The sequence below is a fragment of the Mustela erminea genome, chromosome 10 (assembly GCF_009829155.1).
Source record: "Mustela erminea isolate mMusErm1 chromosome 10, mMusErm1.Pri, whole genome shotgun sequence".
Lineage (NCBI taxonomy): Eukaryota > Metazoa > Chordata > Mammalia > Carnivora > Mustelidae > Mustela > Mustela erminea.
The window spans coordinates 16,701,654-16,845,832 of record NC_045623.1 but is presented as its reverse complement, the minus strand read 5'-3'; the positions used below and the strand labels follow the sequence as shown (position 1 = coordinate 16,845,832).

The window sequence follows — 144,179 nt, the reverse complement described above, 5'->3', positions numbered from 1 at the left end:
AAAGTTCTCTGGGTTGAAGGGACTGATGAAAACCACTGTTGACTTTCTCCCTCCATCCTGAGAGAGTAGCTAGGGACAGGCTTCCATATGCCATAGGCAGCCTGCTGCTTCAGTGTGCCTCCTAGGTCCTAGCCCACATGAGCCATGAATATCCTGGCTATAAAAAGCTGTAATTTAAAAAGAATGACTAGAAAATAAAGGACCTAGCCGTAGGACCTCCAAATGGCAAGGGAGCTTCAGACTCAGCTTCTCTGAGTCTGAGGGTCTGGAAAGTGCCACTGCTGACATTCCTTATCTACCTCAATAGTGCAGACAGGAGCAAGGTCTGGCCTGCAGCCTCAGAGAGTCCTGGGTCCCTAAACCATATCCACCCTAGCCAACCCATCAAGACAGCCCCACTGTGGAGCTCATGAGGACACTCCTGAGCAGCACTCACTACAGCTCTAGCCACTGGGCCAACCACCACCAACTGAGTGCCACAGAGAACTCCAGGCACATATTGCTTTGGCTCCACACAGCTTGGTAGGGTATTCTTGATGTAGACAGAGAACTCTGTGACCTTCTGGCTCATACCTTCTTCTGAAATAGCCAAAACTCTCAGAGTACCCCCTGTATAGAGTGCCCTGGGAACTGCTAGCCTATGCCTACCTTGACTCCAGCCTCCCCGCCAGGAGAACCCTTGTGCCGAGCACCCCACCATACCCTAGCATGCTTCACTTGAGCTTCAGCTGTTCTGCCAGGGAACCCTCTCTGTGGAGAGCCCTAGGCCTACCCCAGCCTATGCCCACTTCAGCTGCAGCTGTCCTGCCATAGCAACCTCTGTTTGGAGTGCCCCAGGATGCTGACCTGTACCCACTTTGGCTCCAGCTGCCCTGCTAAGGTGTCTCCTGTACAGAATACCCCAGGCCCCCCTTGCCCACATCCTGGCACAGCTCCATTAATGTCACTAGGGTACTCTCTGCACAGAGAGTCCCAGGACACACAGACTTCCCCTGTATCTTCAGTGGTCCTGGTCTTCCCACAGGACCCTCTGTACAGAGAGTCCTGGGACCACTACAGCCCATGAACGCTTGAGCTCTGCCACCCTATCAAGGCACCCGCACAAGTGTCCTGAGACCCCACAACATTACTCCAACTAGTCAGCTAAAGTCACCAGGCACACAGAGTCTACACAGGGAATGACCACACACAAGATCATGACTTCAAATTTAGGAGAAGTAACTGTGCCACCTAATTCATAGAAACAAATGCAGAAAGTGAAGCAAAATGAGGAAATACAAGAATATATGCCAATGAAAGAACAAGAAAAAAAATCTCAGAAAAAGCACTATATGTAATCTGCCTGATAAAAAGTTGAAGTATTTTCCAGAATAGGTCACATCTTAGACCCCAAAACAGTCTCAATAAACTTAAAAGGTTAAAATTATATCATCCAAATTTTGCAATAATAATAGCATAGAACTAGAAAATAATTACAAGGAAAAAAATGGGGGGAAAAAAACAAGCATGTGGAGCCTAAACAACATGCTACTAAGCAACCAACGGATCAACAAATAAAGAGGAAATAAAAAAAAATCTATGGATACAAATGAAAAATGCAAAAAAACAACAGTCCAAAATCTGGAACTCAGTGAAAGAAGTTCTAAGAGGGAAATTTATAGAGATATAGGGCTGCCTCAAAAAACAAGAGAAATCTCAAAAAAAATAAATAATGAAAGAAAGAAATCTAATGTTACACATAAAGGAACTAGGAAATGGAAAACAAAGCCCTAGTAGACAGAAGGAGATAATCAAGTCCAGAGAAAAAAAGAAAAAAATCAATGAAACCCACAACTGGTTCTTTGAAAAGATGAATTTACAAATGTTTAACCAGACTCATCGAGAGAGAGAGGACACAAATTAAATGAGAACTGAAAGAGCAGTAACAACCAATACTGCATAACTACAAAGGATAATGAGACTACAGTGAAAAATTATATGCCAATTTATTAGACAACCTAGAAGAAATGGGTAAACACCTAGAAATATACGGTCTTCCAAAATTAAATCAGAAGAAGTAGAATATCCGAACATGCTAATTACTAGTAACATAATTCAATCAGTAATCAAAAACTCCCATCATTATGTTTTGTGGGCTGAGGGTTGCTGGGGGGAGGGGGAGTTGGGAGAAGGGGGGTGGGGTTATGGACATTGGGGAGGGTATGTGCTATGGTGAGTGCTGTGAAGTGTGTAAACCTGGCGATTCACAGACGTGTACCCCTGGGGATAAAAATATACTAAATGTTCATAAAAAATAAATAAAAAATGAAAAAAACTCCCATCATTACAAAGTTCAGAACCAGATGGATTCATAGGTAAATTCTACAAAACATTTAAAGAACAGTGAATACCTACTCTCTTTGGACCACTCCAAAAAATCTAAGAGGAAGGAAAGTTCCCAAATTCATTCTATGAGGTCAGCATTACCTGACACCAAACTAAAAAATGCTGCAAAAGGAAAACCTGCAGGCCAATATCCATGATGAATATAAATGCAAAATTCCTCAACAGGCTAGTAAAAAAATTTCAACAATACTTTAAAAAGGTCTTTCACCAAAATCAAGTGGGATGTATTCTGGGATGTAAGGGTGGTTCAAAATTTACAAGTCCATCATGTGATAAGCCACATTAACAAAATGGAAGATGAAAGTACTTTGATGATTTGTGCACCTGGGTGGCTCAGTCAGCTAAGCATTTGCCTCTGGCTCAGGTCAGGATCCCAGGTCCAGGGATCGGCTCCCTGCTTTCTCCTCTCCCTCTGCTGTTCCCCCTTCTTGTAATCTATCTCTCTCTCTCTCTCTCTGTGTCAGATACATAAATAAAATCTTTTTTTTTTTAAAGTTACTTGATTATTTCAATAGATGCAGGGACACCTGGGTGGCTCAGTCGATTCAACATCCAACTCTTGATTCCAGCTCAGGTCATGATCTCAGGATCATGGTGGGATCAAGCCCCACCTCAGGCTCTGGATCTCTCTCCCTTTGTCCCTCCCCCACTTGCATTCTCTCTCTTTCTCTAAAATAAAACCTTCAATAGATGCAGATAAAGCATTTGATGAAGCACACACCCATTTATAAATAACTATCAGCTAAACAGGTTTAGAGGGAATATACCTCAACACAATAAAGACCGCAGATGAAAACCCACAGTGAACATCATACTCATTGGTGAAAAACTGAGAGTTTTTTCTCTAAAATCAGGAACAAGACAGAGATGATCACTTTCACCACTTACATTTAATATAATTAATTCCTAGCTCTAGCAATCAAAGAAATAATGGGCATCCATACTGGTAAGGAAGAAATGAAACTGTCAGTGTTTGCAGGTAACATGATATTATACATAAAAACTCTAAAGACTATATCAAAACATTATTAGAAGTAATAAACGAATTCAGTGAAGATGCAGGATTTAAGCTAATACACAGAAAATGAGTCTGAGTTTCTTTTTTTTTAATTTATTTTTTATTTTCAGCATAACAGTATTCATTATTTTTTTTACACAAAGTAGAAGAAAGAGAAATTAAGAAAACAATTCCATATACAGTTGTAACAAAAACAATAAAATATTAAAGAGAATACAAATATAAAATTATTTCAGGTTCATGGATTGGATTAATCAGTATTGTTAACATGTCCATAATGCCCAGGAAACCTACAGATTCAATGTAATCCCTATCACAATACCAACAGGGGTGCCTGGGTGGCTGTCTTCCTGCAGCTCAGGTCATGATCCCAGGGTCCTGGGATCTAGTCCTGCATCAGACTGCCTGCTCAGCGGAGATGTCTGCTACTCCCTCTCTCTCTCCCCCTGCTCATGCTCTTTCTCTCCTTTGCTCTCTCAAATAAATGAATAAAATCTTTTAAAAAAAAAAAAACAGAATTTTTCACAGAAGTAGAAGAAATAGTAAAATTTTTTATTATGGAACTCCAAAAAAAAAATACAAACAAACAACAACCAAAAAACCCCAATAGTCAAAGCAATCCTGAGAAGGAAAAACAAAGCTGGGATATCACATTCCCAGATTTCAGAATATACCAGGAAACTGTAGTGATCAAATCAGTATGGTACTGACACAAAGATAGACACATAGAGTAATGGAAGAGAATAGAGAACCTAGAAAAAAAAAAACATATCATATAGTCAATTAATCAATTAATCTATGACAAAGGAGGCAAGAATGGATTCTGATTCTGATAATAGGAAAGGCTTTATAAAAGTGAGGGCAAGAAGTATACAGAAAATCTCTGTACCTTCAGCTCTCTTTGGCCGTCGATGTAAAATTGCTCTAAAAACAGTCTATTTAAAAAAAAAAAAAAAAAACAATAAAGGCGCCTGGGTGGCTCAATGGGTTAAGCTGCTGCCTTCGGCTCAGGTCATGATCTCAGGGTCCTGGGATGGAGTCCCACATGGTGGGGGGGGGGGGGTCTCTGCTCAGCAGGGAGCCTGCTTCCCTTCCTCTCTCTCTGCCTCTTGTGATCTCTCTCTGTCAAATAAATAAATAAAATCTTTAAAAAAAAACAATAAATGAGAACACCTGAAAGAATGGATTTGTCACTTACATTGAGAAAACAAAGGATATAATGGTGTGGAAATCAAGACTTCTACACAGTATTGAGATACTTAGGAGTGGAAAGGCTGTTGTCACTGAAATAAAATTGATAAATGACTGCCAACTTACAACTGAAAGCCTTTAAGATGAAGAACCAAATTCACTTACATGATAAATATTACAGAATATTTGCCTTATATTTTCATAAATTATAATATAAATGTAATGAGATGGGGCACCTGGGTGGCTCAGTTGGTTAAGTGACTGACTGCCTTTGGCTCAGGTCATGATCCTGGAGTCCCAGGATAGCCCCACATTGGGCTCCCGCTCAGCAGGGAGTCTGCTTCTCCCTCTAACCCTCCCTCCTGTCATGCTCTCTCTCTCATTCTCTCACTCTTAAATAAAATTTAAAAAATAATGAAACAGACAAAACTTTATGACCATGTAATAGCAGATATTGTTATAATCTATAATTACCTTAATGTGTGTTATAATTTAAATACACACTGAAATGAGAGTAGTAGAATAACTTAATCAAATATGGACTTAGTCAGTCTTATCATTTGTTTTAAAAAATAAAAGTAGGGGCACCTGGGTGGCTCAATGGGTTAAAGGCTCTGCCTTCAGGTCAGGTCGTGGTCTCAGAGTCCTGGGATCGAGCTCCACATCTGGCTCCCTGCTGAGCGGAGAGCCTGCTTCCTCCACTCTCTCTGCCTGCCTCTCTGACTACTTGTGACCTCTGTGTGTATGTGTGTGTCAAGTAAATTTTAAAAATCATAAAAAAATTAAAAATTAAAAAATAAAAAATAAAAGTATTTAGAAAACACACACGCATAGTCCAAGAAAACAAGAGATCCCTAAGTGGTATATAGATTTTTTTCCCCCAAATAATATCCATGCATTCACGAGAATTTTAAATGTGGTCATTTGTTACACAATTGAAACTATTCATTGAGTTGGTTTTGTGTGTTGAGTCATTGATTTTACTGCTATTCACCAACATTTTCAGTTCCTTTCAAGTTCTGGCTATCTACCTATATCTGTACCTGTCTTCTAACATGTGTACCAATTCAATGACCTTTGAGTAGAAGATTATAAGTATGGGGAGAATTAGTATTTCTGTTTTCAGTCTAAATTGCATTCCTGCCCCAGTAGTATTTATTATACAACTGATAATCAGTTCTAAAAACAGATAATCTCACAGTTTTGAAGCTTTTCTATTGGATAACTGAATTTCTCATAAAAAGCCCCACAAAGGTTTACAAGGTGCAATCACAAAAACATAATTTAATAATTGTCAATCAGGCTTAAAAATGTATTTAAGAACTACATGGTTACTTTTAATGAAAAATGTTTAGAAACCATTAAAATATGTCTTTAGATTTACTTATACAAACTCACCTATTGACCATGATTATATTTATTTGTATTATAAATATAGTTAGATTTCTTATTCATTGAAAATCCTAAAGAACAGTATCTTGTGTATATAACAATATCTTTAAAGAATGGATGTATATTCAATACATTCATATAACAGCTCTCATGGACACCTACAAAGTGAATTACATTTTGGTTTAATTACCACTGTTACCAACTGGGAAAATGATCAATTCAAATTACAGTAAACAAATACATGAAAAAACTGACTATTTGCAATTACTTAAGCAGTTTACTTTGAACAAGACATATTGGTGCCAATTCTCAGAACTTGTAACCAAATTACAGGTATTATATTTCACTAGATGATTTGGTTTTTTTTTTTTAAGATTTTATTTATTTATTTGACAGAGAGAAATCACAAGTAGATGGAGAGGCAGGCAGAGAGAGAGAGAGAGGGAAGCAGGCTCCCTGCCGAGCAGAGAGCCCGATGTGGGACTCGATCCCAGGACCCTGAGATCATGACCTGAGCTGAAGGCAGCGGCCTAACCCACTGAGCCACCCAGGCGCCCCATTAGATGATTTGGAATGAAAAAATAATTCTTTAAAATTGAGTCAGTTCTCAGAATTTCTCTCAATTGTAAATCAAAATGGCAAAAGTTAAAAAAATTAGCCTATATAAATGTAAATAAATGCATGGAGTAGTGACTTAAATGTGAGTACTAGATACTAAATAACTAATTCATAGAGTTCCATAAGAAGTTTAAATAAATATTTTTAAAGGACTTATTTATTTTAGAGAGAAATCAAGAGTGGGGGAAGAGACAGAAGGAGAGAGAGACAGAGAATCCCAAGAAAATCCTCCTCTCAGGATAAGGCTCAATCTCAGGACCCTGAGATCATGACTTCAGCTGAAATCAAGAGTTGGATGCTTAACTGACTGAGCCACCCAGGTGCCCCAAATGAATACTGTTTAATATGGTCCAACATGACATTAAAGATGATTATCTGACTATGGAACATGTACATTTTATGTTAAACTTAAAATGAACCACTAGACAAAATACTGGTATAGCAATCTGCTTCCACACCACCACATACACATACATTGATTGGAACAACTATTTTGCACACAGAACCAAAGATTCAGGTCAGGGATTATAGCATATAGGTAGAACACAGAAATTTAAGAAGATGCACTGAGGAAGACAGTATCACACCACTCCAGTTGGTCTGAAGGATTGAATTGCTTTCTTTCTTTTTTTTTTAAGATTTTATTTATTTATTTGACAGACAGAGATCACAAGTAGGCAGAGGGGCAGGCAGAGAGAGAGAGGGGAAAGCAGGCTCCCTGCTGACCAGAAAGCCCCATGTGGGATCATGACCTGAGCTGAAGGCAGAGGCTTTAACCCACTGAGCCACCCAGGTGCCCCGGTTTAGTTGCTTTCTGACAACACACTCCTTACCTGTTGAATTAAGACCCTTGATCTGTAACAGAACAAATTTACTTTGTTTGATATCTGCAGACTACTGCCCTTTGAGGAATGAAGTATCAGATTTCATCTTACCCACGGAGGCCAATAAGTCTGTTTGAAGCTACCTCAGCTCTCTGATTAGCCCAGCATGTTTTTAGGAAAATGTTTTTCTTTGTTTAGGTCACATAAATGATCTTACTAATCTTCCTTTGTGGATCTGTAGACCGTGCCCTCCTTTGCAGAAAGAACAGAGTACCCCTGAACATCATAAGAACAAGAGCCCATTGGAACAACCCCTCCCACTGAGATCATGTTTGGAGTTGGCACCATCAAGTCTCCACATAATCAAGAAATGCTAGAGGCCACTACACTTCCTTCTCTGATTTACTGCCCTAAACCCTTTAAAAACACTTGGGCAAGGTAGAAACCTTGGAGTTGGCTTTTGAACAAGAGTCCACCTTCTCCCCAGCCTCCTGAATAAAACTCAAATTCCTTCCAACAAAAACTCGTCTCTTCACTACTGGCCTCTTGGGCAAGGGGCAGTCAAATTTGGGACTGGTAACAGGACAGACTCACATATCCCACATCACACATCCCCCATGTCTAGGAAGCTGATCAAAGACAGAAAGAGTGAGAGAGATGCTCTCCCATGGGCAAAGGGAGGTAAAGTCAGTGTCCAATTTCAGGGCAGACACCAGAGCCAACCTATCCCAGCACCAGGCTTATGCCCATTATCCTAGGTCACTTCCTGTAGGTTCTAGGGGATGTGGGCACATGCCATGCTCCCAATGTGACTTCCACTGGCAAGACTCCAACCAGAAAAAGAATAAGATGACATTAGTGAGTCTTTACCTATTAAAAGTTACCTTAAATGTAAATGGACTAGAGGCATAAGAGTGGCTCACTTGGTTAAGTGAGCATTGGTCTCCCTGTTCAGTGGGGAGTCTGCTTGAGTATTCTCCCTCTCCCTCTGCCCCTCCCTCCTGCTCTCACAAATGCTCTTTCAAATAAATATTTTTTAAAAAGGTAAATGAACTAAACTCTCCAATCAAAAGACACAGTGGCTAAATGGATTAAAAAATAAATTGTATGCTGGGGCGACTGGGTGGCTCAGTGGGTTAAAGCCTCTGCCTTCAGCTCAGGTCATGATCCCAGGGTCCTGGGATCGAGCCCCGCATCGGGCTCTCTGCTCAGCAGGGAGCCTGCTTCCTCCTCTCTCTCTGCCTGCCTCTCTGCCTACTTGTGATCTCTGTCTGTCAAATAAATAAATAAAATCTTTAAAAAAAATAAATAAATTGTATGCTGCCTCCAAGTGACTTGTCTCTGCTTTAAGGACACAAACAGGCTCAAAGTGAAAACAGGGAGAAAGACATTCCATGCAAATGAAAACCAAAAAAAAGCAGGGATAGATGTACTTGTAAAAGGAACAAAAAATAGACATTAAGTCAAAAATTGTAACAAAAAAAGTCATTTTACAATACACAGGTCAGTTTACTGATAGGCTGTAATAACTATAAATAAATATTCATCCAATACTGCAGCATGTAAATGTACTAAGCAACTACTAATATTATCACTATAGAGAAACTTAATGCAATGATAATAAAGGACTTGAAAACCCCACTTTAAACAATGGATATATTACCCAAACAGAAAATCAATAAGGAAACACTGGACTTGAACTACACCAAATGGACCTAAACACATATTCCGATAACTTCAAGCAACATCACCAAAATATACATTCTTTTCAAGCATTCATAGACCTTTTTCTAGGATATGTCTTATCTTAAGTCACAAAATACATGGTGGCAAATGTAAGAGAACTGAAATTATACCAAGTATCTTTTCTGACCACAATGCTACGAAAAGTGAAATCAGTAACAGAAAAAAAATTCACAAGTGTGTGGAAATTAAACATGCTCCCAAACTGACAATGCATCAAAGAAATAAAAATAGAAGTCACAAAAACTTGAAACAAACAAAAATGGAAACATAATATGCCAAAATTTACGTGATGCAGCAGCAACAGTTCTAAAAGAGAAGTTAATGTCTACCTTAAAAGAAAGCTCTCGAATAAGCAATCTACATGTACACCTCAAGGAACTAGAAAAAGAAGAATTTAAGCCCAATGTTAGTAGAAGAAAAAACACAACAAAGATCAGAGCAAAAATATATGGAGGTTAAAAAGACAATAATAGAAAATATTATAACTAAAAGTTGCATTTTTTAAAATATAAGGAAGTTGACAATCCCTTAGCTAAACTAAACAAAGAAGACTGGAAAAGTAGACATTATACCTAGCAGGAATCACCAAGACCAGATGATTTCACTGGTGAATTCTACCAAACATTTAAAAAAAATTAACACCAGTTCTTCTCACACTCTTCTTAAAAACAGAAGAGGAGGGAACACTTCTAAACTAAACTTTTTTTTTTAAGTTTTTTTTTTTTTTTATTTGACAGAGAGACTATGAGAGAGGGAACACAAGCAGGGGGAGTGGGAGAGGGAGAAAAAGGCTTCCTGCTGACCAGGAGGCCCGATGCAGGGCTCGATCCCAGGACTCTGGGATCATGACTTGAGCTAATGGCAGATGCTTAACCGACAGAGCCACCCAGGTGCCCCCTAAACTAAACTTCATTTTATGAGGCCAGCATTACACTGCCAAAGTCATATTAGGATACTACATATAGGGATGTTGGCCTGTGGTTTTGTTTGTTTGTTTTAAAGATTTTGTTTATTTATTTATTTGACAGAGATCACAAGTAGGCAGAGAGGCAGGCAGAGAGAGAGGGAGGAGGAAGCAGGCTCCCCACTGAACAGACAGCCCAATGCGGGGCTCGATCCCAGGACCCTGAGATCATGACCTGAGCTGAAGGCAGAGGCTTAACCCACCGAGCCACCCAGGCGCCCCTGTTTGTTTTTAAGATTTATTTATTTTAGAAAGAGAGAGAGAGCATGAGCAGGAGGGGCAGAGGGAGAGAATCTCAAGCAGACTCTGTGCAAACTGAGCACAGAGCTTGATATGGGGCTCAACCTCATGACCATGAGATCATGACCTGAGCTGAAACCAAGAGTCTGTCACTCATCCAACTGTATCACCCAGGCACCCTCCTTGCCTGTGGTTTTCTTATAAATATATTTGAAAAAAATCTCAACTAAATTCTAGCAAACCAAATCGAACAGGACATTGAGAAGACTATACATCATGATCAAGTAGGATTTTTCCCTGAGATACAAGGGTAGGTCAATATATGCAAATAGTGGGTGCCTGCGTGGCTCAGTGGGTTAAAGCCTCTGCCTTCAGCACAGGTCATGATCTCAGGGTCCTGGAATCAAGTCCTGCATCGGGCTCTCTGCTCAGCGGGGAGCCTGCTTCCCTCTCTCTCTCTGCCTGCCTCTCTGCCTACTTGTGATCCCTGTCTGTCAAATAAATAAATAAAATCTTTAAAAAGAAAAAAAATATATATATATGCAAATAGTTAAATGTAATAAATTAATAAAATGAAGACAAAATCAGAGAGGGAGACAAACCATAAAAAGACTCTTAATCATAGGAAATAAATTGAGGGTTGCTGGAGGGGAGATGGGTAGGGGGATGGGGTAACTGGGTGCTGGAATAAAGGACAGCATATGATATAATGAGCACTGGGTATTATAAAAGACTGATAAATCACTGACATCTACCTCTGAAACCAATAATACATTATATGCTAATTAATTGAATTTAAATAAAAATAAATATGGAGAAATCTTATAATCATTTCAATAGATGCAGGGAGAGCATTTGCCAAGATTCAGCATCCTTTCATGTTAAAAACACTCAAGAAACTGAGTATAAAAAGAATGCATCTCATCATAACAAAAATCTATATTAAAAAACCTCAATGGTATAAAACTGAACTTTCCTGCTAAGATTAAGAATAAGATCAAGGTGCTCACTCTCCGCTCCTATTCAGCACAGCTCTGGAAGTCCCACTAGAGCAATTAGGCAAAAAAAAAAATAAAAGAAAGAAAGAAAGAAAAAAAGAAAAGAAAAGAAAAGGCATCCAGATTAGAAAGGGAGAAGTAAAACTATTTCAGTTTACAGAAAATATGATTTTACATAGAAAATCCCAGAAAATCCTACCAAAAAAAATACTATTAGAACTAATCACCAAATTAAAGTTGCAGGATATGAAATTAATATAAAAAGATTAGTTCTACCCAAAGAACAAATAATCCAATCAAAAAATGGGCAGAGGACATGAACAGACATTTCTGCAAAGAAGACATCCAGATGGTCAACAGGCACATGAAAAAGTGCTCCACATCACTCGGCATCAGGGAAATACAAATCAAAACCACAATGAGATACCACCTCACACCAGTCAGAATGGCTACAACTGATGTCAGGAAACGACAGATGCTGGAGAGGATGCAGAGAAAGGGGAACCTTCCTACACTGTCGGTGGGAATGCAAGCTGGTGCAGCCCCTCTGGAAAACAGCACGGAGGTTCCTCAAAAAGTTGAAAATAAAGCTACCCTACAACCCAGGAATCACACTACTGGGTATTTACCCTAAAGATACAAATATAGTGATCTGAAGGGACATGTGCACCCAAATGTTTGTAGCACCAATGTCCACAATAGCCAAACTACAGAAAGAACTTAGATGTCCATCAACAGATGAATGGATAAAGAAGATGTGGTATATATCTACAATGGAATACTATGCAGCCATCAAAAGAAATAAAATCTTGCCATTTGCAATGACATGGGTGGAACTGGAAGGTATTATGCCTAGCAAAATAAGTCAATCAGAGAAAGACAATTATCATATGGTCTCCCTGATATGAGGAATTTGAGAGGCATGGCAGGGGGTTTGGAGGTTAGGGAAGAAAAAAATGAAACAAGATGGGATCAGGAGGGAGACAAACATAAGAGACACTTAATCTCACAAAACAAACTGAGGGTTGCTGAGGAGAGGGGTGTACGGAGAGGGTGGTTGGGTTATGGGCATTGGGGAGGGTATGCGCTATGGTGAGTGATGTGAAGTGTGTAAGCCTGACGATTCACAGACCTGTACCCCTGGGGCTAATAATACATTATATGTTAGTAAAAATAATTAATTAAGAAAAAAAGATTAGTTATGGAGACACCTGGATTAAGTGTCTGCCTTCGGCTCATGTCATGATCCCAGGGTCCTGGGATCTCAAGTCCCACACTGGGCTTCCTGCTCAGTGAGAAGACTGCTTCTCCCTCTGCCTGCTTTGCCTGCAGCTCTCCCTGCTTGTGCTTTCTCTCTCTATCTCTCTATCTATCTCTCTCTCTCTCTCTCTCTCTCACACACACACACACACACACACACAAACAAATAAATAAAATCTTTTTTAAAAAAAAAAAACGATTAGTTGTGGGGCGCCTGGGTGGCTCAGTTGGTTGGACAACTGCCTTCGGCTCAGGTCATGATCCTGGAGTCCTGGGATTGAGTCCCGCATCGGGCTCCCACCTCCACGAGGAGTCTGCTTCTCCCTCTGACCTTCTCCTCGCTCATGCTCTCTCTCACTGTCTCTCTCTCTCAAATAAATAAGTAAAATCTTTAAAAAAAAATTAGTTGTGTTTCTATATACTAAGAAAAAACTATCTGAAAAAAATACCATTCCATTTACAAGAACATCAAAATATGCAGGAATATCTTTAACCTAGGAATGAACATTTGTGAAAACAAATGGACTTTTAGGACCTTATTATATGTGAGGTAAGTCAGAGAAAAACAAACTACATGATATCAGTCACATGCAGAATCTAAAAGAGCCAAACTCACAGAAACAGTAAAATGGAGGTTACCAGGGGCTGAGGGATAGAGGGAAAGGATAAATACTGACTGAGGTTACAAACATACAATGAGTAGTAAGTAAGCTCTAGGGATCTAATGCACAGGATAGTAAAAATAACAATGGTATTATAACCATTGAATTTGCCAAGAGACTAAAACATAATTATTCTAATCACTAAAAAGAAATGTAACACGATAGAGGTGCTAATTATTGCTACAATGGCAATTATATTGCAATGTATAAATGTATCAAGTTAATATTTTATACAACTTAAATTTTAAAGTATTGTATATCAAATCTATTTCAATAACAAATTTTAAGATACTGATGAAATAACTGAATTCACTGATGAATAAATGAACATTGTTAAAATGTCCATAGTACCCAGAGCTATCTACAGACTCAGTGCAAGCCCCACCAAAACTCCAATGACAGTTTTCATAGTAAGAGAAAAACTATCCTAAAATATTATGTAACAACAAAAGACTCTGAATCACCAAAGGAATCTTGAGGAAAAACAAAGCTGGTAGTCATTATACTTTCTGATTTCAGACTTTAATACAAACCTGTAGTAATCAAGACAGAATGGTACTGGCATAAATACAGACACACATAACAGAACAGAATCTAGAGCCCAGAAATGAGCCCTTGCATATATGGTGAACTCATATTTCACAAGAAGATTCAGTAGAGGAAAGATATTTTCTTCAATCAGTGCTGTTGGGAAAACTGGACAAAAACATGCAGAAGAATGAAACTGGACTCCTGTCTTATACCACTCCCCAAACTTAACTTGGAATGGCTTAAATTCTTATATGTAAGATCTCAAACTGTGAAACTACTGAAAGAAGGGAATATGTTCCTTGGTATGGGTCTTGGCAATGATTTTTTTTTTTATATGACACAAAAGCACAAGCAACCATGGCAAAAATAATCACATGGAACTATACTGAATTACATGGGGCACCCAGGTGGCTAAGTCCATTAAGCATCTGCCTTTGGCTCTGGTCATGATCCCAGGATCCTGGGATAGAGCCCCACATCGGGCTCTCTGCTCAGCAGGGAGCCTGCTTCTCTCTGCCTCTCTGCTACTTGTGATTCTGTCTCTCTCTGTCAAATAAATAAATAAAATCTTTAAAAAAAACTATACTGAATTACAAAGCTTCTGCAAAGCAAAAGAATTAGGAAAACAAAAAGCATAAATCTATAAACAGCATAATAAAAACAGCATAAAAAGCATAATCTATAAAAAGCAGAAAATATTTTTTAAAACCATCTATCCAGATAAGGAGTTAATATAAAATCTATATAAATTATTCACACAACTCAATAGCAAAAACCCAAGCAATCTTATTAAAAAATGGGGGGAGGACCTGATAGACATTTTCCAAAGAAGACATACAGATGGGTAACAAGTACATGAAAGGTGCCCAACATCACTTCATCAGAGAAATGTCAATCAAAGACCACTGAAATAGTATTTCACACCTGTTAAAACAGCTATATTGAACAAACCAGAGACACATGTTGGCAATACCATGGGGAAAGGGGAGCCCTTGAGCACTACTTTGGGAATATAAAATGGTAAGCCACCAAGGAAATATAAAATGGTTAAGCCACCATGGAAAACAGTATGAAGTTTCCTCAAAAATATTAAAAATAATACTACCGCCTGGGTGGCTCAGTGGGTTAAAGCCTCTGCCTTCGGCTCAGGTCATGATCCCAGTGTCCTGGGATCAAGCCCCGCATCGGGCTCTCTGCTCAGCAGGGAGTCTGCTTCCTCCTCTCTGCCTGCCTCTCTGCCTACTTGTAATCTCTGCCTGTCAAATAAATAAATAAAATTTAAAAAAAAAAAATACTACCATATTATTGAGCAAATGCCCCCCTAGATAGTATATATAAAGGAAATGAAAACAGAACCTTGAAGAGATATTTGTAGTTTCATGTTCATTGCAGCATTATGCACAACAGGCAATACATGGAATCTACCTACATGTACATCAAAAGATAAATGATTGGCCACACTAATCCAAAAGAAAAGAGAGAAAGCCCAAACTCATAAAATTATGAATGAAAAGGGAGAGATCACAACTAACACCAAGGAAGTAGAAACAATCATCAAAAGTTATTATCAACAGTTGTATGCCAACAAGCTAAGCAACCTAGATGATATGGATGCATTCCTGGAAAACTATAAACTCCCAAAATTGAACCAGGAAGAAATTGACAACCTGAATAGACTGATATCTAGTAATGAGATTGAAGCAGTGATCAAAAACCTCCCAAAAAAACAAGAGTCCAGAACCTGATGGATTCCCTGGGGAATTCCACCAAACTTTCAAAAAAGAAATAATACCTATTCTCATGAAGCTGTTTCAAAAAATTGAAGCAGAAGCAAAACTTCCAACTTCCAGACTCTTTCTATGAAGCCAGCATTACCCTGATCCCCAAACCAGGCAAAGACCCTACCAAAAAGGAGAATTTCAGACCAATATCACTGATGAATATGGATGCTAAGATTCTCAACAAGATGCTAGCAAACAGGATCCAACAGCACCTTAAAAAGATCATCCACCAGGGCGCCTGGGTGGCTCAGTGGGTTAAAGCCTCTGCCTTCGGCTCAGGTCATGATCCCAGGGTCCTGGGATCGAGCCCCGCATCGGGCTCTCTGCTCAGCAGGGAGACTGCTTCCTCTCCTCTCCCTCTGCCTGTCTCTCTGCCTACTTGTTATCTCTCTCTCTGTGAAATAAATAAAATCTTAAAAAAAAAAAATCATCCACCATGATCAGGTGGGATTCATCCCTGGGCTACAAGGATGGTTCAACATTCACAAATTAATCAATGTGATACAACAAATTAATATGAGAAGAGAGAAGAACCATGTGGTCCTCTCAATTGATGCAGAAAAAGCATTTGACAAAATCCAGCATCCGTTCCTGATTAAAACGCTTCAAAGTATAGGGATAGAGGGAACATTCCTGAACTTCATCAAATCTATCTATGAAAGACCCACAGCAAATATCATCCTCAATGGGAAAAAGCTTGCAGCCTTCCCGTTGAGATCAGGAACACGACAAGAATGCCCACTCTCACCACTCTTGTTCCACATAGTATTAGAAGTCCTAGCAACAGCAATCAGACAACAAAGAGAAATAAAGGGTATCCAAATTGGCAATGAAAAAGTCAAACTCTCTCTCTTCGCAGATGACATGATTCTTTATATGGAAAACCCAAAAGACTCCACCCCCAAACTACTAGAACTCATATAGCAATTCAGTAACATGGCAGGATACAAAGTCAATGTACAGAAATCAGTGGCTTTCTTATACACTGATAATGAAAATACAGAAAGGGAAATTAGAGAATCAATTCCATTTACTATAGCACCAAGAACCATAATATACCTGGGAATAAACCTAACCAAAGAGGTAAAGGATCTGTATTTGAGGAACTACAGAACACTCCTGAAAGAAATTGAAGAAGAGGCAAAAAGATGGAAGACCATTCCGCGCTCTTGGATTAGAAGAATAAACATTGTTAAAATGTCTCTACTGCCTAGAGCAATCTATAATTTTAATGCTATTCCGATCAAAATTCCACCAGTATTCTTCAAAGAGCTGGAACAAATAATCCAAAAATTTGTATGGAATCAGAAGAGACCCCGAATCGCTAAGGAAATGTTAAAAAACAAAAATAAAACTGGGGGCATCTCGTTACCTACAAAGCTGTGATCACCAAGACAGCATGGTACTGGCATAAAAACAGACACATAGACCAGTGGAACAGAGTAGAGAGCCCAGATATGGACCCTCAACTCTATGGGCAAATAATCTTCGACAAAACGGGAAAAAATAGTGGAAAAAAGACAGTCTCTTCAATAAATGGTGCTGGGAAAACTGGACAGCTATATGTAGAAGAATGAAACTCGACCATTCTCTTACACCATACAAAAAGATAAACTCAAAATGGATAAAAGACCTCAACGTGAGACAGGCATCCATCAGAATCCTAGAGGAGAACATAGGCAGAAATCTCTTCAATATCAGCCACAGCAACTTCTTTCAAGATATGTCTCCAAAGGCAAAGGAAACAAAAGCGAAAATAAACTTTTGGGACTTCATCAAAATCAAAAGCTTCTGCACAGCAAAGGAAACAGTCAAGAAAACAAGGAGGCAACCCACGGAATGGGAGAAGATATTTGCAAATGACAGTACAGACAAAAGGTTGATATCTAGGATCTATAAAGAACTCCTCAAACTCAACACACACAAAACAGACAATCATGTCAAAAAATGGACAGAAGATATGAACAGACACTTCTCAAATGAAGACATACAAATGGCTATCAGACACATGAAAAAAGGTTCATCATCACTAGCCCTCAGGGAGATTCAAATTAAAACCACATTGAGATACCACCTTACACCAGTTAGAATGGCCAAAATTAGAAAAACAGGAAACAACATGTGTTGGAGGGGATGTGGAGAAAGGGGAACCCTCTTCCACTGTTGGTGGGAATGCAAGTTGGTGCAGCCTCTTTGGAGAACAGTGTGGAGATTCCTCAAGAAATTAAAAATAGAGCTTCCCTATGATCCTGCAATTGCACTCCTGGGTATTTACTCCAAAGATACAGATGTAGTGAAAAGAAGGGCCATCTGTACCCCAATGTTTATAGCAGCGATGACCATGGTCGCCAAACTGTGGAAAGAACCAAGATGCCCTTCAACAGACAAAGGGATAAGGAAGATGTGGTCCATATACACTATGGAGTATTATGCCTCCATCAGAAAAGACAAATACCCAGCAACATGGACAGGACTGGAAGAGATTATGCTGAGTGAAATAAGTCAAGCAGAGAGAGTCAATTATCATATGGTTTCACCTATTTGTGGAGTATAACAAATAGCATGGAGGACATGGGGAGTTAGAGAGGAGAAGGGAGTTGGGGGAAATTGGAAGGGGAGGTGAACCATGAGAGACTATGGACTCTGAAAAACAATCTGAGGGTTTTGAAGGGGCGGGGGGGTGGGAGGTCGGGGTACCAGGTGGTGGGTATTAGAGATGGCACGGATTGCATGGAGCACTGGGTGTGGTGCAAAAATAATGAATACTGTTATGCTGAAAATAAATTTTAAAAAAATAATAAAATATGATAAAATTTTTAAAAAGATAAATGAATAAAGAGAAGGTAGTATATACCCACAAAAACGGATTTTTTTAAAAAGATTTTATTTATTTGAGAGAGAGAAAGAGCACAAGCAGGGTGAGGGTGGCAGAGGGAGAGGGAGAAGCAGGCTCCCTCCCTCCCAAGGTAGGGTTTGATACCAGGACCCAGGGATCATGACCTCACCTGAAGGCAGATACTTAACTGACTGAGCCACCCAGGTGCCCCTGTCCACAATAATGGAATATTATTTAGCTCTATTAGAGGAGGAAATTCTGACTTTGCAACAACACAGATGGAGCTTGAGGACATTGAGGGGAGAAACTCAGAGAATGACAAGTATTTTTTTTAAGATTTTTTAATTTATCTATTTGACAGAGAGATCACAAATAGGCAGAGGGGCAGGGCGGGGTGGCAGGCTCCCCGCTGAGCAGAAAGCCCAACTAGGTTCTCAATCCGAGGACCCTGAGACCATGACACGAGCCAGAGACAGAGGCTTAACCCATTGAGCCACCCAGGCAACCCAAGTTTTTTTTTTTTAATCAAGTATTACTGACTAGTTTCAGGTGTACAATATAATAATTCAATAATTCTACATATTTCTCAGTACTCTTCAAGAGAAGTGCACTCTTAATCCCCTTTATCAATTTCCCTTATCATCCTGCCTACCTCCCCTCTAGCAACCACCAGTCGTCTAATTTTAAGAGCCTTTTTTGTTATTTACATCTTTTTTTTCTTAGTTTTATTTCTTCAATTCCATATATGAGTGAAATCATATGGTATTTGTCTTTCTCTGACATTTCAGTTAGATTGTACTCTCTAGGTTCTTATGTTGTCGTTTGTGTGCAGACTCTAAAAAAAAAAAAAAAATCTCATAGACACAGAGAGCAAAATGGTGGTTCCTATCAGCTGTGGGTGGCAGAAATGAGAATTTGGTCAAAGTGCACAAACTTGCAGCTATAATATCACTAAATTCTGGGAATCTAGTGTATAACATCATGACAATAATTAGCGATACTATATTATATACTTGAAAGTTGGTAAGAAAGTATATCTTAAATATTACCACTCTTTCCCCAAATTAAAAGTGAGAAGACAGAGGTATTAACTAAGATTACTGTGGTAAGCATTGGCAATGCATGCCTGTATTTGATCATCAGACTGTACACCTTAAACACATGTTATATGTTAATATTTCAATAAGGGTTAAGAAAAATGAACTTATAAAAATTTAAGAAAAAATAGAATATAGTTAAATCTAAAAGAAGTTACTTGAAGTAAGGGCAAGCTAAAGAGGAATTTTATACAATGGAAAACATTCCCCAATTAATGCTTATGTCCTGCTGACTACATTGTCAGCTGCATGAGAAAAATTTCCTCCTTATTTAGTTAACCTTAATCTTGTCTTAATTCTTAGGAATCATTGGGAATGAATGCATCCATCTTTCCAAGGAAATTGCTGACTATTTTATTGAAGCATATTGCTGATTCGAACAAAACTGAGGTTCGTTACTCAGGAAAACCAAGTTAATTAGTGACAGCTTTAGAAACAGTTCCTCTTTAATTCTTGTAAACGTTTGGAGATTTTAATTTTTATTAAAGAGACTGTAATTTTATTATATTAAATAATTAACTTTATCTTCCTCAATAAAATATTTTCGACATTTGTTCATTTGTATCAAAGAACTATAAAAACAACCTAGCAACTTTGAAATGATTAGGGTGTCTGGGTGGCTCAGTAGGTTAAGCCTCTGCCTTCAGCCCAGGTCATGATCTCAGGGTCCTGGGATAGAGCCCCACATCAGGCTCTCTGCTCTGCAGGGAGCCTGCTTCTCCCACCCTCTCTCTCTGCCTGCCTCTCTATTTGTGATCTCTCTGTCAACTAAATAAATAAAATATTTTTTAAAAATGAAATGATTAAACATATCATTCCTTAAATATTTGTTGTTTTTAAGATTTTATTTATTTGACAGAGAGAGAGAGATCACAAGTAGGCATAGCAGCAGGCACAGAGAGATGGGGAAGCAGACTCCCTGCTTAGCAGAGATCCTGATGTGGGGCTCCATCCCAGGACTCTAAGTTCATGACCTGAGCTGAAGGCAGGTCATGAACCCACTGAGCCACCCAGGTGCCCCTAAATATTTAATTTTTAATTGACTATACAAAGTCTCTCACATTGCAAATAATTTTATAAGCCAAAGTTCAGCTAGCAAAGTAGTGTCATTGTTATTGTACATTATTCTGTATTCTCTTTGATGACAGTTGAGCACAATAACAGTCTAATTATATTTCTGTGCTAACATAGAATGCCCTTATTTTTTTCTGAAAATCACACTGGGATTAATCGTTTCATAAGCCCATAATAGCTTGGTCAGTTTAATATTACAAGTGTTGAATAATTTAATTTGAGTTAATTTGTAGATTATGTCATTTAGAAAAACTATTGATACCTATACAGTTCACTCAAAAATGCTTCTGGTAAATTTTAGGCAAAATTGTTTTTGAAAAATATTTTTGAAAATTTTTAGGCAAGAATTATTTTTGAAATTTTTAGGCAAGAATTATTTTAGTATTTTTAAGACTTACCTTTCAATATGATTTTTAAAATAGCCTGCTTCCTCCTCTCTCTCTGCCTGCCTCTCTGCCTGCTTGTGATCTCTGTCTGTCAAATAAATAAATAAAATCTTTAAAAAAAAAAAAAAGACTTACCTTTCAATATGATTTTTAAAATAACAAATATTTAAGATGTTAGATCTCTAGGAGAAAAAAAGATAATTGTGGATTTATTCACAGATCATTGACTAGCCTAATGGTGTTTTATAACAAATCATGTCAAGAAAATTATATTCAGTTATTATTTCATTTTACAAGGACATTAGAAATATAATGGCATATGAAGTATGTAATGATAGTTGATATTTTGTAATATACTTTGTAATATACTTGTAATGTTTTTCTCATTCAGAAAATGATATAACTAATTTCTTCTTTATAAATATTAAAAGAAAATTAACCATGATCATACAAGATTCGTTTCAACATTGATTGTAACATATTTGAACATTTTTATTTGAACATTTTTTAAGCAACTACCAACATTTGATAATCTTTGATTTTTATTGAGATATTCTTATTAGTATCTGTACATATCTTTTTTCCATATTGTTTGTGTGTGTGTGTGTATATATATATATATATATTCATTTTTTCTCCAGAAGTCTTTAAGTACTCTAGTAGCTTATTCAGAGTGGCATATATTAAAGAGTTAAAAGAGAGAAAAATTTTTGCTTTTGACTCTACACTCATTCTGACTACTTTTCAGGTAAAGGAGACTCAACATCTCCTTCATTGTCTTGTACAGTTATATGGTAGTCCTTTGTGTTGACGTACCATTTTTTAAAAATTTTTAAACAGTACCTTAATTTGAACATTTACACTGTTTTAATTTTTTGCCCTAACCAGTGCTGCAGTAAATAACACTGGCATCAATTTTTTTTCCACCTTATTTGCAAAGGACTCCATTTAGGTCAGATGCCTAGTAGTAGATTTGCTAAGGACTACATGTAGGTTGGATACCTAAGCAGTGGATTTGCTATCCAGTGTTTCATGGCGGTGTCAGATTTCCCCCAACATATTTTGTATCTTTTACCCATAGACACCAGTAAACTATGAGAATAGCTTCCCCCCACCAACAAGGGCAATAGTGTTTTGTCCATTTTTGTAGATTTTGATGTACTAACTATTAAGAATTTAAAATACGGTTCTTAAAAAAATTAAATAAAATAAATAAATAAATAAAATACAGTTCTTCATTTGAAATTCTTTTATTATAAGTGAGTCTGAGCATTTTTCCTAAATTTAAACATAGTTACACTATGCTTTCTGTCAAAGGTATTTTTATGTTATTTGTCCGTTTTTTTTCAAATTTATTTGACAGACAGAGATCACAAGTAGGCAGAGAGGCAGGCAGAGGGAGAGGAAGGAAAGCAGGCTCCCCGCTGAGCAGAGAGCCCGATGTGGAGCCCGATTCCAGGACCTTGGGATCATGACCTGAGCCGAAAGCAGAGGCTTTAACCCACTGAGCCACCCAGGCGCCCAGTATTTTGAATCTTTAAAAGTTATGTTATGTTAAGTTATGAATGAGAGTCCCTACTGCTCCATATCTTCCCTAGCATTTGGTGGTGGTGTTAGTGTTCTGGATTTGGGCTATTCTGATAGGTGCGAAAGAGAACTTCAAACTTGCTCCCCTGTGCCCCAGCTACAGATGGGTAGTGGCATCTCATTGTTTTAATTTGCATTTCCCTGATGACATATGGTGTTTAACATCTTTTCAAATGCTTATTGGCCATCCTACATTTTCTTTGGTGAGGTGTCTGTTAATTGAGTTGTTTGTTTACTTTTTTAAGAAGTTTTATTTATTTAAGTAATCTCTATACCCAGCATGGAGCTCAAACTCACAACCCTGAGATCAAGAGTTGGATACTAGGGGGGTGCCTGAATGGCTCAGTGGGTTAAGCCTCTGCCTTCGGCTCTGGTCATGATCTCAGGGTCCTGAGGTCAAGCCCCACATCGGGGGTGAGGTGGGGGGGGTACTTGGCTCTCTGCTTGGCGGGGAGCCTGCCTCCCCCTCTCTCTCTGCCTGCTGCTCTGCCTACTTGTGATCTCTCTCTCTCTCTCTCTGTCAAATGAATAAATAAAATCTTAAAAAAAAAAAAAAAAGAGTTGGATACTCTAGGCGCCTGGGTGGCTCAGTGGGTTAAGCCGCTGCCTTTGGCTCAGGTCATGATCTCAGGGTCCTGGGATGGAGCCCCGCACCAGGCTCCCTGCTCAGCAGGGAGCCTGCTTCCCGCCACTCTCTCTCTCTGCCTGCCTCTCTGCCTACTTGTGATCTCTATCAAATAAATAAAATAAAATCTTTAAAAAAAAAAAAAAAGAGTTGGATATTCTACTGACTGAGCCAGCCATCCACTCCTTGGCTTTTTTTTTTTTTTTTTTTTTAAGTAAATTCTACACCCAACTTGGAACTTGAACTGAGGCCCCTGAGATTAAGGATCACATGCTCTACTGACTAAGCCAATCAGGTGCCCCTTCTTTTTGTTCACTTTTAAAGTCTTCATATATTTTGGATAATACTCCTTTATTAGGTGAGTCTTTTACAAATACTTTCTCGCAGCCTGTGGCTTGTCTTCTCATTCTGTTGATCTCCCACGCCTTTTTAAATTGACATTTCTATAATTTTTCATCAAAGGCTTAAGTGGTTGTAATGGATATAATTTGCTGCGATTTATAAATACTGACATTTGACAATAATGCACTACTCCTTTAAAGATACTCAATGAAATTAGGCATTTTAAAAATACATGACGCTGCTTTGGAAGTGAGAAATGTTATCTCCCTTTCTCCCTCCCCCTCCACTTGTGCTGTCTCTTGCTTTCTCTCTCTCAAATAAATAAATAAAATCTAAAAAAAAAAAAAAAAGTGGGAATCTGGAAAGTGAATCTCTTAACACATTCTGAATGTCCATGCATCCAGACAGACCTCACAAAACCATATGAATTGTATACTTACGGAATTTTTAAAGGCTAATATATCAAAATATATCAAAATGTTTTAATTTCATAGTACACTGGCTTGAGAACAAAACCTTTTCTCAACTTGATAGGTCTGCTAAAAAAAAAAAAAAATTCAACTGAGTAAATTTAATTTATTTCCTTATTTATTTTTGAGGGCAATGGAAGGAGAGGGAGAAAAAGAATCTTAAGCAGGGTCCACACCCTGCATGGGGCTCAATCTCAAAACCTTGAGATGACCTAAGCCAAAACCAAGAGTTGGACACTTAACTGACCAAGCCACCCAGGCACCCCCAACTGAGTAAATTTAAAGAACTAACTGGCTTTTTTCCAAGGTTCCATGAATGGGGCAGGAACCCATTTAGCAAATTGAAAGGAGGTCCTAGGGGCTCAGTGGGTTAAAGGCTCTGCTTCTGGCTTAGGTCATGATCCCAGGGTCCTGGATCCCACATACGGGCTCTCTGCTCAGCAGGGAGCCTGCTTCCCTTCCTCTCTCTCTATCTGCCTCTCTGCCTACTTGTGATCTCTGTCTGTCAAAAAAATAAGTAAAATCTTAAAAAAAAAAAAATTCCACTCCTAGACAGATTCAACTATAGAGAACAAACTGAGGGTGGCTGGGGGGAATGGGGAGTGGAGGGACAGGTTCAATGGGTAATGGGGATTAAGGAGGGTGCTTGTGATAAGCAGTGAGTGTTACAGTAAATGATGAGTCACTACATTTTATTCCTGAAAATATTACACTATACATTAACTAGAATTTAAATAAAACCCTGAACAAAATAATTAATTAATTAATTAATTAAAACTCCAATCCTAGAAGAGGCTGAAACTGCATTAGCTATTAAATCTTGGTGAGGCCCAATAGTCAAACTATGGAAAGAGACTAGATGTCCATTGACAGATGAATGGATAAAGATGTGGTATATAGACATAATGGAATATTATGCAGCCATCAAAAATGAAATCTTGCCATTTGCAATGACGGGATGGAACTAGAAGGTATAATGCTAAGCAAAATAAGTCAATCAGAGAAAGACAATTATTATATGATCCCACTGCTGTGTGGAATTTGAAAAACAAGGCAGAGGATCATAGGGGAAGAGAGGAAAAAAATGAAACAAGATGAAACCGTAAGAGACTCTAACCTCAGGAAACAAACAGAGGGTTGCCAGAGCAAAGCGGGGATGGGAAGGATGGGGTAGGTAGGTGATGGACATTGGGGAGGGTATGTGCTATGGTGAGTGCTGTGAATTGGGTAAGACTGATGAATCACAGATTTATACCCCTGAAACAAATAATACCTGTTGATTTAAAAAAATAATAAGTAGGGGCACCTGGGTGGCTCAGTGGGTTAAAGCCTTGCCTTCGGCTCAGGTCACAATCCCAGGATCCTGGGATCAGGCCCCACATCGGGCTCTCTGCTCAGCGGGGAGCCTGCTTCCCCCTCCCTCTCTGCCTGCCTCTCTGCCTACTTGTGATCTCTCTCTCTGTGTCAAATAAATAAATAAAATCTTTTAAAAAATAGTAATAATAATAAGTAAATAAATAAATAAATAACTGTGAAGATTCAAATGGCAAACAACTACATACACACTCATGGACACCAACAAAACAAAGATAAGATCTTATTTCACAGAATACCTGGTATAAAAAAAACTGCTGAAAGTTCAAAGCTGAAGAATATGGAAAATTTAAAATATCAATACCTGGGAAGTTTAATTTCAATAAACTCTTAAAATAGAAACAAAATAAAAATAGAATCTTGGTGAGTCTTAGCAAAAGTGACTCCATTTGGGGCCCATTGTTTCCAGCAGGTCCTTGCTCATTTTTTTTTTTTCTTACTTCAGAATCGGGGTAGGAACCTGGCTGAATCCATATGACTCCCTCCCTATTTAACTTCATTCTTTAATTGGGGTGCCTGGCTGGCTTAGTTTGTAGGGCACATGACTCTTAATCTCAGGGTTGTGAGTTTAAGCCCCTTGATGGGCATGGGGCCTATCTAAAAATAAAACAAAACAAAACAAAACAAAATGAAAACACATTCTTTTTGCCTTGGGGCCTACTGCTAACAGCTTGATTTTCTCAATGTTCCCCTTTCAAATTCCAGCAAGGATCTGGAAGCCCCAGCTCACTTCATTCCGAGAGAGTCATATCACAGGTCACAGATTAGCATGTGGCTCAGTACCACCTCTGGTCAGACAGCAAGGGTCACTTGGTATAAATCATGGCTACATAGGGTGGCCCTGTCAACAGCACTAGGAGGGAGACAATTCAATTAGAAGGGGCAATTGGTGTTGCAAAGCCATACAGAGAAGGGACTGTTATTCACACTTATTCTCTCATATGATTTTCAAAGATTTGAGATATAACCTCTGAAACATTCCTTATTTCTTGTTCATAGCTTAAAATAAATCTGGTATCAAGTTTATGACCCATCTGCTGAGTAGATCAAACCCATCTGTAATCCTGGCCATGCTACACAGTTGGCAGCCACACAGAAATGTCTCTGGCAAAACACTGTATTGGAATTTAGATTCCTAATGGCAAGTAAAAAGTTAACAGATTTAGAAAATAAGACTGCAATAACATTTTAAAGGTGAATTTAGAATTTAATAAAAGTGTTAAATGTTATTTAGAAAACACTAATAGAGAACATTTAAGGTCACAGTTTGGGCTAAGTCCTGTTCTAAGCATTAACACATATCCTAAATTTGAGTCACATAAAGTCTGATGAAGTAGCTAATAATATTGTCCCCCATTTTAAGAGATAAGATAATGAAAGCAGAGAAAAGTAAAATAACTTGTCCAAATTAAAATAATGGAGACAGAGTTTAAACTTGGGGGGGCATCTGGGTGGCTCAGTTGGTTAAGTGTCTGCCTTCTGCTCAGGTCATAATCCCAGGGTCCTGGGATGGAGCCTCATGTCAGACTCTGCTCAGCGGAGCGCCTACTTCTCCCTCTCCCTCTGCCTGCTGGTCCCCCTGCTTGTGCGCACGCGCTCTCTTTCTCTCTCCCACTCTCTCTCCATCAAATAAATAAAATCTTTTAAAAAAGAATTTTAAAATGTGAGGCACCTGGGTGGCTCAGTGGGTTAAGGCCTCTGCCTTTGGCTCAGGTCATGATCCCAGGGTCCTGGTATCAAGCCCCGCATCGGGCTCTTTGCTCTACGGAGAGCCTGCTTCCTCCTCTCCCTCTGCCTGCCTCTCTGCCTGCCTCTTACCTACTTGTGATCTCTATCAAATAAATAAAATCTTTAAAAAAAAAGAATTTAAAAATGTATCAGGAGAAGAAAGTTTGTGTTTATATAGAGAACACGAGAAGAAATAAAACATTCTGTAACAACCCTCACTGTAGAGAACCCTGGAAGATGGTTCGAATAAGGAATCCATTATTTGTTTGTTTGTTTGTTTAAGATTTTATTTATTTGACAGAGAGAGAGAGCACAATAAGGGGAGTGGCAGGGAGAGAGGGAAAATCAGGCTCCCCACAGAGCAGGGGGAGCCTGATGTGGGACTTGATCCCAGGACCCCAGGATCATGACCCGAGCTAAAGGCAGTCACTTAAGCTAAAGGCTCAGTCACCTGAGCCACCCAGGTACCCACGGACCCACTATTTGTAATTGGTGTCTGAAGTTGGGGCAGTCTTGTGGACTGAGCCTGTAACTGTGCAGTTGGTGCTAACTCTTGAGTAGTTACTATCAGAATTGAATTAAATTATAGAACACACAGCTGGTGTCTAGAGTTTGAAAATTGGTTGGTGTATGTGTTGGGTCAGAAGGGGAGAACCCGCACATTTGTTGACCAGAGTAGAGAAACAGTTTTCTTTTAACTATTTACTTAGTGCTTACTATGTGTCCATCCTTATGCCTAGTGCTGGGAATGATTCACTGAAAGGGAGAGACCCTCCCTCTGGTGGCTGAAGATGACAAATTAGCAGATAATTACAGTGTATTCAGAATTAGTATTCAGCCAGTATACATTTGTACGGCTATACCAATTTTGCATATCACCCTCAGAAAAAAAATTTAAGTAGTACAATAGTGACAGTTTCCCAAATACATCATATGTTCTTTATGCCTCAGAGATTTTGCACAGGCTAGCCTTAACTAGAATATCCTTTCTTATTATTTGCCTAGTTAACTCCTAATAATTTTTAAGTAATCTCTATGCCCAACAGGGGGCCACACTCACATGCTGAATGGACTGAGCAAGCCAGGCTCCCCTAATTAATTTTTAAATCTCAACTCCTACCTCTTCTGATTCAGTACTTTGAAATCATAACCAATAAACACCATTGATTGTTCATATCAAGGACACTCTGAATGTGCATACATTGTATCAGATTTTTAGTTCTTAGATACTTCAATGACTTCTTATTTAGATTTGTAGTTGTTCTAAACAGTAACATGTTCAAAACACCGGAACATGTATTTTAGTTACACATGGCAGTTATTTTAATTCTTTACTCATTTATTCATGAATGATACACATTTTTTTTAAAAGGTTTTATTTATTTTAGAGAGAGAGCGTGTATTCACACAGGGGGAAGAGGAGGGAGAGGGACAAGCTGATTCCACTGAGCACTGAGCACAGAATCTGAGGCAGGGCTCAATCCTACCACCAGAGATCATGACCTGAGCCAAAAATCAAGAGTCGGATGCTTAACTGAGTTGATACCAGTTATATTTGTTTTATTTATTTATTCATTCATGAGAGAGAGAGTCAGAGGCAGAGGGAGAAGCAGGCTCCCCTGCAGAGCAGGGAATCTGATATGGGACTCAGTCCCAGGACATTGGGATCATAACCTGAGCCAAAGGCAGCCATTAAACCAACTGAGCCACCCAGGGGCCCAGCAGCTATATTTATAATAGCCCAAAATTAGATGCCCAAATGCTCATCAACAGATAATTGAACAAATTGTAGGAAATCCCACAATGGAATACTACTCAGTGCTTTTTAAAAAATAAAATGACCTGTTGATATAAGCAATACTAAATCTCGAGCTTATGCTGAGCCAAAAAAGCCAGGCTAAAAGGGAACTAAGTGTATATTTCCATTTATTTAAATTTCAGAAAAATGCAAACTGACAGAAAATGACTGCCTAGGGATGGAGTTGGAGGAAATGTGGATTACAAACTCAGGGGAACTTTTGGAGGTGATGCAAGACTGTTATCATGATTGTGGTGATGATGTAATGAGTGCTATGGTCTGAATATATCCCTGCAAAATTTGTACCTTGAAATTCTAACCTCCAAAGTGACCCTTTTAGGAGGTGAGTCCTTCTGGAGGTGTTTAAATCACAAGGTTGGAGCTCTCATACATGGGATTAGTGGTCTTATGAAGAAGACCCCAGGAGGTTCCCCACACTTTTAACCATGTAAGTACAGCTAGAAGGTGCCAACTATGACTCAGGAAGAGCATGTCCCTTGATCTTGGACTCTTTAGCATTCAGAACAGTGAGAAATAAATTACTGATATTTTTAAGCTATCTTCTTTGTGGTATTTTGTTGTAACAGCATGAATGGACTAAGACAAGGTGTGTGCAAATGTCAAAACTGATCAAACCAAACTTCCCAGCTTTATCTATATGCAGTGTAGTGTTCCTAAGTTAAATATCAGTAAAGTTTATTTATGTTTATTTAATGGGGGATAACAGTAATATCTTCAGGCTGTTGCGGGGATTCATTGACTATGCTAAGTACTTTATCATAATACCTGGGCTCCCTTAGGTTGGTTCTACTGAGACTTTCATTTAAACCTCAATCTCTCTTCTGAGCTCATTTCACTCAGAGTCTAGGGGTAAATGAGTATCTAAGACTACATAGATCACATGTAAAGAATTTTTTTTTTTTTTTTTTACATGTAAAGAATTTTTAAAAGATCACAGAATTTGGCAGTTGGGAGTGTCACTAGATTAAACTCGATACACTTATTAAGCAGACAGAAAAATACACATAAATAAAGAATTCTTTTTCATTGCATTTTTAACTTGGCAATTCATTAGAGGTTGGAATCATCAATTTTCCTTGGGAAGTATATTTCTATAATGTACAGAAAAACAAGATCTAGTAGGAAGCAAAAACCACTTCTCTCCAAGCTTCAGTTTTTAATGTAAGATAAACTAGAAAGGATGATCACTCATGTACCATCTATCTAACTTTAAATATTAGTCACTCCAATCATTCAATATTATTTACTTATTACTTTAAAAAAGATTTTAATTACTGAGAGAGAGGGAGAGGCAGAGCAGGCGGAGGGGCAGAGGGAGAGGGAAAAGCAGGCTCTGCACTGAGCAGGGAGCCCTACCCATGGCTCCATTCCAGGCCCCTGAGATAATGACCTGAGCTGAAGGCAAAGGCTTAACCAACTGAGCCACCCAGGTACCCTCCAACCATTCATTTAACTATCCTTTATCTTTCCTTGCCTTCTGTCATACCAGTGGCCCAGTTTACCTCTTACTTCTCTGTCTTCTCTCACCTGCTCTTTCATCTTCATCCAGGTGTGGATTTCCCCCAAGGTTTCTGTCTTACCATTTTCCCCTCTTCTGGGTAGAAGCCAGTGAAAATTATGATCTCCACTTTCAAACTTCCAACCCCAATAGTTTCTAGGAAAGAGAAAATGATAAAAAGTGCAACAGGGGCAGCTGACTAGCTTAGGCCAAAGAGCATGCAACTCTTGCATTTGGGTGGTGAGTTTGAGACCCACCTGCAGAGATTAAATAAAAATTTTTTTAAAGTGCCACAGAAATCAAATAGGATGAAGAGTGAAAAAGGTCACTGAATTTTGGCAACAGCAATTAGGATGACACTAAGTGAGCCATCCGAGGTTTTTGAGTAGGGGTGTTACACTTTGGGAATGAAGAATCTGGCAGTACTCTCAAGAATGGAGTGGAGCCAGAAAATATTAGGAATATTAGTATCTAAAAGTAGATATGGGGGTCACAGATACAATTATGTAATCACTGGATTTAAATGTCATTAAATTCCGATATTTCCTCTTGGCATTCCAGGCACTAACAGTTGCCCAGTTCCATCCCAGCCATTACTCCGCCCATCAGCATATTCCCCAGCTCCCATACTGGACTATTTTCCCGTCTCACAAGCCTGATCTTTCCTGCTTCTACATAGCCTCCGGCTGTTCTCTGCTGATAACTGCCCATCCTGACAGCAGCTTTATAAACTTAAGTGTTTCTTGGAGCCTTCTATTAACTCCCAAATCATACGTATTTCCTCTAGGTTAACAATAGCTTTTGAGTGACAAGACCGATTCTGACTCATTTTTACACCTCCTCCCGCCTGCCTCCCTCCTCCCCCGTTCAGTGCCTCGCCCAGTGTTTACCACTTAGAATGCATCCGCAGAATGGATGAACTCGAGTAGGGAGGAAAGAAAGGCACCTAACAAAGGCTTGTAGAATTCTACAGGCTCTTACAGGTGTAGCAGCTCTTTTAATGCTCAGATGTTTTAACAGCCCAGAACGAGGTCTTCCAGTCTTACAGCTGAATAAATTTGGGCTCAAACAATAAAACCTCCGGCCGTACATTACAGCCGGCAGATAGAAAGATGTAACTATTTCATCGGAATCACATGGAGGAAATGAGTCCTAATCATTAGCCCTTCCAGAGAGTCTTAAAATTGGGAACCAAAGAGAATAGGGTACTCCGTAAGTCACGAATTCGCAACGATATATCCATGCGAACTATTTCATGCCCGGCTTTCAAGAGGAGAAACTGGGTCCCCAACCCAGATTCTAAAACATACGAATTGGACCTTCAACCCCCTCCCCTGCCCCCAAATTCCCAGGGGAAATCTAAGAGTCCGACACCCGAGACCACCGCAGCGACCGCAGCGCGCACAGAACGTGCGGAACTAGGAAGAGGAATTTCCAGCCCAGCTGGGCGTCTCTGATTGGCTGCCGGCTCAGCTTGGAACTCTGGGGCGTGTGACGTAACATCCGCCGGACCCGCCATCTTGTTCCCAGGGGCAGTTGGCGGAAGAGATCGCGCTCGGTGGCCGCCGGTTCGCCTTCTGCCGGGAGTTCTCGCGCCCGCGTCTCGGCGTCTGCTTTCGATCTAGGGTCCTTTTGTCGGCGTTCCCGTTGCCCTCCCTCATCCAGCTGGGGGACAGCGAGGCGGCCCCCTGTCCTGACGGCGTTCCATGGAGTAGGGTCCCGGACCGTTGTCCCGAAGAGCGAGATCGAGCTTGGCCCCCTCCCCCTCCCTTCTCCCTCCCTCCTTCCTTCCGCCGCAACATGGCTAACAACAGCCCCGCGCTGACAGGCAACTCGCAGCCGCAGCACCAGGCGGCCGCGGCCGCGGCCCAGCAGCAGCAGCAGTGCGGCGGTGGCGGCGGCGGCGCCACCAAGCCGGCGGTCTCGGGCAAACAGGGAAATGTGCTACCGCTGTGGGGCAACGAGAAGACTATGAACCTCAACCCCATGATCTTGACCAATATCCTGTCGTCGCCTTACTTCAAAGTGCAGCTCTACGAGCTCAAGACCTACCACGAGGTGGTGGACGAGATCTACTTTAAGGTACGAAGAGTCTAGGCCTGAGGTGGGGGGTGGGGAGCCGGGATTGGGAGGGTTAAGTTCCGAGGACGGGTTAGAGGAAATGGGCGGAGGCGGCCCTGGAGGTCTGAGGATTTGTAGGTGCGGGAAGGTTGATTGGGGGGGGGGGGGGCGGTGGTCTGGAGTCGGCCTGGGAGGGTCAAACTGGGGCCGCCCTCTCATTTCTTTTTCAGATTTTTAGGGCTGGGAGAGCCCGCCACTATTGAACTCTCTCCTCCCCCAACCTCCTGCCCACCCCTGGGGGGAGTTGGACGGGAGGGGTGGGGGAGGGGGAAAGAGTAACTGAATCCTCTCCAGTTTACAGCTTTAAAATTATTCCTTTTGACGTGGATCTACTCAGCGCCAACTTGTTGGTGCTTCTCCCGCTCACCCTGGGCCAGGGCGTGTATTGACTTCAGTGTGGGCCTCGTGTTGTTGGTATTCTCTATGCGATCCAGACAGGGAAATGGTCAGTGCGTGTGTCGGGTGGGGGCGGGAGGGTTGAGGGTGGAGAGGTGCCAGGGCAAGAGGTGTACAGAAGGCCTGGAAATTTTCCCAGCAGGAAGTCAGGAGTAAGTGGTCTCAGTTACTTGTGCATTGGGCTTGTTTAGAATTATCTGGGCCCTGGGCTTCTGCGGCAGGGTCGGTGCTGGCTTGGCTGTGCTGGGGAGCTCACCTGGCGCCTCCTCACTGCACTCTTGTCTCAGTTCTTGTTTCGTTAGCAGGATTGACTCAGTCTTGCAGCGAGGCTCGGAGCAGCCCAGGGTCGCAGGTAGAGGTATGCACTATTAATCATGCTCAATCGCCATAAATGCATTTCCCTGATTAAATGAACGGCTAATTAGGTATTTTTTTGGCCATTGGTTTTGGGCTTTTCTTCACCAACTAGATAGGTTTTCTCCACTTACTTGCAAATTATGTAGTTTTAAAGCTATCTTCCAGGCCTCTTAAGGTTAATTAATATTTAAAGGAATATTAATAATAGTCTTAATAATCTTTAAATATTTTAGCGAGAGCATCTAACAGAATACCGTCTGTTTTGTGTATTTGACTCCTAAAACGTTTGACAGACCACATATTTTCTGTGATCTAAACATACCTGTAGAGGGGCTAGCAAGAAGAAATTCTTTATTTGCCTTTAGGTTATATTTTGTCCCCAATCCCCCCCCACACACACACACCATCCCGTTAAGTGATTAGGTTATTGAAGAATTTTGAGATACTAGTTGTTTTTGATAGAAAAATCATAGTTTGAGAATACAGTTCAACTTTGGGTATGTAAAGTACACTGAAATTTTCTTATCCTTTTACAAGAATATTGTAAGTGAACTAGGTTTTTTATAGCTTTTAAAAGGTAAGGCCTTTTTCAGTATGGATACAGTATGGTGAATATTCTTAGTTTTGTGTAGTAAACTTCAAACAATTGAAAATTGGGTTCCTGCTCTTTCTGTAGCAGGTTCTGTTTAATAATACAGGCAGATGTTAACGTGATTGAGGAAAAGCTTGTTTTCTCAAATTCAGATACTGTGTTTTGAAACAATTCAAGAATGTACTAGAAATTATTTAAATTTAGTTATAAAACTAAAGATCCAGTCTTTGTTATCAAGATGTCCAGATTAAATAAATAATTGACATATGTAGGCTTCTAGCTCTAAGTTGGTTTCGTGTTGTATCCACCCCTTTGCTGCTAGCCTTTAAGGAATTGAAACATCTTTATACAGCAAACGGGGAAGGAAATAAAACCATAAAGCAGTGCTGAGCATAATAGTGTAGTGCTCACATTTAAATGCATGCTTTTCTGTCTGAAGCCACAGAAAAAAGATAAAAATGTAACCATTGGTGGGGTAAAAATACAGTTTTAGAAATGCATACTGAAAGAACAGAATTTTATTTTAATTTTGTTTTAAGTTAAGAAATAAAGATTTTTCTAAAAGACCTTGGGTTCTATGTTATCGAGCTAATTTTCTTTGCCATTTTTAGGTAAATATGTGGTTTTTATAGGGTACTCATCTCAACAAAGATGATACTGTATTGATTATATTTAATATAATGATTAGTCACTCAGTTTTTAACAGTTTATATTCTGGGGAAAAATTGAATTGGTTCATGTAATTAGGCTGAAAATGAATTACTAACAATTATCTGTATAGGTGTGGCCCTTGTAATTTCATCTCTAATCAGGAATGAGCATAATGCCTGTTCATGGTTAAAAAAAAAAAAAAGTACAAATGAATTTCCATAATTTTGCATTAGAAGTAACTTGTTACTGTTTTAACATGCATATACTTCAAATCATTTTTTAAAAATTTTATGATGTAGAATTTTAAATCACCATAAAATTAAGGGTATTAAATTTTTTTAAATAAATACTAAAACTTCATTGATACTTTTTGCTTCAAGTTGGAGCCTTAAATCCATTTTAAAATGAGAATTTCTATTTTTTTAACAACTCATAAAAAGATACAAAATTGACACAACATCAGATATATTTTTACATGTATATGAGACTCTTAGAAATCTCTTGGTTCCAGAAGTATCAGCTCTCTACAAAGCTATTTTAATGGGATTTCTGGTCATAAAACTGTTGAGGTTTTGTTAAACTCCCAACAGTTTTATTGGTGCTCTTTAAAAGCTCAGCAGTTTTTGAAAGATGGTTTACATGTAAACAAAATAATATGCATCATGTCAAAGTAATCAGCTTCCAAACTTTTGCAAAAAGCTGCTCTATTAGGGACTTGGGTTTACTTTAATCATAGTTTTAAAAAAATTAGAAGTATGAATGTTTGTTGTGTTCCTCTTTTCTATTTCAGGTCACGCATGTTGAACCATGGGAGAAAGGAAGCAGGAAAACAGCAGGCCAAACGGGGATGTGCGGAGGGGTAAGTAGAAGTACGTGCATTTTTCAGTTTTTCTGTGTCTGATAACATAAGTTTAAAATTAGGAAACTAAAAGTAACAGTTACTCAAAAATGACAGTTGGCAAAGCTTAGAAGTTTGTTTTTATCTAAATTCAAATGTCTAGTGAATGGGGTTAGAAAGTTGCTGTTTTTATTAATGCTCTATTCTGAGTTCTGGGTTATATCTTATTATTAATACCTAATGGGATTAATAAGTTGGTGTTAAATATTTGTTAGTTATTTTGTTACTTTTTCCTAACTGTTTCCCCTAAAGGTTCGAGGTGTTGGAACAGGAGGAATTGTTTCTACAGCTTTCTGCTTGTTATACAAATTATTTACTCTGAAGCTAACTCGTAAGCAAGTGATGGGTCTCATAACACACACAGACTCTCCATATATTAGAGCCCTTGGATTTATGTATATAAGGTAAATATGCATATATCTACATTTCCATTTAACTCACATTTTAATTCACATAAGCCTAATCAATCTGTTTTAATTCTAGGTACACACAGCCCCCTACAGATCTCTGGGACTGGTTTGAATCCTTCCTTGATGATGAAGAGGTATGTCAACAAGGGTAATAATTAGTTTTCTTCTGATTACTCTCATGTAAAAAGATATAAAAAAAATCCTTTATTTATTTATTGGAAGTTTAATGTTTTTCAGGGTTTTCTGTACTTAAATTTATTTCTCATACTTTTGGAATTGCTGTCCTTTTCTAAGACTTAGTGGATTTTATATGTCTTAGATTAACTTTCTTAAATTTTCTCATTTCTTAATTGTTTAAATGGTTTTGATAACTATTGCAGTTTTTTTCTGAGTTTTGTATATGGTGTTGATCTTGACTTGTGCTGTTGATAGTGACTTTTTAAGTGGGCCATGCTCAAGATTGAGGTGTTAAGATATGTGCATACAACACTAATTATAGCGCTTTATTCGCTTGGAACTTCAGCTCTATGCTCTAACTGCTTCCACGTATTAATACTCCCACTTGCACAGGAGTGCAGAATTGAAGAGGTGGGTGGGATTTAAGTAGGGTGAGAGTTTAGAGGATTTATTCAAAGTGATCAAAATACTACAAATTTCACTTTCTGATTCCTAATATGTTATACTTATTTATAAAGCCAAACGAAAACCCTAAAATTAGGTTCTTGTTTTTAATCTAAAAAATGTTTTTTAAAAAAAGTAAGCTCTATACTCGGTGTGGGATTTGAACTCATGACCCCAAGGTCAAGAGTCATATGTGTCTAAGACTAAGCCAGACCAGTTCTTTTTGTTTAATTATAAATGTAGTTTGTCACTCAGGCTTAACAAGGTTAAGCTTGTTACATATGTTCAGGAAACAAAAGTTATTTTCAGAAGCGTTGCTATGTTGGATTTAAATCCTATGTATTAATGTGCTTACAGAGTGAAGTCCAAGATCTCAAAAAGTACTTAATACTTACCTGTATTGTCCGTACATATGCCCCCACTGCTTTGTATTTTAAGATTCATAAAGTAAATTTTGAGTGCTGCGCTTCAGTAGTCTCATTTAAAACATTTATTCAAAGAATTTGTTGAATTAAAGGATAGCTGAAATAGAGAGCTTTCTAGTGTTTTATTATGTGCAGACCTAAAAAAAAGTCTCACTCTTGTAGACAAGGAGAATTTTGGCAGGGGCTATTCACTGAACTATTTGTATTTCTGAAGAATAAAAATATGTATTAGGTGTTAAATCACAATCTTTAAAGTTGTTTTTCTTTTTAGAAGAAATTTTTCAGGCCAAAGGACTTCTCTCCCTTCTATATTTAAAAAGCATGTCCCTCTTCATAATTGGTATTGCATTAGGTTTGTTTCTGATTGCTTCTGTTTAATCTGTTTTTTATTGTATTTACAAACCTGAGGATCTCTATTTAAGCTAACTTATTGTTTTCTTCCTTAGATATCTGCAGCGATTATATTTGGAAATACTGTATATCTGAACACTTAAATGTGTGTGAGTGCAAGCAGTTTTACCTTTAGCTCTTGTTTTCCTGTTTAGATAACAAATCTCACTTTCCTTGTGTGCTTGCACTATAGGTTTGGGACTGACAATAGCTGACTAACATGTCCTGAGCTGTGAGAGGGCATAGCAAGAAGGCCTTCATGCGGTAATGACCCTTTTCAGAGACAATGGTCATCATGGATTATGCGTTTCCAATTATTTGTTCATTTATTTATTTTCTACATAACTCTAAATTAGAAACCTCACTGCTTCATGGCAGTTGGTTTGCTATTGCTTCCAGTTTTATTAGGGCTTCATTTTATATTAGAGCTGTTAAAAGATACTCATTAGACCGGATTGTCTGAAGTAGTTCATATGTAGTTAGGCTACAGTGTTAGGAATGATGTGTGCAAACGTGTCCACGGAAAGAAATACATAATTAGTAGGTACGTGGAATGTTTATTTAAGTTTATTGTTCCACAGAGTTTAGTAATATAAGGGGCTGTTTCATATTCCTGTTAACTGAGTGAGATTAGTATACTTCATGCCCATGAGGCTGCAGGATTTGTTCTCACCTGCATGCACACACTAAGCCCAAATATTTCTCTGTATCATTCATTACCAGATTAGTAGGGTACACAGATTACAATTTTTGTTAGAATTTTTTGTATTTGAGATTCCAAAGATGGTAATATTTTTTTAGTATACGTGTGTGTTGAAATTAATTGTTTTGACGGCTAGGGTATCTTTTGTGTTTTTGTAGGACCTAGATGTGAAGGCTGGTGGAGGCTGTGTAATGACCATTGGAGAAATGCTACGGTCTTTTCTCACAAAACTGGAGTGGTTTTCTACCCTGTTTCCAAGAATTCCAGTTCCAGTTCAGAAGAATATTGATCAACAGATCAAAACCCGGCCTAGAAAAATCAAGAAAGATGGGAAGGAAGGTGCTGAGGAAATAGACAGACATGTTGAACGCAGGCGTTCAAGGTAACATACCTCTTGGAATTACTTTAAAAATAATCTTTGTACAAAGGTCCTTGGAAATCCGTGGCAAACTCAAGAAATTCTTTGTATGCTGTTCATTTTATGAGTTTGTCACTTTTAACCCCAAAAGGTCATTTTTTTCTGCCTTTCAGGGTCTTTAATTGTTCCTAACATATCTGTGTATGTGGGGAATCTAAATGAATAAGAGAAGTTAAATTTTTAGGATTTGTTTTATTTGTTGACATTTTCTTCTTCCTTTCTTAAATATTAGGTCTCCAAGGAGATCACTGAGTCCACGGAGGTCCCCAAGAAGATCAAGAAGTAGAAGCCATCACCGGGAGGGCCATGGGTCTTCTAGTTTTGATCGAGAATTAGAAAGAGAGAAAGAACGCCAGCGACTAGAGCGCGAAGCCAAAGAAAGGGAGAAAGAAAGGCGAAGATCCCGAAGTATTGATCGGGGGTTGGAACGCAGGCGGAGTAGCAGGAGTAGGGAAAGGCATAGAAGTCGTAGTCGCAGTCGGGATAGGAAAGGGGATCGAAGGGACAGGGATAGGGAAAGAGAGAAAGAAAATGACAGAGGTAGAAGACGGGATCGTGACTATGATAAGGAAAGAGGTAATGACCGAGAAAAGGAGCGAGAGCGATCAAGAGAACGATCCAAGGAACGGAGAAGTAGGGGTGAGGTAGAAGAAAAGAAACACAAAGAAGATAAAGATGATAGGCGGCATAGAGATGACAAAAAAGATACCAAGAAGGAGAAAAAACACAGTAGGAGTAGAAGCAGAGAAAGGAAGCACAGAAGTAGGAGTAGAAGTAGAAATGCAGGGAAACGAAGCAGAAGTAGGAGCAAAGAGAAATCAAGTAAACATAAAAATGAAAGTAAAGAAAAATCAAATAAACGAAGTAGAAGTGGCAGTCAAGGAAGAACTGACAGTGTGGAAAAATCAAGAAAACGGGAACATAGCCCCAGCAAAGAAAAATCTAGGAAGCGTAGCAGAAGCAAAGAACGTTCCCACAAACGAGATCACAGTGATAGTAAGGACCAGTCTGACAAACATGATCGTCGAAGGAGCCAAAGTATAGAACCAGAGAGCCAAGAGAAACAACATAAAAACAAAGATGAGACTGTGTGAAATTTTTTTTGTAAAAGTGGATCACATTGAATCCTATAAATGTTTGATTAAATCTGCTTTCTTTTTTCCTCCCAAGTTGAAATTGTGCAGTAGTTAACGCACTCTTCAAGCTCCCTGTAGGCTGCATTTTCATTTCCTCTTTTGTGTAGGGAAGTGCCTTTGTAATCCCATTTATTGCATTGATGTTTTCACCCAGTTGTTGAGTTTGATACATGATGCACAGATTGTTCTTGCATTTTTATTGTTTAATTGTTTTTGAGATGTACAGTCTGTACATATGTCCTGAAAATGTTTTAATTCCTTTGGCATGGTTGCCATGTTGGTTAAATTTGTATAAGGCAATAAACTGCCACTAATTCTATTTTTGTTTTGTAGGTGTGGGATTATGGTTTGTGTACTGAAGTTAGCATGGCTGTGCTTTTCATAATAGAATGCTAAAGACTTTGAGAATGGATCTTGGATGTCTATTATAGGAGAATTTTGTGCTTTCGGTGTACATGAAGGCGGCAGTTGTAGGATTAACATTCTTGTCCACTGTATATTATCTTGGAAGGCTCTTGTTAATATGTTACACTTAATATTCTCCACAGTTAACTTTAGAGAGATTAATGACAAGTTAGTTTCTGATGCAGAGGTTTCAATTAGGCTGTGATTTGATCAAAAGTCCTTTTAGCATTCTACCTCAAAGGGACACTGTTAGTATGCCTAAAATTTATTCACGTAGTTTTTCTTTTTTATTTGGAAAAATACATGACATGTAATCTTTTTTCTTGAATTTCTCAGATTTTAAAGTACTATATTAAAGGAAAAAATTAATGCCTAAAGCCTAGCATTCTTGCAGCAACCCTATACTAACGTGAAATTGGGAGAGGGTGGGGCAGATGAGTAGAGAAATAGATTCAAGCCTCAAGCTTCCAAAGCATTTTTATAAATGGGAAAAAACTTAAATTATGAAACAGCTTGATATAGTGTCCTTTTTTAAAAAATTCAAAACTTTTTTTATTGATAATGAAGATGGCTGTTTGAGTTTTTAAACTTAATCTAGAACAAAGAAATATTAAAAAGTAATGCTGTGCTGCATTATTTAAGATTATCAGCAAATTATTTGATAGATTGTTCTTATGACTTGTATTCTGATTACAGAGAACGATCATGAGTGTGGAATAAATACTGGATTAAATCCTTTATTCTGGGTGTTGGCTTTTCCCCCATTTGTCAACATTTTTTTTTAAAGTATTTTTATTGTGGAAATTGATAACAGTGTTAGAGTCACACTTTGTGTAGAGGGATGGATATCTCAGTGCCCAGATGACAAGTGAATTTTAAACGTGTAGACTAGAATTGGACATATGTGATAGTCAATAATCCTTACTAGAGTTCTTAATATTGGCAGTTCCCTCTGTCAGTGAGTGTTCTGTGTGTCATTAGGTGGTTCTTTTGATTGGGAAATGACTTACTTTTCACATCAAAGGTGCTTATTGAGATACTTTGCACTTACTTGGATTACATGTTAGAATCATTTAAAATTTGGACTTGAAGTAAGTTTTATAACTCAATTTTTTAAAACAAGAAATTTGAGGTGCAAGGTGATGTGTTCAGTCAGTGCCAAGACAAGGAGTGTTCCAGACAGTCTCTAGCATATTAACATGTTTTATCTCACTGTTTATATTGGCCAACTTGGTGGGCACTCGGCAGCCGCCTTGCAAAAGTGATACATGGGGCAAACAAGTACATTTGGAAGAGTCCATATGTGGGCTTAACATTTGTACCTACCTAACTCCAGAAAAATCTCATTAAATGAAGGAATTCCTCTCTGAAAAAATGCTATGCTTTTTTTTTTTAATAAGTGGAAGATTCCGTCATCTCGCCTTTTAATTGAGCATCAAGTGAATTGACACTAGACATAGAAAAGTATTTTCAAGTAATGAAAGTAGATTGATCTTCTGTTGAAAATATTTTTAGCATTCCTAAATGATGGTGCTACTCCTGAATACAGTTCCACCTGAAATGTTAATTTAACTGTATTTTAGGTAAAGTGTGGAAGATTTATTTTCAGTAGAGGTGAAAATACTATCATAACCTGTATTTGATTTATGATTTTTAATGTTAAATTTGCTCTTGAACATTTCGATAAGTAGTAGAACATGTTAATAATACTAATTGTTGCCAAATGTATGCATGGTTTGATTTGGAGAGTGGCTTCCTGAAAGACTGGGAAGACAGGTGACTGCAAAACTCAGAATTATTTCTTACAACATGAGCAAACTTGAAAAGCTTTTGATAGAAAGTTAAAAATAGCAACCTCCATCGAGTGTTTGTTCTCAGCTTACTGAAATGACTTTACCTTTTCATGTGTTAATATCTTTCATCTGTTTTCTAATGTTCCATTTGCAATTAAATACTATACATGGGCCAGTATATTATCAATCTTGAAATTTTAATATAAAATCTTCATTTTAATGCCCAATATATAATCTATTTGTTGGCTATAATGCCTTAGTTCCTCTGAGGCAGTGGTTCTTAACCTTTTGAGTTATGGGCTTTTTGGGAAATCTAATGAAAGCTACAAATCATTTCTAGAAAAATAAAAGTACTGTAAAATTGAATGCAATTTCAAAAGAGCTAAAGTGCCCTAGGGCTTCTGTGCTCTTTACTTAATTGTTTAAAAGCTTTGGTTAGATGAACAGTAGTAATAGGAATGAATAGCAAGTTTAAGTTCCTGAGAGTACCAAAGGCAGTAGTTTCTGGATTTTTTGTTTCTTGGTTTTTTGCTTAAAAGGTGAAATGGGTGGGGGGGTACTTTAATGGTACTGAAATATCTTCCCCAAAAGAGTTGTCTTATGAATAATAGTTTTTTAATTTGGGCAGAGATGAGGCTCAGACTGGCAGTCTACACACTTTTCAACTGATTCCAGTGTGCAACACAACTGACCAGTTGACTGGTTCTCGCTGGTTATATTGGCCAATTAATGAACTTTATTATTTTTTTTAAGATTTTATTTGTGAGAGTGCACATGTATGTGCAGGGAGGAGAGGGAGAAGCAGGCTTCCCCCCCTGAGCAGGGAGCCTGAAACGACTTGATTTCAGGACCCTTGGATCATGACCTGAGCAGAAGGCAGATGCTTAACAACTGAGGCACCCAGGTGCCCCTGGCGAATTAATGGACTTGAAATTAGTTAAGGTCCTAATCTGATTCTGTCGTGGAAATGCTATAGTCAGCCTTGAGCAACTAATGTAATTATGGGAAGAGCTTATTTTTATGGAAAAGGAAACACTTCTTCCTGATCGTCTGTCTCTGAAATTCCTTCCGTCTGTCTGGTGGGATCTCACAGCACTTCACAAATACTAATGAAGTTACACTTCATTTTAGGATCACTGGCTACCAACATTCGTTACTGTAGGAAGCATGACAGAATAAAAACTGAAAAATTTACATAGCCCAGACCATTGATAGTCGAATTTCTATCACATAGTTTTGATCCATAATGTTTTGCACAGGTAGAGTATATTCAGAGTGGGGAAAGTTGTCTTCAGCATGTTGCAGAAATTGAGTTCTATTTGTTCAGCTAGAACAGTTGACCCTAAATACACAAGCCATGAGGTGTTTTTTGTTTTTTAATCACAATGATCAGGAAAAGGGACATCCTAAGGAAATCTTAAGCTTCCCTGATGTGCAAATACCTAAAATCCACTAGTTAGTCTAAAGCTAATTTTCCTTGGTCGGTACTTGTTCTGGCCATTCTGGAGCTGAATTATTTCTCCATTGGGTCCTTGGATTTAGTCACTCCCTGCAAATTCCACCAGCCCTGGCCTCCTGACATCCCCAGTAAATATACAGTCTAAGGGAGAGAAAAAGTGCTTGCTGAGCAAATGGAAGAGAAGAACTCTTGCCTTCTCTACTCCCTCCTATTTAGAAATTCTGAAGTTACCAGTTCCTTAATAGTACCAAAAGGTGAAATTGCTCTAAGTGCTGGACCCATGCAGCCAGTCCAGGTACTGGTTCAGTGAGCATTCCTTCCAGAATGACTCCTCTCTCCGCATTCTGGGAAGTCCTGGAAGCCCTGGGTCCTGAAATCAAGTCCTGTTTCAGGCTCCCTGCTCAGGAGGGAAGCCTGCTTCTCCCTCTCCTCCCTGCTCATACATGTGCACTCTCGCTGGGCCTATACAAGGGACTGCCACTGACTGTGGACATGCCATTTATCAGTTTACTCAGTTCCCAAATCCCTCTCTATTCTACTTTGTGTTACTGGGGCTGTGCCCTCCAAACATTTCTTTATGTCTGTTAGCACTATGTTCAACTTGTCAGGAGAGGGTACTGGAGGGATGTTGCAGAAGAAAGGATCTTATCCTGGGTCTGGTGTGTGTGCTTTTTTCTTGCTTCTGCACTGTGGGGGCTCAGGGCACCTCCTGGGAGAGTGCTTCGCAGCAAGTGCACCAGTCCCCCTGCCAGCTTCCCAGCAAGTCTTCAGGCAACTTTCCAGCAAGGCTCTTTGGCAGCCCAGTGGGTTGCTTCCAAACTAGTTTTGTTGACACCGTCTCCTCTCCAGCCCTGTGCTTCAGTAGCAAACAGTGGGTCACAACCACACCCTCTCCAATACTCTGACTCTCAATAATCTTGCAAAGGAACCTGTTCCAAATGTGTTTCTTACTTGGGTCACTTGCCTTGGCTGTAGACATAATGGCTGCTCCTATAGCCACTGTTGCTGTATTGTTGAGTTTTCTTTACCCTTAGTAATTAATCCCCAGTGACTGAGTACTAGTTCTTTATACCACACTTTGCCTGTTCAAGTTACTGTGTCTCACGTTTGGACTGGGCCCTGACTGGTACAGTAGATTAAGATGCCAATCATAAGGATACCCACCTGGTTGATAACCCCTAATGTAGTGTAGTCTAAGTCGCTCAGACCATTAAGTTTGCTGGAAACAATGTGAATCAGACCGACTTCTTGACGGAATTGTGACCGAGAACGAGGAATAGTCCAGTCCTTAGAAGAATGGACAAGACTTGTGTAGTTGTCACAGGAGGATGCCCACATGGAAGAAATGGCACAAATACCCTCTACCTGCCTGGCTTCCTGCTGACTTTCTCGTTGTCTTAGGGGTTGTTTTTTGTTGTTTTTTGTCTGGTCACTGGATATACTTGTGATTTCTGCTTTCCTTAAGATGGCTTGAGTTGCTCTTCCTTGGGACCCACAAGCCTAACTGGTTTCTTTAATCAGAACCATCAGAGATCCCTGATCAGTGAAGGTCTGTCTTCCTGGCATTTCCTTGACATTTAATTCTTTTCTGTGCTAAGCACCAGTAAAAAAATGTCATCTACTTAACTGGACCTGGCAGAGAAGTCACCAAAGAAGTTCTAAGTGCAACTGCTTTTCCTTGGCAGAAATGGTGTGCCCAAGGGCAGAAGGGGGATGTGCAGGTTTGAAGAAAAATGGAGTGAGAATTAGGGCCATATCAATCTCACTGTGTCCAATTTTCTCCTGGACGATCAGTGTTATTCCATGTTCCTTCTACGACACTAAACAACTTTTTTATTTCCCCTGTAATGACTATCTGAAATCCTCACTAGATTCTTAAGTCTCTTACTACACCTCCATACTCATGCTCCCTTCATATACAGAGAATATCAGGTTAAAAAAAAAAAAAATCCCTCAACTCGCTGTCATCTCTCCCCCAAACCACAACAGTAGCTGCATTCATGTGTATCCTGTTTTCCTCCTCACCTCTCATTTTTTATCCTTCGTTGAATGTTGTAAATTCTGCCCTACACTTTTACTTCTACATTTGTGTGGCCGAGACTGCCAACTATCCAATAACCATTCTTCCCTTCTTCCATAGCAATACAATGTTTTTACTGTGTATGCCTTTTTTTTCTTTCAGCTTGACAGCAATGAGACCAACTTCTGCCTAATGGGATATCACAGGCAGCAGGAAACTTCCTTATGAGTTTCTTGGCATAAAGTTCATCTCCCCCTCCCCACTCCCACCCCCACCTACCTGAATTCTGCTGCTTAGAACTTTGATATAACTGGAGCTTTATTTTTGGACCTTAGAAAAGAGAGCTTCACACTCACAATGACAGACTACAAAATTGAAAGGAGCCTGGGTCTCTGCAGACTCCCATGAAATAGGACTGCCATCCTAGCCTTGGATCCTCTGCCTCCACTATTTTATATCAGAAAGAAACTTCTGTTAAACCACCTTTTTTATAGGTTGGGGTTTTGTTTTGTTTTTTGGTCACTCCCAGAAAAGCATAATCCTAACATTACAGTTTTGATATCTGTAATTATATACCAGTGACAAAGCCTAAAATATTTAACATTAGTTTAGTAAAGGAGGTTGGATGTCAGGAAGCATAGACACAGGCATTGTGAGCTAGAAAGCTTATGCCCCTTGATACGCAGCAGCCTAACATTTTTCTCTCTCTCATTAAGGTTTTTGTCTTTATCTTTTATTTTTCAGCTTTTCTCCAGGCCTTTGGATTCTTGAGTAATTTTCCTACCAGCACACTAAGACTGTTTAAACAAACTCGCTCTTGCAGCCACTTACCCTCTAGGTGCCTTAGCTCCATACTCCTTAGGACCTAAACTCCAGTGTTTACTGCTTTGCAGAATTCTGGTCCTCAAAGAATTACAGACAGCTGGTAAATTTAGAAATGCAAAGTTTTAAAGTAAATTTATGTTAAAAAAAAAACAATTGCTTTATTTGTACCATTTACCCATGGAACTGCTCAGCAGTACTACTCATAATGATTTTGACAGCCACGAAGTTGACATTAGCCAGAACCCAATTCATAGCATAAAATCATTGTACCTTCAGACACTGCTTCTCTGTCTTCTCTGAACCTCCTACCTCCTCTAAAGCTCTTGTCATCCACTCTCCCACAGCTCATGTCATCCACAGACCTTGAGAGATACTCCCCTAGAATTTTAACACTTAGTCTAACACATGTCTCCATACCTCTTTTCTCATGCCTCCTGCCATGATTCTTAGTGATTCCAATATCCACTGAACAATCTTTCCAATATTCAGAACTCTCAATTTCATGATCTCCTGACCCCCAGTGATTTTCTTCCTCCACCTGACCTTACCTGCCAATTCTGATGGTTACGTCCAAGAACTGGCCACTGTCAAGAACTGAAACTTGACCACAGTCTCCATTTCAAACATCCCATTCTCTCATCGCCAACTCCCACATTTTCTGTTTGCTTTCCTCTAATACCCTTTCCACCACTTCTTTAACTCTGCTGGGCCCTCTAGTGTGTTGTCCCTGCCAGCCCTTCCCCCTGCATTGCAGTCCCCTTAGCTTCACTTCCTTGTCCACCAGCCTAGTTCCCCAGTCCGATATCACACATCACTTCCTTGTAAACACCTCGTTTCCCTTGCTGCAGCCTCTCTCCATTGTGCTTTTCTGGCAATTCCCTAATTCTAGTTAAATCAACCCATAGCCTTCTCTGTGTCTGAGCACAAGCAGCTGGACGTGACTGGAGAACATTTACAATCGTGCTGACGGGCGTCTCTTAAACTCATGACCATAAACTTCTGCGACTCTGGGCTGCTGTGAACCTGAGCAGGAGTGCCTCTCTAACCTCACCCTCACACAGTGCTGGTGGATGCCAAAGTGTTCCATTCCCCTCTCCTCTCCGGACTTGTCCTGAATTCAGGCCACAGGCACTTCTCTTCCTTCCTCTCCCAGTTCACTGGGTGTGGAAGAGGGTGCGACTTTGAGCCCGGCAACTTTTAACCAAAGGCAAGTCTGAGAGACTCAGGGGGAGCTGTCCACCACCGACACTCCCTACAGCCCAGAGGGTGAGTGCCACCCTTGCTCTACCAAGCCCTCCTGCTCCTCAGGGCCTTTGTCTTCCCTCCTCCCTCTGTTCGGCAAACTCTTTCCCCAGGTTTCCAAGGGCCCCTCCTCACTTCCTTGAGGCTTCTGCTCAAGCACCTCTTTGCTAGAGAAAACTTCCCTGACCACAGTAAATACACTCTGCCCCTCAATATTCTTTCCTGTTGCCCTACTTTTTCTTCAAAACATTTAACAACACCTGAAATAGTAAATACTTATGACTTTAGCTGCTTATTTTGGCCTTTCTCTACTAGAGTGTATGCTCCATGAGTGCAGGGCTTTGGTTCGGTTCTGTTTGTGTCCCCAGTGCCCAGGATAGCTCTGGTTATACAATAAGTACTCAATATATATATATATACTTGTTGAATGCACAAAAATGCCTTGAATCCGTAGTAGTTCATTTCCAGAAAGAAGAGTGGTCTGTTTTTTTGTTATATTTTTAAAAAGATTTTATTCATTTGAGAGAAAGAACATGAGCAGGGTGAGGTAGGGGCAAAGCAAGAGGGAAAAGCGGACTCCCCACTGAGCAGGGATCCCAGCGATGACAAGGGCCTCAATCCCAGGCCTCTGAGATCATGACCTGAGCCAAAGGCAGACACTTAACCTACTGAGCCACCCAGGCTCTCCCAGAGTGGTTTAGGAGAAGGATACCAGTGTTAGACTGTTTTGTTTTGTTTTTAAACTTATTTAAAAAAAAAAAAACAACTTATTGTATATGAATACATATACATGGCATACATATGTATTTGTGGTCCCATAAATATGTGTGTAGACTTCTACATAAAATAGCACTCCGATCTCACCAGGACATGCATACTTTTCTATACGTCTTTGCTAAGAAAGACATGTAAAAGATCATATTTAGGCTAATGGTTTTCTCTCTTCCTAATCAGGGAAGTTTCTGCTTGTCTGACCCACTTCTTATGAATGATGTAAGGCAAAGTCCTCCCCTCTTCCACATTATTGAACTTAACCCTATTTTATTGGGCAAATGGGGAAATGGACTTTGTAAGTCTCTACATAGCTCAGTCCAGAATTCTGTTAGAAATATGGCAAATACCTCCATCCCTTTCTAACCAAGAAATCATTTTGTAGCTACTTTGTAGCTTACTTTTTAAAAATGTTCACGGGGCGGGCACCTGGGTGATTCAGTCGGTTAAGGGTCCAACTGTTGGTTTCTGCTCAGCTCGTGATCTCAGAGTCATGGAACTGAGCCCCAAGTCAGGCCCTGTGCTGGGCATGAACCAGCTTGGGATTCTCTCTCTCCCTTTCCCTATGCACCACCCACCACCATCTCCTCGCCCTCTCAAATAAATAAATAAATAAATAAATGGTAATAGGAATTGCCATATAATTAGAGAATCTCTTGGCCTCTAATTCTAATGGTACCTTTCTTTCGGAGGCTCCTGGTAACTATTCTTTTCTTTTTTTTTAACTCGCTTCTTCGGAGTATTGAGCCTACCTAGATCAGGAGTGCAGTCAAGCAATTTTCTTTCTGAAAAGTCCTTCCTCCACTGTGTAGTCTTTCTTCTTTGTCCTTCTTAGTCCAGTAGGGAAAAGTTCGTTTTTCTTTTTCAAATGTTTCATTTTGAAGTAATTATAAATGCACAGGAGGTTGCAAAGAAATGTACAGAGAAGTACCATAAACTTCTCCAGTTTTCGTCAATAGCAGTAATATCTCATGCACAATGGTACAGCCGCAAAGCCAAGCAAGTGACGTGGCTACGATCCATAATTCTCATTCAGGTATCACCGGTTAATGCAGGCATATGCATCCCTGCGTGTGTGAGTGGCTCTAGGTGATTTTATCACATTTATAGCCTTGTATAACCATCACCACAATCAAGATGCTCAACAGGGGGCACCTGGGTGGCTTGGTTGGTTGAGTGCCCTCTCTCGATTTTGGCTCAGGTTGTGGTCACATGGTCCTGGGATTGGGCCCCACGTCAAGCTCTCTGCTCAGTGGAGAGTCTGCTTGTCTCCCTCTCCCTTTGGCCCTCCCCGTGCTCACTCCCTATCTCTCTCTCAAATAAATAAATAAATCTTTAAAAAAATGATACTCAACTATATAATCACCATGAGACTCCCTTTATATTTAGACCCACCTCCTCCTCCCCCATCCCTAACTCTTGACAACTGTTAATCTGTTCCCTATCTCTATCATTACATTATTCCACAAATATTACATCAATGGAATCACGAGGTGTGTATCTTTTTGAGATTGGCTCCTCGTTCAGCATAATTTTGTTGAGGTTCATCCAAGTTGCTGTGTGTATCAATAGTTTATTTGTTGTTCCTTCTTATTGATGGGTAGTAGTCCATGTTTAACCATTCACAGGAAAAGGCTTTTTATGTTTCAATATGAGGCAATACTCATGGTCTTTTTTTTTAAGACTTCATTTATTATTTGCAGAGAGATCACAAGCAGGCAGAGAGGCAGGCAGGGAGAGAGGGGGAAGCAAGCTCCTCGCTGAGCAGAGAGCCTTATGTGGGGCTCGATCCCAGGACCCTGAGGCAATGACTTGAGCAGAGGGCAGAATATTAATCCACTGAACCATCCAGGTGCTCCAATACTCATGGTCTTAGTCATATTCAGGGAATACCTGTATCTTGGTAGCTACTCATGGCATGCATCAAATAAATACCAAGAGATGGGGCACCTGGGTGGCTCAGTGGGTTAAGACACTGCGTTCCGCTCAGGTTATGGTCTCAGGGTCCTGGGATCGAGTCCTGAGTTGGGCTCTCTGCTCAGCAGGGAGCCTGCTTCCTCCTCTCTCTCTCTCTCTCTCTGCCTGCCTCTCTGCCTACTTGTGACCCCTATCTGTCAAATAAATAAATAAAATCTTTAAATAAATAAATAAATACCAAGGGATATATTTTTCCTAACTTATCTCTGGACATCAGAAACTTTTTCAAATATCAAATTTTCATGGTGCAAAAACGTGAGTTCAATTATACCACAGCCAGATTCATTAAAAAAAAAACTGAAAATTTTTAAAATTAAGATTCCTATTAACCTTAAACAGTTCACTGGCCTCTTTAAGAAAGAAAAAAGTTGATGTCTGTGAAATTAAGTTTACGAAAAGAGAAGCAAAAATTTCTGGTAACTCCAGGAGAACTTATACCTGCTGGAAAATTATGAGCCATCTTGTAATAAAAGCTTTCTGCTTGATTCATAAGCTCACCTAAATAGAAATTAGAACAACCCCATGTTTCTGGTAAGACGGGCCACATATAATAAGATCCACTCCCAGATTAATAGAACTGGATGGCAATTTTTGCAAAAACAAAAGCAAAACAAAAACAAAAAAACACACAAGGAATCTTTGCAATAGTCATGCATCATTGTTAGGGGAGCAATCATTTCATAAATAAAAAAGAATCATGCTATATCCCCCTCATGAAATGCTCTTCCTTTACTTTCAAACAAAACAAATCCAAGCTATCTCCTAGGCTCATTTCCAGACCCTTCTCTACAATTCTTCCAAATACACAGCCCTCTGTTCTTCCTCCAACTCATGACATCAGTGAGGTGGCACTTCTCAGGTACTGCCATGTAAATATTCTGCTTGAAATTCTTTTAATTGAGTATCTCACTGGGTTCTGAGTTTCTCTCTGCTGTTTATTGCCATCTTGTTTTTAACAGCAAAATAAACCTGGAAACATCCCAAAGTACCACATCCAATGCAGTACTAATTACATAAGTTATAATTAGCCCTAAAAAATGATAAATATAGGCATGTATTTAATGTTGTGGAAAGATGTTCATAGAACATACTAATGTCTATTATCGTACTATCATTGTCAAAGAGAAAACTAGCACTTCCTGTATATGTAACTATGATAATAACAAATTATACATAAAGAATGAGAGAGATTTAAAAATTAATAATGCAGGGTTATGTATTTTCCCTTTAATTTTCTGGGTTTTTTTCAAAAATTTAATGATAAACATGAGCAATAAAAACAGGAAAAAATTAATGTTACTATGGATACCTGTATATAAGTTTTTTGGTTTTTTTGTTTTTATTTAAATTCAATTAACATCTAGTTCAGTATTAGTTTCAGAGGTAGAGGCCAGTGATTCACTAGTCTTATATGTGCCCTCCCTAATGCCCATCACCCAGTTAACCCATTCCTCCCTCCCCTTTCCAGCCACCCTCAGTTTCCTATGATTAAGAGTCTTTTAATGGTTTATCTCCCTCTCTGATTTCATCTTGTTTTATTTTTCCATCCCTCCCACTATGATCCTCTGTTTTCTTTCTTATATTCCACATATGAGTTGAGATCATATGGTAATTGTCTTTCTCTGTGTACATACATTTTTGTATGAACATATGTTTTCACTTCTCTTGGGTAAATACTTAGGGGTGAAATGATTGGGTCATATACTAGGTGTATGTTGTACACACAAGTATGTCCAGGTATATATCTTATGTAAAGTGTTTATTCAAATCTTTTGCTTATTTTTTAATGAGTTGTTTGTTTCCTAATTAGGTTCTGAGAGTATATACATATATACATAGATAGTTTAAAATTTTTTAATTAAAAATTAAGTATGTGATTTGCAAATATTTCCCCCATCTGTGGTTTGTCTTTTCATTCCCTTAATAGAACAAAACTTCTTCATTTTGATGAAGTCCAATTTATTAATTTTTTAAAAGGATCATGCTCTCAGTGTGGTATCTAACAAATCTGCCTAATCTAGAGATTTTTTTTCTATTTTTTTTCTGGAAGTTTTATAGTTTTAGGTTATATTTAGGTCTATAATCCATCCTGAGTGAATTTTTTATATAGTGTAAGATATGGATAATGTTCTTTGAATCTCATTATTTAATCATTCCAGTACCATTTGTTGTAAAAAATCTCTATTAGATTGCCTTTGATGAAAATCAATTGTCTATATATGTATGGGTCTATTTCTTGACTCTCTATGCTGTTCCATTGATCTATTTAGTTCCATTGATTTATCCATCTTGATGCCAATCCTTATAATCAGTTAATCCTGTCTTAATTACTGTAGCTTTATAATAAGTTGAAGTCATGGGTAATATATCCACTCCCTTTTATCCTATTTTCGTTGGAAACAGGTCAGACTGATAAATTTTAATCCCAGCTCCACCATGTAATACTGGTGTGATTTCATACAAAGCAGTTAGTAATAATTACTCATTTATATACTTGTTTATCACTAGAATTAAATATTAGAGTGTTTGGGGCACCTGGGTGGCTCAGTGAGTTAAAGCTTCTGCCTTCTGTTCAGGTCATGATCCCAGGGTCCTGGGGTCTAGCTACGCATCGGGCTCTCTGCTTAGCAGGGAAACTGCTTCCCCTCCTTCTCTCTCTGCCTGCCTCTCTGCCTGCTTCTGATCTCTGTCTGTCAAATAAATAAATAAAAATATTTTTTAAAATAATTAAAAATATTAGAGTGTTTGGATTAAATGCTTATAAAGAGCTTGAACTAGGATGATGCCTCTGGAAATAAAAAGTACTGGAACTACAGAGTGGCATGTGGGATGGACTCTGCTATCTTTCTCTGCACAGGGATATCCTCTTGCCCTTCCATCTTTTTTTTAATAGATATAATTGACAGATAAAATTGTGTAAGTCTGAGGTATACTAAGTGTTGGTCTGATACATGTATTGCAATATGATTACTCCAAAAGCATTAGTTAATACCTTTATTACATCACATACTCATCATTTTTTTGTGTGTTAAGAATGGTTAAGATTTAGTCACTTAGCAACTTTGAAGTTCATAATACAATACCATTGACTATAATCACTATGCTCTCCATTAGGGTCCCAGGACTTATTTATCTACTCGTTATAAGTTTATATCCTTAAACAACATCTCTCCAATTCCCCTGACCCTTCATCTTAGATATTGAAGTTTTGCACCAAATTGCCCCAACTGCAGACTGATCACGTTGTACTGCAACAACAACAATGAGAATGACAAAATAAAGGTGAAAAAGAATTTAAAAAACTAGTCAGGACCTCCCAGTTTAGGATGGTCATTCCATTATATCAACAGTTTTCTATGCAGCTTTGTAAAATTTTACTTCAAAAAAACTTTTTTAAAGAAGAGAGTGAGGCAGTCACCTGTGTGGCTCAGTGGATTAAGTGTCTGCCTTTGGCTTAGGTCATGATCCCAGGGTCCTGGGATGGAGCCCCTTGTCCAGCCCCTCAGGCTGCCTGCTCAGGGAGGAGTCTGCTTGCTCTTCTTCCTCTGCCCCTCCCCTGTCTGAGATCTCTCTCTTTCTCTCTCTCTCTCTCTCAAATAAATAAATAAATAAAACCTTTTAAAAAATGACTTTAAAAAAAATGAAGAAAGCATTCTACACATTACCTTGAAACCCAGGTTACAGTAGCTTTTGGCCAGTTTGGTGGTGTTTTCTTCACCTCTTCTTTTTTTCAGTCTTCGCAATACCAGTCCCTGCCAGTCTCCAAGCCCCCCCCCCCCCATAACAGGTCAGCAGCACACTAAAGGGGAGGAGCTACTTCCCAGGATCGCTGCCCTGGCAGCCCAGAGACCAACAGTGCTGCTCTCCTGGGGACCAGAGAGGACCCTGATCACTCTGTTGTGTGCCATGTGAGCTCTATGTCCAACAGGATGGCTGGTGGACCCAAGAAATGTTGGTCTTTGATTGGATTCAGTCTTATCTGTCTTAAAATGGTGAGTTCACATTTCGACCTACCTGCAATTATTTACGGGAAAAAAAAAAAAAAGACATTTATTACCTTTTTCTTTTTCTTGAGAGACTGCGAGTGGGAGATAGAAAACAAAATACCTTTGGACCATAGGAAGATTTTACATGTTTGCATGTTTGAAATTTAATGCGGTTTCCTAAAGAAAGAAAGCAAGATTATCCTTATATTTTAAGAACAAAGATTTCTGTAAAATCTGTCAGCAGCTACTGACTCAGTTCAATAGGCAGATCCAGGGAGAAAAATGAAATAGTAATATGATCTGCCTCCAGCCTCTAAATTCTATTTAGGATTCCTTTGTGGTAGATTTGAGTTCAGGAAATTATTTGTGCAAATAAATACTCTGTATGGATTCAAATATTGCTCACATTATGTATTAAAATGTTGTGATAAATTTATTACTGCTCTGATCTATGTTTTATGTTTCCCCAAATGGTATTTTTCTTCATGGTTCTAATTTTTATAAACTTTCCTTTTCAGGTTGCTTCAGCAAAAACAGGTAAGATTTTTTGAAACGCATTTCTCTCCCCGTATTTTATGTTAATTTCCATTGTTAATTCTTGAACTACCCTGAAATAGAAAAGCTATACCAGCAAAAATATTCAACATCTTCTGAGCACCCACACTGTGAGTCTAGCTGGTAAGACAAATACATGAATCAAACCTACAAGTTCTCGTAAGATATTCCTACTGAGTACTGAGATGGATGGAAGGTCATATAGTCATGGATTTTCTCAAATACGTGTAGCCACCAGTAAAATACTATGATGATTATCAATCTAGTCAAAGAAATAGTTTTAAGCATAAATAGTATAGAATCTAATTTATATATTTTTTCCTATTTGTCTTCTGAAAAATTAGAGGAGAAAATTAGAAATTTTTTGAGGAAAAGTTCAAGACTCTTTACTGTAAAAAGAAAGGATTTTACACTTCTAATAGTGCATCCTTCAAACACAGAAAATGATAACTCAGAGCTAGAAAAAAAGGCTTTCTTTTAAAAAGATTGTATCTTTTTTCCTGAATAAAAGACTGGAGGCAAAGAAAGTATATCTAGAAAACTTGCCTAGCTCCTCCATTCTAGAAATCTAAGTCCCCTGAAAAGAAATGTATATTCAATGAGATTTTGATTATCTGGAGGTCCCATGTAATATTGATTATATCATCAAAAATGTCTCATGGCAATTCAACTAAAATGAGAACAATTATTATTTTGTCTGTATCATAGGAAAGGAAATACAAATAAGGCAGCTTAAAATTTGGTTTTTTTGTTTTTTTTTTTTTTAAGAGAAAAACTTTTTAGAGACACCTGGTGGCTCAGTGGATTAAGCCTCTACCTTTAGCTCAGTCATAATCTTGGGGTCCTGGGATCAAGCCCTACATTGGGCTCTTTGCTCAGCGGAGAGCCTGCTTCCCCCTCTCTCTCTGCCTGCCTCTCTCTGCCTACTTGTGATCCCTCTCTCTGTGTCAAATAAATACATAAAATCTTAAAAAATAAAATCCCATTTATTTGGGGCATCTGGGTGGCTTAGGGGGTTAAGCCTCTGCCTTCAGCTCAGGTTATGATTTCAGGGTCCTGGGATTGAGGCCCACATTAGGCTCTCTGCTTGGGAGGGAGCCTGCTTTCCCCTCTCTCTCTGCCTGCTTCTCTGCCTAAAAAAAATTTTTTTTAATTTTAAAGTAATCTCTACACCTAATGTGAACCTTGAACTCACAACCCCAAGGTCAGATGCCCCCCAAAATCAGGCACATTAAAATAAATAAATAAATAAATAAAATATTAAAATTTGGCATAGTTATGTATGACTGACCCCTAACATCTATGCATGTGTAGTAAGTTCTCAAAATCATCTCATGCTTTATTTTTATTTACTTACCTCATACTAGAGAAGCCTTTAGGAAGGCCTATGAAGCAATGAAAAGGACTGGTTGGCCGGATCCAAAGTAACTTTTTAAGGAAGTGGCCTTTAGGGGGACAAAATCTAGTTCTCTGCCTCTTAGAATGTCCCAGGACACAAGGGACACACTGAGCTCTCAGAGCAGATCCCGTTTTTGAGAGAAAGAATGGGGAAGGCTTAGATGATGCTGTTAATTGATTCAACCTGGCTTTCCAATAAATGGAATGTATTTTATTGACATTGTAAAGGAGGTTTCCTTCTGGATACGTGCATTATGGTTCTCTTTGGGCTCTGGAGTAGGCTCTGTATCTTTGTCTGGCCGAAAGGGCTACCAAGCTAATTTAGACCTCCTTGAGTTGGTAGAATGTACAGATGCTGAGAAGCAAAGGGTTTCACTCTTCACTGATCAGAGTGATTGCTTGCAAATCTGGAGAATAAAGTTACCTCTTTCATCAAAGCAGTAAGTGGGCCAAACAGAGAACTCAGAAAGACGGAAGAATTGCTTCTAACTTCCAGAGCCTTACCCATACTGCTCGGGCTTCTCATCTCTTTAATGGAAACATAGTACAGAGGTCTTGACCTCTCACTGCTGCTACTGCTCAGATCCTGCCTAGAACCACAGGCAATCTGTCTCTCCTGTGCTTACCCCAGACCCTCCCCAGATTTTCACCTTCCCTGGCATGTCCTATACCATGTGGTCCGCTCTTCCAAACCCAAAACTTACTTGTCTTGGTACACACACACACATGTACTAACCCTCCCCACCTTTCGAAGTGCCCTTGCACACACTTTTACTTAATCATTACAATAATCCTAAAATGTAGATATTTCACCTTTTTTAATATTTTGCATTTCAAAGTAAATCCTAAGATGTAGATAGTATTAATATTCTGCATGGTCAAGGGAGAAAACAGAGGCTAGAGGTTAAATGACTTGTACATGCTCCCATGCAAAAGGAAATGGCAGAGGGGCGCCTGGGTGGCTCAGTCCTTAAGCGTCTGCCTTCGGCTCAGGTTGTGATCCTAGGGTCCTGGGATCAAGCCCCGCATGGGGCTCCCTGCTCTATGGGAAGGTTGCTTCTCCCTCTCCCTCTGCCCCTGTTTGTGTTACCTCTTTCACTGTGTCTCTCTGTCAAATTAAAAGAGAGAGAGAGAGAGAGAAGTAAATGATAGAGCCAGGGCTCCAAGCCAGAGTTCCTGGATCCAAATTCTGGGCCGCTTCCACCTGTGTTTCAACCTGCTGACACTGGCTTCCTGTGTTACGGCTCTTGAGCAAAGGTGCCTCTCCCAGCTCACTTCAAACGGGCAAGTTTTGTGGCATCTTCAGGCCCCTTGGTGGGCCCGTGAGGAGATAATCTGTGTCGTGCTATCCTTTCAGAGGCCTCTCAAACCCTCTGTGAATCCACTGTCAGGCCTTGTCTTTCTATGGCTTGTTTGGTTGTCATTTTTCCAGGAAGTTAGTCCACTCCAGCGTGAAGCACTAACTAACACAGAAGATAAGATAAACCACGGGGACAAAGGAAAAAGGAGTTGAGAGATCTCACCAAGTTAGTTAGAGGAAAAAAGGCCGATAACACAGGACAAGTAAGTGGGAGCAGAAAAGGGATGAATGTGTGGGAGAGATAGAAGTGGGGGACCTTGCTGGGGCTTTTTAAAAATTTTAATATATTTTAAAATATTTATTTGTTTACTTTGGAGAGAGAGAGCGCACACGCGACAGGGAGGGGAAAAGGGAGAGATCATTTTAAGCAGACTCAGCACGGAACTGGACACACGGTTGGATCCCCTGACCCTGAGATCATGACCTGAGCTAAAACCAAGAATCCGATGCTTAACTGACTGTGCCACCCAGGCAGCCCTTGCTGGGGCTTTCTATCCTGTAGTGGGGGAGAGGGAACATGGATGCTTTCTGCAGAGTCACCTTCTGTTGGCAAATGCCTAAGATGCGCAGGTCTGCAACTTTTCCCCAGCATATATAACTTTCATAGTTCTCTTTTGATGGCAAAGGAGTCCTGGGTGATGTTCAAGGAATGTCTGGCCAGTGCACAGTGGAGACTTTGTTCGATCTTGCAGCCTGGTTATTTCTGAGTTGCTGCCAAAGCCAACTCTCTGGAGTATTGGTGCAAAAAGAGAAGGTTGTCTGTGTCATGCCCATAGGGATTCGGCTGGTAGGGTCTGCTGAGGGGAGGGAGTTGATACTGGTAAATCACACATGTGGTCTGTATTTACTTTTTCTCCTCTTTGCCCTATAGTTTAGTTTGGAATTTGGTGTGTAGGGATTTTACCCAGCAGATGCAGCATCATTGAAGAGAAAAGGCTAAGTGCCCGTTCCAAACTTAAAACCAGCTATTTTTTATACGACCTTTCTTTCCACTTGGACCTCCTATACACGGGGCATGTTCTGTGTCTATGGACTTTTGCAATTTAGTACATCTTGTCACCATGCCTGTATCTCCTACCCCTTCCCCAAAGTGTAGGAATGCCTTCTATACACTCCTAACATAAACATTCGTATCCCTCAGACAGACCATGGCCTGGCCCTGATGAGGAGGGACCATGGTATCTCATTCTTAAGCCAGAACAGACGTTTTGATGGAGAAGGGGAGAATAAAGTTTATTTTTATTTTATATGGAAGAATCTAAAAATGATTCTATTTTGATATCGTGGAAGTATAATCGAGCTATCCTAAAGCAACTCAATTCTTTCTCTTCTATTTAGTTTAAAAACCCTGTGGGAAATGTGCAAGTACATGAGATGGAGACAGAGCCCCTGCAGAGGTGGGACCCTTACCATCAGGCCAAGGCAGTGGAGCATAGGTGAGGGGAAGGGAGGGAAGACCAGTGGTGGCAGAGCAGGCCCAGGAATTCACAGAGTGCCAAACCAGAAATAGAAGCCTCGAGAATAAAGCCCCTCGGTGACTCTCTCCTTTCTCTTGGAGTTCTTTCCCACAATCATGCCCCACTCTTTTTTTTTTTTTTTAAATAGTCTCTGTGCCCAATGCGGGGCTCAAACTCACAACCCCAAGATCAAGGGTCATGTGCTCCACCGACTGAGCCAGCCAGGAGCCCCACTCTTTTAGCCCAACTCTGATTTAACTCTTCTAGAAGTTCAAAAAGTACAAAATATCCTAGAGGCAACTGGGAAAATTTTGTTTGAAATCCTGTTCCTGAATGACAGGTTTGAGATTTTTGTCTCTCTTCTGGAGAATAGCTCTGCCTTTCTTTTTCTCTGTTTTGTCTTGATCTTGAAGGGCAGGGGTGTCTGGCTGACTCAGTCGGTAGAACATGGGCCTCTTGATCTCAGGGTTGTGAGTTCGAGCCCCACATTGGGTGTAGAGATTATTTTAAAACAAAATCTAAAAATAAATAAAAATTTAAAACCTATCTTTTTTATTTTTTTTAATTTTTTTTTAAGATTTTATTTATTTATTTGACAGAGATCACAAGTAGGCAGAGAGGCAGACAGAGAGGCAGGCAGAGAGAGAGAGAGAGAGAGGAGGAATCAGGCTCCCCACTGAGCAGAGAGCCCGATGCGGGGCTCGATCCCAGGACCCTGAGATCATGGCCTGAGCCGAAGGCAGAGTAAAACCTATCTTTTTTTAAAAAGGATTTATTTATTTACTCATTTAGAGGGAGAGATAGAGAGAGTGCAAGCAGAGGGAGGGGCAGAAAGAGAAAGAGAATCTCAAGCAATCTCCTGGCTGAGCACAGAGCCTGATGTGGGGCTCAATCCCAGGACCCTGAGATCATGACCTGAGCCAGAACCAAGAGTTGGTCACTTAACTGTGCCACCTAAGCGCCCCTAAAATAAAATATTTTTTAAAAAAAGAAAAGAAAATGAGGGCAAAGTTTATGTCTAAAGGATGACATGGAAATGACTTCGTCTGAGAAGTAAAATGATGAAAGAAGTCATCTTCATAGGTATCCTAGCTAATGTACAACTTCAAAATCTCTTCCAACAGGAGCCTGGGTGGCTCAGTTGGTTAGGCATCTGACTCTTGATTTCCACTCAGGTCACAATCTCAGGGTTGTGAGATGGAGCCCTGTGTAGGACTCAGCTGAGTGTGGAGTCTTCTTGAGATTCTCTCGTTCCCTCTACTTCCCACCCTCCCCCACTCATGCATGCTCTCTCTCCCCCTTTCTCTAAAATAAACAAATACATAAATACATAAAATCTTCAAAATCTTTTTCAGCTCCTGAAATACCCACTATCGATCAGGCCTATTCAAAAATCAGCAACAGTATCACTGTGGAATGGGCCACAGTGCCGGGGGCCACCAGTTACCTCCTCACAGCTGAAGATGGAGACACTGTCATTGAAACCATGGTGGCCAATTCCCCAGGCACTGTGACAGGCCTGAAGGCTGCAACCTTGTACCAAATCACCATCAGATCCATCAGTGCCACTGGGAGAAGCCAACCATCACCTCCGAAGCAGGCAAAGACAGGTAGCTGGATGGTTCTTCTCTGTTGAGCTCTCATGACCTAATCACTTATATGGAAGCTTCAAGTACATGGTATAATTTAGTGTCACGTGAGTGCCTACGATTTGGGGCCCATAGGTGACAGCCACCAGATGGTGTTTTTGGCAATTCAGATATCTGTGGGGGAGGTGGTATTTAAATTCCAGATGCTTTGGAAAAGAAAACCCATTTCTGGGCATCTTTAAGAACATCCCTGCTTTTAAATCTCTGAAAAAGGGATTTCTGTTTTTAATCTTGGTTATCTGTAAAGACTGTGCTAAATAAAGAACACATAAAAGGGATTTTGCTACATTTTGTCTTACTTAAAATAAAAACACTTAGAGTTTGTCATCAGCGTGACTTAAACTGAGTTGGTAAAGTTGTACCTAGGCATCTAAAATGTTGTGTGCACATTATAATATTTCAAACCATCATTTCCTCCATTGAGTTATTCTGTAATTACAAGGATGTTTTCTATAATTTCTTACAAAACTCCAGTTGAAACTAATGCCTAATACTAGAGTTTCTCTGTTCCCCATTCCTCTGCCAAGTCATTTATGATTAATACACATGTAGATAACCATTATTGAATGGAACTGTGCTGTAAATCCTTCAAAGCAAATAATTATTTCATAATATGGAAGACCAACTTCAAATTACTTATTCCTAAATTTGAATTATCCTCCACTGCAAATGCATGTGTTTTTGTCTTTGTAGTGCTGGCTGCACCCATTCTAGAAGTAAGCTCTCCAAGTCCAGACTCCATCCTTGTGCAGTGGGAAGCTGTATATATGGCAATTGCATTCTCTGTGTCCATCATGCGAGCGAATGGTTTGGGGAGAATATGGAAAGAGAATACCACAAACACCTCCTTGACATTCAGCAGTTTAGAAGCTGGGACTCTCTACACCATAAAGGCCTATGCATGGAATGCTAATGGTACCCCTGGGGATGACTCCACCTGCAATCAGAGAACAAGTAAGGACTTCCAGCTCAGCCCCCAGCAATCCCCCTCTTGGTGAATGAGAGGGGCTCTGCATTGTAGCCATCAGTAGTGGTGTTAAATGATAAGTACAGAGCAGCTGGCAGCAGATATTTAAGTTTATTATGAGTTTATTTATAGTGCCTTGACTGTTCCTCCTTGGTAGTTTAAATGCTGACTGCGTGTATAAACATGCCGCTCAGAATACACAGAGTGTGACTTCTTCCTCCCTGAGAGCTAGCTTACTTTCAAGCGTGCACAGTTGGTCTCCCACAGCAAGAGATGGCCTGTGGATAGGTTTACCAGTCTCCCATACCCTTCCTAGGTTCAGACCGACAGCATACACAAAAAGAATTGGGACAAACAGGAATTCATTTATTCAGTACACACTTAGTGAGTGTGTTGTAACTTTGAGTGGGCATTGTTCTAGAAACCCAGCAGCAAACTAAACAAAGTTCCTGCTGTTACGGTACTTAATGCTGGGCTGCGAATCAGAGTTTCAGATATATTCCTCAAAACCTCACCCTTCACAGTCAATGGCAGTCTCCCTGGAAGTGTACGCCTGTGCCCAGACTTCCTCTTTTTATTATTTTATTTTTTTAGGAAGCCCTTCATGATTTCGCGTGTCATCCTTGTGCGGGGATCATGCTAAGCCATAACATGCCAGTTCTGGTGTGTGTGATGCTGAAATGAGCACGAAAGTAACCGTCTTTGTAAGAACACCACTTATATTGGACGGGGCCCATCCTCCTGACCTCATCTTCACTGATTGCATCTGCTATGACCCCGTTTTCAAATAAGATGACAGTTGGAGGCCCTAGGGATTAGGACTTCAACATAGGAGTTTTGAGGGGACTCAGGTCAGCCCCTGACAGCTCCCCAGTACTCTATTCGTTTTTCCTGCCTCTCTCATGCCCCACAAGGGAAGGGCTGGTTGTCCTAAAATACTGTAGGCAACCCTTACTATGTTCAGGCCTAGAATTATCTCAGAGCAGATCTGTGACTTCAGCTAAGCTAACTATGAAACAGGGCAAGGGTCCTTTGAAGATGGCCTATAAGCGGAACATGGCAGGTGCCTGCCTTACAGAGCAAGAGTTGAGTCTGTTTCCTCCAACGGGGCCTTCCCTGGGTCCAGAAGGTGCTGCATATGCTATGCAAGGAGGTCTCTGATGCCTGCCAGGTGGCCCTCATTATAGCACGGATTCTGGACAACTGAGACCAATTTCTCTCCTCCCAGCCAAAGATGATACTCCTCAAGTTTTTTCAAGAGGCTAACCCTGAAAAAAGAGAAGGCATATTTCTGAGAATGTAGAGGGAAGTATTTGGGGAGACACTAAAATGACTGCCTTAATGTGTGACCATCACACTTGATACGTTCCTTCCTTCCCTTTGATTTAGAATGGAACGAAAGACTTGTCTTCTAGAAACAGTTATAATCTAAAAGCTCTTACAGAAAAAGTCTTAGCAGGTGTCAAAAGTAAAAAAGGGAGGGGTTGGCTCAGTCGGTAGAGCATATGACTCTTGATCTTGAGATTATAAATTCAAACCACAAATTGGGTGTAAAGACTAATCTATAATCAGTTAACTGGCCAACTCTTGATTTCTGCTCAGGTCGTGATCTCAGGGTCATGGGAGAGAACTTGCATCAGGCTCCATTCTCAGCAGGGATCTCCCTTTGCCCCTCCCTGCACTTGTGCTCTTTCTCTCTCTCTCTGAAAGAACTAAATAAATCTTTAAAAAATAAATAAATAATGACAAGTAAAGAAGGGATGTTGTTGAAGCCCAATTCGTTCACCCACATCAACCAATAATAGAATATTGGACCTACCACTTAATAATAACATGCCTACATGGCCTTTTTGGCCTTCACATTTATAATTTCATTTAATTATCCAGTCACTTGTTGTGCCGAATGAATGAATCATTCATTCAAAATATGCTTCTTTACCACCTATTTGTGCTAGGGTCTGATCTTATTAGATCCATTTTGCAGATGATAAAAAAATTAAATAATAGACTAAATACCATGGCTAAGGTCACATAACTAGTCATGAGTTTGCACAGTCAATGCAGATGTGTTACTCTAAATCCTAATGTCATGCTCTAAACATTAGCAATTCTCCTACTGTCATGGTGCCTCATCCTCTGAGCTCTGCAATGCTGTTAAGCCAAATCTTATTTGGGTTCTTGAGGCTACTGCACAATCGTAATTATTTCTCAAAAATCTAGGTCCTCGGGCTCCTGCCAACATTCAAGTCTCTTTTGACAGTGGAGCTCTGAGAGCCTCTGTTTCATGGACCCCGACGGAAGGAGCTTTCAACTACACCGTGATGGCTTTGAGTGACTCTTCGGAGCTGATCTGTCATACAAGTCTCAGTGCCTGTACCATCTCCTCACTCCAGTGTGGCACTGAGTACCTCATTTCAGTTTTAGCGAGTAATGATGCTGGTTCTAGCAAATCAACTTCTGCGGAGGCCCTTAAAACTGGTACGTAAACAACAGTGAGATCACTGTGGGGCTGGCGACCCAGGGCGACTGCCAGAAGGGAAACAAAGAATCACCTGATGATGTTCCAGAACACTCTGGAAGCAGTGAACATGAAAGCCTGGTCTAAATGAAAGCATTGAATTGGACATTCTAATGATTTTTAATAATGTGATAGGGACACCAGATAGCAGGCACTGGAAACAGCACTTCTTTGAAAATTGGTAGGAGTCCTGGCTCCTATTCTAGTCTATCACTAATTAATTTCCTTTATCCTTCGAAAACTCATACAAATTCTAAGATCCAGTTGGAGTGATCCACAGCTCTAACTGTGTGGTATGGATAACAGCCTCTTCCTACCCTATGCTTCACAGACCTAGACCTTGTGGGACCTATTTTGGGGGGGAGGGGCAGGGAGCTATTTTTTTAAGATAAAGATGGGTGGTCTATAATTCTTAGTTTGTGTTTCCCATTTTCATCTTACCAGAGAATAAAGATTTACCTATGTGGAGGTTTACTCCTCAATTTAGAAACATCTGTATGTTTTGGTGATGGGAACTAGCATTTAGTGAAGACCTACTATGTACCAGGCACTATCAATAAATTATATTATTTAATTTTCATGACATCTCAATGAGGTGGGCTCTATTAGCTCCTTTTTTAGGCAGAATAATTTTAGGTCTGAAAAATGAACTATTTTTCCAAAGGCATACCAGTAATAAGTGCTAGAGCTAGGATTCAAGCCCAGGATTATGGAATGTTAGTCCTCTAAGCCAAAGAAAATGTAGATAATCACAGTAATGTTCACTTTACCCAACAGTCAGAGCTGTATCACTCTGAGTGTAAAAGGCTTCTGAACAGAGAGGAAAAGAGCCATCCCCAAGCTGATGCACTGAATTTCGCAGGGAAAAAGTACAGCCAGGTCCTCAGATCCAGTTTCTTATGGTTCTGTTAAACTATAGTCATGGATAGCATACCTGGTGACTTGACTTCTCTTTTGACAGCTCTAATTTACTCTGGATGGCACATTAGAAATTGTTATGGATGGGGTCTGGAGAGCTGAGGGTGAAGGAAGAGATAAGAATACGCTTTCTTTTATTTTTTTTATTTTTTTAAAGGTTTTTATTTATTTGACAGAGAGAGAGACACAGTGAGAGAGAGAGAACACGAGCAGGGGGGAGTGGGAGAGAAAGAAGCAGGCTTCCCGCTGAGCAGAGACCCTTATGTGGGGCTCGATTCCAGGACCCTGAGAAGACAACTGGCCTAACAACTTAACAACTGAGCCATCCCAGGCACCCCTAAGAATACATTTTCAAAAGCACAGCAGATCAAGTCAGTCATTTCATGAGGGAAAGAACCATGTAGTGTTCCCCAATCTTGAATGCACATTAAGAGAAACTGGGGAGTTTAAAAAAAAAAAAAAATCCACCCAAGACCAGTGAAATTGGAGCTGCTGGGAATGGAGTCTGGGTATGACTAGTTTGTAAATCTCCTAAGTTAATTCTAAAGCATGGCTGGGGTAAAGCGCCATGGAAGGAATCCTGCACATTGATGGTGGGGAGACACCACCGTGCCTTGGGTTAAAAACAGTCAGTCAGGATCGTGGGAACGGCCCACACTGATCAATAGAAGAACTATATTTAGAAAGTGCTATGTGTTTCCTGGGTTCCCGGATTGTGAAGTATATTTTAGGAAGATTGTCACTAGAGATGGCCAAGATTTTAAAAGCATAGAACTCGAAAGAATAAGCTTCATTTGAATTCCTTCCTTCACGCAATGCTGATCCTGGCATTGTCTTCACATGCAAACGGGGAAAGTATTAACCAAGAGGATCCGTGTCTGCTTCTGACATGGTCTAGCATGTACTGTGTGAGATAAGTTTTATAACACGTGAGAACGTCTCGTTGCTGTGCTCATGCTATTTGATTTATTCCTTGTATTCCAGACAGTTGCAAAGATGCAAAGAAAATCTCCTGCAGGACTCTCATAGCTGTTCATTATGTACCATTTTCTAGTTGCTTGTGCCCCCGGAAGAGTGACCATCCAAGAAGATCCTCCAGGCCATCTGTCTGTGGCTTGGTCCAATGTAGATCTGGGCGATTACTACGTGGTCTTTGTGAAGAGTGATGATGGCTTGGAAGTTCACTGCAACACCTCCCTCACCCAGTGCAATTTCTTATCTGAATGTGGCTTCACTTACTTTATCAGTGTTTTTGCCTATAACAAGGCAGGGCAGAGTCCTCTGGGCGATGTGTTCAATTACACCACAGGTAAGTACCCTTGATGCTTGTAAAGGGAGTGCTGAGGTCACTAAAGTCAGCAGCTGCATAGATCAACTGTTGCACTAATTGACCTACATAGACCACCCGGGAGGCATTCGAGGGCCAAGAATAGAAAGAGAATCTCTCCTCTCTCACATTCTTTCCAGATCAGGAAATTTTGGCTTCCTGGACTCAAGCTTGACTGGAATGAAAGACTTAGGAGTGAAAAGAGAACAAAGAAAATAGTCATTCCCACTTGCTTTGAAAAATTAAAACCTCCACCAAGATCTACTCAGTGTTCAGCACTTTGCACAGGGTGCTGAAGGGGAAGCAGTCCTCCCGTCTCAAGGTTCATTCTTTCCCCAAGACCCAAAACCAGGGACGCAATTGCAAAGGCATGGTGTGGAAGGCTCTGTAGCACGGCTCCTATGTTTAAGGTCTAACTTGACCACTGACTCACTTGCAAAATGAAGATAATGACATATACCTTGTTAGCTTCTTAGTATCCTCCACTGCAAAATGGGACACGCAGTGAGAGCATGAATATGAAAAGGTCTTCATATATGCTGAAGCACAATGCACAGTATTTTCATTAGCATCCTTATTACTGTTATTCTCCTCTACTAGGCTTGGATCTTCTTGCTTTATTTACCTCTTGATCCTTAATGCTTATCACAGTATGATTAGCCTAAAGAGAGGCTTGATTTTTGAAGAATGAATGGAGTGAGTGACTTGAAATCAATTAACCATGCTGACAAATAAGAACACTATAATATCATTATGTAAATAACACTACTAGCAGGGTTACAATAAATTTTACCAAGATGAAGGACTCAAATAATTGGTACTTTTGGAATATGGAGTAGTAAAGGGCTACCAATCAAGTCCCAAGAGCATAGAAGGGTCTTCCAAAAGGAGTGACCTTAACCTGGATATTGAAGGATGGATGGAATGTAGGTGTGGCAAGGTCATCCCGGAGAAAATCCAAGCTAAATTAGACATCTGTCAGAATCTGTCCATGACATAATGTAGGGTCTCTTCTAAGATCTGCTAATACAATGGTGCTCCCCCCTCCTTCAGCCCTCGGTTTCATCTGGTTAGTGTCAGAAGACTGATAGGATCAGTCTTTAGACTAGCTATGATTTTTCTCATGCAGAAGAGGGAAACAGCACTCCAAGTATAGAGTTAGCAGTCTTTGAGGCATAGGGAAATGAGAGCATATGTGGGGTGGGGAATTGAGAAGACTGGTGTGAGGGCGCCTGGGTGGCTCAGACCATGATCCTGGGGTCCTAGGATTGAGACTAACATCTTGCTCCCCACTCAGCGGAGAATCTGCTTCTCCCTCTCCTTCTACCCCTCCTCCTTGCTCATGCTGTCTCGCTCTCTCTCTCTTAAATAAATAAAACATTTTTTTAAAATTTTAAGGTCTTTAATTTCAATTATAATCTATAAATGGAGATTAGTTTGGATTGTATGACAGAGGAGACAATAAAACTCAAATAAATAAAATCATTTTTAAAAAAAAGAAAGAAAAGGGAGAAGACTGGTGCGGCAGGTGTTGGGGAGGCATAGTTCATGTGGACTGGATGCAGCTTGCAATGACCTTGGACATCACATGCATAGGGGAATTATCCTCTCTGTAGTGGGTGTTAGGCCAAGATCAGAGCTGGACAGACCTGTAGGAGATTCTCTCTCTCTCTCTCTCTCTCTATTTTTTTTTTTTTTTTGAGAGAGAGGGAGGGGAGGGACAGAGGAGGGAGAGGGAGAGAGAGAATCTTAAGCAGGCTCCACACGCAGCCAGGACCCTAGTGCCGGCTAGGTCATGACCTGAGCTGAAATCAAAAGTCAGAAGTGTAACTGACTGAGCCCCCAGGCGCCCCATGGAGATTCTTGCAGCAGTTTAGGAGAGCGGTGGCAAAGCCTCTGGGCATAGGGAGGTCAGGTCCCTTTGACATTATTGCTCCTTTACTGACCTGCATTCTCTCTCCGCTCCTGCTTTCAGCCCCCTGTTGTCCTACTGACATCAACCCTGTGTTGGTGTCCAGTGACAGAGTAGAGATCGTCTGGTCTCCTGTCCGTGGTGCCGAACTTTACGAAACCAAGGCTGTAGACGGGTTCACTGTGGTTGAGTGCAATGACACTGCTCCTGCTTGCACCCTCTCAGCTCTAGAGTGTGACACCAAGTACAACGTCACAGTGTACTCCTTCAGTGAAGCCCGGGGCAGCAATATGTCCTGTACTTCCCGATTGATAACCACAGGTATGGTGCAGCTATGACTTCCTTCACTGACCTTGGAACAGTTCACCCCAGCTATGCCCCTCGGGATGGGCATTCAGTAAGAACCGTAAAACAACTCTGTGGGGACCAGTAGAGGCCCTGTCTGAATACAGAGAGGCTGAAGAGAAGGTAGAACAGTGGAAGTGGGAAGAAAAAGAACACAAAAAAGGAGGTCATGGGAAGAGTGAAAGGTTTCCCCAGTGATGACGTCAGCCATTCGGTTCCTCTGACTTTTGGGGGGCTTGCTTGTATTCACACCATGAAGGTTAAGCCCACAAATATTTGTCTTTCTTTCTCTCACTCTCTCTTTTGAGAGAGAGAGAGAGAGAGTTGCAGTGAGGAGGAGCAGAAGGAAAGGGAGAGAGAGTCTTAAGTAGGCTCCACACCTAGTTCGGAGCTTGAGGTGGGGCTGAATCTCAGAATCCTGAGATCATGACCTGAGCTGAAATCAAGATTTGGATGCAGGGCACCTGGGTGGCTCAGTAAGTTAAGGATCTGCCTTCAGCTCAGGTTGTGATCTCAGGGTCCTGGGATCAGGAACCCCACTTGTCCAGGGGTCTGCTTCTCCCTCTCCCTCTCCCTTTCTCCTTCACCCCCCACCCCGCTTGTGCTCTCTCTCAAATAAATAAATAAATACTTCTAAAAAAAGAGCTGGATTCTTAACCGACTGAGCCACCCAGGTGCCCCAAGACCCCAAATGTTTGTCTTAATAATTTTTGCTTACAGAGTTCAAAATGCCTCTTGGGCACCTGGGTGGCTCAGTCGGTTAAACATCTATCTTCCACTTAGGTCATGATCCTAGGTCCCTGGGACCAGGATTAAGTCCACTGCGCTCCCTGCTTCTTCCTCTGCCCCGCCCCCCAACTCGTGTGCTCGCACACGCTCTCTCTCTCAAAAATAAATAAAGAAAATATTTTTAAGAAATATTTTCCAGTGAGCCCAACACTATAGGAACCTAAGACTATGCTTCCCTACAAAGCCTCTATGAATCTGGTCTACGTGCTTGGTCTGGTTGAAAGTACTGATGATCTCACTTGGGGGAAAGATCAGTTTTAGACCAAATGGCACACCTGCTATTTTTGACTCACACTGTTTCAGTGAATAATCTAAACTCTCTTAGCTCCTTGCAGTCCCGAGATTAAAAATGTTTCAAAGGATGCATTCTCCACAATTAACGTGCACTGGCGATCCACTAACAACGATGCCACATACACAGTGACCGCCCAGGGGGAGACGGGGTTGTTCTGGTGCAGCAGCACGGGACAGTCCTGCGCCATGGTGGGCTTGCCCTGTGGCTCGGTGTTCTCCATCACTGCGGTAGCCGAAACCCAGGCCGGGCGGAGCCTGCCCAGCTACAGTGTGCCCCTTGAAACAGGTAGGCAGCAACCACCAGCCTGAACGCTGACTTCGGTGTGATCCTTAGATATGGTTATGAGTTGTGAACATTCTCATCTGATCTACCCCGCATGTGATAGAAACACATTAAACTCATAAACAGCCTGAGTCTTAGAAAATAAACCTTGCAATCCTGGGACACGGTTTCTGTAAAAATAACATCGGAAGACTCTAATATAGTCCCACGCTAACATCCAAGGAGGAATAGATGGGCTTTGCAAAACATGGATTTGAATTTCTATTCCTCTGTGACATCATCTCCCAAAACAACGAACAAGTGGCCAAATAGGCTGGTTTATTTTTTATTTCTTTGGCTCAGCCCTTTCACGTCTTTCTATCTATAATACTTTTCTGAGTTTCAGTTTTCTAATTGGTAAGAAGGGGATCATGAATTCCTTTGGAGGGGCAGCGGGGTGTGAATGTTAATGCTGCAAGCACTTAGCACGGGGCCTGATACATAGTCAGGACTTGATAAGAGAATGCTGTTCCTACTTCATAGCGCAGGGCGTGAGGCAAATTCAGCAAATTACTTAAAGCCTTTGGACATTATTTTCTCTCATGTACAATGGATAGCACTCTAGACTGTAAAAGTTGAAATGTAAAAAGCAGCAGAACAGAGATGATGTCCAATACTCAAGAAGATTCTAGATATCTTAGATCCTGAATCATGGGCCCCTAAGAATTGAGAATTGCTGTGCTCTTCTTCGGTGGCTAAAAATATTACAAGTTTTTATATCAATTATGCACTATGAAATGCATGAAAAAAGCAAAATACATTTAATTGTAGAGGCTATGAAATGTTATATTGAGAGAAGAGATGAATGAAGTCATTGCTTTGAAATTTGCAACTGACATTGCTAAGGTTGTGCAACAACAAAGGATTTTTCCTTGTTCTGGAAAAAATTGGAACTCACGTTACCTACAGCTAGTTAGTGCTCCATGTTCTTGAGGAAAGCACCTTCTAGGTACACTTGATGTTAAAAAGCATATCAGAGGAATGAGATTTTCCTTAACAAAAGGAGATTTTGATTAACAATGCAAGGTTTTGAGAAATTTAGGATATTGAATGAAATACAGACAAAATACCATTCTTGGTCATTTTCCACAATAAATACCCAATTCTTTCTCTTTTTCCCCACCTAAGTGCCATGCTGTCCAGCTGGTCTGACAGTAACTCAGGTCACACAGTCAGTCATCAACGTGAGCTGGACTATTGGGACCGGGGCCCAAACCTATGTGACAGTTCTAGAGTCACACACCGGACAGTCGAAGTGTCTCACCCATCAAACCCAGTGCCTCCTAGGATGCATCTCCTGTGGCGTCAATTACACGGTGGCGTTACAAGCGATTAGTGCCACGGGGCTGATGGCGGACTGCACCTACCAAAGTTATTCCTCCAGTGAGTGACTTCTAAACTCCAGCTCTGTGGTGATTGTGAATCCAGTCACATGCCCCTCCTTCTCATCTAAAAAGATGCTGCCCCTCCATCTAGCTAGCATTATCTGTTCAGATTACTTTCTAAAATGTTTACATTTTTCCTCTTGACTTAGAGCCTCAGTGCTTCAGAGGCTCCTGTTGGTGGCTGGTGAATTGATGCCCTTGGTAACGCGGTGCAGGTATCCTTTTCCCGAAGGGAGGACAGACAGCACAGAGTAACTCAGTCTGGCAGAGTTTTCAGAAAGCATCAAGGACACACACTCTGGCTTGAATTCTTTCTTCCCATTATATTATGCTATTACCTCTCTCTTCTAAACCATGCCAACCCCCTCTCTGGTTTCTTATTTCAACAGGCTGAAAGAACACTGTCTACTGACAGTTTTGGATCTTGTTCTTTGGTCTTCAAAGACCAAACCATTAGGGAATAGCAGAGGAAGGTAGAAGTGGTACAGGGTTGGCAAATAAAATTCTCTTGTAGGATTCTAGTCCACTGCAGTGGCTGCTTGGAGCCCTGTTTGGGGAAAGGTAAGGGAGAGGGAGAGGGAACGGGAAGGAAACGGAAGGAAGGGGAAGGAAAGGAAAAAGAAAAAAAAAGAGGAAAGGAAACGAAAAAGGAAAGGAAAGGAAACAAAACTCCTGAAAACACCTTTTTAGTGAGAAGGAGTACAGTGATCAGTTAGTTGTATCTGCCCCCAGGGTATGGGATGGGAGAGCTGAAATACAAATTCGCCACCCCAAGGACAGTAGAAAGATTCAACCAGGAGCCTAAAGACACGGCTTCTTATAAGCTGTGTTGCCTTATCTTCCCTGATTCTGTTTCCTTGGCGGTAAGGGAAACAGAAATAACTATAACGTGGAAGCATTTATAACATGCTATATACCTGTAAGCTGTTTCATACTTTCTTTGGATCCATTGTTGTCCATTAGATTTTGCTGCTTAACTTCTAACCCTGATATCCAGTTCCGGGAATATGGCCCATTGCTTACATTTCACGTGTAAAAAACTTCTTTTTTTTTTTTTTTTTTTTTTTAAAAAAAAGGAAAGACTAAATCCAACAAATCTGATTATCTGTAACTGAATTTTTTAATCATTATACAACATTTTTATCTTAGTTACAGAGTTACCCTGACTGAGTACTGCCTGACACAGAATGTGTGGCCTGCTCAAGGCATTTAGAAAAGAAAAAAAGAAGGACCTTGTAAACTAGCACGGATGCAGTGTGGATGGGCAAAGCCTGGTCACTGCTGTGTAAGTGACCGCCTCCCAGGCGTTGTGCTGCTCAGTCAGCAAAGCAGGTCTTTTCAATTAAAGCAGAATGCAGTTAACTTAAATTCAATCCCATTAAAATCATATAGAACCAGGGCATTATGAAAGCTCTTGACAAAGATCCTGTACATTTGACTCACACAGTTTGAGATACAATACATATCTGCCCAGTGGGGAGTTTGGACTCACCATTGTTCTCTATTAAAAATTCATGGCCCATGTCACCAGTACACATGGATTTCTAATCATGGAAAGAACCTGAGTACCCCTTCAAAGAATGCTCTAATCATGTATTATTTAGGTTACTTATATTGTTTCCCCAGAGTAATAAGGGGCACGTTTATCTGATGGTGGAGTAATTTGTGTCGGTTTGTTTTTATCCTTCAGGTGCCTGCTGTCCTTTGGGAGTGAAATTATACAGGCTGGGCCCGAATGGCATTCGGATCCACTGGCAAGCCCCCAGGGGCTCTGCAAATTACAGCACTGACCTCTACGGTTCCAAAGGCATTTTCACATGCGCCCCAAGCGCTGGCCTCAGTTTTTGTGATGTCACCAAGATACCCTGTGGGGATGTATATACCGTGATGGTCTCCCCAATTGCTGAGACAGGACTGAAGCTTACTTTCTGCCCCAAAAAAATATATTCAGGTAGAGCAAGTTACAACCCTTTGTTTAAAAGTAATGCTGAACTCAATCTGTGAATTAAGACTCAGAGCAATCCCACTTATATGCTATGTAGGAAAGTCAAAAAGGTGTGAAATGTATACTTCCTGCCGGTGAATTCTGGCTACGGGGACCTCAAGCTTCTTTGGAATTGTGGTGCTTTCTTATCATATGATTCGGAGACACTCCTCTCTTCGCTGTGCCTTTCTTTTTCAGAAAAAGGACCAGATGCTTGCTGTTTAAATAGTAAAGCAGATTTTAAATGCTCTTCTGCTTTGAGACTTGGGAATAGGGTTTTCACATAGTCTCAGAGATAATGGAAGATACCTTGAAATGTTGGAAATTAAGAGACCTGAATCTTTGCACAAGATCAGACTTATGACTGAGGAGAGGTTGAAGGATCAGGGAGAAAATAAATTTGTAAATCATAAGCTAGGTTTGGAAATACGAGTGGGCATGCAGTCTGTGATCACAAAACAAGACTGTCAGCAGCTCCGTCTCACCAGACCTAGCAGAGAAACACTAGCAATTTTCTTGCCCTGTATTCCAGCACCTTCTGCTACTTTGCCAAGGGCACAGTCATATATTTTTCACATATTTCTAAAAAAAATTTTTTAAGAAAAGAGAGGATAAGGCCCTAGAATTTTATAGGTGATCACAGGATGAGGAATAAATACCCTCAGAAACCTTTACTGATAACCAGAATCTAGAATTCCCAGTTAGGTATAGGTGACAAGAAGACTCAAATGGCTCCTGGACAGAACCAGGCCAGTTCCTCTCATCGGTGTTCTTGCTGCCCTTGTCTGTCATGCTCTGATTCCTTGTTTTTTCATTATCTTGTCCACAGGACAATCTGGCCCAGAGTACTGCCCTATGGGAAGGGACAGGAATAGGTTCTTGGGGTGAGGATCAGCTCTTCAGGGAAAAAAAGACTTCCACTCAGTAACAGTGCTTCATCATATCTGCATCACGTTTTACAGTTTATCAAGTGTTTTCACATTCAGTATCTCATTGAATGCTCAAAATAACTCTGAGTTAGGTTCAACAGATTTTATTATCTTCGATTTATAAGTGAAAAAAGCAGAGCTTCCAGACTCCCACATCTCTACCTATAACCCTTCTCTTCTTCTAACCCTAAAATTCATATTCATATACCTCTACCTGGAGGTGCCCCAGGCATTTCAACTCCTCGGGCCAAAGGGAACTCCTGATCTTCTCCTGCAATTTCTAATCTTCCTCCAGGCATCCTTGTTTCGGGTATGGGAGTCAGTTTCCTTTTCCCTCACCCTCCCTATCTCAGTGGTCTCCAAGTCCTGGACTGTTCATTTCATGATGGTTTGTTTGTTGTTGTTGTTTTTTAACTTTTCAAGTAATCTCTGTACCAAAATGGGGTTTGAACTCACAACCCCAAACTCAAGAGGTTGCATGCTCTTCTGGCTAAGCCAGCCAAGTACCCCTCATGATGGTTTTTATTTTTTAAAATGATTTTTAAAATTTATTGGAGAGTAAGAGAGCACACTTGCAGGGGGAGGGGCAGAGGGAGAAGTAGACTCCCTGCTGGGCAGGGAGCCTGATGTGGGGCTCAATCCTGGGACCCCAGGGTCATGACCTGAGCCAAAGTCAGCCACTAGACCCACTGAGCCACTCAGGCACCCCTCATGATGGTTTGTTTTTGTGTGTGTGTGTGTGTGTGTGTGTGTGTGTGTGTTTAAAGATTTTATTTATCTATTTGTCAGACAGAGATCACAAGTAGGCAGAGAGGCAGGCAAAGAGAGGAGGGGAAGCAGGCTCCCTGCTGAGCAGAGAGCCCGATGCGGGGCTTGATCCCAGGACCCTCGGATCATGACCTGAGCTGAAAGCAGAGGCTTTAACCCACTGAGCCACCCAGGCGCCCCCCCCATGATGGTTTTAAAATCCAACTTCTCTTCTCTCTCTTATACCTACTGCTGTATGATAGGCCCTCACCACTTTTTCCCTACAATACGGCACCAATCTTGTCTTCCTGAGCTGATGCCATCCTCTATACAATTACCAGAGTTGTCATTCCAGGACACTGATCCAATTGTGTTTCTTTAATGCTTTGAAGTCCTCAAAGTGTTCCATTGCCCAATAAGATAAAAGTCAGTACTTTGAGCATGACTTTCAAGGCTCCTCCTAGTTTGTCCATAGTTGGTCTTCCTACACCTACATTGTGCAATAGTATTTAATGCAAGCCATATATGAAAAGATTTAAATTCTCTAGGAGCTACATTAAAAAATTAAAAATAAGAGTGCCTGGGTTGCTCAGCTGGTTAAGTGTCTGCCTTTGGCTCAGGTCATGATCATTTACACACACCTACCCTCACCACACACTTACTCCATGCCATATCATGCTTCTGAGCTGATACAGTACTCTTCTCTTCTGGAATTTCACCTCCACCAAGGGAACTCCACCAGCCACTGTGAAGTCTTCTCCAATTTCTAGAGGCTGATTTAGTTTTCTTGCTCCCTCTTTTATGACCCCTATATCACCTGAAACTTTACCACACCATATGACTGTGAGTTGAAAATGTGTTATATTCCCTAACGAATGGTCATCTCTGGACTCTCGACACGTAGCACATAACTATCACCCAATATATTTTAAATTTTAAAAATTACTGAATTAGTGAGTTTCTGTGTTTGCCTATGATCCTACAGCCAGTATGTTAGCCACCAGAAGTCCTCATTGGCTAGAGCTCTGATACCCTCTGGTGGGATGCCATCTAAAGGCTGCAGTCATTCTACTTTAGTAAGGATTGGGCGCCTAGACTCAAGTTAGGGAATGCACTTTTGCTCCATCTCTGTGGTAAAAACCAGGAAGGTTTTTTCTGAGGGAAACTTTTTGGTTTTGTTTTTTGGGTTTCATTTTTTTCAATATCAGTGATATTGATCAGTGCCTTCCTTTGATAATTAGGACAATACTGTAAATGATACTAATGACTAATATTTATTGAGCGTATGTGCCCAGCACTATCCTAAGGGCTTTGCATATACTAACTCAATTGGTCCCTGTAACACCTTTATGAGGTTGGTGTTCTAATTCTTATCACTTTACAGATAAACTAAAACAGAAAAGTGAAGTGACTTGCCCAAGGTCCTACTGCTAGTAGCTGTCTCCCCTTATCACTCAAGCTGGTTCTTATTCATTCTTTAGTTGACTAGCCCATTATTCTTTCTTTTTTTTTTTTAATTTTATTTATTTATTTGACAGACAGAGTTCACAAGTAGGCAGAGAGGCAGGTAGAAAGAAAGGGGGAAGCAGGCTCCCTGCTGAGCAGAGAGCCGGATGTGGGGCCCGATCTCAAGACCCTGAGATCATGACCTGAGCCAAAGGCAGAGGCTTTAACCCACTGAGCTACCCAGGTGCCCCTAGCCCATTATTCTTTAAGTTATATCTTCACTATCTTTTTTTTTAATGTCTTCACTATCTTGAATATATCAGTTAATATATTTTAAATGCTTTTGTTGTTATTCATTACAGTAACCTGCTCTGGAAGTACACTTGGAATGGGTAAGTCATTTTTCTCATGGATAAAACAAAATATTTTTGTTGCTCTTTTGGGTGTCATAATGAAGTAGGGATCAAAGCTGACTCTTTCTGTGATGTGAGAGGTTCTTGGCTTCCCCTCCCACAACCTTTTCTGCCTTGTTAGAATGCCTCCCCTCAGATTCCACCAGTTGAGACAAATTCCTTTGCATTCGGAAATCTTTTCATCCTCCTAGGGTCCCACAGGAAAATGGAAATAGGGTTCAGTAGAGGTAGCAGCTTCATCCTTCACTTCTGAGACTGGTTCCCAGCCCTGCTGGACAGTGAGTCACCTCGAGAACTTAAAAGTAATTGATGCCTGGGCTTTATCCCCACAAAAGCTGATTTAATTAGTCTGGGATAAGTCTGGGCATTGGTATTTTTCAAAGCTCCTTAGGTGATTCTAAAGCAGAGCCAAGCCCAAGAATTACAGCTTTCAAGCAGACCTTCTCAGACTTTATGTTGCCTACAAATCCCCTGGGGCCTAGTTAAACCAGGTTCTGATTTGGTGTGTGTGGGAGGATCTGAGACTTTGCACTTTAATAAGGTCCAGGTGATGCCAGTGACATCAACACTGCATGTCTGACCATGCCTGTAGCAGCCAGGTGTTAGAGGGAATCTGCTAACAGCCCACAAAAGCCCAATACACCTGCTTCCAGTTTGCAAGGGTGGATATGCCCAGTGGAGGAAACTCGGGGTGCTAAAGGGAAGTTGGACAAAGGATAACCCTTACCACCTGCTTGGCAGTGCTCAGGACTGATCTTAGCTAGGAGACTACTAGCTGCACATGGAGGCTGCTCTTGGAATGGCTGCAGGGATGACCACAGAGCTGTGAGTGCTGACGAGTAGCACGGGTCGCTTCACAAGGACTCGTTGCCATGCCTTCTAGGCACCTGCCTGGTTCGGGGCTTTGGGAAAACCCCCAGGAAATACTATCAACTCCAAACTACAGACGGGGTAGACACACACACACAGGCACTTGCCCAGTCAGACATAGCTGACCTCAGAGGGTAGGAGTGAAAATGAAGTCTTCCTATCAGCAAACTCCCCAGAAGAGCCTCCCAGTTTGGACCGGCTCCCCATCCAACATTTCCTTCCACTGGCAGGAACTGGGTGTGGAGTTTCTTTCCACTGCCTGTTCTATTTCCCCTCCTGATCCGTTGCTTCTCAGAGGACAGCAGGACACATGCTTTCCATTTCTTGTCCACCACAGGTCTGAAATAAGCAGAAGCCCCATTCATTTTTAAAAGGTTTTTGTTTCCAGCAACTATTGGGAAGCCAGCCTAGCTGATTAAAAACAAACTAAGGAAAATTCTAAATTATAAAACACTACTTTAAAAAACTCCCAGAGGACTTATGACTGCCAGCCCTGGTCTTCAGTGAAAAATGTACACAGGCCTGGGTCTGCATTTTTGGAAACTATGTCCAGTATTAGAACAGTATTCAACCAGGTTTCCCCTGAGCCCCAGAGGGGTAAGAGAAGTGACTTGAGTGTCCCTGGGAGGAGGTGAGTGGTGTGTTATGGAGGCCATCCCTAAGATTTTGTTAAAGACCGAGTTGAAAGTCTTTAAAAAAAAAAAAAATGCTTGAAACCATCACTCATAGACCTTGCTACTCATCAGCATCACCAGGAAGCTTGCTCAAAATGTATAGTCTCAGGGAACATCTGGCTGGCTCAGTCAGTAGAGCATGTGACTCTTAACCTCAGGGGTTGTGAATTCAAGCCCCACCTTGGGTGTAGAGATTAGTTTAAAAAAAAATCTTCTGAAAGAATGTTTTATAAATGAACAATCCTAGGCCCCACTCTAATTTATTAAATCCTCGTTTGATTCATATGCATTTTCAAATTTGAGAAACACTGCTTAGGTATTAATTCTCAAACTTTGATGTATATCAGAATCTCCTGGAGAGCTAATAAGGAATGTAGAGGGGTGCCTGGCTCGGTTGTTAGAGCATGTGACTCTCGATCTTGGGGTCCTAAGTTTGAGCCCCATGCTGGGTGTAGAGATTACTTTTTAAAATGTAGATGCCCAGGCCTGTAGAGGTGGGATAGGGTCTGGGTCTCTGTATTTCTTTCAGGTTCCCAGTGATATTGATACTCTGGGGTTTGAACAGTACCACTCTAGATCATTACTCTTCCCTTCCTCTGTCCCTCTGGGCTGCCCCTAACCCTCACTTCTCCATGCTTTATCAAGGTTGACCCTAACTCTTTAAGTACATCCTGCAAGATTCTCAGAAATAAGAGTAAGCCAGATCATTTGAGAGTTTCCACATCATATGGAATTCATTATATCTAGGGAAGAATTCAAAACTGTTGTCTCCAGCTTCAGCATTTCTCCTCTGTATACATGGGATTGATCCAATTAGGTCTCTGGGTGACATGGGGCCCCCAGATACAGCAAGGAAAGTCTTGGGAATCTCATTGGTCTAAGACTTTTTTTTTTCCTTGAAAGATTTTATTTATTTATTTGACAGAGAGAGAGAGCCAGAGAGGGAACACAAGCAGGTGGAGAGGCAGAGAGAGAAGCAAACTCTCTACTGAGCAGGAAGCCCCATCTGGGCTCAGGCCCAGGGTCCTGGGATCATGACCTGAGCCGAAGGCAGACGCTTAATGACTGAGCCACCCAGGCACCTCTGGTCTAAGACTTTTGATCTTCCTTGTCTCCTGGACTATCCTAAAGCTTTTCAACAGCATGAATGGATTAAGAAAGATCTGGGTTCAAATCTCTCTGCTATCACTTACGCTTACATGAGGTGCTTCAACCCTCCCTCAGCCTAGGTTTCCTGAAAATTGAAATAATCAACTCATCAATGTTATGAGGATTAAATGAGAGGTAAACTGTGGAACACAATGACAGGCCCATAGAAAGCACTTAGTAAATGGTATTTATTATTAATTCGGATCCATTTAAACTCATCTCATGCTCTACTATGTGCCACTTATTAACCTTTTAGTTTGCTACTTCTAACTAACATACTTGCATTGTAACTTCAGTCCTCATAATACCCTAACTCAGTGGATCTCAAAGCCTGGTCCCAGGGCCAACAGCATGAACGACATCTGGGAACCTCTTAGAAATGCAGTTTGTGGGGCTCCACCATAGACCTGATGAGTGGTGAGTCAGAAATTCTAGGCCTAGGGTCCGGCAACCTTTGTTTTAACAAAGCCCTCTGAGTGATGCTGAGGCATGTTAAAGTTTGAGAACCACAGCCCTAAATCAAAGATGCTACTATGATCCTGGAAATTTGATTCGGGTTGGAAGAGAAGGGGAAAACCATCTATCTGAGGCAAGGGTGCTCTAACAGGAGGTAGCCTGACATCACTCCATAGAGGCATTCTTTGTCTTCAACATCCAGCCTCACCTGTACTTTCAGGGGAATTTTCCTCCCCAAAACTCCCTCAGCAGTTAAATGGGTTTATAATGTTGTCCCGACACAGCCCCCTGGTTCAGTAAAACATGAGAGCTGGCTGAGAACATAGCAACTTGGCCTGTGGTAGAGAAGAAAGTTCTTTGTCCTGAGTGGGCAGTCTGAGCTCTGAGAGTCTGTGGGTGGGGTCATTTCCTAAAGCAACCTGGTGAGTTGGAACCTACTTCTCAGTTTCTTCTAGCCATTTGAACAGTTCAGATTGTCTTGATTTCCTGTTTCCTTGCCACGAAGTGCTACAAAAATAGCAATTCAAATCAAAACACTAAGCTAACTTTCAGAGATATTTGGGGGCTTTTTAGTTTAAGAAAATGTCTGTGTATTTAATGTATCTGTGGCTTCTTCCCTTCCTTGCCCTTTCAGTGATTTACAGAGGGAAAAGAAATGCAGAATGATACAGTGAGCCACGGATAAAAACAGAGGCTTAACCTAGTGAGTAACTTAAATTGAAATAGTATGAGTTGAAGGCAAAGTTTTTTTTGGCTTTGTTTAAAAAAAAAATTCTTCCCATATTTTTTCCAGGGTTGACTCCCTTGTTAGTGTGATAGAGGTGGAAAAGCTCTGCTAGAATAAGAAAATGCCTCTAGGGTAGGATAAGCTCTCTCAGCCTCTGGAAGAACAACTCTGACTCCACAACCTGAAGGCAAGCAAGGTCAGATGAGTCCTCACCTGCACAGGAGTTCAAGATCTGCTGTGAAGAGGATTTGGTAGAGAAAAAAATCCATAAAGTGCTCTGAAAGACTGCCACAGTGAGTTCACACACTGGGAAAGTTCTGGAAACATAAAAGGTCTGCTTCACAGAAACGGCCTCTGAGATTTTGTAGCCAAACACTACACACAGACTTCAACACATCCACTTCATAGCTATTTCATGGACACCAGCGCTTGCCACACAGCACTCTTGCCATTCAAGGGCTGCAAATGTTCATTCCCCGAGAGCTTGAAATCCACCATGCAGAGACACTGCTCATCTCAAGACAGACCTCCAGCAGGACCTTGCCATAGGTTGGAGAGCCTCATCTTCCAGGGAAGACTGTAGTAACAAACATCCTCATCTCAAGTTAGGAGGAAGCCAAGCTGCTTGTAGTGTTGGCCATCCCAGAGCATCCTGTGATGTTACCTCTGCGTGAGCATCTGCACGGGCAGAGCTGCTGGCCTGTTGCTGGAAGGATTGTAGGCAAGGTTGTGACTGAGCAAAGACTTTGATGGAGGGACAGTCAAAGCAAAGCCTTCCTCAGTGGCAGACTGACATGCACACACATTTTTGTTGATTGACAGTCCTCCCCACAAAACGTGTGTGCATGTCGGTCTGCCACTGAGGAAGGCTTTGTCACACTGCACTATCTTCATCTTCGGAGAGGAAAGACAATGATATATAAACCTATCGTACCTAGAAAAATGTGTGTCCTTTGAGAGCTTATTAAAAAATAGTATGAGTAGGGGCACCTGGGTGGTTCAGCCAGTTAAGCATCTACCTTTAGCTCAGATCATGATCCCAGGGTCCTGGGATTGAGCCCCACATTGGGGTCCCTGCTCAGCGGGGAGCCTGCTTCTCCCTCTCCCTCTGCTGCTCTCCCTGCTTGTGTGCATACACTCTCTCCATCCAAAAATAAAGAAAATCTTAAAAAAAAAATAGTGTGAGTAGGAAAAGCAGAGTTTGTTGCATCAGAGAGCACCACAGATGAGGGCTGAGTTTAATGCACTTTTGTTCTTAAACACGAGTATATGGACAGGAGATGGACTAGGTGCATCTACGTCACTTGGAGAACTCATTGCTTAGTAAGGATTTCCAGACATCACCTCTGGAGATTCTAGTTCAGTACATCTGGGACCAGGCTTGGGAATCTATAGTTTTAACAAACTCACCAAGTGACATATAGCCAAGTTTGAGAAACTTAGAAGGTTTGCCTTGGGAAGCTCTTCCCAAAATTCAGTGATAAGAGGCTAAGAAGTGTTAAAAGATAAACTGAGGCATATTAAACATTTTAAGAGTTTGAGCCAAACCTGATTCTAATTTAGTAGCACCAAACCAGAAGTCGTTAGGAGCACTCCACTGACAGAATCTCAAGGAAAGACTTTCATAGAGAAGAGACAGAAGCAAAACAAGAATATTATTTGATTGGCTATAGCTTAAGTGGTTTCCATATTTGGGAAAGCCTAATTGGCTGTTTGATTGATTGTCTTTAGATTTTGATGTCTTCTTTTTTTTAAGATTTTATTTATTTATTCGAAAGAGAGAGATCAGAAGTAGGCAGAGAGGCAGAGGGAGGGAGGGGAAACAGGCACCCCACTGAGCAGAGAGCCTGATGTGGGGCTTGATTCCAGGACCCCGAGGTCATGATCTGAGCCGAAGGCAGATGCCCAACCAACTGAACCACCCAGGCACCCCTGATTTCTTTTTTTCTTGAGATTTTATATATTTACTTGATAGAGAGCACATAGGCAAACACAAGGAGGGAGAGAGGGAGAAACAGACTTCCCTGTTGTGCAGGGAGCCCATCACAGGGCTTGATCCCAGGATCCTCATGACCTGAGCTGAGAGCAGATGCTTAACCGACTGAGCCACTCAGGTGTCCCAGATTTTGATTTCTTAACCTTGAGACATGCATAGGCTTAGGTTTGGTTTGCTTACACAGGCTGCTAAGGCATTAGTACCACCTCAGTTTAATAGCCTCCTTGTTTAACAGAAGGCAGAGGGGGTTGGCATGTGAGGAACCATTGGTGAGACAATCTGGAGGAGTCTGTGAGATTCAGAGTGGGTCCATGCTGTGTGAGGGCAACCATGAACTTGGGCAGTGTTCTGGGCTGTGATGCAGGGCCCATGTGAGACTGTGTGCTGAGCCCACTTGCCAGCAGGGTGTTCTCTCCATATAGAGCTGTGTCCATGGCTGACTGGAATGGCCACAGAGCCAAGGGCTAAGGCCAAATGAAGGTAAGAATCCCTGGTTCTAGGACATTGGGGATCTGGGATCAGTACACCTCAATCTTATGAATACCAGGACACAGAAAAGGAAATGGCCATCTACTTTACCGAGGCATCTGAGGCTGGGCTGTTTTGGTCAGAATTCTACAGAAGACAAGATGGTCCACATTGGGTGAACTTATATAAAAGCAAAACATGGGTGTAGCACATACCATGTGCTTCTAGGTGCTTTCCAGATACTCAGTTCATTCTCAGAACAACCTTATGAGCTAGATAATATTACTCTTTTATACAGACAAGGAATATAAGACTCAGAAAGGTCAAGTAGCCACTCATGTTTACACAGCTAACCAGTTGAAACACAAATTATCATGGGGCCACATAAATATGTAGCATTGATGAGACCTACTAATCCATGATATTTTTTGGAGACTATTTCTCTGGATTATCATGATTAAGTCACCAGTTATTAAGGAAGAAGGCCTGGAAATAAGATGGTGAGTTAATGAGTTGCCCTAACTCAAGAGCTTTTATGTTCAGCCCTTGTTATTTTGATTATTTTTCTTCTTTCAAATTCTTTCAAAACATCATACATAGATGTTTCGCCTCTGACCAGTGTTGTTGGATTTTACCCTACATTCTGCCTTGTCATGTTAAGGAGACTCAAATTCCTTGTTTAAGGCAAACAAACAAATTTTGTTTGTCAAGGCAAAAAGACAAATTCCTTGTCTAGGCAAATTAGGAAAGACAGATAGCTCAGGGAGCTTATATAAAATTGGGGGAGCAAGGGAGGTTAAACAATACAGTACAACAGAAAAGGCAATCATCTTGGAGCCATTCTGAGGGCTTACATGATTTATTTAACTTCTGAATCTCAGTTTTCACATCTGTAAAATGCCAATAAGTACTTTCATCTTGTTGGGCTGTGTGAGGTTTTATCATATTTGTAACACATAAATGCAATGAAACTGAGGTATTTGAAGTCACACAGCTACTAAGAGGCAGAGCCAGGATTTTAGGCTAAGGCACACATTTGTTCCACTGTAACACTCTGCTACCTTGGAATGTAGCCTTCAGGGACATGAGCTACAACTGTACCCCATGTGATCCAAGTCAAACTTCCAACCCCAGAAGGCCTTTCTGTGTCATTCCCTGGCACCTGGAGGCTCTTCACCCACCTCACTTCTCTGTCTTGGTTTAACTCTCTAGGGCAAGAAGTTCCATTTCAAAAGGGTGAGTCTGCACTGTCATGTCTTTCTCTCAGGGCTTGAGGCTCCACCTCCTATACTCAGCAGAATCTGATTTTCAACTGAAAAGGGAGAGGGAAATGATGTGTTCATTTGTTTAAGATCCTGAGCAACTGAGTCCATTTACAGTAGGTTTAAAAGAGGTCAGGGTTCCAGCTTCCATTCCCATATAAGCCATGAACGGAAAAACCATTAACGCCACAGGGTGTGCTTGAACCCACATTATGGATGCTTTTATTCTTCATTCTCCTTTTCTCTCCTACAGAGCATATATTGCAAATTATCCCACAGACTACTCTACTGCTTTCTGTGTTAACTTATGCCTTATCCTAGTCCCCACTCTACCACAAGCAGAGTATGTTTCCTTGTCTTTAAGGGTTGCTTTGAGGATCAATGAGATAATCCACTTACCATGATCCCTTGCATATAATAGCACTCAGTAAATATCAGTCACTGTTATTATGAGTATAGTAACTAACCATTTCCACTTTCCTATTAAGACTATCGGTTCTTGGGACGCCTGGGTGGCTCAGTTGGTTAAGCAGCGGCCTTTGGATCAGGTCATGATCCCGGCGTTCTGGGATCGAGTCCAGCATCGGGCTCCTTGCTCGGCGGGGAGCCTGCTTCTCCCTCTGCCTCTGCCTGCCACTCTGCCTGCCTGTGCTCGCTCTCTCCCCCTCTCTCTCTGATAAATAAATAAAATCTTTAAAAAAAAAAAAAAAAAGACTATCGGTTCTTTGCAAATCTGCAGGAAACTCTACTTCCTGACAATGTATATGATTGCTATGTCACAGATGGGGTTCTCAGCAACTAAACTGATTTATTTTGTGATTGATTACTTTGATTTCATCTCCAAAGCACCCTCTCAGGAAATAGCTCTCTGCCAAAAATTTCTTTAAATTTCGTAACTGTCCAGAGAGCACACACCCACGCGCAAAAGCAGGGGCAGCAGGACTCTATCCCAGAACCCTAAGATCATGACTTAAGCCTAAGGCAGAGGCTTAATCCACTGAGCCATCCAGCGTCCCAAGACATTCATTTTTTTTTTTTTTCAATCAACTTTTGACTACCTTCAACATGCCAATAATGGAGGTCTCAAAGGAGATTTAAAATTCTTTGGAAGTGGGTTTTTCATTTATTTGAGTGCCCTGGAAGTCTTGCATAGTTAGGGACACACTGGAGGGGACCTCAGAGTTCTACACGATTATTACGTCCTTGAAAAATGAATAAAATAAGTAAGGGATAAATTTTCTATTTGGTAGTTGAGCTGGCTATTGAGTGAAGTGTATTATGAATTGCTTCGCAAAGTGGAGACTTCTTTTGCAAAGAGAGGGAAGTACTTCTTCAACTAGTGTATGTGTGAATTCGGAATTTCTTACATCGCCTTAACTCTCAACCCACAGGAACGATTTTGCTTTTGACCTCAGAGGTCGACGCATTTCTGCTAATGGAACCTCCCGTTAGGGGGCGCACGACTGCCCCAGCCGATTCCACCCTCACTGCGCAGCCTCGGTCCAGGAGTGGGAGGGAATCCCCTTGCAGTCGCGCGTGGCGTCACCGGAGGGCGCGGCCAGTCAGTGGGGGCAGGGCCACAGAGCTGCTTTCGCCCTGGTAAAGTAGGTTGCAAACGGGAGGCTGCAGTGTTGGGAAGATGGCGCCGCCGGTGACGGAACGGGGGCTGAAGAGCGTCGTGTGGCAGAGTGAGTGCGGTGGGGCAGGGGCTAAGCGTGGGAAGGCCAGGAGGCCGCCACACTGTGCCTTGCTTTCCTGCCCCGGACCAGCAGTTTCTTAGGGAGCCGCCGCGGGCACTTGTTGCTTTGGGACCCGCGTCCCTCCTAGGACTTTTTCCTGCTTTCCTTCCCACCCCTATTTCTTGTCAGCACCAGAATGGGCGGGGTGGAGCGAGTGGCCTTCTCCCTCTCATGGGGCACCGCCTCGTCTCGGCCTCGCTTTTGGCCCTGAAGCCTTGCCCTGGGTGAGCGGCCCCCAGCCTGGCTTTTTCTCGCGCGGCCCTTGTGCCTATCCTCGGCGGGGCTCCCATCGCTCCTCTGCTCCCCCCGGAGCCCCACCAGTCGGTGATGTCTCTCCACCCGGGACAATCTGCACTGTGTTTCTGTAACCCGCCCCTCCCCTTCTCCCCACACTTGTTTCCAAAGACTGCTTATTCGGCATCTTCGTTTTAGTACCAAGCAGGGTTTTAGAACTACACTTTTCGGTCCTCTAAAAGAAAAACAAAACCTTTCTGTTAAATAGACCCTTCTTCCGTATTCCTAGAGGAGCCCACTTTCTAAAGAGTTCTGGAGAAGGAACAATTTGAATGATTAAATCTCGGAGCAAAAGCTGCACCTTCTCTCTCCACACGCTCTGGGCCACTCCCTGCTGTTCCGACTGTACTACTGCTTGTTAGGTACTGATGTTCTGTTCTTCTGCCTTATCATCTACGAATTCATTAAAAGATCACTCCAATGCTAGGTCTGACAGGTTAGAGAAGGAATGAAACCAGAAAACAGGAAGAACCATCATTGTTTGGCTTGTGAGTTCAAATTAATTATGGCCTAGTAGTGGAAAAGGAGTAACATCTAATTAGTATTTCTGACTCTGGTTTGTTAAGCAAAGGATAGAAATGACTTAACAAAATTCTGGGAGTTACAGAGTTCCTTGTATAAAATTAAAACTCCAAATCAGTAACTGGCATATTGCTGAACATACCAGATACTTAAGACGACTGTATAAATAGAAGGGGGAAAATAAGTTATGATAACATGTTTTTTAAAATTTGATAATTATAGGGTTAGCATTCTGTTTTTTAAGATTTGCATGGCTGACTTAAGGTTTGGTACTATTTTTCAATCACAGTGGTATGTAAGTACATATACATGAAAGTGGTAGTGAATTGCATTGTAAAAATAATTGCCAAGCTATATATGATCTTTAACATCAGCATTTATAAGAAAAAACAGTTAATGACAATAACATCCGTTTTGATAGTGTGGAAACTGGGCAAGAGGCAGAGTTTAGCGATAACAAAATTTCTGTCTAGTGCTGTTAACTTGAGGTTGCACCAGGATGTGAGATGGAGTGTAAGATAAGATGGGAAACTGAAAGGAAGGAAAGAAATGTCAGGGTTAAAAAACAGTTATTTGAATCTTTGTGTAAATAGAAACATAACTAAAAAACAAGATGATATTCATTCATCATATAGAGAGTAAAGTAGAAAGAGAGAGACAGAAGACGGACTCTGAGTTCTGTTAGAGAATAGAGTCTGTAAGAAATGATGAAGGAATCTCCCAAGAGGTAGGAGAATACTACTCTTTTGGTTTTGCTAGATTGATCTAGCTAGATTTGCTAGTTGCGTCATGGTAGAAAGCTAAATAACCTTCAAATTACCCAAAATGTAGGGAGAAGGAAACTAATATTTCTTGAACATTTATTTGGTGTCAGGCATTATTTTTTACATCTTAAAATTTGGTAAGAATGATTATCTTTATTTCATAGATGTTGAAATACATACATATCTTTATTTCATAGATACTAAAATATTATCATAGCTGTATTATATTATCATAGCCATATTATTCATAATAGCCAAAAAAATCAACCCAAATACCTATGGATTGATGAATAGATAAATAATAAGCGGTATGTCCCTACAACGAACTATTAATAAAAAGAAATGAACTGGGGTGCCTGAGTGGCTCAGTGGGTTAAGCCGCTGCCTTCAGCTCAGGTCATGATCAGGGTCCTGGGATCGAGCCCCACATCGGGCTCCTTGCTCAGCGGGGAGCCTGCTTCTCTCTCTGCCTCTTCCTGCCTCTCTGCCTGCTTGTGATCTCTGTCTCTCTCTCTCTGTCAAATAAATAAGAAAACCTTTAAAAAAAAATTAAAAAAAAAAAAGAAGTGAACTACTGATAGATGCTACAGTATTGATGAATCTTGAAAAAGTTGTGCCAGTTGAAAGAAGCCATTCACAAATAACCACATATTTTATGACTCTGTTTACATTAAATGTCCAAAATTGGAGATAGAAAGTAGATTAGCAGTTGTGTACATCTGGGGGGAGGAGAAGATGGCGTGATTCAGGGATAATGGCTAAGGGGAGGGTTTCCTTTTGGAGTAATAAAAGGTTATAAAATTGATTATGGTGGTGGATGCCCAACTCTGAATATACTGAAAGCTGTTTAATTGTACACCTTGGATGAATTGTATGGTACGCAAATTATATCTCAATAAAGCTCTTTTTTAGAAACCTGATAGAGTATTAAATATAGACTTAGTATTCACACCCAGATCCTTCTGGCTGCAGAGTTAACATGTCATGTGTCTGTGAATTTCTGTAGTGTTTAATTTAAACCTTAGTTCAGAGCCTTATCTCATGCCCAGTTTATTGCTGTAGCCCCCGCCTCCTTACTAACACTCCAAGCCCTTGCTCGTAGCCTAACTGGCCAATAGCTGCCAGAATAATTTTCTTGTTACAGTGCAGTGCTGTGATCATGCTGATCTCCTGTTTGAAGACTGGAGAGAGTCCCTCCAGTTGTCTAGAAATGATTTCAAATACTTAGTCTGCTTTTGAAGACTTATAACCTGACCTTAACCTACCTTATTTTCTACCTTTTCCTTGTATGATCTTGATGTTCAACTAGTCTATACTGTTGAGTCTTCTTGAAATCTTCTCCATCTTTATGCCAATTTCTGTTTAGAATGCTTCTCTTATGCCTGTTCTTCACCTGTCCAAATTTTAGCTAGCCTTCAAATCTTGGCTCAAATAGGGCTACTATCTCCATAGTGGCTTCTTATTTTAACCCAGCCTCTTACATTTCTGTAGCATTTGAAGTATCCTTCTCAAATGGCACTTTTCACTACTGCCTAATGTGTCTTGATAAGCTTTTTAAAGTTGGGTCCACTCTTGTGTCTTCTAGAGCTATAAATTCCAAACAGGCCCTAACAAAATGCAAATGCTTGTTAAAAGTAAATAGTAGATTATTTTTATAATTTTCTCCATTTTTTGCTACCCAAAGTCCCCCATTTGTTCAATTACTACTACTGAATTCCTGTGGGAATACAGCAGTAGAAGACAGAGACGTTCCCAGCCTTCTCAAAGCCTGCATTCAAGTAGGAAATAATAGAAAATAAAAATGTAAACAAGAAATAAACAACATTTCAGTTTGTGAGATATATATATATAGGCTACTTTAGCTAGATGGATCTGGAAAGGTCTCTCTGAGTAGGTGACATTTGAGCTGAGACCAAAAACATGAGAAGGGATCGATCAGCTTTTAGGGACTGTCTTAAAAACACTTTTTTTTTTTTTAAAGATTTTATTTATTTATTTGACACGAGAGAGAGAGAAAGAGAGAGAGATATCACAAGTAGGCTGAGAGAGAGAAGGGGAATTGGGCTCTCTGCTCTGCAGATGAAGTGCTCGATGCAGGGCCTAGGACCCTGAGATAATGACCTGAGCTGAAGGCAGAGGCTTAATCCACTGAGCCACCCAGGTGCCCCTTAAAAACACTTTTTTTAAAAAAGCTTTACTATCGGGGCGCCTGGGTGGCTCAGTGGGTTAAAGCCTCTGCCTTCAGCTCAGGTCCTGATCCCAGGGTCCTGGGATCGAGCCCCATGTCGGGCTCTCTGCTCACCAGAGAGCCTGCTTCCCTTCCTCTCTCTCTGCCTGCCTCTCTGCCTGCTTGTGATCTCTGTCTGCCAAATAAATAAATAAATAAAAATAAAAAAATTAAAAAATAAAAAAAAAAGCTTTACTATTTTGAGTGCAAAGGCTATTATTTATTTGCAAAACTAATTTCCATACCTAAAATCAGCGTAAGTTTCTAGTGGTTGGTATTACTCATTTGCCACTTTTTGCTATAGGAAAGCACTAGCAAAAAAAAAAATCACTGATTAAAGTAAAAATTTGATGAATCAACTTAAAAAATAAAGCAACAAAACAAAGCAAGCTCAAGCCACCTGTGGCAGTTTTTTCCTCATTGCGGTCTTTTTTTCTTGTCTGTAAGTAGTAGTCTGATGTCTGTGATTCTTAGCACATGTTTTACAGGAAATGTTAAGAGAAAGTTGCTCTAGAAAAATTACAGATAAAAGTAATCAGAATGTATTTAAGGCAGTCCTTTATATGTTTAATCATAAGCTTTTCCCCTTTTTCACATTTTCCTTCTTTTTTAGTCCTTATATTAAAAAATGTGACTCATTTTTTTTAATTTTTAATTTTTTTATTAACATATAATGTATTATTAGCCCCAGGGGTACAGGTCTGTGAATCGCCAGGTGTAGTTCATTTTTTTAAGTACCTAACATCAACATAGCATTTTCCATGCTATTTCATAATCTTTACTATTAACATTTTTAAGTGTCTAAATACCTTGATGTGGCAAAAACAATTTTGGTAGCAAAAGATTGTCCCAGCCTCCCTCTCCAGATACAACTACTCTTAGGTTTCTTACAAATTCTTCTACAAGTTTTCTATTAAAATATAATCACATATAAAATATATTTTTGCTTTAATCAATTATTTTTGTTTTATGTATTTTTTCATTCTGGTCATTTTAACTTTATCTTGTCAAGCAAAATTTTATTTTAATTTTCGGATATTTGCACAGTCATGTATTTTTTAAAATAAGTATTAATTGAGTATCTATGCTGCACACTATCTTAAGTGCATATATATCTTGGCTTCCTGGAATTCACAGTTCAGTGGGGGGTGATGGCACACAAGTAGCACGTGCTGTATTAGCAATGCAGAATGTTTCATGAAAGAACAGGAAAAAAGGAATCATTGCCCTTCTGGAAGTGGATCAAGGAGGCCTCCAGAGAGGAAGGGCAATTGAAATGTGGTAGGATTTTGCCAGACAGGGAAATCTGAGCCATGGCCCAATCCTTAAAGTACAGTTTTTATGGGAGAGGCAATAATTCCTTTTGAATATGGAGTATTTGTTGCAAGTAATAGGGTGATGAAGACCAAAAGGTAGGTTGGACCTAAATAGTTTAGACATTAGGCAGTGAGGAATCATTAAAAAGGAAGGTTTTTTTTCCTCTTTCAGGTATCAGTCATCAGCAAAAAAAAAAAATCAGTGTCTAGCATTTTTGAGATTCTGTTGGAACAATGCTGAAAGGAAGTTTTCTTGTTTCTGTTTCGAAGGAAAATAACTAAGATTTCATTAAGCATATAGCTAAGTGTGCTAATGCTAAATTGACAGCTGAATGGATTTTTATCCATGTAACTGCCACCCGGATCAAGATACAAAATGCTTCCAAGTACCCCATAACTCTTCCCAGTCCAAATCCTACCCTCTTCTCCAGAATAACTATTATACTATTCTGACTTGTATTACCATTAAATAATTTTTGTAACAGTAGCTTTTTATTTTCACATCTTTATGTTTTTTTTGTTTGTTTGTTTGTTTGTTTTTTTAATTAATTTATTTATTTATTTTTATTTCCAGCATAACAGTATTCATTATTTTTGCACCACACCCCGTGCTCCATGCAATCCGTGCCCTCTATAATACCCACCACCTGGTATGTTTAAGAGAGAAACCCTCCGAGGCACCTAGGTGGCTCAGTGGGTTAAAGCCTCTCCCTTCAGCTCAGGTCATGATCCCAGGGTCCTGGAATCGAGCCCCGCATCGGGTTCTCTGCTCCGCAGTGAGCCTGCTTCCTCCTCTCTCTGCCTGCCTCTCTGCCTACTTGTGAGCTCTCTCTCTGTCAAATAAATAAAATCTTTAAAAAAAAAAAAAAAAAAGAAAGAAACTCTCCAGACCTTACATTGTTAAATATTTTCTTTGCAGAAATACAGAATTCACTACGTCCCCGCCTAGAAATATTAGTGCTTTAATAGTTGCCTTTGTATACATTTAGTTGGTCTTAAAGTAGTCCTCAGTTTTCATATATTCTACTTTCTTACAATTTTTAAACAGTGTGCCTTAAGCCCTAATTGGTTTTTCCCATGTGCAGTTTAGTCTGTTCATTCAGCTGACTAATAATGAGTATTGCATTTGTTCCTGCCCCGGGCTCCTGGATTTACCTTTATAAAGATTCTTACCTGAGATGCCCAGGTGGCTCAGTCAGTTAAGCATGTGACTCTTGAACTCAGCTCAGGTTTTCATCTGAGGGACTCGAGTTTAAGCCCCGTGTTCGGCTCCATACTGGGCCTGGAGCCCACTTAAAAAAAAAAAAGATTCTTACCTATTCACTAAATAACTTGGGCCACAGTTCAGCAGAATCTGTTGGAATCCTAATTGGGAATTAGTAACATGGTAAAAGTTTTTTGAGAATGTACATTTCTGTATGGTCCCACAAGTCTGCTTTTGACTCTTTGATTTTTCAAACACATTGTCATTATGCATTACTTATAAAAGACTGGTTTATTATTTCTTCTCATTGGACTAAGAGTTGGTAAACTTGATTTTCATTCCAGATTATATTTAACTTTCAGAGCTTAAAGAATGAAGAGTTTGGACTTAAATGTTCTTTAAGATTTTTCAGCTTAAATTCTTTATGATTTTGTTTTTTAGATCTTCACTTTGTTATATTTTCTTTATTTCCGTTTGCATTCCTTTTTGTTTTTTGTTTTTTGTTTTTTTGGTTTGTTTTTAAGATTTATTTTTTTGTGGTGCCTGGGTGGCTCAGTCATTAAGCATCTGCCTTTGGCTCAGGTCACGATCCGGGATCGAGCCCCACACTGGGCTCCCTGCCTGGTGGGAAACCTGCTTCTCCCTCTCCCACTCCCCCTGCTTGTGTTCCCTCTCTTGCTGTGTCTCACTCTCTGTCCAAAAAAAAAAAAAAAAAAAAAAGATTTATTTATTTATTTATTTGTCAGAGAGAGAGAGGTAGTATGTGCACACAAGCAGGGGGAGCAAAAGGTAGGGAGAGAAGCAGGCTTCCCACTGAGCAGGGAACCCCATGTGGACTCTATCCTGACCCAGGATCATGACTTGAGCCAAAGGCAGACAGACATTTAACTAACTGAGCCACCCAGCCATCCTGTCCACTTGGATTCCTCATAGTTTTCTCTTATCCCATAGTATTTCTTTTATGTTGTTTTGTTTAGGTCATAAATATTTAATATTAGGTTTTCATTATTTAATGACATTTTACAAATCATTTGTGTCTTAAGGCATTTTGCTCTGACATCTGCTTACCATGATTCTTTGCTCCTTGTTTATTTACTTAGGCATGATTTTAATCCAACTTTAGCAAGTTAAAATGAATTCCATATGTATTAAAGATCTAAAGTATAAAATGGAAAACAGCGAAATGTGGAGAAAATATAGGCTAGCATGAGTTAGATTAAAAAAAAAAAAAACAGTCGGGGCACCTGGGTGGCTCAGTGGGTTAAAGCCTCTGCCTTCAGCTTAGGTCATGATCCCGGGGTCCTGGGATGGAGCTCCACATCAGGCTCTGCTCAGCAAGGAGCCTGCTTCCTCCTCCCTCTCTCTGCCCATCTCTCTCTACTTGTGATCTCTGTCAAATAATAAATAAAATCTTAAAAAAAAAAACAACTATCTGGTAACCCACATCCCATTTAAAAAAAAAAAACTTGATTAAGTAAAAATTGTAAATCCCTATATGGTAGAAGACACCAGCTAAACTATAGATTAGAAGAAAACACTATGCGTAGGAAGAAAGGGTTAATATATAGAGTATCTGCAAATTGATAAGGAGAAGATAATGACTCAATAGAGCAATAAAGGATGTAAACAGGTGATTTGAAGATTGGGATATTGATTTGATTTTTAGTGGAAATGCAAATCAAGACCAGTTTCTTTCTTTGACCCATCAGACTGATAATCATGTTGTAATTGGGAAGCTTGCTGGTGGGAATGCGAATGGTTAAAAACTTTTGAGAAAGCATTTGGCAACATAGAGTAAAATAAGAGACACATATCTTTTGATGCTAACAGTCTCTTACAGAGCCTTACCTTCAGAAATAAAAATAATGGTGGGGCGCCTGGGTGGCTCAGTGGGTTAAAGCCTCTGCCTTCGGCTCAGGTCATGGTCCCAGGGTCCTGGGATCGAGCCCCACATCGGGCTCTCTGCTCCGCGGGGAGCCTGCTTCCTCCTCTCTCCCTCTGCCTGCCTCTCTGCCTGCTTGTGATCTCTGTCTGTCAAATAAATAAATAAAAATCTTAAAAAAAAAAAAAAAGAAAAATAATGGTAAATAAAGATATATGTATAGGGGTACCTGGGTGGTTCATTTGGTTAAGCATCTGACTTTGGCTGATCCCTGAGATGGACTCTGTGCTCACTGGGGAGTGTCCTTGTCTTTGTGCCCCTCTCCCCTCTAGTACATGTACTCTCTCTGCCTTCTCTCTCTCTCACTTAAATAGTCTTTTTTTTTGTTTTTTTTTTAAGATTTTATTTATTTGAGAGAGAGCATGAGAAAAGAGAAAGAAGGAGTACACACCATGGGTAAGGGTAGAGGGAGAAGCAGACTCCCTGCCAAGCAGGGAGCCCAATGTGGGAGTCAGTCCCACGACCCTAAAATCATGACCTGAGCTAAAGGCAGATGCTTAATCAACCGAGATGCCCTCAAATAAATAAAGTCTTTTATCTATCTATTTATTTATTTATTTATTTATTTTTTAAAAGATTATTTATTTATTTATTTGACAGAGAGAGATCACAAGTAGGCAGAGAGGCAGGCAGAGAGAGAGAGAGAGAGGAGGAAGCAGGCTTCCTGCTGAGCAGAGAGCCCAATGCGGGACTCAATCCCAGGACCCTGAGATCATGACCTGAGCCAAAGGCAGCGGCTTAACCACTGAGCCATCCAGGCTCCCTAAATAAAGTCTTTTAAAAAAAGGTATATGTATAAAGATCTTCATTGCAAATTATAGTGGCAAAAATGAAACAGGATGACTACCTGTCATATAGGAGAATAGTTGAATAAATTATGGTGTTCCTGTAGTAAGGAATGTAATGTAGCTATCAAAAAGAAGTATTTGTATCTGTGTGTTTATATTCTGTATAAAGGGTATCTATAATGTATATTTAATGAAAACAAGCAAGTGACAGTAATGGATATATGTTGATTCCATTTTTGTAATAATCTGATTATTAGAGAAAAACCCTCATAGATGTTAGAACAGGATGATAAATTGGAGTGGGAGGCAAAGAGACTGGCACTGTTACAGTGTTGGTCCAAGAAAGAAGGCCAAATGTGGCAAAGGAGATAGAAAACAGATGGAGAATATGAGAGAGATTCTGGAGATAGAATAAATAGGATTTAAGCTGGGGGAGAGTCATCTTACACTAGGATTCAGGTCTAGGAGAGTAGGCAGCAGATGATGCTGTTTATTGGTAAAGGGAAAGAGAAGGAACAGTTTTGGAGGGAAAAAGCAGTTTAGGTTTAGAACACAGGGTTAAGTGAAAAGTTGTGGTATCTAGTGAGCAGGTGGAGATATATAGGTATAAATCACAGAAAAAGGAGCTGAATTTGAGATCTGGATTTAGATAAGAACAGATAAAGAGGGAAGGGTGCCTTTTCCAGGTCCATGTTGAGATTGTCTTTAGTACTGGTATTTTTCCCCTCTTATTTCCTTCTTTATGAATTACACATTGCTAGGCTTTTTGGTTTCCTTAAAAACGTTATTCATAGATGATTTCCTATTTTCCAAACAAACCAGTTTCTTTTGTGTTGTCACCAGGTTTGTTAATAGTTTCTCTGTGATTTAAGAGACCTGTACAAGTATACCTTCCACATTGCTGATGCACACTAAATTAGCTCTAGTTTCATTTTTCCCTTTAAAGTTTTCATTTCCTCTTTGGTATTATATTTAAATATATCTCCTTTTATGTTTAGGAGAAAGAATGAGCAAAGCAGAGTGGTTGGCATTAATAAGTTGTTACTTGGGTAGCATTTGGACTGGTGGAAAATCAACTTAGAGAGTAATCAGAGGCCACTTGCTAGAGGATGTTGAATAGTAAAATCTAAATTTTATTCTGTAGGCAGGAGTGAGCGCTTGAGAGAATTTCGAGGTAGGCTTTGATGTAAACAGAAAATTGTGCTTCAAGAAGATAACTGACAGCAGTGTGGAAAAAATGGATTGAACTGCCAAAGGGGTTGGAGGTAGAAAGCAGGAAATTCAAGTAGGAGACTATTTCAGTAGTTCAGTGAGAGATGATGAGAATCAAGGCAATGTTGGGGTAGTGGCAGTCACCAGATAAAACAGTCAACACTGCCTTTTTATTGGATATGGGGGAACGGAGGAAATATCCAAAGACTATGACTAAGAAAATGCCAATGAAACCTCTTAGAAATGGAGAAGTCTTAGAAATAGAGAAGTTTTTAGGGAACTATAATTTCAGTTTGAGGTATATAGAAGCTTAAACCTATACTGCATAATTGCAGGATAAGATATAAGATATGAAGGGTAATATATAAGATTTGTAGAAAATAGAAGGACTACTGGGGTTACAGGATATGGGGACAACTTGGTCAAAGAGTACAAACTTACAGTGAGAAGACGAGTAAGTTCTGGGGATGTAATGCACAGTAGTGTGATTATATAGAACAACATTGTATTATATACTTGAAAGTTGTTAAGGTAGATAGATCTTAAATGTTCTCACCTCCCAAAATAACTAAAAGGATGGTAATTATGTGAGGTGTTAGAGATGTTAAGTAACATTACAGTTGTAATTATATTACAGTATATGTGTATCAAGTCAACACATTGAGTATCTTAAAGTTGTCTTTTATGTCAGTTACATCCCAGTAATGTAGGGAAAAAAGTGAAGGGTGTGTGTGATAGATGAAACTTTTAAGAATTAATATGGTTTCTGAGGAAGAGAGTAGAGAAGCCAACTGAAGGAATTGAATCTTTGCAATATATCCATATTTGGGGTGCTAGAGAAACGTATGTAAGGTCATATAATTTTCATTAGTATTTGGAGGAAATACCTTCTTAGTTATGTAATGTTAGTTGATATGATTTCCTTTGATGTCCTTCCAAACATACCTTACCTATGATCCTATCACTTTTCATGGATGCCCCTAATTTCTAGTCCACAAAGCTAGTTATTTCTTTATTGTTTATTTTTAAGACGCTGACACTATCTAGTATCTTTGGATTCCAAGGCAGCACTATCCAGTAGAAATAGAATGCAAGCCACATAAATAATTTAAAGTTTTCTAATAGCCACATTAAAGAAGAGTAGAGAAATTGATAAAGAGTATTTTAATAATAAATTTCTAAAATGTTATCATTTAAACTGTAAAAATTTAAAAATTAATGGTATTTTCCTTTTTTTTTTAATTTTTATTTATTTATTTGACAAAGATCACAAGCAGGCAGAGAGGCAGGCAGAGAGAGGAGAAGCAGGCTCCCCTCTGAGCAGAGAGCCTGATGCGTGGCTCGATCCTAGGACCTTGAGACCATGAGACCATGACCTGAGCGGAAGGCAGAGGCCCAACCCACCGAGCCACCCACGCATCTCCCCATTTCTTTTTTAGTACTATGTCTTTGAAATCTGTTGTGTGTTTTATACTTCCAGGACATCCCAGTTAAGTGGCTAACCAAATTTTAAGTGCTCAATAGTGACATGTAACTAGTTGCAGTATAGAAACAGTGTAGTTTCTATGGTTCTAAAGATTATAATGAGATGAATTCTTCCAAGGGAACTCTTCAATCTGCTCCATCATAAATTCCATGAGCATTTGTTTCTTTGATTTTCAACTTAAGGTATATAGAAATAAAGCAGGCTTAGAAAGGGAAGTAGCATAATATTTTAGTGTCTGAACTCTGCCTGAGAAATCCTCATCTCTGCCTATAGAGTAGAGGAAATCAGTGCTTTAGGCTTAAACTAGCATTCAACATTCTAGGCTTTTGCCATTATTCTCACTTATTATTATAATCTTCCTAGCAAACATATCTAAGCACGTTAACTAGTATTCCTTAACACTTTCAAGCCTTCCCAATTACAGTAAAACCTTCCAGATCACACTTGTTATGATGAGATTTAGTAAATCCTTATTAAATATACCCTGCTTGAATATTTCATTTTTTAATGTGATGCCAAAAATTGATGGTATATTTCTACAAGCATTAACTTAAATATAAATTAGAAAAGTTCAAATGAATTATATAAACATCTCATACCAGGAATTAGTGAAATTAGAAGTTACAATAATTTATACTTTAATTCTATTTTATTTATTACATACCACTTTTTATTTTCAGAATTGAAAATTGGGTGCCTGGGTCACTCAGTTGGTTAAGCAACTGCCTTTGGCTAAGGTCATGATCCCGGAGTCCCCGGATTGAGTCCCTGCATTGAGCTCTCAACTCCACAAGTTTCTCCCTCTGACCTCCCCCCTCATGCTATCTCTCATTCACTGTCTGTCTCTCAAATAAATAAATAAAATCTTTTTTAAAAAATTGAAAATTAACGAAACATTAAATGTGGGGAATTGCTTATTATGACACGAACAATAGATATTTGTATGAATTGCCTATGTATTATTTAATATATAAGAAAAAAATTTTGTAAATCAGTGAACTAATTTAAAAAAATATATTTAGATTTTGAGTATCATTGAAAGGAACATGTAAATATTTATTGATTATAAATGAAGACTGAATATTTGTATCTAGTGCTATAATATAAATTGTTGAAAATTGTAATGCAGTAAACCAGGAAGAAAAGTAACTAGTTTCAATTGTCAGATATAATTTAGCAATGGGATTTTCCTGTGAGTTTTGTTTTCATCTTATTTACTTGGGATTTAAGTAGAATAGGAGAAAGCAAATTAGTTAATAGTTTCAGAAATATTTTCGAGATATATTTACATACTGAAATATATTCTTAAGTATATTAGCCTTTCATAATACTATTCTTTTAAGATTTTATTTATTTATTTGAGAGAGAGAGAGTAAGAGGAGGGAGGTCAGCAAGAGAAGCAGACTCCCTGCCGAGCAGGGAGCCCAATGTGGGAATCGGTCCTGGGACTCAAGGATTGTGACTTGAGTCGCTTAACCAACCAAGCGACCCAGACACCCTTTCATAATATTTTTATTCTCAAAAGTTTAAAAACATATTACAGTTTAAATATAAGTAGGGGGCACCGGGGTGACTCAGTCAGTTGAGTGTCCCAATCTTTATTTTGGCTCAGGTCTGATCTGAATGTCATGGGATGGAGTCCCCAGTTGGGTTCCCCAGCTCAGGCATGGGGGAGTGAGGAAGTAGTCTGCTTGAGGTTCTCTTTTCCTCTGCCCCTCCCCCAGTTGGGTGTGAATGCGTACTGTCTCTCTAAAAATAAATTTATAAATGTTAGGTATTAACAATAATTGGATTTTGGGGCACCTGGGTGGCTCAGTGGGTTGAAGCCTCTGCCTTCAGCTCCTGTCATGATACCAGGGTCCTGGGATCGAGCCCCGCATCGGGCTCTCTGCTCAGCAGGGAGCCTGCTTCCCCCTCTCTCTCTGCCTATCTCTCTGCCTACTTGTGATCTCTGTCAAGTAAATAAATAAAATCTTTAAAAAAAATAATAATTGGGTTTTTACTTAGAATTTAACAAGTATCTATACTTTTTATGTATGTTAACAGCTTTTCAATTGGATACTTTCCCAATGATTTTGATATAGTTGTTTTTGAGTAGTTACTCTATTACTCTTTTTCTAGCTGTTGATTAAGATTCATAAATTTTTTTTTTTTTTGGCAGAAATAAAAGCAACAGTGTTTGATGACTGCAAGAAAGAAGGCGAATGGAAGGTAAAATTTGCATATTTTGCCCTTTAATTGAGGACATCAATATACTGTCCTTACTATACTTCTGTAATGGTGTAGTCTGGAACTGTACTGATTGCGTTCAAATCCCAGCTTCACCACTTGATAGCTGTGACTTCTTGGATAAATTACTTGATCTCTCTGTTCCATGTCTATAAAATAGGGATAGTATTACCTCATGGTGTGGTTGTAAAGATTAATGAATTAATCCATGGCAAATGATTAGAATGGCGCCTGGAATATTTATTATTCCAGAAGTGGAATTTTATAATTTTAAGAAAATTTGATGTTAAACACAAGATAAATTTAAGATGAACAAGTTATCAAAAATAAAACAAACAAGTTCTCTTCTTCAAAATGGAAATGTTTCTGTTTGCTTACTTATTATGATATTATATGTATGTATATTGAGAAAATAAATCTCCGGGTCATACAAGTTAAAAGGTGAGTTGAGATAATTTTGCCTGTTGTCCTAATATTTTCATTTTATGTAATATAAGGTCTATATTTGAGTGGGTTTAATGTATTCTGTGTTTTGTGAATTCTTGGCAATCAAGTCCTTATACTTTCTTAATTTATATTCATTTTAAGATCATGCTTTTAGATGACTTTACCACTAAGCTTTTGGCATCATGTTGTAAAATGACAGATCTTCTAGCAGAGGGTATAACTGGTAAGTGTTACCAATACTCATCATCAAAACTTTATTTATTGTGATTGGGGAAGTTTGAAGTATTAATAAATTTTATTTAGTCATTGTGTTTCTGAGGGGGTTATGTTTTATTCACTTGACATTCTTTTCTCTGTGGATCTTCAGAATAACCCTTGGCAGTCTGAAAAACAATCTGAGGGGTTTGAAGTGGAGGGGGGTAGGAGGTTGGGGTACCAGGTGGTGGGTATTATAGAGGGCACGGATAGCATGGAGCACTGGGTGTGGTAAAAAAATAACGAATACTGTTTTTCTGAAAATAAATAAACTAATTAAAAAAAAAAAAGAAAATCCTACTGTGTAAGCCTTAGCCTATAGTACTCAGTGTGTCTGGGAACTATGCCATATGGTATAGAAAATAATCCCTTTTTTGCAAATGGTTTTAACACAAAGTAGAGAAAAGGTGAGGAAGAAGAAAAATTCAGAAATTAATTCAAGAAATGACATGTACAAACTGAAAGTTTAACTAAATCTCCATGCTTTTATCACTTACATTTTCTGAGAGGCAGAGATCCATTCAATGCAGCTCTCCTTTTAGAACTGTTGGCATATTCGTGTCCCTGTTACTCTGCTAATAATATTCTCCCTAGGACCCATTATGACTCCACTCCCTTCATACTTTCTTAGCTCCATGCCCTGCTCTCCTGAGTGCTGCCTTTACATGAAGTTTGAACCTTATCTACAATATACTTTTATTCTTTTGCCTTAGTCTCTTTCTGCATTATTAATATTTTCTTCTTTCCTTTTCCCTTTGCAGTCTAGTGAAAAATGTAAAGTTCAATGCCACATGAAGCTTTAGAAAACAACTTTCTAGAACTATTACTCATGACATGACAGTTGGCTTTTAACCATGGATCTTATGCAAGGACTAATATACACAGGAAGAAACCAATAAGATATGGTTTCACTTATTTGTGGAGCATAACAAATAGCATGGAGGACATGGGGAGTTAGAGAAGGGAAGGGAGTTGGGGGAAATTGGAAGGGGAGGTGAACCATGAGAGACTATGGACTCTGAAAAACAATCTGAGGGTTTTGAAGGGGCGGGGGGGTGGGAGGTCGGGGTACCAGGTGGTGGGTATTATAGAGGGCACAGATTGCATGGAGCACTGGATGTGGTGCAAAAATAATGAATACTGTTATGCTGAAAATAAATTTTAAAGAAAAAAGGAATAACCCTTGGAAGTTTTCTTTAGCTGAGACTATAATTCAGTGCCCTGATCAAAACTAAGTCAGTTGCCTTGTTGAGTTTGTTACTGAAATTTTTAACTGTTATATATTTGATAATGGTTTTGTATGATCCATGACAACCCTTTAAAGAGATTTTAAATATCCTCACTGGTAATGAGGAAACTGAGGCTCAAAGTTTAATATAGGGGTGCCTGGGTGGCTCAGTTCATTAAGTATTTGCCTTTAGCTCAGGTCATGATCCCAGGGTTCTGGGATCGAGCCCTCTGTCGGGTTCCCTGCCCAGCAGGAAGTCTGCTTCTCCCTCGCCTCTCTGTATGTGCTCGCTCTTTCTAGCTCTCACTCTCAAATAAATAAAATTTTTTAAAAAGTCAAATATAATTATTTTATATTTTGGAATTTAATGTAGAATGTGTACCCTCTGTCACTGCTACTTGTGAGGTTCAAATGTACACCAGTATTTTCTTTCTATTTTTTTTTTAATTTATTTATTTATTTGACAGAGGGAGATCACAGGTAGGCAGAGAGAGGGGAAGCAGGCTCCCCACTGAGCAGAGACCCCGATGTGGGACTGGATCCCAGGACCCTGAGATCATGACCTGAGCTGAAGGCCAAGGCTTAACCCACTGAGTCACCCACATGCCCCTACACCAGTATTTTCAAGAAAACCTGAGCATTGTATACAGCGGGAGGATTATCTGAAAGTTTTTATAATGTTTATTTTGATATTTATATGTCAGATCTTTAACATAAAATATTATTGATTATATATTTGTAATATCTAATTTGTAATATATATTTGTTTGTCTTTATGGTATTTATGGTCTTCTCAGTGGATTAAAGCCTTGATTTTTCTACTGTTGGACAAATGTAATATTGATTAAGCCACGAAGTTTTTTAAGTTTCCAGAGGTCATTTTGATTTGCAACTAGAGTGAGAAGCATTTGTTAATGTGAATAAAAGCTGTGAAGCTACAGAACAGTTTTGCACCGTAAGGTTTTATTGAATTTTTGTAGACCATTGTTCTTACTGTATGTTCAGTGTTCATAGATACTCTTCAAGGAAAAGATTCTGTTGCCAAGTAAGTTTAGGACTTTCCAGAGGTTTTTTTAATATGCTATCAGATATGTGGATTCCCCTGGGTTTAGGTGTAGTACTCAGTTTTTTAATAATTTGACCACAGAATGCTTTTTTTTTTTTTTTTTTTTTTTGTGAAGCATTTCATAAGGACTGTTTATCATGGAGCACATTGCTTCCTTATATCCTCTGCTGTCACCTTGGTTTGCTCTGGTTTAATCATCATAATATCTACCAACTTGAACTTGCACAGTCCTTTTGAGTCCCACATGGGCTCTCAAATTGAGATTCCCTCAATTAGACTTGGCATTGCAGGTTCAGTGATCATACTTTCTGTCATCATTCAGGTCATTTCATTAAAATATTCAGTAGTGTCTTAGAAGTTTTAAAAAATTGATGAGAAAAAATGAATGTAGGATGCTACGTCAATGAAGAGTAAAGCTAAGTAGAATCCTTAAAAAATAAAGTAAAGCTAAGTAAAATCCTTAAAAAATCCTTAAAAAATAGACTGGGAGTTAGATTATTCCTTGTCACTGTTATAGGAATTCCATGGTGGTCTAGTGGTTAGGATTCGGCGCTCTCTCCTTGTCACTGTTATAGGAATAATTATAAAAATGCTTTTAAAAAATCTCTTAATAGATACCCATTTTCCAGGAATTAAAGAAGTGGCACTTTGTGCTATTAATAATGAGATATTTAAGAGTATTTTCAAAGTCTTTTCTAAATCATATCATAGTATTTTCACATTTTAACATGTACATTACTCACCAAACATAATATATGCAGCATAAGATGACTGTAAGACACTTCATTTTGAGGGTTAAGCAATAAAAAGTTTATAAGATTTAACCTTGATCTCTTTTTTTCTTTTAAGATTTATTTATTTGAGAGAGAGAAAGAGCACAAGCAGGAGGGACAGAGGGAAAGAGAGGGAGAATCTGAAGCAGACTCAATGTGAAACCAGTTTCAGGGCCTGATCTCACGACCCCAAGTTCACTACCCGAACTGAAACCAAGAGTTGGTTGCTTAACTGACTGTGCCACCCAGGCACCCCAACCTTAATCTTTTTTTTTCTTTTTAAGATTTTTAATTTATTTATTTAACAGAGAGACCGATAGAGAGGCAGGCAGAAGGAGAGGGGGAAGGAGGCTCCCTGCTGAGCAGAGAGCCTGATTCGGGGCTTGATCCCAGGACCCTGAGACCATGACCTGAGCCAAAGGCAGAGGCTTAACCCACTGAGCTACCCAGGTGCCCCACTAACCTTAATCTTTTAAAGTTGAAATTACAATTGTTGGGATTGGAGATAAAACTAAATACACCCTTGGAAACCTTATTTGACATCCTAATAGAAGCTATGATAAACCTATACTTTACTAGTATAAATGTAGGGAGGAAAAAGATCAATCACCAAATTTACCAGAGAAGTCCCAAAAGTAGCCTCCCTGTCAGAGTAATCTCCCTGTCAGAGTAATCTATCTTTTTTTATTTCTTCCTTTCTTTTTTATAAGACTTTATTTATTTATTTATAAGATTTTATTTATTTGTCAGAGAGAGAGCACAAGCAGGGTGAGCAGCAGGCAGAGGGAGAAGCAGACTTCCCGCTGAGCAGGGCACCTATTGCAGGACTCCATCCCAAGACCCTGGGATCATGACCTGAGCCAAAGGCAGATGTTTAACAGACTAAGCCACCCAGGCGTACCTATTTATTTTATTTAGAGAGAATGTGCTTGCATACAAGTTGGAGGTGGCAGAGGGAGAGAGAGTCTCAAGCATACCCCCCACTGAGCACGGAGCCCCACACAGGGCTTGATCCCATAACCCTGAGATCATGACCTAAGGCAAAATCAAGAGTTGGATGCTCAACTGACTTAGCCACCCAGGTGCCCCAAGTTTAATCTTTTTAATTCTTTCTAGGACTCTTGACAGCTTTAGTCTTAAAAGATGGTTCTCTTGATTTGTGGAATGATACTTCAGTTTTTTGTTTTTTGTTTTTTTAATATAGCTTTAACAGTTAATTTGACAATTTTGAGTTTCCTAGTTTTAAATTTTCATCGTTTTATATAAGTTAATTTTATGAACCTCTTAATTTCAATAATAAAACTATAATTGAGTAAATTTTGATATTTCATTATTAAAAATACTTTATCAGTATTGCATAGTTTTAAAAGAATAAGTTAATTAGGAGTTTATTTGAAGAATATTAGTAGTTAAAACTTGGATTCTGGAGTCAAACAGATCTGGGTTGGAATCTTACCTGTTCTACTTTCTAGCTGTGTAACTTCGACAAGTTATTTAACAACTTCAAACCTCAGTTTCCTCATTTGTAAAATAATTAACTTAAAGGTTTGTTATATAAAACTTACTATAAGGTTTAACAGATAATTCATGTTAAGTGCTTAACCAAATATCTGGTATCATATTGCTATTATAGTAAAATATTTTTAAAAAGGAATACATATTTTAATTTTTACTGTATTTTTCTTGCTTGCTTCATGGCATGTTGCTTGCTTATGCCGGTAGACCCAACTATGAAATAGCTTCTTTATCTTTTTTTTCTCATGATGAGCACTTAGACCTGAGTTTCATTTTAGGGAAGGTACATTTTGGTACTTTTTTAAAAGATTTTATTTCTTTTTTTATTTTAGAAAGAGGGTACAAGTGGCAGAGCAAAAGGGAGAGGGACAAGCAGACTCTGTGCTGAGCATGGAGCCTTATGTGGGGCTCAATCCCCAGACCCTGAGATCATGACCTGAGCCAAAATCAAAAGTTGGACGCCTAACTGACTGAGTCACTCAGGCATCCCTACATTTTGGGGATTTTTTGATTTATCAGATGGAGGCAAAGAAAATGTTAAACCCAGTATATGTGAATGTGTTTCCCTATTAGAAATAAGAAGTAAAGCTTATTTTAAAATTGTTTCCATTGTTTGGTTTTAGTAAAATTACTTTTTTTTTATTAGTTGTGGAGAATATTTATAAGAATCGAGAACCTGTCAGACAAATGAAAGCTCTTTATTTTCTCTCTCCAACATCAAAGGTGAGTATTTTGAATCTTTTTTTTTTTTTAAAAGATTTTATTTATTTATTTGACAGAGATCACAAGTAGGCGGAGAGGCAGGCAGAGAGAGAGGAGGAAGCAGGCTCCCTGCTGCAGAGAGCCTGATGCGGGGCTCGATCCCAGGACCCTGGGATTATGAAGGCAGAGGCTTTAACCCACTGAGCCACCCAGGCACCCAGTATTTTGAATCTTTAAAAGTTATGTTCATCATTTACCATTGACCTCATTTTCTCATAGAAAATTCAAATGAAACATTCTTTATTAGAAAAATAGTGCCATAAACTAGTTTGTTTAGGAAAAGTTTTTCTATGTTAGAAAATTGTTTCATTTGCACTCTTCTCAATGAGAATATATATAAGTGAAAGAATTCCCTCCCCTCCCCCCATATATGAAAGCAGAATTTAATTGTATAAAACAGTAGCGTTTCTTTGAGTAATTTGTTACTCAGTGATGTTCCTGTACAGTCATATTTTGGGGGATGACAGAAATGTACATAAAAGAAACAATCTTGGATTAATCCTTTATCTTAGTGACTTCTCTATGGCATACATTTATTTATACATATGCACACATGTATTTATGCATATAATCATGTATGTAAATAAATTTTTTATGTCAAAGGAATATCTCAGTTTATGATCAGTGATTGAGCTCATACCTAAAGCCAAACTTTTAGATCTAAGTAAATACCAGATTCCTTTTTCTCTGCAGCATCTGAGAATGAATTTTCTAGTACGTCCTTTGGCTTATTCCAACTCAGAATGTTAGATTAGCAATTCCAGTTTCATTTCTTCTGATTCAGTTAGACAGTAGGAAGGAAAACCAGATATTCACTGTTAAGTCTCTGCATATTTGTTACTGGTGTTTTTTCTTTTTTTAAAGATTCATTTATTTATTTTAGAGAGAGAGAGAGTGGGAAGGAGGGGCAGAGGGAGAGGGAGAGAGAAACTCAAGCAGATTCTGCACTGAACAGGGAGCCTGATGTGAGGCTTGACTTCAGGACCCTGAGGTCACAACCTGAGCTAAAACCAAGAGTCATGCTTAACTGACTGAGCCACCCAGGTGCCCCTGGCTGCTAGTAGGTTTTAGTGACATTTTATATCCTAATGCTAATTCTTAGCATTAACAGATAATTGTTTGGAAGACTATGTGGCCATTGGAAATGAGATTTCTAGGAAATTTTAGTGCTTTAGGTAATTGTTCATTTTTATTGTTAAGTGACAGAAAGGGGATACAAAATTGTGTATTTAGTAAAGGAGCAAAAGACTCAGAGAATATGATACCTGAATGTTGCTCCTTTTTCTACTATAACCAACTCCAGTTTCTGTTTCAGTTCTTAGTCAGTTACTGTGTCCTATAGCCATGTGGGTACCAGTGAGGGCTTAGGCTCATTGGGCACTAGTGGAGAAGCCTAGTGAGAGACTTTCTTCCTCAGTGGCTAGGTGAGCCCCTGGAGACCAGCATCAGAGTATTCCCAACCAGGGGTCATAAAATAACAGATTTCAGAAGAGTTTGGCTCTAAGAGATTTTCTGGACCCCAAGGGAAAGGTTGGTTGGTGGTGGTTTGTTTGCTTATATACCTATAGCCCTCAAGAGGGAAAATCTTTTTGCCTTCCTCCTTTTGTGGAACTGCCTTTATTTAGGATTCTCCAACAATAAATCTAAGCCTCCAGTGAACTGACAAAGCCTCCAGTGAACCCACTGACACATCTTAGTGGGTCAAGCTGTCAGAGAGAAGTTCAGTAAGAATGAAGAGAATACACACCTTACAAAATATAGCTGCTTGAAGAAAAGAATGATGACCTGAACAGAAAAATAATATGCATAAGGAGAGTTTAGTATAGCACATAAAAAACTTCCTGAAGTTCAAAAATGTGATTTCTCAGTTAAACAGTTAATTGCATAAGAGAATAATTATCATTGAAATTTGAATTAGTAGCCTAGAAGGTCAAAATGGAACATCTCAAAGCAGAAAAAAAAGGAGTCATGGAAATTATGGGGGAAAGATAAGAGGCTTGCTGTATAGAGCCATGAGATCTAACAGAAGTAGTTCTAGGACTTCCAGAAGGAGATAACGGAATAGATGGAGGAGAGAGCATTAAATTCTAAATTCTTCATTTTTGCTGCCAAACCATTGTATCTTTAAAACTACCAACACTAAAAAAATTAAATAAATAAGTAAAATTATCAGCACTGAGGCATGTAAGAACTACCAGATTGTATTACCTGCCATTCCTTCTCCTTGCAGTCATTTCCCAATCTCTGGGTCTTTCATTATCCCTTGACAGTTCTACTCCTAGCTCACTGTTAACTCTCTTCAGCTCCTCTTCAATCATAGCCAGTGGCTTCATTATCCAGGTAGATAACCTTTCTAGTATATTCATTGGCTTCTCAACTCCTTGATTTGTTACCTTCTAATCTTATGTTTAGCTTCCCTGTCACTGAATTGTTCCTGGATCTTCTCATTGCTGAAACCTCTGTTCATAACGTATGACCTTACTACTTAGGTTTTTCACTGTTACTGGCTAGACAAAATAGCATTTAAAAAAAAGTCAGTTTATAAAGTAAACTTTTGGAAAGTAAGATTTTGTTTTATTATAAAAAGAATAATCTTGGTTATTTTCAAACACCTAGCATATTTAAATTAGTATTTGATTATATGTATATTAACATCTAACCTTTTTTTAAGTCTGTAGACTGTTTTTTACGTGATTTTGCAAGTAAATCTGAGAACAAATACAAAGCAGCATATATATACTTCACTGACTGTAAGTAGCTTTGTAGAAGTATTATTTCATTGTTTAAAATCTATCAATTATTAGTTATTTCTTATAATACTATTATAATACTATGATTTTCTATTTATTGCTTATTCTAAGAATCTAAAGATATAAGATCATATTCTAACTCATTTAAGGTGATAGAAAATTAAATTCTGAATTAGCCATGTTTTGCTGGTATACAGTGGTAGGGGGTTGGTGGTGAAGGCTGTCCCTCAAATTTTATGCTGATGATAGGATAAATTTTTTTTTAATTAAAGTTTTAATTAGGTATTTGATTATATAATCAAAAATAAGACCCTTTGGGAGAGTACGAAGAAATTGCCATCTGTTTGGCAAATATTAATGGAGAGAATCTGTCACATTTCTCTTACCATACCATATGTTCAAATAGAAAGCAGCTAAAGTAAAGAATCACAGAGAAGTCTAGAAACACATATAATTCTGCTTTATGTTATACCTTACATAATAAAACTGCAAAATGAAAGTGCCATTCATCTAAGTGCAGCCTTGGTCTGTGCTATTAGAGATTCATCATTTTAAATAGTATATTGTTTTTCCTGTAAGTTATTATTTATTTCATGCCTGTAGTAGTTTTCATTTTAAAAGTATCATGCCATACTATTTATCTTTTAAATAATTTTATTATATAGAAATTCGTGTTTATGGAATTGATAAAATTTAATGAATGTGAAGCCTCTTAACTTAAGGAAACTTAAGGCTAAAGAATATAATGTTAAAAGACTCTAGAACCCAGTGGTTATGTTCCAACCTAGATTAAAGGTGGTTTTGGAAGGAATAGACTCTAAGGTCCAGAATTTATTAGTCTTAGGATTTCCTGACATTAGAGAAGTTCTTCTAATACATACAAGGAAAAAAACTAACAATTTGTGTGGTATGGTTGCACTTAGTGGCAGATTTAGAAAAGTAGTATAAATTCCTAACAAGTTCTGAAAGTCCTGTAAAAGTTTATTAAGTCATGGGTTTGGACCTGATTTTCTGTCCTGATAATTTTAGTTTACTGCGTAAACATCAGTTTAAGGAAATAATCTTAGCTTATGGTGCCTATGAATGGAGAAAATAGAATTTCTATTACAGCCCTCTTGGCTAGAATATCTGCTCTGTAAAGGGAAGAAGAATATTTACATATTATCTCATCCTCTTAGTAAATTACTTTGTAAAAGTCACTAATTTATATGTAAAAAATAAATATTCTTGGATGTTTAAATGATTTATTCAAAAGAATAAAAATTTAGATGGAGTTACATGTTTTGATTTTTCTTCCTCTCTCTCAGTTTGCCCTGATAGTCTCTTTAACAAAATTAAAGCTTCTTGTTCCAAGTCAATAAGAAGATGTAAAGAAATAAATATTTCCTTCATTCCACTTGAGTCTCAGGTACTTTCTCTTTCTATTTTTAATTTTAGTTCATAATAGATTTTAGTATGTGTATTTGGTGATTTTGAACAATCCACAAATAATTATTTCTCATGATAAGGGAAAGGAGATGAGCATAAATTGGAAGAGAACATGAAAGTGGAGCTTAAATTTCATGGCTGTTGCTAAGTGCTGTGTATGTCAAGTTTTACAGCACTGTTAGATTATGAAATCAAAAGATTTTGAGCAGTCTATGTTAGATGACTCAAAAGAAGTCGTTTTAGCTTCTGTGACCATTTGTGATATTAAAACAAATGTTCGTCAATAAATATTTTCTATAACATTATAGAGATTATCTTAATTTATGAAATTTTTAATTTTTAAAGTTCATTTTGACATTGGAATAGTTATAAGCCTTCAATTAATAATAATAATGGTGATAGGAAATACCTACATCGTATTCTCCATGTGCCATGTGGTATTCTTCCAATTTATGCTCATCTCCTTTCCCTTTTAAGTGGTTTGAGCTATGAGTGTAGGCATATATGAACATTTATCAAGATCTTGTGCAATGGACATCATCTGCTAGATGCCAAGTGGTTTGCTCTACTGGGCATGGTATATGCCCTACACACACCCAAGTGCTATAATAGAAATCCAAAGAATTTATACATCTTCAAAAAGATATCAAGATTAGGTTTAACTGCATATAATAGAAAAATTTATTTTCAGTAGCTTAAACAAGATAGAAATTTATTTTTTCCTAATGTAAAAGAAGTCAGGAAATGGGTTATGTATGGCTGGTATGCTGGCTCTACAGAATTGTCAAGGGCCTACTCTAGGCATGACCCTCATGGTCCAAGGTAACTGTAGAATCATTTCATCTTTATTTGAGGAAGCCGGGTGAAAGAGAGAAAAAAGGAAATACATAGATTTCATTTATGTCTTGTTGGCTAAAATTTAGTCATGTGGGTATACTTAAGTGTATAAATGTAGTCTTTTATGTAGGCATATGTAGCTGCTTCCTCCAAAGAATTGGTATGGTTACTGAAAATTAAGGGAAGAGTGGTTTTGGGGGAGGCAGCTCACAGTCTACCACAAGAGAAGAGAGATTAATTCATACTAGGAGAATGAGAAAATATTTAATGAATGGATAGAATTTCATAAGGTAGTAATGAAGAGGGAAAGAAGAGGAAAGTGAAAATAACCTGAATGCAAAGATACAGAAGCAGAAAAGTGCAGGGAAACAGCAGTAGTACAGATTATAAGGAGTGAAGATACAATAGATAAGTCTATCTCTAAGGTAGGTTGGGACTGTGTTGTAGGAGGCTCCAGGTCCCACCAAGAATAGTGGTGGAAAATGCACTGATACAGAAGACCATGGAACTCCTCCTAATGTCTTTAAGGAAAAGTACAAGTCAGGAAATCACTGAGGAGAGATTGTCAAAATCAGATATGATGGTGCTCCAAAGAAAAGCTGGACGTTAAGCACATTTAGAGGTTGCATGGAGAGGAAGGAGGTTGATTCACTCTTGAATTTGAGTCAGAGATTAAAGAAACCTCTCTCTTTCCCTCTCAGAGAGTTTAAGATAATTAGTGCTATCACATACACATTAAAGCAGTTAGATGGAAAGCATTCAATAATATAGGGGAGTTTCATTACAGTGGACCTTAGGGAGTACAAAGAATCTGGTGTAGTTAGTATAGAGGGTACTAGAGCGTGTCTACATAGAAATAGAGCTAAGCCAGTTATAGATTAGCAAGAAAAATAGATGGAGATGGAGAAAGTATTTTTTAAATTTTTTAAAAGATTTTATTTATTTATTTGACAGAGATCACAAGTAGGCAGAGAGGCAGGCAGAGAAAGAGGAGGAAGCAGGCTCCCCGCCAAGCAGAGAGCCCGATGTGGAGCTCTATTCCAGGACCCTGGGATCACGACCTGAGCCGAAGGCAGAGGCTCTAACCTGCTGAGCTACCCAGGCACCCTGAGAAAGTCTTTATTTAAGGAGCTGATTATGGGTCATAAAGTTGAAGAAAGTATTTGGTAATAGTTTAAAGGAACATGTAATGGTGGTGATGGAAAGTGGAGAAGAGGAAAAGGAAGAAAATGGAAAAAATTTGAGGGTAGAATGAAAACCAACTCCAAATTTCTCTTGGGTTCATTGGAATATTAGGTAGCTTAGATTAATTTAAACTGTGGTAACAGCTCCTTAAATCTCAGTATATTAACAACAACCAAGTTTATTTCTCATTCATGTTATTGTCCATTATGGTTTGCCTGGGGCTTTGCTCTGTATATCTTCATTCCAGCACTGAGGCTGAAGGAACAGCCCTTGTCTGGGACATAGCAGAGGGAAAAGAGAAATGGTGGAGTCACACAATGGCTTCCCCCACCCATGTATGCAGAATGACTTTTAAAGCTTTTGAGGGGGAGTAGCACACGTCACTTCTATTCATATTACAATGACCATAGCCAAGGCTGACTCCAGTGAGGGAGAGGCCCTTTAGGAAAGGGCAGTATTTTTTGTTAAGAATAGAGATAGAGAGGAGAGTTAGAGAGCAAGGGTGTTGGGGTGGGAGAGGGAGAGAATCTGAAGGAGGCTCTACACCCAGTGCAGAGCCCAGCCCAGGGCTTGATCTCACAACCCTGAGGTCATGATCTGAGCCAAATCAAGTCGGACTCTTAATTGATTGAGCTACCCAGGTACCCCAGGCCAGTAAGGTTTTTTTTTTTAATTACTATATAATGTATTATTTGTTTTGGGGGCACAGGTCTGTCATTCATCAGTCTTACACAATTCACAGTGCTCACCATAGCACATACCCTCCCCAGTGTCTGTCATCCAGCCACCCCACCCCACCTACCTCCCTCCACTCTAGCAACCCTCAGTTTGTTTCCAGAGATTGAGAGTCTGGGTTGTTGGGGGGAGGGGATTAGGGAGAGGGTGGTTGGGTTATGGACACTGGGGAAGGTGTGTGCTATGCAGTGTGTAAACCTGGCGATTCACAGACCTGTACCCCTGGGGCTAATAATACATTATATGTTAATAAAAAATTTAAAATTTATTTTTTAAAAAAAGCCTCTTATGGTTTTTCTCTCTGGTTTCATCTTGTTTCACTTTTTTCTCTCTTCCCCTATGATCCTCTGTCTCGTTTCTCAAACTCCACATATCAGTGAGATCATATATAATTATCTTTCTCTGACTGACTTATTTCACTTAGCTTACTCCCCTCTAGTTCCATCCACATCATTGCAAATGGCAAGATTTTATTTCTGATGGCTACATAATGTTCCACTGTATCTATATACGATATCTTCTTTATCCATTCATCTGTCTATGGACATCTGGGCTCTTTCCATAATTCGGCTATTGTGGACATTGCTGCTGTAAACACTGGGTTGCACATGCCCCTTCGGATCACTACATTTGTATCTTTGTGGTAAATACCCAGTAGTGCAATTGCTGGGTCATAGAATAGCTCTATTTTCAACTTTTTAAGTTGTCCAGAGTGGCTGCACCATCTTACATTCCCACGAACAGTGTAGGAGGCTTCCCCTTTCTCCACATCTTCCCCAACATCTGTTGTTTCCTGACTTGCTAATTTTAGCCATTCTGACTGGTGTGAGGTGGTATCACATTGTGGCTGATTTTTGTTTCCCTGATGCCAAGATGTTGAGCACTTTTTCATGTGTCTGTTGGCCATTTGCATGTCTTCTTTGCAGAAATGTCTGTTCATGTCTTCCCAGGGCAGTAAGTATTTTTGAACAGATATTATCTACCATTGTGTGATAGTGTACTCTAAGGAGTGCTTTTTGGAAGTTAATACAACAGCCAAAACTTTGAGCAACACAGACAGAAGTGGATTAGCTATGGCTAACTCTCATTCTGCGTTCAGCCTGTTGCTCTTGGTTATGTGTTAGGTTCAGAGAGATGAATGACTGTACAGTGAAAGGAAACTTTCACAAGGAGGGTTATTCATATTTCAGTAGTTAACCTATAATATTTATTACATACCTATTTTTACACTCAATACGTTATGCTAGGCTAAGAGGAATTGCTACAAAATATGCTAACATATTTTGTTTAAAAAGAAAAATAAAAATAAGTTTAATAGAGAACTTCCAACCCCCATTAGAGAACTTCTTCTTTTGTACTCTTCGAATAACACAATAATAGTAAATCTCTAATCCAGTTCTTTATACATAAGTAAATGCTTTTGTTAGTTGAATGACTGTGTCTTTGAGGTTTCATTATATCTGTGATTAGACCAATTACTATGTCTGGCACAATACTGTGATTTTGGAAAATATGTTTCTATTTTAAAGACATGAAGAGTATAAGCTAAAGAATTAAAGAAACATCTCAATTATGGAAAGGTTCTAGGTTATTCTCTAATAGATTAAGATTTTTAATGTATGTCAAATATATAGACCAGTTTTGTCTTTGTTGTATTTGTGCCAGGTATTAGATTTTTATTTTAGTTTGACTACCTCAGATTCCTTCATCTGTTGCACAGGTAGTGAAAAAACAAACAGTACAATCTATATATGAAACAAGAACTGAAGGAGAGAGGTAGACTAAGGAGAAAATGAGAGAGTGAGAAAAGAAATAAGGATGAAATCAAGAGGACAGAGAGAAAATGAGAGTTGATTAAGGTAAAGACACAGTGGTCTCAGGAATCAGCGTGGTTAGTGCAAGTAATTTCTTTTGATTTCCAAATAATAGCTGCATTTTCCTTGATTGATTTTTTTTTCATTACATCACCAAATTAACAACAGTTTGACCTTTTTTTTTTTTCTTGGCCTAACTTAGGTTTATACTCTTGATGTACCAGATGCATTCTATTACTGTTACAGTCCAGACCCTAGTAATGCAAATGGAAAAGATGCCGTTATGGAAGCAATGGCTGAGCAGATAGTTACAGTGTGTGCTACCCTGGATGAAAATCCTGGAGTAAGGTATAAAAGGTAAAAAACACTATTATGCTTAAAAAACACTTAAAAAACACTTAAAAGGTAAAAAACACTGTTATGCTTCCTGCTTGGTCTCCAGTGTAGAGGTAGGTAATGTCTCTGTGCTTATGTTTATTGGATTGCAATTTATTGTCCATGTAGAATTATGCTGTATATATAGAAGATTTAAAGTTTAAGGTTGAGGGGTGCCTGGGTGGCTCAGTTGGTTAAGCGTCTGCCTTTGACTCAGGTCATGATCTCCAGGTCCTAGGATCGAGCCCCAGGGCTCTCTGCTCAGCGGGGAGCCTGCTTCTCCTCTCCCTCTGTCTAATGCTCTTGCCTACCTGTGCTCGCTTGCTCTTTCAAATAAAGAAAATCTTTTTTTAAAATTTTAAAAATAAAGTTTAAGATTGAAATTTCAGAGCAACTTATAGCCTCTGTTACTAAATTTCAGTGCTTAAATTTAGTATGGGGCACCTGGGTGGCTCAGTGGATTAAGCCTCTGCCTCCGGCTCAGGTCATGATCTCAGTGTCCTGGGATGGATCCCTGCACTGGGCTCTCTGCTCAGCAGGGAGCCTGCTTCCCCATCTTTCTCTGCCTGCCTCTCTGCCTACTTGTGATTTCTCTTTCTGTCAAATAAATAAATAAACTCTTTAAAAATTATTTTGATATGATTTGCAAATACTTTTTCATGGGTTTAAGGAACGTTTAGGAAATGTCTCTATTGCCATATAGAGAATACAGTCTTAAAATTAATGTTCTATTAAATTTTCACCGAATTTGAATGGCCATATTATCTGAATAGTGGTTTTAGTGTTGAAGTATGTATGTATTTATTTGTCAGAGAGGGAGAGTGTCGCTCTTGCCAGCAAGAACGACCAGGAGACCTCAGCGAAGCAAGCTTTATTTCTGCGTAGCTGTTGGGATCTCCCTCTCCCCCGCCCGTGCATGTCTATACCAAGGTTGCACAACCAATCACTCGCAGCCACATAGATACAAAATCCTAAGTTCCACCTACTGCCTCGCATCCAGCCGCCATCTTAATGGCGTGTTTACTTTCGGGCACCGAAAAAGTCGTGCGGCGCCCTGGCCCCCCGGGGGGCCCAGCCGGAGCAGCTCCACACCGTCGCCACCCGTCCGCGGCAACGGCTTGAGGCAGCGGCGGCCGAGGCAACGAGCGGGCACGGCGGAGCCCAGAAGCATCACCGCGCATGCGCTACAAGCGCTCGGGCACCGACAGGAGAGGGAGAGCACAAGCAAGGGGAGTGGCAAGCAGAGGGAGAAGCAAGCTCCCCCCAAGCAAGGAGTCTGAATGTGGGACTCCCTCCCAGGACCCTGGGATCATGACCAAGCTGAAGGCAGATACATCAAACCAACTGAATCACCCAAGTGTCCCTCAGAGTATTTATAGTATCTAATTCCAGTGGCCATTTTAAATAGATTACTTTTTTTTTTTAAGAGATGAAGTTTGACTTTAATACTATGTACCTTTAGTTATTTGCTTTTTAAAAATAAAATTTAGTGTAAATTGCATAAATTATATGTGTATGGCTTGATAAATCATTCCAAAGTGAACATGTAAGTTATTGCTTTTTAAAAATAAAATTTAGTGTAAATTGCATAAATTATATGTGTATGGCTTGATAAATCATTCCAAAGTGAACATATCCCACTAACCCCACCAAGGTCAAGAAATAGAACATACATGGCATCTCAGAGGTTCTACTCATGATCCCCCTTGATGACCACCCTCTTCCTCCTCCCCAAAAGTCACTGCTATCCTGACTTCTAACACATGTTTTAGGTTTGCATGATGTCGAACTTGGTGAAAATGGAATCATGTGATATTTTTTTGTTTCTGGCCTCTTCGTTCAACATTATGTTCTGAGAGTCATCTGTTTTGTATGTAACCAGCTTGGATTTTAATCTCTGCTAATTGCTAGCTGTGTAGCCCTTTTGCCCTCAGCTTCCTTATCTATGAACTCTGTAAAGCATTCAGAATAGTGAATGGCACCAATAAAATGATAATAGTAAATATACAATGGTACAACTAATAAGCATTGTCGCTCATTTCTCTTTTAGAATTTTCTTTAATTTAAACATTGGCATTGGTCAGGTTAGTTGGCTGAACTGTTCAATGTGATACTTTAAGTTACATTACTCTTAAAAAAATCTGTTAATTACTTAGAAAAATATAACAAATCTCCTTAATTCAGATGCTACCTAATAAGCTCTACTCATACATACATCAGATATTAAAAACATTCTTTTTTTTTTTTAATTTTATTTATTTGACACAGAGAGAGAAATCACAGGTAGGCAGAGAGGCAGGCAGAGAAAGAGAGGGTGAAGCAGGCTCCCTGACGAGCAGAGAGCCCGAGAGTCTCAGGACCCTGAGACCATGACCTGAGCCAAAGGCAGAGACTTAACCCACTGAGCCACCCAGGCGCCCTGAAAACATTCTTTTTCTTATAGGTGATAAACTAATTACATTCTCAACTCAGGGAATAGAGCTAAGTGGTTTATCTTCTGCTAGAGTTCAGTTGCTGTTCAAGTTTCTGCTCTTGGTGTTGGCTCTGTTCAGGATGAGTAAATATAACCAATTAATAATTTAAAAGCTCACCAATGGACCTGTCTTGAATTACTACAATAGTTGCAGAATAATCCAGTTATATCTTATGGATTGTTAAAGTGTAATTCAAACATAAAATTACTTCCCCTTGAAAACATTTTAAAGCAAAATGTGTAATAAATTGTTATATGTAGTTGCTGCTTTATTTATTTTTAAGGTAGTAAACCTAAAGAGTCTTTTAACTTTGAATCCCTCACAACCTTCCATTTTTGAGATTGGTGTGCTAATTGAGGAGCCTTTTCCAGCATTTTTCTTGTAGACTCAAAAGCAACACAAATGTAACTGGTCATGAAGATGTAATTTAGACTGTGATTTTATCATTTTAGTAGAGAGTGATATAAAAATTTTATGCAAAAGATTATATTTGAAATCTGATTAGATGTTAGAGAACACATTGGGAAATCTCACTGCTAGGAGGAAGGATAATAGGTCAACTAATTTGGAGAGTAATATGCTAATATCTAAAAATGTAAAAAATATATACTTTATGACTCAGCAGTTATACTTTTAGATGTAGAAAAACGTACGTGGAGATTTATTTACAAAGATAATTGTTTCAGGGTTGTTTGAAATAGTATGAAATTGAGAATGACTTAAATGTCTATCTTTAGAGGCACCTGGGTGGCTCAGTGGGTTAAAGCCTCTGCCTTCGGCTCAGGTCAAGATCCCAGGGTCCTGGGATCGAGCCCCGAATCTGGCTGTCTGCTCAGCAGGGAGCTTGCCCCCGCCCCCGCCTGCTTCTCTGCCTACTTGTGATCTCTGTCAAATAAATAAATAAAATCTTTTTTAAAAATGTCTATCTTTAAGGGAATGAATGCATGAAATCCAGTATAATTATATGATGGAATACAATGAATTAATCTGATGTATGTCAACATAGATAGATCTCAAACATATATAGAACATATACTATTAAACATTTATAAAATAGTAAATATATATAACAGCATTAACAGGAAGAATACACACCAAATTCATGATAGTGGTTGCCATTGGGGGTTGGATAGAGGTAGAGGAGAAACCTAGGAATTGGGAAGGGAATAAAGGGAACTACAATTTTATTTATATTATTTTTTTTACATTAAGAAAGTCTTAAGTACATATGATAAGGTCTACATTTGTAAAATCCAGACAAATTGGTATAACATTATATTTGATATATTATTATCTGAACTCTGTTTATAAACTCTTTTAAATTAATAAATTGTGTTGTTTAATTTTAGAATTCAGCTTTATGATATTATAACATGTTTTGAAAGAAAGATAATTGTTTGAACATTTTTTCCACTTTCAGTAAACCTCTAGATAACGCCAGTAAGCTTGCCCAGCTTGTTGAAAAAAAACTTGAAAACTACTACAAGATTGATGAAAAGAGCCTAATAAAGGTAGTGTATAAAAGGCAAATAGTGATTATGCACAAAGTCTGTCTTATTTCTTCATAAACAAAAAAAAAAACTAGTGTTCATTTTCCAGTACTGATTTGGGAATCATTAACGTAGATGATAGCTGAAAGCTTAATAGTGTGGTTTTGTGGGGAAGATACAGGTTTTGAAGTGAGCACTGTATCCAAATCCTGGCTTTGCCATTTAATTCATAGATACGTCACTTTGGTTAAATTATGTAACTTCTTATGTAATTTCCTAAGGTTTTTTTATCTGTAAAAATAAGAATATCTTTTTTAAAGTAGAGAGAGGGTTAAATGAGCTTTTACTGTTAAAGTTCTCATAATGATGCTTACTACTGAGTAAACAATAAACACAGTTATTATTACTAGGTCTGACTTTGCACAAATTATCTACTTTCAGTTGTATTTTCATCTATAAAATGGATGAAATAAATGTATAGCTTGCTTGGTTGGTGTGAAGATTAGGTGAAATAATGTTTCTGGCACATATAGGAATTTAATAAATGGCAGCAGTTGTTATCTTATGAAGATAATATAATCAGAGACTAAGATTGGGATTTGGAGAATACTGCATTTAGGCTTGGGTTAGAGAATGAAGAATCTGAGGAGACGGAAGGAGGTGGGGCTAGGAGGCTAGGGACCCATATGAAATGAGTGAAAGAAATTGTTGCTAAGTTAGAACTAAGAGGAGATGGGCAAGGGAACCACTGATACAGTGTTATTTAATAAGTGGAATGAAAAGAATAATACATAGCATGTAATGGGAATGTAGGCAGGGGCTTAAACTTTTTCTAACTGGAATCTTGGAATGCACCACAGAGGAATAGACTCTTTAGCTTAAAGCACAAGTACAGTATTATAGAAGAGGGACGTTATTGCTTAGATAACCAGATTCTTTGGCAGAGGCATAATGAAAAAGGGAAATTCACAGACAACTGCACTGGAATGAGAGGGTATAAGCTTAGATGTAATGTTAGTTTAGAACTTTAAAAGTTACTAGAGGTCTGGTGAAAGCCATTCTGGTTATAGTTAAGAAGACAGTGGCTCGGTATATAGCACAGTAATGTAATAGTCAGTAAAGTATGTTGAATGAGGGAAGAGATATATGATCAGTATGTTAGTAAATATCCTTTTGTCCTTCATAATTTCAATGGAAAAAAAAAGACAAAAGGCACACACACACACACAAAAATTGTCCTTTCCATTTTTCCTTCAAACACTTGATACTTTTCCTTCACTTAAAGACATGATGAAGTGTCAACTCCTTTCAGAAGCATTTCCTGAATGCTCCTCAGGTCAAATGATACTTCCTTCCACATATTGTCATAACCCCAAGCCTTGATATAACACTTATATTGCACTGTCTTTTTCCTGTTTGTGTTTTTGAGTACTTACAACTTAGATATATTGAAGGCTTACTAAGTGCTAGTTACTAAATGTATTATGGTGTTATTACATTAAATCTTACAATAATATTACACAGCAGAAGTTCTAGTTTTATTTTGTTTTACAAACGAGAATACTGAGATACTAACAGGTTAAACAGTGTGTCCAAAGTCTTACAGCAAGATAATGGTCAAGACTTGGATCTGTGTGATTCCAGAGTATGCTTTTAACCACTGTACCATACTGGCTCAAGGTTTAAATGAGTAAACAGTTAATTAAACATTTTTTAAAGGTCTATTTCATATAATTTACCTGTGTCTCACATATGTAAATAAATAGGAAATGTTTGTCTAATGAGTTGTAGTTATTTTTTTTTCTTCTAAGATTTTAATTAAATTCAAGTTAACCTATAGTGTAGTATTAGTCTCAGGAGGAGAACTTAGTGATTTATCACTTGCATGGAGTTATAGTTACTTCTTACTTCTTTAAATAATAACCCAAAGAATTTATTACTTTCTGAAATGAAGTATCAAAGATACTGATAATAACAATACCTTTTCCAGAACTATTATTCACTGTTTAATGATTAGTGATGTTTGTAAATTAATAACAAGACTTTCATTTTGATTTGCCATCTTCGTTGGCATCAGTATAGTCTTTTTAATAGTATAACAGTTAAGAGCACAGGCATGGAGTGAAACTGACCTGGATTGGAATCTCCATTCTGCCACTTACTAGCTGTGTAATTTGGGCAAGTTACTGAATTTTAAGCTTAATACCCTCATCAAATGCAGATAATAATACTGCCTCACAGGGTTGCTATGATAATTTAATTACTTATTTTTTGCTTAGCACATGTGCTTAGAATCTTAGTAGTAACTGCTGTTCATAATTTCTATCAGTTTTAGTTTATGGAGCTGAATTCCTAAGAAAATGAATTTTAGTGCAGGGCAAATGTTACTTTTTTAAAAATGAGTTTTCACAATATTGTTTTATTTGTATATAGCCCCTTAATCTAATTATGAAAGCTTTGGTTTTTGTAGTCTTGTTTTTTTCCCTTACTGTGCCACTCCGATTTTTCCATTTTAATAGAACTTCACATTCTTAAGAATGAGACAGAACTTAGGAAAAGTTTGCTTTTGTTTTCTGAGATATTAACAAGGTGTTCACACAAAGAAATTGAAGTTTCTGAAGATAATTTTATCTTGTTATTCCAGGGTAAAACTCATTCCCAGCTCATAATAATTGATCGTGGCTTTGATCCTGTGTCCACTGTCCTGCATGAACTGACCTTTCAGGCAATGGCATATGATCTACTGCCAATTGAGAATGATACATACAAGCAAGTATAACTTGAAGGGCATATAAAGGGCATATACAAACAGGATATATAGGATTTGAGCATTTAATGATTCATTTAGGCACCAGAAATCTAAAGCCCCTGTAACTTTGATATTCAGAAACTTTATCATTCTCTTACCCTGTAATCAGAACGTATTAAAAATATCTGGACCTTGTAAGTTAATGGGTAATTTGACTGCTTTGAAGCTTTTTTGGTGTAGTTGCTTCCTTAACTATGTGTATAACAAAGCTACATTTAAACAAGTAGAATTTGGACTTTTTGCTTATGTTCAGAGTAAATACCAGGCCAACTACTATATATTTATTGAAGTGGAAATCATATTCAAACTTTTTAGGCCATAATTATTCCAGATCACACACAAAAAAGGTTCTGTGTGTATGACTTGTCAGTATAATGTATTTAAGAAGATTAGAAGACTAGAAAACTGAATAGGTTTACTATTAAGAATAGGCATAATGTTACTAATTTGGTACCTGTTAACTCTGGTATAAGCATATTTACTTTAAAAGTAATGCCAAATAGAAAGCTAAATGAAAAGTGATATAGCTTTTCTATCAGGGAACTATTTTACTGTATTATTGTGAATCATTATGAGGGTATACAGGTGTATATATATGTTTATATTTACGTTTTGATATCATAATCTCTAGGTACAAATTGGCATTTTTCATCTACGATTTACTGTTTAAGCACAGTGGTAAAAAGGAAACTTAGTTTTCTGAAATTTTATGTTCAAATTAACTTAGTGATTTTAATTAAAAAATCTTTTTTCTACTGTATGTATTGTATTTATGTATTTTCTGTTGTATGTTTATTTGCATTCTGGTCAAATCCTGGCTTCTGAATTTTTCTTTGTAATTTATATTAATGACTAGTGACATGGAGAAATCAGTATTACAGTTTTTCTAATACAAAAATAGTTTCAAGCAGTTTATTCAGAATTTTCAGAAGAGATACTGTTTACCTGTCTTGTCCTTTAGGTTTCTAAACCTGCATTGCTCAAGAGATTTAGAAAAGTATTGAACTAGAAAAGAAAAAAAAATTAAACTGATGGACACTTAATAAGTCTCTCCCTTACTCTTAAAAAAAATTAAACCTTGCTTTCCTTGCCAGCAAACCTAGGGAAATAATTTTTTTTTTCTTTTTAAGTAGACTCCATGCCCATTACAGAGCCATTGCAATGAGGGGCTTAAAGGGAGACTAATATTTTATTTAATTACTTATTTTTGGGAGGGAGGGGCAAAAAGAGGGAGAGAATCTTAAACAGGCTCCACACCCAGCACGGCCCCCAAGATGGGACTTGATCTGACCTGAACCAAAATCAAGAATTTTGGACATTTTAATGGACTGAGCCACCCAGGTGCCCTGAGATAGATAGATAGATAGATAGATAGATAGATAGATAGATAGATTTTTTTTTAAGATTTTATTTATTTATTTGACAAACAGAGATCACAAGTAGGCAGAGAAAACAGGCAGAAAGAGAGGAGGAAGCAGGCTCCCTGCTGAGCAGAGAGCCCGATGCGGGGCTTGATCCCATGACCCTGGGATCTTGACCTGAGTTGAAGGCAGATACTTTAATGACTAAGCCACCCAGGCACACCCGGAGAGGTAAATATTTTGTCCACACTGGGTGTGGAGCCTGCTTAAGGGAAAGGCTTTAAACAAAAACAAAAACCAGCAATAATCCCTATTATGAATCAGAGAAATCCAGAGATAAGACTAAGATGGAAGATTGAACTCCCTATGGTTTGTGCTCTCTTACAGTTGTTAATGGAAACAGTACAATGCAGGAAATTCTAAGTATCCATATTCCATTTTTTATCTTGATGATCTCTTTAAATGTAGTCTTAAAATGGGGTTGTCTTTTTTAAGTATTGTTAGGCTTGCTGCCCTAATCTTTGTTTATAAATCAAAGGTTAAAGATGTTGTGTAAGTACAGTGGCATTTTAAATGGCAAATGGGCTGCTTCTGTCCTTAGTTTGTTCTGTTTAAGCACAATCATTGTACCTTTGGGTATCTGCACTTAAGACTGCATATGCTGCCTTCAGCTCGGGTCATGATCTCGGGGTCCTGGGATCGAGCCCCGCATCGGGCTCTTTGCTCAGCGGGGAGCCTGCTTCCTCCTCTCCCTCTCTCTGTCTGCCTCTCTGCCTACTTGTGATCTGTCTGTCAAATAAATAAATAAATAAATAAATCTTAAAAAAAAAAAAAAAGACTGCATATGTAAATGGTTTTATAGGTGAGGCCTGTAATTTGGGGAGTTACAGAAGTGATTGTATTCATACAGTAGAAATCTACATTTAGAGCTAATCTGATCTAGAGCTGGGAAAGTTTAAAGCTGTCCTTTCTAATCTTGGCTCAGGAGATTGACAGTTCCAAGCGTGATTGAATCTCCCTAGCTCTACAGATGAAAGGAGTCTCTGCATAAAAAGGGAAGAGAGAAATAACATATGGGGAGGCAGGAAGCCCATTTTGAGTAATTTCATGAACCCCTTGAATTGCTTACTTCAATAGTACTCATTAAAGCAATCACAATTTTTTATCACTACATTAGTTTTCTCTCATTTCCTTTCCCATTCTTCAAAGGAGGTGTGGTTATAGGATTAGAGAAGAATATAGAAACAGATGATACATGTTTATGAATTTACTTACTTGGATACATGTTTATGAAAATGTTAATTTTGCAACACCTTCAGTATTTAATAGCCTACATTTGGAGGTGACATCTCTGTTCTTTTCTTAATGCATATTTGATAGTTGCACTGATGGTTATGAACACATTGAAATAGTATTTGAAGCAATTAGAAGATATTAATACAAATTTAGTCTTGTTCTTAGAGTTGATTGTAGAATGTTGGATATTTGTTCCATAAAACAACATTTTGCTGAGCTAAACCCTAACATTTGAAAGCAAAAATGTCTTGGTAGACATAGCACTTTGATTTCTAATGTAAGAATAGCAAGCAATATGCCTTAGTTTTGAGTAGGTATTCACTGTCATCCTAAAATACTGGATTGAATGTGTCTATTGTTCGATTTCTTGAGCTCTGTCTTGAAATTATTGTTTGTAAAAATGTTTCTTCCACTTTTGGTGGGGAATAATCCAAAAGATTTATATTTCTGTCTACTTGTAGATACAAAACAGATGGGAAAGAAAAGGAGGCAATCCTTGAAGAAGATGATGACCTCTGGGTCAGAATTCGACATCGGCATATTGCAGTTGTGTTAGAGTATGTGAACCCATTTTAATTTTTATTCCATATTTTTTAGGCACTAAGTTCATGAAAGTGTATTTTATAATCTTAGAATTTTTCTGTAAAGAGTAACACCTTAGAAGTCTAAAGAATTTTCTCAAATTTGACAGGGAAATTCCCAAACTAATGAAGGAAATTTCATCAACAAAAAAAGCAACAGAAGGGAAGGTAAGACTTTTATTTAACATTCAAAATAATGATGGTGAATTTTAACATGTGTTTAAAATTTTTATTTTATCTTTTTAATTTTCCATTTTGGGAAATTTCTAGTATATACAAAAGTAGAGAAAACAAAGTCCCATGTGCCCAATATCAGTCTCAAGTGACATTTTGTCTGTCTTGCTTCATTGAGTTTTTTGTTTTTTTTTTTTAAAGATTTTATTTATTTGGCAGACCAAGATCACAAGTAGGCAGAGAGGCAGGCAGAGAGAGGAGGAAGCAGACCCCCCACTGAGCAGAGAGCCCGATGTGGGATTCAATCCCAGGACCCCAGGATCATGACCTGAGCCAAAAGCAGAGGCTTTAACCCACTGAGCCACTCAGGTGCCCCGAGTTAATTTTTAAAAAGCCATTTAGCCAATTTCATCAGTGCATTTTTGCTAGGTTTTTAAATTTTGAGGTGTAATTTACCTGAGTGCATAAATCTTAAGTGTATACTAAGTAACTTTTTACATATACATATATATATGTATATATCTTAAGTGTATACTTAAATCTTAAATCTTATACTTAAATCTTAAGTGTATACTAAGTAACTTTTTACATATACATACATATATATCTTAAGTGTGTACTAAGTAACTTTTTACATATACATATATATATGTATATATCTTAAGTGTATACTTAAATCTTAAATCTTATACTTAAATCTTAAGTGTATACTAAGTAACTTTTTACATATACATACATATATATCTTAAGTGTATACTTAAATCTTATACTTAAATCTTAAATCTTATACTTAAATCTTAAGTGTATACTAAGTAACTTTTTACATATACATACATATATATGTATATATATGTGTGTGTGTATATATTTATCTTAAGTGTATACTAAGTAACTTTTTACATATACATACATATATATGTATATATGTGTGTGTGTGTATATTTATGTATATATGTATGTACTTATGTATATATATGTATATACATACATATATATATTTGGAACTACCACCTTAATCAAGGTAGAGAACATTTCCATCATTCTAAAAGATTATGCAATAATATCATCTATGAATAAAAATATTTAGCCTGATCCTTTCCAATCTTTATACATTTTAAAACAGTTTACTTAGTGGTTAATATCTCCTAGCTCTGTAATGTACAACAGAATTGATTATAGAGGATATCCTTGTCTGATTATTGAGGATATCTTTGTCTTATTCCCAGCCTCAGAAGAAACATGTTTGATATTTTACCATTGAGTGTTACGTTATTTTAGGTTATTTTAGATATATCCTTTTTTTCCTTCTTTCTTTTCTTTCTTTCTTTTTTTTTTTTTTTTAAGAGAGAGAACACAGTTGGGTGGGGCAGGCAGAGGGCAAGGGAGAGAGAGAATCCCAAGTAGGCTCCACACCCAGAGTGGAGACCAGTATGGGGCTCCATCACACCACCCTGAGATCATGATACAAGCCAAAATCAAGAGTTGGGCACTCAATTGACTAAGCCACCCAGGCACCCCTTGATAAATCCTTTATCAAGTTTATCCCTTCTGTTCTTAATTGGCAAAACAGGTTGTTGTGGTGGTTTTTCTGATTAGAATGGGGTTGGATTTCATCGAATGCATCTGTTGAAATTATTTTTTTTCTCCTTTTTTCTGTAAATGTGATAACAAAGCAGTCGTGCATTCCTGGAATAAGTTGCACTGGTCTTAATGCATTATCCTTTTCCTTTGTCACTGAATCTGTTTGCTAATATTTTGCTTAGGATATTTGATTCCAGGTTTATGAGAACTATTTCTCTGTAACATTCCTTTTTTTTTTTTCTTTTTTAAGATTTTATTTGTTTGTTTGTTTGTTTAGAGGCCTGTGCATGCAGGGGAGGGGCAGAAGGAAAGGACGAGAGAATCTCAAGCAGACTCTGTGCTGAGCTCAAGGAGCCCAACTTGGGGCTTGATCTCATGACCTTGAGATAATGAGCTGAGCCAAAATCAAGGGTCAGACGTTCAACCAGCTGAGCCACCCTAGCGCCTCCAAATGTATCATTATTGTAGTCTACCTTAAAGTATACTTTTGCATCTCCTGAATAATTTAAGAACCTTATAACAGTTTAGCTGCATTTACCCCCTTCCTCTTTTGTGCTAATGTTGTTAGATATTTTACTCAGCATCTATTAATAAACTTAAGATGTTATTTTTGGGGACGCCTGGATGGCTCAGTTACTGAACTTTTTTTTTTCAGGCTGTTGGCAATTATGATAAATCCACAATAAAACATTCAGGTTTTGTGTAAACAGATGTTTTCATTCACTTGGGTAAAGAATTAAGAGTGGGATTGCTGAGGGGCACTTCAGTGGCTCAGTCCATTAATAATGCGTCTGCTTTCAGCTCAGATCATAATCATGGGACCCTGGGATTGAGCCCTACATTGGGCTCCCTGCTTGGCAAGGAGCCTGCTTCTCTCTCTACCTCTTCCCTTTGCTTATGCTCTCTCTCTTGCTCAAATAAATAGATAAAATCTTTGGGGGAAAAAAGTGGGATTGCTGGGTCATATAGTAAATGTATGGTTAACTTTATAAGAAAATTCCATACCGTTGTGGCTATGCCATTTTACGGTCCTGCTGGCAATGTAGGAGAGTCACTGTATTTTTAATTTCTTATATTGCATTTAGTTCTAAGACATTCATTGCATTTTTAAAATAAATTCTAGTTTTCTGTTGAAATACTGTATCTTTAATCTGTTTAGTCCATCTTTTCCTGTTTTCTTTAACATAAATATGTTATTTTTAAATTTCTTTTCTGTTAACTCCCAACATCTGGATGGTCTTGGGTCAACCTCTTATTTTTTAACTCCAGTATAGTTTGACATGCAGTGTTATGTTTCAGGTATACAGTATAGTGATTCAGTAATTCCATACATTACTCAGTGTTCATCATGATAAGTACACTCTTAATCTCTCTTACCTATTTTACCCATCACCCTACCTACCTCCCCATGGTAAGCATCTGTGTGTTCTCTCTAGTTAAGAGTCTGCTTTTTGGTTCATCTCTTTTATTCTTTGTTCATCTGTTTTATTTCTTAGATTCCATGTGAATTAAATCATGGTATTTTTCTTTTTCTGACTGACTTATCTCACTAGCATAATACATTCCAGCTCCATCCATGTTGTTTCAAATGGCAAGATGGTTTTTTTAATGTCCAAATAATATTCTGTTGTATATGTATACCATATCTTCTTTGTCTTGGGTCTGCATTTATTGACTATTTTATCACTTTGGTATTGATCACTTTTTTTAAGATTTTATTTGTTTGACACAGAAATTTGTTTGAGAGAGACACAGTGAGGGAGGGAATACAAGTAGGGGGAGTGGAATAGGGAGAATCAGGCTTCCCGCTGAGCAAGGAGCCTGATGCAGGGCTTGATCCCAGGACCCTGGGATCATGACCTGAGCTGAAGGCAGATGCTTAATGACTAAGCCACCTAGGTGCCCCTCACTTTTTTCTGTCTTACATGATCAGTAATATTTTAGCATACTTGCAGAGACTCTAGATGATGTTCTCTCTGCAAAGACTATTGATTTCTGTTCTGGCAGCCATTTAATTTGCTCATAAATAACCTTAATTCTGTTGAGACATCATGCCAGGTGCTGTTAGGATGAGTGTATTTCCTTTTGTACTTAGCTCAAAGACAGTCCTAGTACTGCACATCTGGGATGTTCACTTGGCACTCTTCTTTGAATCAGAGAATACCAGTATTTTCTTGGCATTAAGACCCCTCTGAAATCCCTGTCTAGCATTTAGCGTCCCGGCAGTTGTTCTGTGCTAGGCCTTTAAGAGTTTTGCCCTTTACACATGCAGCTTAGCATTTGGCTAGGGCTCCAAAGGCAATGCCTCTTTGAGTTACATCTTCAAGTTATGTTGTGACTGACTCTTTCCCTCTAGCACCTTGCCTCCCAGACCCTACCTCAGTAGCCGCAAACTCTTCTCTTTTTCCTCTGTCTAGAGAGACTAGTGCTTTTTACTTGATCTCTCTATCCTTTTACCACTTTTGGAAAGTGTCCCAGGGAAAAGCCAGGATGAGTGCTAGAATCACCTGGGCTTTCTTTTGCTTAAGTATCTTAACTGTGAGCTCTTTTTCTTATCCATTGCCTGAGAGTTGTTGTCTTATTTATTTTGTCCAATTCTATTTTTATTTATGGGGAGAGAATAATTTTGATATCAGCTACTTTATTGTGAAACTGAAAGTCTCTTGAATGTGTTTTTTTTAACTTGCCAGATATTTAGAAAATTAGCAATATAACTGCAAGATTTAAAAATTGTTATATGGAGGGGTACCTGGGTGACACAGTCAGTTAAGCATGTGATTCTTTGTTTCAGCTCAGGTCGAGATCTCAGGCTTATGAGATTGAGCTCCACTTTGGACTCCACACTCAGCATGGAATCTACTTAAGACCCTCCCTCTCCCTCTGCCCCTCCTCTCCGGGCATGCGCTTGCATTTTCTCTCTCTCTCTCTAAAATAAATTAATTAATTAAATCTTAAAAAAAAAGAAAAGAAAAAAAGAAACCTTGAGGGTTTTGAAGGGGCGGGGGGTGGGGGCGGTGGGGTGGGAAGGGGAACAGGTGGTGGGTATTAGGGAAGGCATGTATTGCATGGAGCACTGGCTGTGGTGCTAAAACAATGAATACTGTTACGCTGAAAAGAAATAATAAAAAAAAAAGAAGAAGAAGAAGAAGAAGAAATAAGAAAATATAAAAATTGTTATAGAATACCTGAATTATAAGTTTGCTTTAAAAATGTTTGACTTCTTTTTCTAGACATCGCTTAGTGCTCTTACCCAACTGATGAAAAAGATGCCTCATTTCCGTAAACAGATTACAAAGGTAAGCAATATTGTGTATGAGATACTTTACCATTTTTAGTTTATTAGTCTGTCCACTTCTATAGTCAGGTTTAGTAGTGGGTGTCATGGAATACTTGGTGTTAGTTATACTCTAAAATTTTACTCTAGGTCTGAGAAATTTTCCAAATATCTAAGCTTCTCAGTAGTGTTCTTTGTATGTAATCTATACTCATCCAAATCCAGCTTCAGATTTTTGTGTCTTTGTCTTCAATAGCCAGACAGAGAATTTTGTATTTATCAACTTAAGAAAATGCAACATTATATTAACCAGCAGTTGTTGTTCTACTTGGTTCTTTCAGAGTTATGTATTAGTAGTTAGGAGCAGTTAAGCCATGTTGGCAGGTAAACTATTCTTTTTGCTGTGTCAGTCTTTCCTGTGAGTCATTATAAGTCATTTTTTATCATACAGCACCCTAATCAAGGACCAACAATGTAATTTCAAAAACATTTTTCTGCTGGGCTTTCAGGACTTAGCTTTTTTTCCCTCATTTTTCCTTCATTTTCAACACTCTTAAACACATATTCATATTTTTGCTCTCTGTTGATTAGCCCCTGTGGACCATATTAATTCTCACTTAATTCTTACTTTTTCTTCTTTCTTGGGCTATTTTACTTGTTTTTCATGGTACCTCCTTTTTGCCTCAGCCCATAATTTCTTTCAGGCCTATCTCAAAAGTTTAATATCACTTGCACAAAAAGGAATTAAACTACTTTAAGCAATTGAATTCTTTTGTTTTTTTTTTTTTTTTTAGCAAGTTGTCCATCTTAACTTAGCAGAAGATTGCATGAGTAAATTCAAACCTAATATAGAAAAGCTCTGCAAAAGTGAACAGGTATGTACAGAGTAAGAAATAACCTTTGTCATCATAAATTTCCGGATTGAACTTTGTAAGGTGTACTAAATTGCAGAATCTCTCTTAGAAGGGGGATCAATTAGGCAGTATTTAAATACATAATTTCCAGAGCAGCTGAGTGGCTCAGTCAGTTAAGCATCTGACTCCTGATCTTAGTCAGGTCTTGATCTCTACAGGGTTGAGTTCAAGCCCCATATAAGGCTCCACACTGAGCATGGAGCCTACTTAAGAAATAAAAATAAAGGGGTGCTTGGGTGGCTCAGTCGGTTAAGCATCTGCCTTCGGCTCAGGTCAGGTTCCCAGGATCATGGGATCAAGTCCCACGTGCGGCTTCCTGCTCAGCAACGAACCAGCTTTTCTCTTTCCCTCTGCTATTCCCCCTGCTGGTATTCTCTCGCCTCCTCTCTCTCTGTCAAATAAATAAATAAAATCTTTAAAAACAAACAAAAAAATAAATAAAAAGAAATACATCACTCCCCACCAGCATTTTCAGATAGCTATAAGTAGTATCACAGTAAGTAGTCCCTCCTAATCTGTGATTGTGCATTTCTGGTTAAATGTCATAATTTTAGGGATTGGAACATTATTTCAGAATACCTCTGATTGTCAGGCCTTTCTGAGTAGGGGCAGCATTTAATGCAGCACTTTGCAGTGTACTGCATTGGCGCATTTTACTTGTTTTAGAACCCCCCCCCCAACATAATGTCAAAAATGTTTAGACCAGTGCTAAGAGAACTAGAATGCAAGCCCTATGTAATTTTATTTATTTATTTATTTATTTATTTATTTATTTTGAGACAGAGAGAGCATGAGCAGGGGAAGGACAGAGGGGGAGGGAGAGAGAATCTTAAACTATAGGGACTCAATCCCATGACCCTGAGACTATGACCTGAGCCTAAATCAAGAGTCTGAAGCTTAACCAACTGAGCCACCTAGGCACCCCAAGCCATATGTAATTTTAAATATTGTAGTATAGTTGACTCTTGAACGAAGATCAGAGGTACTGACCCCCCACAGTAAAATATCCATGTATAACTTTTGTCCCCCCAAACCTTGACTCCCCCCACACTAATAATGTTCTGTTGACCAGAAGCCCTCCTGATAAGCAGTTGATTAACAAATATTTTGTATGTTATATGTATTATATACTATATTCTTATAGTAATGTAAGCTAGAGAAAATGAAATGTTTCTTTAAAAATCATAAGGAAGAGAAAATACATTTAAAGTGCTATGCTTTATCTATTGAAAAACCCATGTATAAATGGATCTACACACTTCAAATCTTTGCTATTTAAGGGTCAATTATAGTCACATCAAAAGGCAAAAAGAAACAAAGGTAGTTAATTTTAATAATCTATTTGACTTAACGTAATGCTTTTGAAATCTTATTTCAACATGTAATCAATATAAAAATTATTAGCAAAATAATTTACATTCCTTTTTTACACATCAGGTCTTCAAGAAACTTAGCGTTTTCACTTATAAGCACATCTTAATTCAGGCTAGCCATGTTTCAAGTGCTCATTAACCATATGTAGCTCAGGGCTACCATATTAGCATAGGTTTAGATTAATTAGTTTCTCTCTGAATTATTTTTTTACTTTTTATATTTTGTAGAATTTGTAGTTTACCAGTGATGCCTACATTGGAAGTATCATCAATGTTACTTTAAGATGTGGCAAGATTTAAGATATCTTTTTAAAGATTTTATTTTTAAGTAATCTCTACACCCAATGTGGGGCTTGAACTTACAACCCTGAGATCAAGAGATCATGCTGTACTGACTGACTGAGCCAGGAGCCCCTGGATTTAAGATATTTTTAACTGAAAAGTGAATTTGGGTTATAGGTCACTGACTATATTTAATTGTCATTAAGGACCTGGCACTTGGAACTGATGCAGAAGGACAGAAGGTGAAAGATTCTATGCGAGTACTTCTTCCAGTTCTTCTCAACAAAAGTCATGATAATTATGATAAAATAAGAGCGATTCTACTTTACATCTTCAGTATTAATGGTAATAGAGACTTTATTTCATCAATATACTAAAATACTCAGCTCTAAAATCCCTTTATAATAAGTAATTTACTATTGATCATAAGAGAGTCTTAGAAAATTCAAAGGTAGTAGCTGACATTGGGTAAGATAAAATATAAGGAAAAATAGGAAATTGGGAGAAGACCAAAGGGTATATAATTTAATGTTTGCTTTTTCTTTAATAAGCTTTATATTCATGGGTACCACCTGAAACCTAGACATGATTGTGGTAACAGTTATGTGACTGTACACTCGTATTTTTATCTAAGGAACCACGGAAGAAAATTTGGACAGGTTGATCCAGAATGTCAGAATAGAAAATGAGAGCGACATGATCCGTAACTGGAGTTACCTTGGTGTTCCCATCGTCCCCCCAGTAAGAAATCTCACATTCAGTATATATTCATATCGGTACATATGTAGTTGTTTGCATTAAAAATGTTTTCTTATATGGGAATCCACATAGTCTTCTTAATTTCACTCTATAAATTCGGTAAGTAAAAAATTTTTAATTTTGTTTTCTTTTCCATATGTGAGTATTTGGAAAAATGCATTTTTCTAGTAAATTTATATCTTATGTCTTCTGTTACAATTTGCTCTTTTGCTTTTTTCTCTGATTCCCTTTATAGCAAATTTTGAAAGAACTGTGTTTAGAATCTCTTTCCCATCAAGTTTTATAGAACTTTTGAGTAAATATATACTGTTACACATTTTTATCTTTAGAGCACAAAATATGGTGAATTTATGTGATTCCATCTATTCAGATTTTTTGAGCAAGCGTTTCCACTCTTAGTTGTTTTTTTTCTTTTTAAGATTTTGTTTATTTATTTGAGATAGAGAGTGGGTGAGAGAGAGAGAGCATGAGCCAGGGGGCGGAGGGAGAGGAAGAAGCAGACTCCCCACTGAACAGGGAGTCCAGCATGGTGCTCAGTCCCAGGACCCTGAGATCATGATCTGAGCCAAAGGTAGACACTTAACTGACTAAGCCATGCAAGTGCCCCTCCACTATTAGTTTTTACTTGTATTTACTTTAATTTAAATACCTTTTTAAGAAAATGTAGTGAGAGAATATTACTAAATAAGATTAAAGGTTTTAAATTTTTTTCCTCTATTTGTATTAGTCTCAACAAAACAAACCGTTAAGAAAGGATAGGTCTACAGAAGAAACTTTTCAACTCTCTCGATGGACACCTTTTATCAAAGATATTTTGGAGGTACAGTTCATTAAATTTTACTTATACCCTAATTGTGTTCTGTACAGTATTCTTTACTTTTTGTATGTTTATCAGTCTGAGATATCTGTTAGTCAGGAATTTCTGCAGTACTGGGAGGGTTCACAAAAGAAGGCTGTATCTGGGGTCAAGAGAGGAAAAGAAATTTGAAAATTCTTTCCTTGAAGATCTCAAGTAAACTTACACACTGACTGACTCAAAATAAATAAAAGTAAGCATACATAACTATCTTGTGAAAAAAAACCTGTTTTAAATAACTATATGTAGCAGAAGTGTAAATAATTTATTTGAATGAAAGTTCAACAAAATAATATTTGCATATGACCACTGTTAGAAAGTGTTAGACTCCAGTATTCTTGGAAAAAGTGTGTTATTAAACTGTAAATTGTAAACTGTAGTTTGCTATTCTATCCAACAGATGGGTTATGCCTTTAGTACTGTTTGCTTTTAGAAATACTCAATTATGGGAAATTAGAAAATGATTAGTAAAAGTGGTATTATGAGAATAAAATTATGACATTGGTTCTTCAATTATAATAATACAGTTTTATTTATTCCAGTTTTCCTTTGTCTCAAACCTGTTTACTTTGCTTTGGGAACTAAATGTGTGTAATTTAGGACTATGATTTTCCTGTTTTGCTTGGCTAATTTTATGTCATCCACACATTCTTAATAATAGATGAAAAGTTTAAAGAATCTAGATAAGAATCTAGAATCAACATAAGATTTTTTTTCTCTTCCCATAACAAGGATGTAGCTAAGTAATCTTTCTTGGATAGTACTTTTGAAATAAGAATTGACTTCCTGAACCCTGTACTGAAGATTTGCATGTTAATTTAAAAAAAAGAAAATCCAGTTTTGGCCCAGTGACATTCTCAGCCTTTAGGATTTCTCCTGAAACTTGGTTTCTTCTTGCTTCTTACAATTTTAATGAAATATTCATGGACTACTGAGTACCTTGTGCTCATTCCTTATGCCCACTTACTAATAATACCTTTTACACTGCTGTGCTATAAAGCAGTGGTCGCCAAACTGTTTTAATCATGCATACTTAACCATAAAAATTGTGAACATGAGCTTGTACTGTCATTATTTGCAAACTATGTATTACTGTACTGGTGAAGCATAATCTTTATATATAGCACATATACGTATATCATAAAATGTAACTCTAAAGCAGAACATTTTTTTTTAATGGAAAGGAAAACTCTCTCATCCCATTGGATTGTTTTGATTACCCCTAGGTCAGGGATGCACAGCCTATTTTAGAGCCACTGCAAAGAAGGGCCAGGCCTGGACTCTCCAGTAGCCTAAGAGGTATGTCAGGACTAGGATGGTATTTAGAAACCCCTAGCACTCTAGAGATAAAAGGTTTTGATAAGGTCTCTGCAATCCTTTACACCAGTATGGAGACCCTGCAAATGAGGAAATGTAGACATTCACTTAATACTGGTTTAATAAGTAAGTAAAGGATTGCATTAATTTTTGAAGCAAGTAAAGTTTAATAAGTTTCAGAGAGAGGGCTAACCTTATTTTATTAAATATTTACATATCTTTAGGTTCCTTAATTGTAAACACAAGTTTTGAGTCTTACGCAAAATATACAAATTTTGAAAATCCTAGAATGTACGTTTTTTTAAATGGTGTTAATTCTTTTCTTCTCTAGGATGCCATTGATAATAGATTAGATTCAAAAGAATGGCCATATTGTTCCCAGTGTCCAGCAGTATGGAATGGCTCAGGAGCTGTAAGGTAAACCTATCAATGAAAGCCAGTGAAATTTTCATTATGATATTGCAAACTAACAACTGAAATGGTACCAAAGTAACTCTTACATTGGCAACTCTTCTGGAAGCATAGTCACTAAAGAGGCAGTTTTTCTTTAACGGTAGCCTATTTTAAATGAGTCCAGGTAAGCAGTATGAAAATGTACTTTATCATTAAAAAAAAAAATGAGTGCCCTACCTTATGCAGGAGTGTCATCTCCCAGCCCCTCCCTACTTTGCACAATACCAAGGCTTTGTCTCTTTTGTTCATTAAATAGGTAAACACCCAAGTCCCTTGTTTGCTAAGATTAGACTAACACTCCATAAGGCAGGCCAAGACTCAACTCAGTTTACCACTCTAGTTTTAGCTTCCTCTTTATTGCTAACCTTTGGAGATTTCTCTTATTTGTTTACTTTCAGCTGTGCTTTTAAGAAGAAGTTCACTCTTAAAAATGAAACAAGATGGTACCAGAGAGGGAGACAAACCATAAGAGACTCTTAAGCATAGAAAACAAACTGAGGATTGCTGGAGGGGAGAGGGGTAGAGGGATGGGTAACTGGATGATGGACATTGGGGAGGGTATGTATTGTAATGAGCGCTGGGTATTGTATAAGACTGATGAATCACAGACCTGTACCCCTGAAACAAAGAATATATGTTAATTAATTGAATTTAAATTTTAAAAAATTTAAAAAATAAATAAAAAGTTCACTCTTACTTAACCAAAACTTCTATGTGCGTTCTAGAGTAAAATTTTCAGGATCTAGGACTTTAATTGTTATTTTTATATCTATCAAAATGTAAAACACTGGCACAACATATTATACCTGTATATGAAACTAATTAAATATAATCCCATTGCCCTAAAATTGCTGTCCAGAAATTTAATTCAGAAATTTAAAAATTGTTAGTCACATAATCGTTTTGAGCAGTATTATCTCTTTTTTATTGTTGTTCTTAATCTATTTCTCTTTGGAAAAAGAAATTTAAAAATGTATTTATATTAGAGAAAGAGTGTGTGGGTGTGCAAGAGTTGGGGCGGGGACAGAGGGAAAGAATCTTAGGCAGACTTCCCACCGAGCACAGAGCTGACCCAGGGCTTGATCTCACAATCCTGAGATCATGACCTGAGTCAAAATCAAAATTTGGATGCTCAACCAACTGAGCCACCCAGATGCCCTTGAAATAGTTTTTAAACCAAAATTGCACTTTTAATGTCTCGTTGAGTTGCTTTATATGGGAATCATGAGTGTATCTTATTCCTGTTTCATCTTTCAACACCAGTTACTGATTCTCTTTACTTTCTTCCTGTTGTTTACTCCCTCTTCATTCCTTAAGATGGCAGATGGAAATTATCTAGACAAGAGCATAATTTAAAGTTTACCATGGGATCCTACATTTCAGGGTCTTAGAGGTCCTCTAGAACATGGTTTCCAAAATGGCTAGCAAGATGATTTTAGGGGGATATTTATTTTTACCTAAAAAGGGGAGAAATTAAGTTTTATTAATATATACCAGTATACATACATAATTTATAAACTAATATATATTTTTAATAGAAGTACATAAATTTTTATTTTGAAATACTTTTCACATAAAAGCTCAAAATTTTTACCAGTGGAATATGAGAACAAAAAAAGTGATTCCTGTGATCTCGAGCAGTGCTACCCTGTAGAACTTTTTTGCAGTAATGGAAATGTCATATGAGTAGCCACATGGAGCTGTCAGCTACTTCATATGTGACTAGTGTGACTGTGTTTTTAATTTCACTTAATTTTAATTAATTTAATTTTAGTCTCATGTAGCTAGTGGCTACTGTATTGGACAGTGCTATAGAGCCTCTGGGGGAGGAAATGATAGAAATATTAGCTCTTATTTATTGAGTGCTTCCCTTGTACCAGATTCCATGGTTCATGTATCCTCTGCATTATTTCATTTAATCCTAAAAACAACCCTTGAATATTAGAGAGAGGTTTAGTAACTTGCCAAAAGTCTTACTGAATTAGAAAGAAGCAGAATCAGAGTTGTAACCAGGTCTTTTTTTAACAGCTTTATTAAGATGTGATTGACTTAATAGCAGTATATGTTTAAGATCTACAGCTTGGTGTTTTACTACATGTATGTTGTAAAATGACTACCACAAGCTAATTAATAATCCATCACCTCCACAGACTTACTACTTTCTTACGTGTGTGTGTGATGAGAAGGCTTAATTTAATCATTTAAGATCTACCCTTTTAGCAGATTTCAAGCATACAATATAATTTTTGTTAACTATAAGTCAACATGCAATACATTAGATCTCTAAAGTTTATTCATCATGCATAAGTGAAACTTTGTGTCCTTTGGCCGACACTACCTCATCCCCACCCCCTCAGTCCCTCGCAACCAACATTCTGTTCTCTGCCTTGTGAATTTGACTGTTTCAGATTCCACATAGAAGTAAGATCATGCAGTGTTTATCTTTCTGAGTCCAACATAATTTCACTTACCATAATGTCCTTCAGGTTCATCCAGGTTGTTGCATTTGGCAGAATTTCCTTCTTTTCTTAATTTTTTTTTTTAAGATTTTATTTATTTGAGAGAGCATTCGACCATGAGCACAGGCTCGGGAAGGTGTAGAGGGAGAGGGAGAAGCAGGTTCCCCACTGAGCAGGAAGCCTACCTCAGGGCTCAGTTATAGGACCCAGAGATCATGACCTGAGCCGAAAGCAGATGCTTAATTGAGCCACCTTGGCACCCCTTTCCTTCTTTTTTTTTAATTAGCAATAATTGCGCCTTGGATAAACCTCATTGGCTATGATACTGCCACTGCACAAAGCTCCTTCTTTTTTTTTTAAAGGCTGAATAATATGGGGTGCCTGGGTGGCTTAGTGGATTAAAGCCTCTGCCTTCAGCTCAGGTCATGATCCCAGGGTGCTGGGATCGAGCCCCATGTCGGGCTCTCTGCTCAGCAGGGAGCATGCTTCCCCCGCTTCTCTCTCTGCCTGCCTCTCTGCCTACTACTTGTGATCTCTGTCAAATAAATAAAAAGAAAAAAATCTTAAAAAAAAAAAAAAGGCTGAATAATATTCCACTCCATATGTACGTTACATTTTCTTTATTCCTCTCTCCACCAGTGGGTGTTTAATTGTTGTTCCATGTCTTGGCTACTGTGAATAATGCTGCAGTGAACACAGGAGTGCAGACATGTCTTCAGTACCTCCTACCGTCCTACCTCACTAAGTTCCAGCATCAGGTGTCCCAGTACCACATTGGCTCCAAATCTGTACCTATGCTTACCTCCCTGTACCTCTCGAAAACAGAACTGACACTCCTATTTCATATGAAGAAGTAAGAGAACTTGAGAAGTCTATGACTTTCGGAAGTTAAAAAAAAAATGGGAGTGGCACTGAAACAAGAGCATTTTTAAGACTTCAGAAAGTCAGACTTTTGGGGCACCTGGATGGCTCAGTCAGTTAAGCATCTGACTCTTGGTTTAGGCTCAGTTCATGGTCTCAGAGTCCTGGGATCAAGCCCCACGTTGGGCTCAGTGGGGAGTCTGCTTGAGTTTTCTTTCTCTTCCTCCCTCTGCTCCTCCCCCGCTACACTTGTTCTCTTTCTCTCTCTCTCTCAAATAAATAAATCTTTTTTTTTTTTTTTTTTAAGGTAAGTCCTAGGGGCGCCTGGGTGGCTCAGTGGGTTAAGCCTCTGCCTTCAGCTCGAGTCGTGGTCTCGGGGTCCTGGGATCGGGACCCGCATCGGGCTGTCTGCTCGGCAGGGAGCTTGCTTCCCTCTCTCTCTGCCTGCCTCTCTGCCTATTTGTGATCTCTCTCTCTCTCTCTGTTGAATGAATAAATAAAATCTTTAAAAAAAAAAAAAAGGCAAGTCCTAGACATTTTAGGTATATAGAGTGTCAGCTCTGTTTTGTGGGTAAAAATCCTGAACTAAGTTATATGTGATATGCCCAAACTCTCTATTAGGTCAGACTTAAACTTGAAGTGGGGCTGTCCTACCTAAGCTGTCTTGGTTCTCTGGTCATACTATAGTTAATTCATTTCCATAAAATCAGGGTAATTGGTGCCAAATTTGAGTTTGCTTGAGTTGGGCTTTTTAAAAATTCTCAAGTGGGTGCCTCAGGTCATGATCTCAGGGTCCTGAGATTGAGCCCCACAGTGGGCTCTCCGCTCAGTGGGGAGCCTGCTTCCCCCTCTCTTTCTGCCTGTCTCTCCGCCTACTTATGATCTCTGTCAAATAAATAAATAAAAATCTTTTTAAAAAATAAAATAAAAATAAATTTAAAAAACCCTACAAGCACTATGGTTTTGGAAATGTTTTTAACATGTTTCTGTGTGTCCATTTTTTAGTGCTCGCCAGAAACCCAGAACTAATTACTTAGAGGACCGAAAAAATGGGTCAAAGCTGATCATTTTTGTAATTGGAGGAATTACGTACTCTGAAATGCGTTGTGCTTATGAAGTTTCTCAGGCACATAAATCCTGTGAAGTTATTATTGGTAAGACATTTTTTCCTCTTTTCAGTTTTTTTTAAACAAACTAAATGCAGAACTTTATGTTGTAAGTTACATGTAGGTCTAAATTGTTGAATGCAAAAAGTCTTATTAATCCTAGTGTGTTTTATTTGATGTACTAGAGTTTTTTGTGGTTGACTTTTTTGGTAATTTGATTTTTAAATATTCTGATTTTGAGGGAATGGCTTCAAAATGCTGTATTATTTAGATATTATTAGATATGTCCTTTAAAATATTATGTTCTAGTCTTGCCCTTATTATTAAACTTTTTTTTTATTTATTTTTATTTTTTATTTTTTATAAACATATATTTTTATCCCCAGGGGTATAGGTCTGTGAATTGCCAGGTTTACACACTTCACAGCACTCACCAAAGCACATACCCTCCCCAATGTCCATAATCCCACCCCCTTCTCCCAAACCCCCTCCCCCCAGCAACCCTCAGTTTGTTTTGTGAGATTAAAAGTCACTTATGGTTTGTCTCCCTCCCAATCCCATCTTGTTTCATTTATTCTTCTCCTACCCACTTAAGCCCCCATGTTGCATCACCACTTCCTCATATCAGGGAGATTATATGATAGTTGTCTTTCTCCGCTTGACTTATTTCACTAAGCATGATACGCTCCAGTTCCATCCATGTTGTCGCAATGGCAAGATTTCATTTCTTTTGATGGCTGCATAGTATTCCATTGTGTATATATACCACATCTTCTTTTTTTTTTTTCCTTAAAGATTTTATTTATTTATCAGAGAGAGAAGGGGAGAGAGCGAGCACAGGCAGACAGATTGGCAGGCAGAGGCAGAGGGAGAAGCAGGCTCCCTGCTGAGCAAGGAGCCCGATGTGGGACTCGATCCCAGGACGCTGGGATCATGACCTGAGCCGAAGGCAGCTGCTTAACCAACTGAGCCACCCAGGCGTCCCTATACCACATCTTCTTGATCCATTCATCTGTTGATGGACATCTAGGTTCTTTCCATAGTTTGGCTATTGTGGACATTGCTGCTATAAACATTCAGGTGCACGTGCCCCTTCAGATCACTACGTTTGTATCTTTAGGGTAAATACCCAGTAGTGCAATTGCTGGGTCATAGGGCAGTTCTATTTTCAACATTTTGAGGAACCTCCATGCTGTTTTCCAGAGTCAAACCTCCAGTTTTGATTGTCAGCATATCCATGTATCGCACAAAGTAGACAAAGTACTAGAAGTGGTTTACTGAGCATGCTGTGCAATGGAGGAAGGAATAAGATATTGTGGTGTAGGCAGATTTCAGGAATGTGTCTTATAGAAATTTTGTTAAATTGTCCCAAGCTATGACACTTGGCAAATTTGAGAGACAGGGCAATATAATTAGCCAAGGAGAATCTACTTAACTGCTGGCCTCTGAAAATTTATCTTTTCTCCTACCAGGTTCTACACATATTTTAACACCCAGAAAGCTTTTGGATGATATAAAGATGCTGAATAAACCCAAGGATAAAGTCTCCTTTATTAAGGATGAATAATGATTTTTTTTGGAGATTCTTATTAATAGGTTCAACTAAAATAAATCAAGACAAGTTTGCTATCATGTAATTTAAACAATGTAAATATTTTGCGGAATACTGATTTTTCAAATATATTTCTTAAGGGACTTTATGGTTACATATCATTGGATTTGCCATTTTTAATAATTTAAATAGTGTCGCTGCTTTGTTGATGATGAGAGGAAATGTTAAAATGCTTTCTCAAAGGAAATTTTTCGCCTCTGGAACTGAATATATTAGAATTGTGGGTGATTCTTCATAACTACCTATGTACATACTAATTACCAGATACTTATCTGTCTTATGCTCAAATATAGTTTTTTGGGAAAGAATGATTTTAAATGAAAAGGCTGTAAAAGTAAAAACCTGTAAGTGTGTGTGTCATAGAATGATTTTCTGTAAGTGCAGTTTTTTTTTTCAATTTAAATTGATAATTTCTTTTATGTGTAAAATAATTCTGTCATTAATAGAAATAGAATAATTTCACAGTGTTTACTGTCTTCCCAGATACTTCTAAAGAACACAGTTTTATATAATTTCAAACTCATGTATGTTTAAAGCAGAAAACCAAAAATAAGTGTGAATATTCTAAGAGAAAATAAATGTATAGTTACAAAAGTTACCTTTTGGGGGGGAAGGGGAGTAAGGGGAAGTTGGGAAGTTTAAAAGTTCTAAATCAGAGAGTTACAAAAAAGGAAAAGAATGCACCATAATCTTCCTATCAAGATAGCACCTATTGACTTTATAAAAACAATATAATATTTGTGTAAGGTTGGATAATAAAAGGATATTTCTGCACATGTGTTATGCAAAGGGAACATCTTCATTTCAAATCTCTTTTTTTACCTGGCCTCATAGTAGCCTCACGATTTTATGTATTACTCATCTTCAGAGTTTTGCTCTTACATATAATGCTGCCTTGTTTGGATACATACCTTTGCAGACACTCACAAATACTTCTATAATATAAATTTCTAGCAGTGGCATAGCCGGTCAAAGTATGGGCCCAGCACGCTTCCTCTGCACTACTCTGCTTAGCCAGTCAAAGTATTTGTGCATTTAATATAGTTGACTTTTTAAAGCCAAGTTTGGGGGTGTTGACCCCTGCCCCCACACCTCAACCATGCAGTTGAAAATCTGTTGAAATACTGTTTATCCCTCAAAAACTTTACTACTAATAACCTGCTGTTGGCGAGAAGCCTTACTGAAAACAAAGTAGGTTAGCACAAATTTTGTGTTGTATATATTTTATATTGTATTCTTACAATAAAGTAAGAGGAAAAAAATGAAGAAAATCATAATACATTTACAGGGGCGCCTGGGTGTCCCAGTTGGTTAAGCGACTGCCTTTGGCTTAGATCATGATCCTGGAGTCCTGGGATTGGTCAGGCTCCCTGCTCAGTGGGGAGTCTGCTTCTCCCTCTGACCCTTCCCCCTCTCATGCTCTCTCTCTCATTCTCTCTCTTTCAGGTAAATAAATAAAATCTTAAAAAGAAAGAAAGAAAATACGTTTACAGTATTGTACTGTATTTATCCAAAAAATCTGTGTATAAGTGGACCTGTGCAGTTCAAACCTGTGTTGTCCAAGAGTCAACAAGTTGATGGATATCACCATTTTAAATTTTTATGTAGAAAAACCCATCGCTTTTCCTTTTTGGCTTCTGAATTGTATGTTGTACTTAGACATAACCTTTTTTCTTTAAGATTTTATTTGAAGGAGAGACAGTGAGAGAAGGAACCCAAGCAGGGGAGAGGGAAGGGGAAGAGCAGGCCTCCCTCTTAACAGGGAGCCCAACACGCACAGCTCGATCCCAGAATACTGGGATCATGACCTGAGCCAAAGGCAGACACTTAACTGAGCCACCCAGGTGCCCCTAGAAATAACCTTTTACAACTAAAATGATAAATTCACTCATCGT

At 38.8% G+C, this 144,179-nt stretch overlaps 3 protein-coding genes and 1 pseudogene across 5 annotated transcripts; 3 read left to right on the top strand and 1 right to left on the bottom strand.

Annotated features, from left to right (window-relative positions):
* Positions 1-31,947: 31,947 nt before the first annotated feature.
* On the top strand, positions 31,948-41,344 carry PRPF38B (pre-mRNA processing factor 38B). 2 transcript variants are annotated; one of them, XM_032301517.1, is made up of 7 exons: positions 32,547-33,012; positions 33,269-33,321; positions 35,354-35,422; positions 35,714-35,865; positions 35,945-36,005; positions 38,169-38,392; positions 38,661-41,344. In XM_032301517.1, exons 1-7 carry the CDS (start codon positions 32,991-32,993, stop codon positions 39,520-39,522), a joined length of 1,443 nt encoding a protein of 480 aa, XP_032157408.1. In that variant the 5' UTR covers positions 32,547-32,990; the 3' UTR covers positions 39,523-41,344. The 2 variants fall into 2 exon arrangements, with proteins under 2 accessions (XP_032157407.1, XP_032157408.1); XM_032301516.1 differs by lacking the exons at positions 32,547-33,012; positions 33,269-33,321 and adding an exon at positions 31,948-32,528.
* Positions 41,345-53,978: 12,634 nt separating this feature from the next.
* FNDC7 (fibronectin type III domain containing 7) lies at positions 53,979-80,572 on the top strand. The gene is made up of 12 exons (XM_032303038.1): positions 53,979-54,048; positions 54,561-54,579; positions 60,168-60,422; positions 61,155-61,415; positions 63,649-63,906; positions 65,919-66,173; positions 68,167-68,424; positions 69,563-69,817; positions 70,982-71,236; positions 72,929-73,189; positions 76,707-76,736; positions 80,541-80,572. The coding sequence occupies exons 1-12, from the start codon at positions 53,986-53,988 to the stop codon at positions 80,570-80,572; spliced, it is 2,202 nt and encodes a 733-aa protein (XP_032158929.1). The 5' UTR covers positions 53,979-53,985.
* A 5,342-nt stretch (positions 80,573-85,914) lies between these two features.
* Positions 85,915-143,058, top strand: STXBP3 (syntaxin binding protein 3). 2 transcript variants are annotated; one of them, XM_032301538.1, is made up of 19 exons: positions 85,917-86,047; positions 100,015-100,064; positions 100,671-100,752; positions 106,013-106,089; positions 108,800-108,878; positions 110,186-110,286; positions 115,080-115,234; positions 119,147-119,237; positions 121,861-121,985; positions 125,144-125,239; positions 125,374-125,431; positions 130,249-130,314; positions 131,087-131,167; positions 133,068-133,206; positions 133,496-133,602; positions 134,348-134,440; positions 136,125-136,210; positions 140,572-140,720; positions 142,145-143,058. In XM_032301538.1, the coding sequence occupies exons 1-19, from the start codon at positions 85,999-86,001 to the stop codon at positions 142,237-142,239; spliced, it is 1,779 nt and encodes a 592-aa protein (XP_032157429.1). In that variant the 5' UTR covers positions 85,917-85,998; the 3' UTR covers positions 142,240-143,058. The 2 variants fall into 2 exon arrangements, with proteins under 2 accessions (XP_032157430.1, XP_032157429.1); XM_032301539.1 differs by lacking the exons at positions 140,572-140,720; positions 142,145-143,058 and adding an exon at positions 136,645-136,741 and having other exon boundaries at positions 85,915-86,047.
* Positions 138,916-139,048, bottom strand: LOC116568320 (annotated as a pseudogene).
* Positions 143,059-144,179: the final 1,121 nt, after the last annotated feature.

Excerpts from the sequence above, each read along its gene's own strand:
- PRPF38B (XM_032301516.1), top strand. The coding sequence starts at position 32,247 with ATGGCTAACAACAGCCCCGCGCTGACAGGCAACTCGCAGCCGCAGCAC. Across the intron at positions 35,866-35,944 it reads CTTGGATTTATGTATATAAG|GTACACACAGCCCCCTACAG; the intron begins GTAAATATGCAT and ends TTTTAATTCTAG. Across the intron at positions 36,006-38,168 it reads CCTTCCTTGATGATGAAGAG|GACCTAGATGTGAAGGCTGG; the intron begins GTATGTCAACAA and ends GTGTTTTTGTAG.
- FNDC7 (XM_032303038.1), top strand. The coding sequence starts at position 53,986 with ATGGCTGGTGGACCCAAGAAATGTTGGTCTTTGATTGGATTCAGTCTT. Across the intron at positions 66,174-68,166 it reads TGTGTTCAATTACACCACAG|CCCCCTGTTGTCCTACTGAC; the intron begins GTAAGTACCCTT and ends TCCTGCTTTCAG. Across the intron at positions 73,190-76,706 it reads CCCCAAAAAAATATATTCAG|TAACCTGCTCTGGAAGTACA; the intron begins GTAGAGCAAGTT and ends TATTCATTACAG.
- STXBP3 (XM_032301538.1), top strand. The coding sequence starts at position 85,999 with ATGGCGCCGCCGGTGACGGAACGGGGGCTGAAGAGCGTCGTGTGGCAG. Across the intron at positions 130,315-131,086 it reads TCCGTAAACAGATTACAAAG|CAAGTTGTCCATCTTAACTT; the intron begins GTAAGCAATATT and ends TTTTTTTTTTAG. Across the intron at positions 133,207-133,495 it reads TTACATCTTCAGTATTAATG|GAACCACGGAAGAAAATTTG; the intron begins GTAATAGAGACT and ends TTTTTATCTAAG.